The sequence below is a fragment of the Salmo salar genome, chromosome ssa02 (genome assembly GCF_905237065.1).
Source record: "Salmo salar chromosome ssa02, Ssal_v3.1, whole genome shotgun sequence".
Taxonomy (NCBI): Eukaryota; Metazoa; Chordata; class Actinopteri; order Salmoniformes; family Salmonidae; genus Salmo; species Salmo salar.
In genome coordinates, this window is record NC_059443.1 from 9,986,683 (window position 1) to 10,130,861 (window position 144,179).

The following is a 144,179-nucleotide window of genomic DNA, read 5'->3' on the forward strand; positions in this document are numbered from 1 at the left end:
GATTGAAACTACCTCACTAACAAACTAATACTACTGTAAGATTGAAACTACCTCACTAACAAACGAATACTAATTTACAGTAGAAACTACCTCACTAACAAACGAATACTACTGTACGGTAGAAACTACCTGACTGATAAACTAATACTACTGTACGATAAAAACTACCTCAATGCCAAACTAATATTACTGTATGGTAGGAACTACCTCACTAACAAACTAATACTACTGTACGATAGAAACTACCTCACTAACAAACTAATATTACTGTACGGTAGAAACTACCTACCTCACTAACAAACTAATATTACTGTATGGTTGAACCTACCTCACTAACAAACTAATATTACTGTACTGTAGAAACTACCTCACTAACTGTCAGAGTCTAGGTGATGTGGGTAAGGCGGAGTCAGGCGCAGGACACAGAGATGAGTAATAATAGTAACTTTACTCAAAAATAATCCTCCAACAAGGAGAACGATAATCCAGAATCACATAAATGAGACAACTGACAACAATAAACACGCACAAAACCATGATGGCTCCAGAGGGTTAAATAGGGAAATAATTGAAACTAAATGGGAACCAGGTGTGTACAATACAGACAAAACAAATGGAAAAATAAATGTAGATCGATGGAGGCTAGAAAGCCGGTGACGTCGACCGCCGAACGCCACCCGAACAAGGAGAGGCACCAACTTCGGCGAAAGTCATGACAGTACCCCCCTTGACGCGCGGCTCCAGCAGCGAGCTGACACCGGCATCGGGGACGACCCAGAGGACGAGGCGCAGGACGATCTGGGAGGAGACGTTGAAATTCCTGCAGTAAGGAAGGATCCAGGATGTCCTCCACCGGCACCCAGCATCTCTCCTCCGGACCGTACCCCTCCCACTCCACGAGGTACTGAAGGCCCCTCGCCCGACGGCTTGAGTCCATAATGGCTCGCACAGTATACGCTGGGGCCCCCTCGATGTCCAGAGGGGGTGGAGGAACCTCCCGCACCTCAGACTGCTGGAGCGGGCCAGCCACCACTGGCCTGAGGAGAGACACATGGAACGAGGGGTTAATACGGTAATCAGGGGGAGCTGTAACCTATAACAAACCTTGTTCAGTCTCCTCAGGACTTTAAATGGCCCCACAAACCGCGGACCCAGCTTCCGGCAGGGCAGGCGAAGGGGTAGGTTTCGGGTCGAGAGCCAGACCTGATTCCCCGGTGCATACACCGGGGCCTATCTGCGGTGGTGGTTGGCGCTCGCCTTCTGCCGCTTGATGGCCCGTTGCAGGCACACATGGGCAGTGTCCCATGTTTCTTCCGAGCGCGGAAACCATTCGTCCACCGCAGGTGCTTCAATCTGGCTCTGATGGAACGGTGCCAGGACCGGCTGATAACCCAGAACACATTGAAAAGGAGATAGGTTAGTGGAGGAGTGGCAGAGGGAGTTTTGGGCCATCTCTGCCCAGGGGATGAAAGCCGCCCACTCCCCCGGCCGGTCCTGGCAATAGGACTGCAGAAACCTACCCACATCCTGGTTAACTCTCTCCACCTGCCCTTTACTCTCGGGGTGAAAACCTGAGGTGAGGCTGACCGAGACCCCCAGGTGTTCCATAAACACCCTCCAGACCCTAGACGTGAACCGAGGACCCCGATCAGAAACTATATCCTCAGGCACCCCGTAGTGCCGGAAGACGTGGGTGAACAGGGCCTCCGCAGTCTGTAAAGCCGTAGGGAGACCGGGCAAAGGAAGGAGACGGCAGGACTTAGAAAACCGATCCAAAACAACCAGGATTGTGGTGTTTCACTGTGACGGAGGAAGATACGTCATGAAATCCCCCGATAGGTGTGACCACGGCCGTTGTGGAATGGGTAGGGGTTGTAATTTCCCTTTGGGCAGGTGTCTAGCTGCCTTGCACTGGGCGCACACCGAGCAGGAGGAAACATAAACCCTCACGTCCTTAGCTAAAGTGGGCCACCAGTACTTCCCACTAAGACAGCGCACTGTCTGACCGATGCCAGGATGACCAGACGAGGGTGACATGTGAACCAAACAGATCAAACGATCGCGGACATCAGACGGAACGTACAGACGCCCAACTGGACACTGGTTGGTAGTGGGCTCTGTACGTAACGCCCACTCGATGTCCGTGACCACCTCCCATACCACTGGTGCCACCAGGCATGAAGCCGGAAGTATGGGAGTGGGATCCGTGGACCGCTCCTCTGTGTCATACATCCGGGACAGTGCATCTGCCTTAGCGTTCTGGGAACCTGGTCTGTAGGAAAGGGTGAAAACAAAAGGGGTGAAAAACATGGCCCACCTTGCCTGACGAGGGTTCAGTCTCCTCGCCGCCCAGATGTACTCCAGATTGCGGTGGTCAGTCCAAATGAGGAAAGGGTGTTTAGCCCCCTCAAGCCAATGCCTCCACGCCTTCAGAGCCCTGACAACAGCCAACAGTTCCTGATCACCCACATCATAGTTTCGCTCCGCCGGGCTGAGCTTCTTCGGAAAAAAAAGCACAGGGGCGGAGCTTTGGTGGCGTACCCTGGCGCTGAGACAGCACAGCTCCTATCCCAGCCTCGGACACGTCCACCTCACCTATAAATGCCAAAGAGGGATCAGGATGAGCCAGCACGGGAGCCGAGGTAAACAGAGCCTTCAGGTGACCAAAAGCCCTGTCCGCCCCAGCTGACCACTGCAGTCGCACCGGTCCCCCCTTTAGCAAAGAGGTAATGGGAGCCGCTACCTGACCAAAGCCCCGGATAAACCTCCGGTAGTAGTTGGCAAACTCTAAAAACTGCTGTACCTCCTTTACCGTGGTGGGAGTTGGCCAATTACGCACGGCTGAAATGTGGTCCTTCTCCATCTCCACCCCTGTCACGGACAGGCGGTACCCTAGGAAGGAGACAGACTGTTGGAAGAACAGACATTTCTCAGCCTTGATGTACAGGTCATGCTCCAACAGTCGACCAAGCACCTTGCGCACCAGGGACACATGCTCGGCACGTGTAGCGGAGTATATTAGAATGTCGTCAATATACACCACTACACCCTGCCCGTGCAGGTCCCAGAAAATCTCATCTACAAAGGATTGAAAGACTGATGGAGCATTCATCAACCCGTACGGCATGACAAGGTACTCATAGTGCCCAGAGGTGGTACTAAATGCCGTCTTCCACTCATCCCCCCTCCCGGATACGCACCAGGTTGTACGCGCTCCTGAGATTCAATTTTGTGAAGAAGCGCGCCCCGTGCAATGACTCTGTCACACTGGTTATGAGAGGCAGCGGGTAACTGTACTTCACTGTGATCTGATTTATACCTCGATAGTCAATACACGGGCGTAAACCTCCATCCTTCTTCTTCACAAAAAACAAACTCGAGGAGGCAGGTGAAGTGGAAGGCCGAATGTATCCCTGTCCCAGAGATTTGGAGACATATGTTTCCATAGCCGCCGCCTCCTCCTGTGACAAAGGATACACATGACTCCTGGGAAGTGCTGCGTCTACCCTGAGATTTATCGCACAATCCCCCCGTCGATGGGGTGGTAATTGAGTCGCATTCTTTTTACAGAAGGCGAGAGCCAAATCGGCATATTCAGGGGGGATGTGCATGGTGGAGACCTGGTTTGGATTCTCCACCGTAGTTGCACCTATGGAAACACCTACACACTTAGCACTGACGTGACCATCCCTTGAGAGCCCCCTGTTTCTACGAAATAGTGGGGTCATGATTGGCCAACCACAGGAAACGCAGGTGAATCGATCAGAAAGAGACTAATTCTCTCCTTATGATCCCCCTGCGTTATCATACATAGTGGAGCTGTGACCTCCCTGATCAGTCCTGACCCTAAAGGACGACTATCTAAGGCATGTTCAGGGAAGGGCACATCAATAGGGATCCCTAATCTAATTGCAAATGAACGATCAATAAAGTTCCCAGCTGCACCTGAATCTACTAGCACCTTATACTGGGAATGCGGGGAAAACTCAGGAAATTCTACACATACACACGTGTGCGAAACAGGAAGCTCTGGGTGAGTCGGGTGCCTACTCACCTGGGATGATCCACCAGTGCCCTGCCTGCTGCCTCGACTCCATGGAGAACCTCCCCAGCACCGACCAGCAGTGTGCCCTCTGCGGCCACAGGTGGTGCAGGGAGTGCCCCCTCCCCCCTCCGGTCCCCCTCATAGCAGCACCTCCTAGCTCCATCGGCGTCGGATCTGAGGTGCTGGGAGATGGAACTGACGAACCCCGATCCGGACGTCCGCAGGAGGCCAAAAGGTTATCCAGTCTGATGGATAGGTCCACCAGCTGGTCAAAGGTAAGGTTGGTGTCCCTGCAGGCTAGCTTCCTACGAACGTCCTCGCGTAGACCACACCTGTAGTGGTCAATCAGGGCCCGCTCATTCCATCCCGCGCCGGCAGCCAGAGTTCGAAAGTCCAGAGCGAAGTCTTGTGCGCTCCTCATCCCCTGTTTGAGATGATACAAGCGTTCCCCCGCCGCTCTCCCTTCAGGTGGATGATCGAAAACCACCCGGAAGCGGCGGGTAAAATCCTCATAATTGTCCAACTTCGGTCCTTCCCTTCCCCAGGCTACGTTGGCCCATTTCAGTGCTCTACCAGTCAGACAGGAGATGAGGGCGTTTACACTCTCGCGTCCCGGAGGAGCTGGGTGAACGGTTGCCAGGTAGAGCCCAAGCTGGAGTAGCCGTTCCATCGTATACCCTCGGGAGCGCGAGCCGGATCCCACTGGATCCAGATGAAGGAGGGGTGGACAGCGGTGTGGGTTGTTGTGGGAGCTGGGGTGATGATGATGCTATTGCTGGTAAACCCCGTCTCTCCCATCGCTCCATGGTTTGCAGCACGCAATCCATGGCTGTGCCGAGACTTTGCAACATAGTCGCGTGCTGCTGGACGCGCTCCTCCATAGGTAGAGGAGGGCTGTGTGCACCTGCTGACTCCATTGAAGGTGCGTGTTTTTGTCAGAGTCTAGGTGATGTGGGTAAGGCGGAGTCAGGCGCAGGACACAGAGATGAGTAATAATAGTAACTTTACTCAAAAATAATCCTCCAACAAGGAGAACGAAAATCCAGAATCACATAAATGAAACAACTGACAACAATAAACACGCACAAAACCATGATGGCTCCAGAGGGCTAAATAGGGAAATAATTAAAACGAAATGGGAACCAGGTCTGTACAATACAGACAAAACAAATGGAAAAAGAAATGTAGATCGGTGGAGGCTAGAAAGCCGGTGACGTCGACCGCCGAACGCCGCCCGAACAAGGAGAGGCACCAACTTCGGCGGAAGTCGTGACACTAACAAACTAATATTACTGTGTGGTAGAAACTACCTCACTAACAAACTAATATTACTGTATGGAAGAAACTACCTCACTAACAAACTAATATTACTGTATGGAAGAAACTACCTCACTAACAAACTAATATTACTGTATGGAAGAAACTACCTCACTAACAAACTAATATTACTGTATGGAAGAAACTACCTCACTAACAAACTAATATTACTGTACGGTTGAAACTACCTCATTAACAAACTAATATTCCTGTACGGTAGGCACCCCATTTGACATTCTAATGGCCGACCCTGAGGCACTTGTTCAGTAAGATACATCACAGGCCCATGTTAAAGGTAAAAATCTGTTGTTCTGCCACTGAGCAAGGCAGTTAACCCACTGTTCCCCGGGCGCCGAAGACGTGGATGTCGATTAAGGCAGCCCCCGCACCTCTCTGATTCAGAGGAGTTGGGTTAAATGCGGAAGACACATTTCAGTTGAAGGCATTCAGTTGTACAACTGAGTAGGTATCCCCCTTTCCATTTCCCTAAGGTGACTTCCTTTAAATTCTTAAAATATAGTGCACATGTGACATGATCTGATTTGACGACAAATGCATTGGAAACATGATTCAAACCATAGCCAAATGTGTTGTAGGACTAGGGGCCTTGTGCGGAGCCTGGCTGGATGTGAAGGTGGTATGATAACACAGCCAAAAGACTGAAACAGTTTTGAGAGCCAAACAGTTTACATTTACCAAGGAGGTGTTTCTCTCTGCTTCCTCAGAAAATAAGATTTCTGCTACGCTCTCAAAACTGTAACTCTGGTTAAATATATAGCAGCCTATATTAATCATGATTGGACATAAACAGGAACATTTTAAATCATTGTGTTTGGGGCTGAAACCGCTTTTCCCTTCATATGTGTGTTTATGCCTCCTATGAGGGGCCCTGTAGTTACGGACAACCGGAGAACACAAATAATCATCCCCCTTAAATGAAAAATCAGCATTTATCATCCATGAACGTCTGCAGTGCCATTGTGTACTCTCGTGCTGCCTCCTGATTGCTTGTTTATTATTCCAGGATGGCCTCTGAGCCAATGGGGGGACGAGCCAGCTACCTCAAGGTGCCAAGTCATTCCCAGCCATTTCCTGTCTGTGACATCATTGTGTATTCCCCAGAAAGCACCCTGATCCGTGTCTTGTCTGCAGCCTGGGTGGCACACGGCGCACACAGCTAGCGTAAACACAAGGTGCAGTGGTGAACCAGTCATTTAGCCTGTTCTCTGGACAGCTATGAAGGGAGAACTCAGGGCTCTGGACGCAATCTGATGCCACGTTTCAATTACTCAGTCACTTTGGATTACCAATGTACCATTCATTGTGATGAAACACTGACCTGTTATGATTTTATTCAGACGTTTTATTCTTAGTGAATTGTTGAGCTGGAATCTGTCATTTGCCAACTCAAACATACTGTGTGCCTTCAGATTCAAATGAGGGGCCAAATGAATTGGCCTTTCCTCTGACAAGCAAATTAAGTATGCAAATCTTTCTTTAGTCAATTCTCTCTCAACATAGCTCATTAAACTAACCAATGCAAAGTGTAGCAAGAAAGTATTTAATTTACCATAACTTTATACATCGACTGCCAAACTAGATTGTATTGGTTATTTGAGACCTACCTGAAAGTCATATAAAAGGCGTATCTCTGTTGACTTTTCCTCAAAAAGCCTAATTTGATCATCTATTTCTGGAACATTTCTCTAAATATTTCTGTATTCTTTGATTGAATTGTAAGGACATATGACTTATAAAAAGACAAGTCTAACTGGTCTCTGTTTCATTTTCTCTCTTCACACTGATGAAGGCTGCAAAGCCAAAATGTCCATGTACGCTATTTCTGATGCAGTGAAAAATAATTTTAAAAATGAAGTAAGCTTCATGCGACATGGATTTGAGTGCAAACCCATCACACCTTTTGCTTGTCAGAATTCACAATTAGGCACCAGCCAAGCTTCTGGGAGAGCGCCATGATCCCCTTTTGATTAACTCTCTCACCAACCCACCTGAGAGAAAAGCAGCTCTCCCTCCCCAGCTATACATCGATTCACAAATCCAAGGGCAATCCTAATGAAAACAAGCTTTCCTCCAAGGCTGAGATGATATGGGAGCTCGGTCAATAAATTACACCCAATTCCCTACATAGTGCACTACTTTTGACACGAGCACTATGAGCCCTGGTCAAAAGTAGTGCACTGCAGTATATGGTAATATGGGGCCATTTGGAACTGACTCAATATGGTTTCAGTTACACTGAAACAATGATCTGAGATCTGTAAATCAAACATGAAAAGGCCTTGGAGGAAAAGACAGAATAGATTTTTCATTGGTCATCCAGTCAGGCATTACTTTGTCCATCTCTTCAGGAATGGAAAGGTTCAGTCATCCCCATCTGTAGTATTGTACAGCACTGCTTTCCTGAATACGCCTTCTTATCAAAATGACTACTACTTTCAAACATTCTCCAGTTGAATGAAACAATAAAGATATAAGATTTAGTCTCAGTGCTGAAATCGTACATTTAGTGTACTGTGGATGTGCAACTCTACTCATTTCCAGCTTCCAATGGGCTCATTCAATCACTGTCCTATCCTCCTCCCCAAGTTGTTGTAACTCATGTCGCTCATCACTCATGGCACTCTTCATTGACTACAGCTCAGCGTTCAACACCATAATACCCTCAAAGCTCATCACTAAGCTAAGGATCCTGGGACTAAACACCTCCCTCTGCAACTGGATCCTGGACTTCCTGACGGGCCGCCCCAGGTGGTGAGGGTAGGTAGCAACACATCTGCCACGTTGATCCTCAACACTGGAGCTCCTCAGGGGTGCGTGCTCAGTCCCCTCCTGTACTCCATGTTCACCCACAACTGAATGGCCAGGCACGACTCCAACACCATCATTAAGTTTGCAGACGACGTAGGCCTGATCACTGACAATGATGTGACAGCCTATAGGGAGGAAGTCAGAGACCTGGCCGGGTGGTGCCAGAATAACAACCTATCCCTCAACGTAACCAAGACTAAGGAGATTATTGTGAACTACAGGAAAAGGAGGACCGAGCACGCCCCTATTCTCATCGACGGGGCTGCAGTGGAGCAGGTTGAGAGCTTCAAGTTCCTTTGGTGTCCACATCAACAACAAACTAGAATGGTCCAAACACACCAAGACAATCGTGAAGAGGGCACGACAAAGCCTATTCACCCTCAGGAAACTAAAAATATTTGGCATGGGTCCTGAGATCCTCAAAAGGTTCTACAGCTGCAACATCGAGAGCATCCTGACTGGTTGCATCACTGCCTGGTACGGCAACTGCTCGGCCTCTGACTGCAAGGCACTACAGAGGGTAGTGCGTACGGCCCAGTACATCACTGGGGCTAAGCTGCCTGCCATCCAGGACCTCTACACCAGGCGGTGTCAGAGGAAGGCCCTAAAAATTGTCAAAGACCCCAGCCACCCCAGTCATAGACTGTTCTCTCTACTACCGCATGGCAAGCGGTACCGGAGTGCCAAGTCTAGGACAAAAAGGCTTCTCAACAGTTTTTACCCCCAAGCCATAAGACTCCTGAACAGGTAATCAAATGGCTACCCGGACTATTTGCATTGTGTGCCCCCCCCCCAACCCTCTTTTTACGCTGCTGCTACTCTCTGTTTATCATATGTGCATAGTCACTTTAACTATACATTCATGTACATACTACCTCAATTGGGCTGACCAACCAGTGCTCCCGCACATTGGCTAACCAGGCTAGCTGCATTGTGTCCCGCCACCCACCACCCGCCAACCCCTCTTTTACGCTACTGCTACTCTCTGTTCATCATATATGCATAGTCACTTCAACCATATCTACATATACATACTACCTCAATCACCGGTGTCTGTATGTAGCCTTGCTACTTTTATAGCCTCGCTACTGTATATAGCCTGTCTTTTTACTGTTGTTTTATTTCTTTACCTACCTATTGTTCACCTAATACCTTTTTTGCATTATTGGTTAGAGCCTGTAAGTAAGCATTTCACTGTAAGGTCTACACCTGTTGTGTTCAGCGCACGTGACAAATAAACTTTGATTTGAAAACTACATGTTTTCAAACACCTTACCTGGTAAATGCATGTAAGTAAGTGAATAAATACAGAAACAACTCATGCCATGTCAGAGCTTATTTCACTTAGTAAACCTCATAGACATCTTGCCTTGCCACACAGCTCTCAGGGTTTTTCACTGTAAAGCACAAGGCAGCTAGAGGTTGAGTCTCAAATGGAACACTATTCCCTATATCGTGCACAACTTTTAACCAGGTCAAAAATAATACACTATAACGCCAATAGGGAGACATTTGGCACGCATCCACACTGTTCCGACAACAGCAAAGCTAAACAGATTCAACAAGCCCTCCCCTTACATTCTAGAACAGTACCGAGCTACAGGGGATATGGTGTGAGTCTCAAATGGCCCTCTATTCCCTATATAGTGCAATACTTTTGACCAGGACCCATAGGTAAAAGGGGTGCACTATATAGGCAACAGGGTTCCATTTGGGATGCAGCCAGGGGCCTTACTCTTCATTTCTGCTGGATGAGTCTCACTTTGTCTGTAATAATAATTATGGCCAGCCTTTTAGCTTTGTGTCTCTGTCTTACCTTCCATAATATACAGCTAAGAGTTCAGGCACCAATGGGACTGGTCCTTTCTTTTTCAGAGACCCTGAGGTGATCTCTCTGACACTGGAGGATGTGTCAATGTAAGCTGGTGTATAGCAACTATATGTGGACAACACCAAATTAATTGTTGCAATTTTAGATATTTATCTTGTAGATCAGCACATCTGGACTGAATATGAGGGGTTTCGTTCATTAATTATTCATAGATTTTCAGTATTCAAACAATCAGCAGACTTACAACCTCAGGGTGTGTGTGTGTGTGTGTGTGTGTGTGTGTGTGTGTGTGTGTGTGTGTGTGTGTGTGTGTGTGTGTGTGTGTGTGTGTGTGTGTGTGTGTGTGTGTGTGTGTGTGTGTGTGTGTGTGTGTGTGTGTGTGTGTGTTGGTCTCCTGTCTACCAAAGCCTTGTCTGGATTGAAATACTGTATCTTTGATCGTATCTCCAGCCCTGGTCTGGCCTGCACCGCTCCTTTGTTGAATCCTCACATAGTTGGAGTGCTTTGCAGTCTGCACCTGTTTCCTATTGGGATGCCACTAGGTCTTAGCTCTGCAGTCTGCACCTGTTTCTTATCGGGATGCCACTAGGTCTTAGCTCTGCAGTCTGCACATGTTTCCTATTGGGATGCCACTAGGTCTTAGCTCTGCAGTCTGCACATGTTTCCTGTTGGGATGCCACTAGGTCTTAGCTCTGCAGTCTGCACATGTTTCTAATTGGGATGCCACTAGGTCTTAGCTCTGCAGTCTGCACCTGTTTCTTATTGGGATGCCACTAGGTCTTAGCTCTGCAGTCTGCACATGTTTCCTATTGGGATGCCACTAGGTCTTAGCTCTGCAGTCTGCACATGTTTCTAATTGGGATGCCACTAGGTCTTAGCTCTGCAGTCTGCACATGTTTCCTATCGGGATGCCACTAGGTCTTAGCTCTGCAGTCTGCACATGTTTCCTATCGGGATGCCACTAGGTCTTAGCTCTGCAGTCTGCACATGTTTCCTATCGGGATGCCACTAGGTCTTAGCTCTGCAGTCTGCACATGTTTCCTATCGGGATGCCACTAGGTCTTAGCTCTGCAGTCTGCACATGTTTCCTATCGGGATGCCACTAGGTCTTAGCTCTGCAGTCTGCACCTGTTTCTTATCGGGATGCCACTAGGTCTTAGCTCTGCAGTCTGCACATGTTTCCTATTGGGATGCCACTAGGTCTTAGCTCTGCAGTCTGCACATGTTTCTAATTGGGATGCCACTAGGTCTTAGCTCTGCAGTCTGCACCTGTTTCTTATCGGGATGCCACTAGGTCTTAGCTCTGCAGTCTGCACATGTTTCTAATTGGGATGCCACTAGGTCTTAGCGCTGCAGTCTGCACATGATTCCTGTTGGGATGCCACTAGGTCTTAGCTCTGCTGTCTGCACCTGTGGCCCACAGTTAAATCCACCAAACAAAATATTGTCAAGTCCATTGCCCTGCAATATATCCATAGTGTATTCGTCATCGCAATGTATTCTGTCAGATATTTCCATGCAATCTAAATTGTTAAATTCGTCAATCAATCATATTTTTCAATCATATTATCACTTTACATATTATTGCTGAATAATCAGCGAGGGTGTAGTGGAAATTGAAGTTTCCCACTGGTCACAAACTGGTTGAATCAATGTTGTTTCAACGTAATTTGTCAAGGTATTGTGATTTGGAATCTATGTGGAAAATACGTTGGATTTGAAAAAAGTTATGAACTGTTGTTTTAAGGGTGAAATTTCAACTACAGGACTATGTCATCATGGTAAACAAACTTCAACATAGACAAACCTTGGATAAAATATGTAATGAACATGTACCTTTAAAACAACGTCAGATGTTCAACTTAACTCCTCTGGCCAGCACCTCCTAGTGGAGAATTGATGTATCTATCTACAGCTACCCTTTGGTCTCCCATCCAGGGTTTTAACCAAGATCTAAGTTAAAGAATAGGCCTAAATCAAATCAAACTTTTTAAAGTGCATTTAAAGTTTGATTTTCTTTGATTTAGTCCTATTCTTTAAATTAGATTTTTGGATGAAATGGAGACGTGAATACAACATATTAATTATTAATTGTAGACAACTGTAATTAAAGCCAGACTAAGTCAATGGCCCAGATGAAACTATCCAAGCAGAATGTACATTTCTCATATGTTGATATTTGGTTGTGTTGACAACCAAAGACTAATCAATATCACTTTTGAAATACAACAAATTGCATATTCATTTGTCCACACGTTAACAAATTACACTGTATGTTGGATTCACCTCTCTAACTCAACCAAAAATCCAAGTTAAAGAATGTGATGACGCCAGTGGTTCAGATGGAACTGTCCAAGCACTAGATACATCGCCTTTAAATGTTGATATCTGGTTGCGTTGTCAACCAAAGACAATTCAATATTACATTTGTAATATTAAGTTAAGGCTATTTTACAAACTAATGTAACATTCAACCTTAAAATGAGTAACACATCCTTGGCCACATTGAGGTTACTGTAACTATACTCGGTCATTCGGTTGTGCTAATATATTAATTAAACACAGTGATAACACATTAATGCTGAATAAATAAACAAAATATTTGACGTTGAATTCCCATTTTAATTTTGCTGTGGTTTAAAACATTTTTAAGTGCATAGACATTTGGTTGACAATTCAACCAAAACATCTGACACTGTTTTCGATTGGAACTTCGTGGTCCGTCCTTACTTCCTGACTGACTTTATTGTCCCCATGGGGAAATGGTGTTGCACTGTCATGTACACGTTTAAAGTGGCGTTTAAATACAAAACAAAATTGACAATAAACTTTCATAACAGTTACATACCAATATTATTTTTTTAAAGACTAGCCTGCTGGCCTTACTGAGTCGATAGGAACATTAGCCCGAGCTATTTAGGAGGGATATCACACCTGGCACAAATGATTGTCTAGTTGTGTTTTCCTGCTGAGGGGTGCTCTATACCTGCGCCCAGAGGGGAGTAGTTAAAGTCCGGGTACAGGGGGTGGCTTGGGCCTAAAATGATTTTGGACGTTTAGATGGTTGAAAGCATAGTGACAACACATTGGAAATTCAACTAACTTTTGGGTGTATTTTTGAGTGGGTGAATAAAGGTTGTAATCTCATCAACGTCTCAACCAAATATTACCCCACTGTCCACGATGAAATGACGTGGCGTGCCCAGTGGGTTGTCAATATTATGATCAAGTTGCATCTACCGACTCACTTCATGTTACAGCAATGCTTATTGCATTAACTATTCATTAAATTATAGAAAACATATAATACAACATTCACAACAGAACGGTATAACAATCATAAAGAAAAAGGAAAGGAAAAATACAAGTAGGCCTTTACCACGGAAGGTTTTGATGCGGCCCGGAACGACTTGGCCATTGAGAATGTTTATATGTTACACAACAATTATAATGGTAGTGTACATATTTAGCCATTGAAAATAGCGTCATTGGAATAGTAGTTTATGCTATTTATGAAAGGATTGTGTGCTATTAGGAAAGCGGCCTGTGGTAGAATAGGTCTATATTCCACCTGTTCTCATGCATGTCACAGCCATTCTTTAAACTGTCCACTTGACCTAGTCCCCTGCTATACCAGAACTCAGGCACCACTCGCCCCATTTGGGTGTCAAGTATATAATAATAATAATAATAATAATAATGATAATAATAATAACAATCCTAATATTCATTATAATAAATTGTGTATAATTATAAATAACAATTTGATCAAATGTATTTTAGGCCAAAATATTATTTTATGTAATTTACCATGGGCCAATTGTTAAGAAACGAATGAACTGAATATAGAATAGTACAGATAGTATCAGAATGCCATATATCCTCGAAGGAAGGAATGCATTCTGGAGATAAAGAACAGCTGTTACCAATGTATGCAGTTACTTATTCAACACTCATTTTCTGATGCAGATATTTGCACCCAGTGATATAAACCGAGACTACAGGGATGAGGGATTATTTCAGATTTTTCTTTTAAAAACACGTTATTTCATTCTTACATTGCATTTAAATGATACATTCGGTAGGCCTATAATTTGCTTATTAGGAACATCACAATTACTTCAACCCTTATAGAAAACATTCAGTTATTGGTCAACACAGACAATAGTCTATATTATATTGATTTATGATTGATTTTATTTTCTTGTCCTTTTCAAAACCACATATTTGTCATCGAACATTTTACATCCCCATTTTCTAACAAAAAGGTAGCGTTTTGCATCCCGATTTTCTAAGAAAAGATACTCTGCAAAGTATTGGCTAAGGTTTATCAGTCAACGAAGAGCAGGAAACTCACTGCAGGTCGGATTGAAGGCCCATATCAGACTAACCTTTTGTACCAAGGTTCAATTCCACACAGGCCTGGCCAATATTATATTCAATATCTCAATAGATACGCGCGTTTCAATAACTATCAGACGTTATTTGGCGTCTTTCCAACAACCACTAGGCTACGGTATTGCATCCTGCCATTATCAAAACAACTTACATAATACTGGTTAATAACAATGACGTCGATTGCTGTAGGCCTTCTCCCAGCACATATAAAAAATGCTATATTCTCTTACCCCCATCTCCAGCAAATTCCTGCGCGGTTGGAACCGTCCATTTTAGTTTGCTAGATTTCCTATGGGACTAGGCCGAGGTTCCATCGCAGGTGAGGCCCGTGGTAATCTATTATCACCCACACGATGTGCTTAGTCGTTTTTTGTTGTGAATAGAACGCTATTGCTTCTCTCCGATCTTATTTCGAAGCCTTTCTGTCGAGGAATGCTCTCGAACTAAGGCGAGTCCCTGTTCCACAAGAACATCTGTTCATTTCACGTGACTTTTGTAAAATACTAACATCTGTTCAAAATAGGTTTCATTCGGTGCCTCTCTCTGCATCGTGTCAGTTGCCAACTCCTCTCCGCAAACACAGGAACGTATACTTGCTCTTAGTTGTATTACATTTCTGAGTTGGAGAGAGTTTTTCTGACTTAAAATTAAGCTATTTTGCTTGTCAACTGGAACAGCTTGGATGTTCATATAAGCAAGTTGTGTTCTTAGGTAGGCTAAGGACTAGGTTTATCTTTTGCATTCAGGTTTTTAGTTTGCACATAACTCTATTTTGCGTTTTGGAACTTTTCTTGTGATTCTGCAGTGACTGTGTCCATAAAAACAAGCTGTGTATAGGACACTTTCACATATGCTGGCTGTATACTCCACCACCTCCCACTAGCCTACAGGGCCTACCAAAGGCGCCTTGAATTTCATAGACATCTGGGAATTCCATACATGCCTCACAAGCCAATTGCACACCTTCAAACGGACACGTGCTTTGAATGAAACGACTTCAGGAGGGTTGAAGAGTCCAACATGCTTTACCAGATTCAACAAACGGATGGACAGATTAAGCGTCCAGGGGCAGTAATTGCAGGCTATGCAATACTTTGATTGAACATGTATTCTGAGGGAACACGCCTGCGATCGACGATTGACAATCAGTTATTCTGCGTTATTTGCTTTAAAGGGACATGTTTACACAGCATCTACAACTGATGCACATGGCCTTTAATACATTCTAATGCTAATAATCAATCAACACCCGTTCACGTCAAAGAAATCGGTGAAGAATATGGGGATCAATTCATTGGACGTGCTTTGATTTACAGGCGGTTTGCAGGAGCTTTAGCCTAAACGCTTGCTATTATAGCCCGCCATATGGGAAATAACGTGCGATCATCAGTTCGACTTATTAAATAGTTTATGTTTATATGAAAGCCACAGACAGAAAATAAAACACGCCAACAATATTTGTTAACTTAAGCTTAATATTTTACTCTGTCTCGCATCAGTAGCCTATTACATTTAGCAAAGTAACATGACTGTTTGTGAATAGATTAGAAGTAGCCTAAGATAATACAGACAGTCAATTACAATAGGCCTGCTACACCGTCTAGGCTACATACTAGGCTATATTCAATATCATGATTTAAGGTGTTATGAATCGCATATCAATATATATATCACAATTGAATAGGTCTATATTAATTTAGTATGTTTCAGCTTTTGCAAAACTATTCTCCATTTCTCATTAAAGAAAGAAGCAAGTTCACGCAACTGATCAATCATGTCGAATTGCAACCTCATTTATCAGGAAGACTGAATAACCTCATTTATCAGGAAATGGAGTAACTTCATTTATCAGGAACATGGAATAGCCTCACTTATCAGGAACACAGAATAATCGAATTTATCAGGAACATGGAATAATCTCATTAACAGGAACGTGGAATAACCTAATTTATCAGGAACATGGTATAACCTAATTTAACAGGAAAACAGAATAACCGCATTTATGAGGAAAACAGAATATTCTCCTTTATCATGGAACATAGAATAACCTCATTTATCAGGAACGTGGAATAACCTCCTTTATCAGGAACGTAGAATAACCTAATTTGTCAGGAAATTGAATAATCTCATTTATCAGGAACATAGAATAACCTCATTTATCAGGAACGTAGAATAACCTAATTTGTCAGGAAATGGAATAATCTCATTTATCAGGAACATGGAATAACCTAATTTATCAGGAACACTGAATAACCTCATTTATCAGGAAAATGGAATAACCTCATTTATCAGGAACATGGAATAACCTCATTTATCAGGAACATGGAATAACCTCATTTATCAGGAACATGGAATAACCTCATTCATCAGGAACATGGAATAACCTCATTCATCAGGAACATGGAATAACCTAATTTATCAGGAACATGGAATAACCTAATTTATCAGGAACATGGAATAACCTCCTTCATCAGGAACATGGAATAACCTCATTCATCAGGAACATGGAATAACCTCCTTCATCAGGAACATGGAATAACCTCCTTCATCAGGAACATGGAATAACCTCATTCATCAGGAACATGGAATAACCTCCTTCATCAGGAACATGGAATAACCTCCTTCATCAGGAACATGGAATAACCTCCTTCATCAGGAACATGGAATAACCTCCTTCATCAGGAACATGGAATAACCTCATTCATCAGGCACATGTAATATTAGCAAATGTCAACACTATAGGCTTTAGTGACGCACAAAGTATTGCCACACAATTATAAACGGCAAAGTTTGCCTACTACTATACAATAATAATTAAAGTAGTAGTCTGGTTTATTTTACAAATAGGATAATAATAATATTGTTCATAATAATAATAATATGAATAATACATTATTCCAACAATGTCCGTTCATTACTACAAAACAAACATAATAAATATTATGATTATTTAGTCTTTCATAACCCTCAGTCCCATTGGGTCGAGAGAAATACGATATTCGGAGGCATTTCAGGAGTATGTTGGTTTAAGATGAAGCGTGATTATGTTGATTATAAGACCATGCCAAAAACAACCGTGAAACGTTTCCCAGGTGGACACAGTTTTAACACATTTCATACACCCCTCTTACTGAATGATCTCTGCGAAAGTTGTTGTCGTAAATGTGAATGTTAAGCATGGTCCACTTGTGGATTGGAGCAGGACACATTATAAACATTCCCTTCAATGTGAAGACTTACTGACAATTTATTAACTCTTTGTGTCAGAATAAAAGTCGAAGTAGCCTAACTGGTAGCCCATCAGATAACTCTGCTGCATAACATTGCATGTTTGCATCAAAAGAGGGACTTACTAAAGTATTTGACAGTTGTTCGATCCTACGACATTTAGATTTGTATATTCATACCATATTTGTTTGGTTAAAACTTAATTCATGAAGTAACCAAAACTTAATTAATGAAGTAAAAAGGGCAATAATTTTGTTTTATCATTTACTTTATTGCGGAAAATATACAATTATTTACACAACAATAATAAAAATAGGAATGCATTTCAGACATAATATCTATTCCTCATGTAACATGTGTCATCAATAAATAAATAAATGTATTCTGAAAAGAATAACCTCAATTCTTTTTGCACAGGTTGGCGACACATTATTTCAACCCATTAGCCTATAATACCGCAGTCAGTCCTCATCGAAAGTCTCACACGGAAACTGAGACAAATGCGTCGATGCTGCCCTTTAACCTCCACAGAATACGGTCCACAGAGTCAAAGACATGCATAAAAACATACATTTCCAAGTAACATTCGTCGTCAACAATAAAAAAAACTAACGTATATCAGAATGTAGTAGTGTAGTAGCCTAGCACTTGAATGCAGATCCAGGTCGTCCAAAAGCGGGCCTTTCCCAGGCAAAGTGCTCTCCCCACGCCCTGTCCTCTGGTTTTAAATAGTTGTCAAAGTTTGCTCCCATAACCCGCAGCTCTGTGTGTTTCCAGCATTATTCTCCAGAATTGCCCCGTTGTCATATTGATAAGCAGAATCAGCTGTCACCTGCAGATCAGAACATTTATAAAAAGACGATTAATTATTAACCCCAGACTACGAAAAAGTTCAACAAAACACAGCAACCTAGACTTGTTTGTGTCTGCAGTATGACTCACAGATCCAGGAAAGTACAATAGTCTATTAAAGTAGAACACTATTTAAGCTGATACTGTTAAAAAAATGTAGTAGGCCCATAGGCCTAAAGTGATTGTTTTTGTATTTAGCCATTTTTGTACAACGAACATCAACTGAAATGGTTGCTATGTAGTACGGTCTTAAAAAGTAAGACAATGAGTTGGAAAACAGAGCATACCATTTTGGACTACAGCTCTTCGGCCGTGAGCTAGTGAGATGCTGACATGGACCAAGCGCCCTCCATCCTCCATACAGAAAACGCATAGCTTAATCTCTCATGAGCCACATAACTACAACTTGCCATTTTGGAGTCCAATTCATCGCTCTGCAGAACTTGGTACAGGAAATCGATGTACCTGGCAGCAAGTTTTAAGGTTTGTATTTTGCTCAGTTTGTCTGAGGGCAAAGTGGGGATAATTTTCCGCAAAGACGAGAAAGCTTCGTTGAGTGACTGCGTCCTCTGCCGCTCGCGCACGTTCGCCATGACTCGTTGCGTCTGTAGGTCTTCGAAAGAATGTGGACTGCTGCTGCTTGACTTTTTCCCTCTTTTCCCAGGGGTAGGGCTATCTGAATCCTCCCCGTTTTTCCTGCTTGATGTCCTTTTCCTCCCACATCTCTTCGGTTGCCTATCCAGTTCCCCCTCACTGTTGCTGAGACTGTCTAGTGGAGAGCCTGGGGAGCTCGACTCTTCCCCGGTCATTTCCTCAGACATCACCGCTCAGTTAGAAGACAGACAAGCGACAGTCAGTCCGAATGATCCTCGCATCAACTTAACGGTTAATTCCAGTTGCGCCTTCGATTCACCGCCTTTGAAGACACCAATAATAAAGTATCCATACATGGGATCCCGAGACAAGAAATGTTTTCTGATACTTGAGAAAGTTACGGAGTTCTTATAGCCTGTATGGCGTAAAGATTTGGAGAGAGAGAGGATTGGCCAATAAAGTATATTACGTGTAAAGAGGGGTGGGCGCGAGCAAGGAACTATGAGGAACTCCTCTCGCTGCATGGTCTGCTGAAAACAAAGTCGCAGACCGCTGAAAGCGTACTTCATCAATGGCGGGATTGGTATTGTATAGCCTAGAATATAAATTGGACAGGTTTATCAAAGCAACACATTTTGTTTGATTTTAATCTCGTTTAATAGGCTTATGTGTAATGACACTATTAGGTAAAACATAAATAAGGTTAAGCGTTGAATGCAATATTTGTTTTTATGCACAACAAACAATCTAGATTTTAACTCAACGTATGCCATGCACCATGTTGTAATTCAAGATGAAATGAAACACTAAAGTAAAACAGTAACACGATATGGAGCCAAACGATGAATATCTAAACGTTATTCTTATATTCCTCTAGTTTGGATAAACATGATCATTATACGCTGGCTCATTCATGCGCACAAGTGGCGCGTATCCAATTGACCACACACACACCACCTGTAAACATTCAACTGGAAACCCTCTGCTGACCCAACCTTTAATTTGCCTAAACAGTTTTCGAGGTAATTATCCTGGATGAGAATTATCCTGGATGAGAGTATACCGATATATTTTTTCTTTAAGGGCATTGAAATGTGTCCTTAACTGGAATCCATGTATTTATGTATTAATATGAGACTTAGCCCATACTTTCTGTTGACTAGGCTACTGCAGTACTACGTTTAGCCCCTTATTCTGGAAACTAGAGATGCGTTTGAGTCCAACAATATCATAGTCCTCTATAGCCACAATTCTTCAGTGTTGTTGAAACTCCAATTCTACATGGGCATCAGTGTTGTTGAAGCTCTCTTGAGAAGACTGTAACTACATTGTCCACAAGAGGGCATATTCCTCTATCGTTATCTTTATCTCTAGACTCTAGAGCAGAGCTCTCCAACCCTGTTCCTGGAGAGCTACCCTCCTGTAGGTTTTCACTCCAACTCTGTTCCTGGAGAGTTACCCTCCTGTAGGTTTTAACTCCAACCCTTTTCCTGGAAAGTTACCCTGCTGTAGGTTTTAACTCCAACCCTGTTCCTGGAGAGCTACCCTCCTGTAGGTTTTAACTCCAACCCTGTTCCTGGAGAGATACCCTCCTGTAGGTTTTCACTCCAACCCTGTTCCTGGAGAGTTACCCTCCTGTAGGTTTTAACTCCAACCCTGTTCCTGGAGAGTTACCCTGCTGTAGGTTTTAACTCCAACCCTGTTCCTGGAGAGTTACCCTCCTGTAGGTTTTAACTCCAACCCTGTTCCTGGAGAGATAACCTCCTGTAGGTTTTAACTCCAACCCTGTTCCTGGAGAGCTACCATCCTGTAGGTTTTAACTCCAACCCTGTTCCTGGAGAGTTACCCTCCTGTAGGTTTTAACTCCAACTCTGTTCCTGGAGAGACACCCTCCTGTAGGTTTTAACTCCAACTCTGTTCCTGGAGAGCTGCCCTCCTGTAGTCTATAGTCTCTAGACCAGGGTTCCCCAACTGGCACGTTTTTAAAATTATTTATTCATATTTTTATTTATTTATTATTGTTGGACATAAAATACTGTTCCCAAGTATTTCCTCGCATGCGATCAATACAAATGTAAGCAAGGTTTGAAATGATTACGTTTTAGTGAAATATTATATCTGTTTGGGCTTCTTGGGGTCACTTTGCAGTCTACTAATGATTAGTAATTATGTTCCGGCCCCCCGACCAAAAATCATCCCTTGGCTGAATCTAGTTTGATGATCCCTGCTCTATAGCGTTTCTAATTGGAAGATATTCCCCCATGCTATAAAAGTGATGTCTCATTTACAGTAATTTAGCATAATACAGAAATCTAAACAAAAAACAGCTATCTCATAAATACTGCAATCAAATATGAATGAAGTCAATCACATTTATTCCATTTTGTAACATACAGTATGAATACTTAGTCGTGGTTAAAGTTGTAGCCTAGGCTAAATGTGGGCTCCCATATAAAAGGTTAACACTGCTGCTACCTCGCCCTCTAACCAAGGTGAATTGAGGAGCAAACTGAAGTGCAGAGGAAATTCTGCAACTCTTGGAGGACAGTTCCTCTATATAAAAGGCCTCTCTGTCTGTAAGAAATATTTACCAGGATGTGGGGGTGGTAAACAATAAACAATATCCATCTTGTGTCATAGTAAGAGGATTACCTTCTCTGGGTTCTAGAATCCCCAGGAGCACCAATAGGGGAGCAGGAAGCAGGAGGGCAGGCAGGGTTAGAGGTCACAACACCAGTGACCATTCATTGAAACCAGCGTCCAGCCAGGGCCCAGGGCTCAGAGTGAATCATTGTTCTGACTGGGGGACAGACAGGGAGACACCTTAGGGCATACCTTACTTACACAGAGGTTGGTTAACTGTGACCTGTCCTGACCAAGCATTTCATTTCATCTGTTTGACATGTTAGGGGCCAAACTGAAGTACCAGGATCCAGGAACATCCATACATTTGGACTTTAAATCTTATTGCGATTTGCCAACAATTTAAGGGCTCATTTGAAAAAGAGGCCTGGGTCCCAATGGGACTCCCTGTCAAAATAAAGATTCACTAAAATATTGCAGCGACCCGCACAGACAGCTGTGTGTTATGTGTTAGGCTATTAGTTGGTTGTGTTGTACTTACCAGTACCCAGTGTTTGCGGCATCTGCCATGCCAATCAACCAGCTATCTGCCAACCATGGGAATGCCTGGAATGTTCTGATGCCGGGCATCCTGGTGGTTGGCAGAGTGGCTTGGAGGGGGGTTGGGCAGGGGGATGGAGCATTGGAAGTTAAGACCAGGTTTAGCCATTGTTCTCTCTCTTACGTCTGGCCTTCAAAAGAGAAGGTCACGGTTGTTTTATAGGGTATCCTTCATTTATTTGGCGTGGGCTACAGCCAAATAGTAGCCTGTGTGAAGTTGGGTTAATAAACCATACATTCGTAAACTCAAACCTCTATCTGGACAATTGTTCCTTTATGATCTAGTCAGGTCATTACAATAAATATTTTTTTCTCCAGAATCATAAACGTTTTCATAATGATTTAGCACTGAGACTAAAGATTCTACCCATGATATTTCATTAGATTTGAAGACTTTAGGAGCACCAGGTCCCCTCACCAGGTGACTTCACCTGCCTGTGTAGCCCTGTCCATGGTGCTGATCCTTACAGCATTACTTAGCCTGATGTAGTAGTCAGTGTCCAGTAAATTATGTCGAGCTATTATCTTGATTATGGAAAACATCACATTCTGCAGTGAGGAGGCAGACAATAATATTACGCTGTTTTGCTTAAGGTGAGGGCTTTCCTTTGATGTTGATATAAATAGGTGCCAAAACCTACAATGTTAACAAAGCAGTAAACTGGACAAAAAGAAGAGCAACATAAACTGGTTTGAAAGTCAGCAGTAGTCTAACCCAGCATTTCTTAAAGTATGGGTCGCGACCCAAAGTGCGTCGCGGACCTGGTAATAGTGAGTATCGACGTGTCAGAGTAAATGTATAAATATTTAACTAATTACTGGAATTGATTTGGTCAAGTGCAACTGCTCACTGTTTAGCAGCGGTGTCTCAGCTGTTTGGCAGCTGCTCGAATGGGAGGAAGATGTGTGTTTCGTCGTTTTCGTGAAGATCACTCAGCGACCCACACGCTGCAGCTCTGTTGTTCAGCAGCAGATGATGTGCTGTCAGCCACTGACTTGTCATTCCCACTCGCCATCACTTACCATTGTCATCAAATGGACTCAAACTAGCCACAAGTTCTGACTGAGCTCAATCGTCATGAAACGCAAATACAGCGATGAGTTTCTCACTCTTGGTTTTGTACAAACTTTGAGAAATAACGAGGATCGCCCGCGATGTGTTTTGTGCAGGGAAGTGCTTAGTATTGATTCTCTCAAAACGAACAAATGAAAACGACACGTCCTGACCAAACATCCACAGTATGACGGTAAACCCAGGGAGTTCTTTCAGAACAGGGAAGAATGCTTCAGGAAACAGTGCTTCGACAGCGGAAGAGTAAGTCAGCTAGCAAGGCATTTTTGTCATTTTATAACAGGTGATGATAAGCAGAAATAAGGGAGCACGATTTCTCATAGAAGTAGATGCGAGTTTCTCTTTCCAACAATCCCCTCGTACCCAGCTAATAGCTAACGTTACCCAAAGCAAGCTAGCTAGATACTGATAGTGCAGCCCTAAGTAACAGTACAGATGAAGATGACAAATTCAGTCCTATTGTACATCTTACTGTAGAAATGATTGTTGAAAACAAGTCTAGGTTGAAACTGTTGCTGTTAAAATACAAGTATTTTTTAAAATTCTAAATAAAATGATTTAACACATCATAGTCTAACACTCCATAATGCCTGATTGATGGTCAGATCAGTAGTCTAACCCAGGACTCCATAATGCCTGATTGATAGTCAGATCAGTAGTCTAACCCAGGACTCCATAATGCCTGATTGATGGTCAGATCAGTAGTCTAACCCAGGACTCCATAATGCCTGATTGATGGTCAGATCAGTAGTCTAACCCAGGACTCCATAATGCCTGATTGATAGTCAGATCAGTAGTCTAACCCAGGACTCCATAATGCCTGATTGATAGTCAGATCAGTAGTCTAACCCAGGACTCCATAATGCCTGATTGATGGTCAGATCAGTAGTCTAACCCAGGACTCCATAATGCCTGATTGATAGTCAGATCAGTAGTTTAACCCAGGACTCCATAATGCCTGATTGATAGTCAGAGCAGTAGTCTAACCCAGGACTCCATAATGCCTGATTGTGACAGAACCGTTGTTTAAAGGTCCCTGACAGGTCCTGGTACAGCTACAACAATCCCCAGTTTACCAGAAACATATTATATAACTCCCATAGTTACACAACAATGTAATGAAATGTTGAACCACTGCATGGAAATCATAGTATGTGTCCCAAATGTCACCCTGTTCCCTACATGTAGTGTACCATGGGCCCTGGTCAAAAGTAGTGCACAATATAGGGAATAGGGTGCCATTCGGGACTCAACCATAGGACTAGTATAAAGGGTAATATCTATTTGAGTCTTTTTGGCAGATCTCCCCCTCAGTGTTCCCCTCACCGTGGCAGAAGAAGTGACTCTGAGAAAACACAGCTGTTTCATGAGAATATGATGTCATCAGAGGACACACAGACAGTCTGGTGTTGATGTTTAATAAAGACAGGCCTTTAGGAGCCTAATAACCTTTAAAATGAGATAGCATCTGTCAGTGGTGGATATTACTAGAGGTAGTAGGTTAGTCATGTCATTAGGACACTGAATAGGGACCAAGATAAGTCCTGTCCTGTCATGCTTATTTTGCTAACAGCTACACAGAATGAGGCTCCATAAACTCAAGCTGCTCCCTTCAGGGTTAAAGTATGTTCATAGTATTTTCTTTCTGAATATTACTGCTGACTTTGTGGTGATTCTTTGCAAGTGGATATGAGCTCCGACCCAATATGTCTGTCCAGCCAACTTTTTAAGTTCGACAAGGGCATTCTGGGTTTTGATAAGATAAGAGGTTTGCACATCTAACAGTTATATATTCATTTTTCTTAATTGTTTTCCTTCTAAATTTTTCATTGTGTGGTAAAAATGGTTTCAGGATGTAACTCTCCTACACTACAGGTTACATAAAGGAATAACACAAACTGAGTGTCCCATCCCTCACCACCATGATACAAACCCACTCTTTGTCTTTATGAGTGGTGAGTAGGAGGGGTGATTGTCTGAATGTATAATGGTGATTCATGCAACTTGACAGTCCTGAGTGACCCAGCCCAGAGGATTACTAACAGCCCCCCCCCCACCAGGTCACTCAGGTCCATCCAGCCTGCAGTCAGAACCGGGTCCAAGCTCCACTGCCAGAGTCAGATCCACAAGGACTGGTGACCTCCAGCCTGCAGTCAGAACCGGGTCCAGCCTCCACCACCACAGCCAGCCCACAGGGACTAGTGTCCTTTCCTCTGTAATTAATCTATCTGCTGAGCCTCATCTCTCTCTCTCTCTCTTAACCTACTCACATATCTGTAGAAATAACAAACCCTGCATGGTCTCTCCATAACAAACATCTCCCCATAATTGCCAGTGATATTCGTGTTCACTCCATTAAGTTGACCACACCGAGTGGGACGCCAGAGAGGGAAGATGGATCAGCTGCTAGCGTTGAGAAAAGACAGGGGCCTTGTCTTCAAAGAGGCAGGCAGAGCTTGGAGGATAAAGTCCCCTCGGGCCTCGCCGACTAACAAGGTCAGGCTCTTGTGTTGGATGACAGCAGTTTTCCACCTCAAATTCATTCAACCAAATGACCTCAATAGTCTCAAAACGTGGCGTTCCGAGGAGAAACTCAGACATCATATCTGGGTGTTTGATAGCGGCCAGTCTGGCAGTCGGTCGGGGGAGAGAGGAGAGGATGTGGGGTTTAGATTAGAGCGAGGCGAAGATGAAGACAGGCTTTTATAACCAGTCTGGATGTGAGCCGGGGCCAGAGCTCCTGAAGTAAGCTGTTAAAGAAGCCTTTTAAAAACACAGGGCTTTGATGCTGGGAGAGGATAATCATTTTGGTTGGCTATGTATCGCTTTAGCAGAACTCTAAAGAAGTCCCAGACAGACTGCCCAAGAAAAAGACCCTCAGATCTGGCATGGCTCAGAGTACCTACTGCATTGGACACAAAGAGACACCTCAACCTAGTCAGTCACCAATCAGTCATATGGCATAGTACCTGTATGGTTAGTAGATCTTGGTAGACTAGAATCTACTCTATGGTTGGTAGATCTTGGTAGACTAGAATCTACTCTATGGTTAGTAGATCTTGGTAGAATATAATCTACACTATACCTGTATGGTTTGTAGATCTTGGTAGACTAGAATCTACTCTATGCCTGTATGGTTAGTAGATCTTGGTAGACTAGAATCTACTCTATGCCTGTATGGTTAGTAGATCTTGGTAGACTAGAATCTACTCTAAACCTGTATGGTTTGTAAATCTTGGGAGACTAGAATCTACTCTATGGTTTATAGATCTTGGTAGAATAGACTCTACCATATCTGCATGGTTTGTAGATCTTGGTAGAATAGACTCTACCATATCTGTGTAGAGCAGTAGGAAGATGTCTAGTCTCTATCGACAGCAGCCTGCGCTTATAATGGCTCACTGGGATCTCAGACAGCTCTACCATACATCAACACCTTATTGGCCACCGAACCCCAACAAACCTCTAGCATGTTTTCACAGCTTGGAAGCCAGAGGTGAGGGGAGGTCTGGGAAGAGCTGGGATCCCCACGGTATGCTTTCCCCCTTTTACTTTGGAACACACACACACACACACTCACGCACGCACGCACACACACACACACACACACTTGTGGAATTCACACAAACACATTTTTGGAATTCACTCACACAAATTATTTATGAAATTATTTTATAAAGCCTTTTTTTACATCAGCAGATGTCACAAAGTGCTATACAGAAACCCAGCCTTAAACCCCAAACAGCAATGCAGATGTTGAAGCACATGCATGTACACACACTTTGGAATTCACACACATACCGACTGTCATGCACGCTGTCACGCACACACACACATTTTGAATGTCACACACACACGCACGCACGCACGCACGCACGCACGCACACACACACACACACACACACACACACACACACACACACACACACACACACACACACACACACACACACACACACACACACACACAGAGAGAAAGGCTTTCCCCTAAGGGTGTTTGAAGCTGCCTCTCCAGCCCATGTTTATTATTCCTGAGTGATTCTCTCCACAGAGACAATAGATTTGAAGGGGCACATGACCCTCTTCCTCAAAATCTTTGTTTATATGTTTTCCCCAACAAAGTAAACATGCCTTGAGAAAACAAGGCAGATCGGGTTAGGGCTACACGTTACATCATGGACACACAGCGAGGCAGTATAGTCACTATTTGTGCCTTCTGACAATTGTGAGGAGTTAACAATGAACCATTCTTGCACCTGCTCTAAACTTGCTTGGTAACATTGGAAACATTCATATTTTCGACCATAGCATGTGATGAATGGGAATGTGAATGTGGTGAGTTTCCAACATGATCAAAAGTAGTGCACTACATAGGGAATAGGGTGCCATTTGGGAAACATTCTAAGAGAACAAGGGCCTCTCAACCACTGAACCATCCTGCTCAGCCTTCTGCTACCCATGAAGCACTCTGCCTGCCACCAGGCAGACCCCACACACCTTGCCATCCTCCCATCCTCTGGCTCCTGCAGGAGGCCAAGGCACTGACCCACGGAGGGAAACAGACTCACTACAGATAACTATTTTAGACCACAACAGGAGCTACTGATGTTTTACTGTGCGATGACTGAAAACCTTATTTGAGTGAAGTAGCTAGATGTTTCTGTAGCAGTCACTTCAGGGCAGGAAATCATTACATCAATATTGGTTATGATGTCATGTAATAGCAGGCTGTAGCCATAGCAACATAACCTATAGCTACCGTACCATAAAGCCTTACATTTAAGAACTACATATTTCATTTGTTGTCTAGTACTGTGAGGTGAGGACTCAGAGTATCTCAATGTGAGCTCTGTGAGAGGAGAGGAGGTCACACAGAGTGTCTGCAGCTGCAGTCCAGGATGAATGGTGGACAGGGGGATAAAGATGGGTAGGGGGATGCATGGGGGGGCAGGGGGTGCTCTTGGCCAAAAACAAGAGAGGGACCGAGGCCGACCCACCACTCAGAGAGACAGAGACATTATGGTGTCCCACCTAACCTGTAGTTCTGCTCCTACAAGAAGAGAGAGACAGACAGACACACTGACAGACACAGACAGACAGACAAACATGGACAGACAGACAGAGTATTTGCACACAGTGAACTATTTGGACATAATATGACATTTGAAATGTTACTTTTGTGAGTGTAATGTTTAATGTTAATTTGTATTGTTTATTTAACTTTTGTTATCTACCTCACATGCTATGGCAATGTTAACATATGTTTCCCATGCCAATAAAGCCCTTCCATTGAATTGAATTGACAGACAGTCAGCAGACTGTCAGCAGACTCTCACACAAAGAGAGAGAGAATTCCTCCCTGGTTTCTCAGGTCAACGTGATAAGTATTGTGAATTATGTGGAGTTAAGTGAGAGGAGTCATCCTCCTGTATATCTGAGGAGGGTGAGGTGGCTCTCAGCCAACAACCATAAACACTAGGAGCAATAGAACCATTTACACCATGAGCAATAGAACCATTTACACCATGAGAAATATAACCATTTACACCATGAGAAATAGAACCATTTACACCATGAGAAATAGAACCATTTACACCATGAGAAATAGAACCATTTACACCATGAGAAATAGAACCATCTACACCATGAGAAATAGAACCATTTACACCATGAGAAATAGAACCATCTACACCATGAGAAATAGAACCATTTACACCATGAGAAATAGAACCATTTACACCATGAGAAATAGAACCATTTACACCATGAGAAATAGAACCATTTACACCATGAGAAATAGAACCATTTACACCATGAGAAATATCAAAGAGATCCCAAAAATGTATCCTAGCAGTCCATCTTAATTATGTGAGACGGTGACACCACCACTTCTCCCCTGAACTGCAGCTGTGATCTTCACTCTGTGTCACAAATGGCACCCTATTCCCTACATAGTGCCCTATGCCCTACATAGTGCTCTATTCACTATCCTCTACATAGTGTCCTATTCCCTATTCCTTACACAGTGCACTAATAGTAGTAAATAGGATGCCATTTGGTACGCAGACTAAGTTTCCGTCTCCAACTAAAATCCAGTTCCCCTCCCCTCTCATCTCCTCTCGGCTCTTCCAAACTTGTCAGAGAGGTGACCTCCTCCTCCCCAAGTTAGACCAATCTGTCATGACACAATGGGCTTCCTCTCCTCTCCTCTCCTCTCCTCTCCTCTCCTCTCCTCTCCTACCGTGTTGTTTTTGGAACGCAGACCCCCTCATCCTGTCGAGGGCGTCCCAAATGGAGCTTTATTCCGGGAATAGGGTGTCATTTGGGAGGCACTCTTACCTTATTCTCCCTCTGTTGACTGACAGACGTTAGTGTCCGGCGAGGAGTCGAGGGACAGCGCTATGTGGGATTTATCTTCACTCTCCTCAGTTCACACTCATGAAGTCCATTTCACAATGTGTTTCTAAGGAGCTGTTGATTGGAACACATTAATGTGGTGACCGTGGAGTCGCCTCTCTAGTGGTCCAGTGATCCTGTCTGACCACCCAGCTTAGACAGCCTCTCTAGTGGTCCAGTGATCCTGTCTGACCACCCAGCTTAGACAGCCTCTCTAGTGGTCCAGTGATCCTGTCTGACCACCCAGCTTAGACAGCCTCTCTAGTGGTCCAGTGATCCTGTCTGACCACCCAGCTTAGACAGCCTCTCTAGTGGTCCAGTGATCCTGTCTGACCACCCAGCTTAGACAGCCTCTCTAGTGGTCCAGTGATCCTGTCTGACCACCCAGCTTAGACAGCCTCTCTAGTGGTCCAGTGATCCTGTCTGACCACCCAGCTTAGACAGCCTCTCTAGTGGTCCAGTGATCCTGTCTGACCGCCCAGCTTAGACAGCCTGTCTAGTGGTCCAGTGATCCTGTCTGACCACCCAGCTTAGACAGCCTCTCTAGTGGTCCAGTGATCCTGTCTGACCACCCAGCTTAGACAGCCTCTCTAGTGGTCCAGTGGTCCTGTCTGACCACCCAGCTTAGACAGCCTCTCTAGTGGTCCAGTGATCCTGTCTGACCACCCAGCTTCGACAGCCTCTCTAGTGGTCCAGTGATCCTGTCTGACCACCCAGCTTCGACAGCCTCTCTAGTGGTCCAGTGATCCTGTCTGACCACCCAGCTTAGACAGCCTCTCTAGTGGTCCAGTGATCCTGTCTGACCACCCAGCTTAGACAGCCTCTCTAGTGGTCCAGTGATCCTGTCTGACCACCCAGCTTCGACAGCCTCTCTAGTGGTCCAGTGATCCTGTCTGACCACCCAGCTTAGACAGCCTCTCTAGTGGTCCAGTGATCCTGTCTGACCACCCAGCTTAGACAGCATCTCTAAGGTGTGTCATACAGGATGCACCCTGTTCCCTATTTAGTGCACAAGGCCAGAGCCATTGTCCAAAGTAATGAGCTACATAGGGAATAGGGTGCATTTGTGGACAAGGACACAGTCAGCTAACATGTAGACCGTTTCACATTTACAGTATGAATAGAGGAATTACATTGATTCTGTACCTGTACACATCATTTGACATGATCCTCAAGCCATGGCCACTCAAGAAGCAACAACTCTGGCCATTAGGTTTTAATAAAAACACATGGGTTTTATAAACTGCTTTTCATGGACTCTTAGATGCTCCTTCAAACCAACAAAGTGCATCACCAGCTATGTACTATGTCCTTACGTCTATTATCAAACAGTAGTGGAGGTCTGGGTCTAGTGAACACAGAGCAGTGTGAAGGTCTGGGTCTAGTGAACACAGAGCAGTGTGAAGGTCTGGGTCTAGTGAACACAGAGCAGTGTGAAGGTCTGGGTCTAGTGAACACAGAGCAGTGTGAAGGTCTGGGTCTAGTGAACACAGAGAAGTGTGAAGGTCTGGGTCTAGTGAACACAGAGCAGTGTGAAGGTCTGGGTCCAGTGAACACAGAGAAGTGTGAAGGTCTGGGTCTAGTGAACACAGAGCAGTGTGAAGGTCTGGGTCTAGTGAACACAGCAGTGTGAAGGTCTGGGTCTGGTGAACACAGAGCAGTGTGAAGGTCTGGGTCTAGTGAACACAGAGCAGTGTGGAGGTATGGGTCTAGTGAACACAGAGTAGTGTGAAGGTCTGGGTCTGGTGAACACAGAGCAGTGTGAAGGTCTGGGTCTAGTGAACACAGAGCAGTGTGGAGGTCTGGGTCTAGTGAACACAGAGTAGTGTGAAGGTCTGGGTCTAGTGAACACAAAGTAGTGTGAAGGTCTGGGTCTAGTGAACACAGAGCAGTGTGAAGGTCTGGGTCTAGTGAACACAGAGCAGTGTGAAGGTCTGGGTCTAGTGAACAGAGCAGTGTGAAGGTCTGTGTCTAGTGAACACAGAGCAGTGTGAAGGTCTGTGTCTGATGAACACAGAGCAGTGTGGAGGTCTGGGTCTAGTGAACACAGAGCAGTGTGGAGGTCTGGGTCTGGTGAACACAGAGCAGTGTGAAGGTCTGGGTCTAGTGAACAGAGTAGTGTGAAAGTCTGGGTCTGGTGAACACAGACAGCAGTGTGATGGTCTGTGCCTGGTGAACACACAGAGCAGTGTGGAGGTCTGTGCCTGGTGAACACAGACTAGTGTGGAGGTCTGGTGAACACAGAACAGGGTGGAGGTCTGGGTCTAGTGAACACAGAACAGGGTGGAGGTCTGGTGAACACAGAACAGGGTGGAGGTCTGGGTCTAGTAAACACAGAACAGGGTGGAGGTCTGGTGAACACAGACCAGCGTGGAGGTCTGGGTCTAGTGAACACAGAACAGGGTGGAGGTCTGGTGAACACAGACCAGTGTGGAGGTCTGGTTCTAGTGAACACAGATCAGTGTTGAGGTCTGGTGAACACAGAACAGCGTGGAGGTCTGGTGAACACAGACCAGTGTGGAGGTCTGGTGAACACAGACCAGTGTAGAGGTCTGGTGAACACAGACCAGCGTGGAGGTCTGGGTCTAGTGAACACAAAACAACGTGGAGGTCTGGGTCTAGTGAACACAAAACAACGTGGAGGTCTGGGGTGAACACAGAACAGCGTGGAGGTCTGGTGAACACAGAACAGGTTGGAGGTCTGGTGAACACAGAACAGGTTGGAGGTCTGGTGAACACAGAACAGGGTGGAGGTCTGGTGAACACAGACCAGTGTGGAGGTCTGGGTTTAGTGAACACAGAACAGGGTGGAGGTCTGGTGGACACAGAACAGGGTGGAGGTCTGGTGGACACAGAACAGGGTGGAGGTCTGGTGAACAAAGAACAGGGTGGAGGTCTGGTGAACACAGACCAGTGTGGAGGTCTGGGTTTAGTGAACACAGAACAGGGTGGAGGTCTGGTGAACACAGAGCAGGGTGGAGGTCTGGTGGACACAGAACAGGGTGGAGGTCTGGTGAACACAGAACAGGGTGGAGGTCTGGTGAACACAGAACAGGGTGGAGGTCTGGTGAACACAGAGCAGGGTGGAGGTCTGGTGAACACAGAGCAGGGTGGAGGTCTGGTGAACACAGAGCAGGGTGGAGGTCTGGTGAACACAGAGCAGGGTGGAGGTCTGGTGAACACAGAACAGGGTGGAGGTCTGGTGAACACAGAACAGTGTGAAGGTCTGTGTCTGGTGAACACAGAGCAGGGTGGAGGTCTGGTGAACACAGAACAGGGTGGAGGTCTGGTGAACACAGAGCAGGGTGGAGGTCTGGTGAACACAGAACAGGGTGGAGGTCTGGTGAACACAGAACAGGGTGGAGGTCTGGTGAACACAGAACAGGGTGGAGGTCTGGTGAACACAGAACAGGGTGGAGGTCTGGTGAACACAGAACAGGGTGGAGGTCTGTTGAACACAGAACAGGGTGGAGGTCTGGTGAACACAGAGCAGTGTGAAGGTCTGGTGAACACAGAGCAGTGTGAAGGTCTGGTGAACACAGAGCAGTGTGAAGGTGTGGTGAACACAGAACAGGGTGGAGGTCTGGGGAACACAGAACAGGGTGGAGGTCTGGGGAACACAGAACAGGGTGGAGGTCTGGTGAACACAGAACAGGGTGGAGGTCTGGTGAACACAGAACAGGGTGGAGGTCTGGTGAACACAGAACAGGGTGGAGGTCTGGTGAACACAGAACAGGGTGGAGGTCTGGAGAACACAGAACAGGGTGGAGGTCTGGTGAACACAGAACAGGGTGGAGGTCTAGTGAACACAGAACAGCGTGGAGGTCTGGTGAACACAGAGCAGGGTGGAGGTCTGGTGAACACAGAGCAGTGTGAAGGTCTGTGTCTGGTGAACACATTAGAGCAGTGTTCTAGTGAAACGTGGACACCTGCAGCACCTGGCTCTGCAGACCATCTGGTCCTGTACGGCCACTCTGGAGGTCAGGGAAGGTAAAGAAGAATGAGTGGCTCCAGACTGCAGTAGTAGAGGAGCAAATTGTAGTCCCATTCCCTATATCGTGCACTACTTTTGACCAGAGCCCTCTGGATACTGTAAGGCTGCTCTGGTCTAAAAAAGTGCAGATTAAAGGGAATAGGGTGCCATTTGGGGCAGGGACTGTGAAAACTCTGAATTTCTGTGGGTTCCAGTTCCACTATGTATATACACTGCACTGGTGAAAGACATAATCGACTCTTTCCACTCCAAAGCATTAATATGACCGAACAAAACATACATTAGTCTACAGTCCTCATCATTATGACCTGACAAAACATACATTAGTCTACTGTCCTCATCATTATGACCTGACAAAACATACATTAGTCTACTGTCCTCATCATTATGACCTGACAAAACATACATTAGTCTACAGTCCTCATCATTATGACCTGACAAAACATACATTAGTCTACTGTCCTCATCATTATGACCTGACAAAACATACATTAGTCTACAGTCCTCATCATTATGACCTAACAAAACATACATTAGTCTACTGTCCTCATCATTATGACCTGACAAAACATACATTAGTCTACTGTCCTCATCATTATGACCTAACAAAACATACATTAGTCTACTGTCCTCATCATTATGACCAAACAAAACATACATTAGTCTACTGTCCTCATCATTATGACCTGACAAAACATCCATTAGTCTACAGTCCTCATCATTATGACCTGACAAAACATCCATTAGTCTACTGTCCTCATCATTGTGACCTAACAAAACATACATTAGCTTGGCTACAGGAGTGAATGTAGGTCTGAAAAAATAACTTGAACCTGTCTATGGGTGAACCATACTCAGACACTGGTATGAGTATTATAATTGCACATTGTATTTTTCCATTTAGAAATAATGATATTGATAATGTACAATATTTACCTTTTAAAGTGCAGTTTTATACCTATTTAAGTGATAATCTGTTTTAATGGATGTTATGACCTAACAAAACATCCATTAGTCTACTGTCCTCATCATTATGACCTAACAAAACATACATTAGTCTACAGTCCTCATCATTATGACCTGACAAAACATACATTAGTCTACTGTCCTCATCATTATGACCTAACAAAACATACATTAGTCTACTGTCCTCATCATTATGACCTGACAAAACATACATTAGTCTACTGTCCTCATCATTATGACCAAACAAAACATACATTAGTCTACTGTCCTCATCATTATGACCTAACAAAACATACATTAGTCTACTGTCCTCATCATTATGACCTGACAAAACATACATTAGTCTACTGTCCTCATCATTATGACCGAACAAAACATACATTAGTCTACAGTCCTCATCATTATGACCTGACAAAACATACATTAGTCTACAGTCCTCATCATTATGACCTGACAAAACATCCATTAGTCTACTGTCCTCATCATTGTGACCTAACAAAACATACATTAGTCTACTGTCCTCATCATTATGACCTAACAAAACATAGATTAGTCTACAGTCCTCATCATTATGACCTGACAAAACATACATTAGTCTACTGTCCTCATCATTATGACCTGACAAAACATACATTAGTCTACTGTCCTCATCATTATGACCTAACAAAACATACATTAGTCTACTGTCCTCATCATTATGACCTGACAAAACATCCATTAGTCTACTGTCCTCATCATTATGACCGAACAAAACATACATTAGTCTACTGTCCTCATCATTATGACCTGACAAAACATACATTAGTCTACTGTCCTCATCATTATGACCTAACAAAACATAGATTAGTCTACTGTCCTCATCATTATGACCTGACAAAACATACATTAGTCTACTGTCCTCATCATTATGACCTAACAAAACATACATTAGTCTACTGTCCTCATCATTATGACCTGACAAAACATACATTAGTCTACTGTCCTCATCATTATGACCAAACAAAACATACATTAGTCTACTGTCCTCATCATTATGACCTAACAAAACATACATTAGTCTACTGTCCTCATCATTATGACCTGACAAAACATACATTAGTCTACTGTCCTCATCATTATGACCGAACAAAACATACATTAGTCTACAGTCCTCATCATTATGACCTGACAAAACATACATTAGTCTACAGTCCTCATCATTATGACCTGACAAAACATACATTAGTCTACTGTCCTCATCATTGTGACCTAACAAAACATACATTAGTCTACTGTCCTCATCATTATGACCTAACAAAACATCCATTAGTCTACTGTCCTCATCATTATGACCTAACAAAACATAGATTAGTCTACAGTCCTCATCATTATGACCTGACAAAACATACATTAGTCTACTGTCCTCATCATTATGACCTGACAAAACATACATTAGTCTACTGTCCTCATCATTATGACCTAACAAAACATACATTAGTCTACTGTCCTCATCATTATGACCTGACAAAACATCCATTAGTCTACTGTCCTCATCATTATGACCGAACAAAACATACATTAGTCTACTGTCCTCATCATTATGACCTGACAAAACATACATTAGTCTACTGTCCTCATCATTATGACCTGAATCATCAGTGTCCATATATCCATGCTGTGTCAGTAGTATTGAACCGTTGCCCTCCTCCTCCTCCTCCTCCTCTTCCTCCAGCTAACCATCCCTCTGGTTCTAACGTTAACAGGGGAACAGAGAGTCGAGGTTGATACCTCAGCAAAACCTGTCTGGCCCGCGAGCCCATTTTTTCATTCAGTTGAGTTTTTTGTGTGAAAATTCTTATTTTGGACATATATATTATCACATAACTTCCTTTTTTTTCTGGTTTTTGACAAACATGATTTTGACAAACAACTCTGTGAAGGAAAAAATCTGTGCGGCCTTCCATTGAATTTCAAAATCCTGATGTGGCCCTCTGGTCTAGAGGCTGCTGTTAGACTCTCCTCCGCCTTATCAAAGGGCTATGCTGTGAGGGAATCTCTTTAAGTGGTGTGTAGGTGGCTGGTTGGTGGAAAAAGTGAGAGTGAGAGAAGCACAGTGAAGTGTCCAAGGATGTGGATATGACCCAGCAAACCACAACGATTACTCACAAACAGACTTCCAAACACTTCACATTTCCTCTCCCTGTAGTGAGTCACAGAGCTGGAGCGGCAGATTTTCACCATTCCCAGCGGTGGTGGTGGTGGTGGTGGGGGGGGGGGGGACACTGCTCCCTTCCCAATATTGTTTACAGTACCTCTAACTTGTCAAAAGTACGACCACCTCTTATACTACTGTATGTTCTAAGTCTTGTACATAGTGGTGTAGTAATACTCATTATAATGAATTCTTATTATTAGTAATACTCATTATAATAATACTCACTATTAGTAATACTCATTATAATAATACTCATTATTAGTAATACTCATTATTAGTAATAAGTAAAATAATACAATAAGATATATTTAATGCTATTATTAGTAATACTCATTATTAGTAATACTCATTATTAGTAAAACCGATTATTATAAATACCCATTATTATAAAAACTCATTAGTATAAAAACTCATTATTATTAATACTCATTCTTATTAATGCTAATTCTTTGAAATACTCATTCTTAGAAATACACATTCTTAGAAATACACATTCTTAGAAATACTCACAATTAGTAATACTCACAATTAGTAACTCACAATTAGTAATACTCATTATTAGAAATACTCATTATTAGTAGTACTCATTATTAGTAGTAATCATTAGTAATACACATAATGAATACACATAATTAGTAATACTCATTATTAGAAATACTCATTATTAGAAATACTCATTATTATAAGTGCCAAATCTTTTTTGTAATTTTATGGCACTGTAGGAAGGCTCATTTATTTACGTGTTACACTAAGGGAATTGAAATGTTCTCTTAATTGTTCCTGGTCTGTCTTTGGTGTATAACAGCTGACTGATTAATGAGGAGTTGATGAGAGGCTGGTTTCAGGACAGATCAACAAGTGACTCAATGAAACCATGACTGTAGAAAAACACCATCTACAGGCTGCATTCCAAATGGCTCTCTATCCTCTATAAAGTGCACTTCAGATCCCTATAGGCCCTGGTCTAAAGTAGTGCCCTAAATAAGGAATAGGGTGCCCTTTGAGAGACACATAGTGCACAGTACATGTGTTATACTCTGCTCTGTCAGAGGTCTGCTTCCATGCGCTGGTCTCAACATTCATCCATTACCTTCCACAGTACTCAACTACCAGAGTGATACATGAACTGTTTTCATTTGGTCTAATTGTTGAACTTTCTCTACCTTCACATCATCTGTCACCAAATTATTAGAGTACTCCGAGGAGGAGTGGGGAGGGATGGAGAGATTGAGGGATAGAGGGATGGAGGGATGGAGGATGGAGGGATGGAGGATAGAGGGATGGAGGATAGAGGGAGAGGGATGGAGATAGGGATAGAGGGATGGAGAGAGAGGGATAGAGGGATGGAGAGAGAGGGATGGAGGATAGAGGGATGGAGGATAGAGGGATGGAGGATAGAGGGATGGAGAGAGACGGAGAGAGACGGATGGAGGGATGGAGAGAGGGATGGAGAGAGGGATGGAGGGATGGAGAGAGAGGGATAGAGGGATGGAGAGAGAGGGATAGAGGGATGGAGGGATGGAGAGAGAGGGATAGAGGGAGGGATGGAGGGATAGAGAGAGGGATGGAGGGATGGAGGATGGAGGGATGGAGGATAGAGGGATGGAGGGATGGAGATAGGGATAGAGGGATGGAGAGAGAGGGATAGAGGGATGGAGAGAGAGGGATAGAGGGATGGAGGGATGGAGAGAGAGGGATGGAGAGATGGAGGGATGGAGGATAGAGGGATGGAGAGAGGGATGGAGGGATGGAGAGAGGGATGGAGGGATGGAGAGAGACGGATGGAGGGATGGAGAGAGGGATGGAGAGAGGGATGGAGGGATGGAGAGAGAGGGATAGAGGGATGGAGGGATGGAGAGAGAGGGATAGAGGGAGGGATGGAGGGATAGAGAGAGGGATGGAGGGATAGAGGAATGGAGAGAGGGATGGAGGGATGGGGGGAGGGATGGAGGGATGGGGGAGGGATAGAGGGATGGGGGATGGAGGAATAGAGGGATGGAGGGATGGGGCAGACACTACCAGTGTTTTTATAGTGTACATAAATCAAGGGGCTAATAAATTAATAGCTACATGACTTCTTGGCCTCAGCATATATCACAGAGGGGAACCAGACGAAGCCCTGTATACCCCAGAGGACAGAAGAATGCTTCTGTTCAGAACTGTGATTTGTGGACGTCTCTTAGACACGTCAGCCTCTGAAACTCAAGCTCAAAGACGATAATCAGGCTTCGAGAGGCCAAGGACTCTGGTTACACATACTAACAAGCAGAACTCCTCTGTATACAACAGGTCTGTGTCCCAAATGGCACCATATTCCCTATATAATGCACTACTTTTGTCCAGGGCCCAAAGAACCCTATTCCCTATATAGTGCACTACTTTTGACTAGGGCCCATAAGGCTCTTGTACAAAGTAGTACACTATATTGGGAATAGGGTGCCATTTGGGACACAACCCAAAACACCTCAGAATCCTGTCTTCCTGCAATGTTATGGGTGTGTTATTGGATAGATAGGGGTTTTGGAGGTACATTTTTTTGTTTGTTAATAAATGGATTTGGTACATTTTCGAGGTGTTAGTTACAGGCTGTTAATGGACTCATAAGAGAGGCCCCTTAAATGGAAAATCTCAGATTCAAACAAAAGCAAAGACTATACATTGTTAATGTAAAAGTTCAAATACAGATGTACCAATCCCAGATTGCCCCTTTAAACCAGAACTACACCCTCTGGCAACGTTCTTCTTTCCAGGTTGGCTGAAGTGAACTGTAGTGAACATTTACTTTTGTCTAGACTCTAGTAAACCCACAAATTCCAAAAGATTATAAAGAACCATTAATCTCTATGAGTTTGCAGATTAAAACTTCTTACAGCGAGCAAATGGAGAGGCAGTGGATTACTAGGAGAGAAAGGAAAACAGAGGAAATAATAGCAAAGGACAATCCAAAATAACATGGTATTAGACACGGGATACTGTTCTCATGCCTTTAACCCCTTTTTATCAACACAGACATAAAGAGCTCATTCAGACTGAATAGACAGGAACACAAAGTGCATGTTCCAATCAGTTCCTCGTCTTTTGATACCACAACATACAGTACACCAGTCACCTAGTCATTCAAGGGTTTTTCTTAATTTTTACTATTTTCTACATTGTAGAATAATAGTGAAGACATCAAAACTATGAAATAACACATATGGAATCATGTAGTAACCAAAAAAGTGTTAAACATATCAAAACATATTTTGCATTTTAGATTCTTCAAAGTAGCCACCCATTGCCTTGATGACAGCTTTACACACTCTTGGCATTCTCTCAACCAGCTTCACCTGGAATGCTTTTCCAAAGGGCTTGAAGGAGTTCCCACATATGCTGAGCACTTTGTGGCTGCTTTTCCTTCACTCTGCAATCCAACTAATCCCAAACCATCTCAAATGGGTTGAGGTCGGGTGATTGTGGAGGCCAGGTCATCTGATGCAGCACTCCATCACTCTCCATCTTGGTCAAATAGCCCTTACACAGCCTGGAGGTGTATTGGGTCATTGGCCTGTTGAAAAACAAATGATAGTCCCACTAAGCACAAACCAGATGGGATGGCATATCACTGCATAATATTGTGGTAGCCATGCTGTTTAAGTGTGCCATTAGAAGCACCTCCACACATCACACCTCCTCCTCCATGCTTGACATGGGAACCACATATGCAGAGATAATCCGTTCACCTACTCTGCGTCCCACAAAAAAACAGAGATTGGAACCAAAAATCTAAAATGTGGACTTATCAGACCAAAGGACAGATTTCCACCGGTCTAATGTCCATTGCTTGTGTTTCTTGGCCCAACCAAGTATCTTCTTCTTATTTGTGTCCTTTAGTAGTGGTTTCTTTGCAGCAATTCGACCATGAAGGCCTGATTCACGCAGTCTCCTCTGAACAGTTGATGTTGAGATGTGTCTGTTACTTGAACTCTGTGAAGCATTTATTTGGGCTGCAATTTCTGAAGTGCAGTTAACTCTATCCTCTGCAGCAGAGGTAACTCTGGGACTTCCTTTCCTGTGGCGGTCCTCATGACAGCCAGTTTCATTATTGTGCTTGATGGTTTTTGTGACTGCACTTGAAGAAACTTTCAAAGTTCTTTACACTTTCCTGATTGACTGACCTTCATGTCTTAAAGTAATTTGGAACTTATTTTATACATAATGTTTCTGCAACCGTATCTTACGGCAAAAAAAGAGCTTCTGGATATCAAGACAGCAATCACTCACCTCGGATTAGACAAAGATTTTTTCTTCAATAAGCAAGACGCACAGGACATTCTTCAAACACCCGACAGGGCCAACATCCCCGTTATTTGCAAGAGGAAGCGACACAGGTACAGAGGACAAAGAGCCGGATGCCTGGTCAGGACCCGAAAAAGGCGAGTGGGAAAGTTGCTGTTATCGTCAATACTACTCGCCAACGTGCAATCATTGGACAATAAACTAGCTTCTTTGGGATAGGGGGCGGTATTTTGATGTCCGGATGAAAAGCGTGCCCAAAGTAACCCTGCCTGCTACTCAGGCCCAGAAGCTAGGATATGCATATAAGTTTCTAAAACTGTTAAAATAGTGTCTGTGAGTATAACAGAACTGAAATGGCAGGCGAAACCCCGAGGACAAACCATCCGCCCCCCCAAAAAAAATTCATCCTACCACTGATTTCAATGACTGGCACTTTTATAATAGGGCGAAATCTTGCCCGATTTCAGTTCCTATGGCTTCCACTAGATGTAAACAGTCTTTAGAAAGCGTTTCAGGCTGGTTTTTGGAAAAATTTGCCAGAAATTGTAGTTTTTCTAGGTGGCTCCCATTGTGGCTGTAGTGTTTCCAAGCGCGTGAATGAGAGCGCATTCTTTGGTATTTTTCTCCGGTAAAGACAATAACGATTCTCCCTCTTAAATTGTATAGTTTATTTGCATATTAGGGTACCTAAGGTTTGATTATAAATGTTGATTGACTTGTTTGGATAAGTTTATTGGTAACGTTTGGGATTCATTTTGTATGGATATAAAGAAGGACTTTATCGAACAAAAGGACCATTTGTAATGTAATTGGGACCTTTTGGAGTGCCAACAGAAGAAAATCTTCAAAGGTAAGGCATGTATTATATCGCTATTTCTGACTATCGTGTCGCAACTCCCTGGTTGAAAATGATTTGTTATGCATTTGTGTGCTTGGCGCTGTCCTCAGATAATCACATGGTTTGCTTTCGCCGTAAAGCCTTTTTGAAATCTGACATGGCGGCTGGATTAACAACAAGTTAAGCTTTATTTTGATGTATTACACTTGTGATTTCATGAAAGTTTAATATTTATAGTAATTTAATTTGAATTTGGCGCTCTGCCATTTCACCGGATGTTGTCGAGGTGTCCCACTTATTCCAAACAGGCTAGACAAGGTACGATTATGAATAACCTACCAATGGGACATCAAAAACTGTAATATCCTATGTTTCACGGAATTGTGGCTGAATGACGACATGGATATTCAGCTAGCAGGATATACGCTGCACCGGCAAGATAGAACAGCACACTCCGGTAAGACGAGGGCCGGTCCGTGCATATTTGTAAACAACAGCTGGTGCACGAAATCTAAGGAAGTCTCTAGATTTTGCTCGCCTGAAGTAGAGTATATTGTGATAAATTGCAGGCCACACTACTTGCCTAGAGAGTTTTCAGCTATACTTTTCGTGGCTGTTTATTTACCACCACAGACAGATGCTGGCACTAAGATAGCACTCAGTCAGCTGTTTAAGGAAATAAGCAAACAGGAAACCACTCACCCAGAGGCGGCACTCCTAGTGGCCGGAGACTTTAATGCAGGGAAATTTAAATCAGTTCTACCAAATTTCCATCAAATTTTAAATGTGCAACCAGAGGGAAAAAAATTCTAGATCACCTGTACTCCACACACAGAGACGCGTACAAAGCTCTCCCTCGCCCTCCATTTGGTCAATCCGACCACAACTGTATCCTCCTGATTCCTGCTTACAAGCAAAAATTTAAGCAGGAAGCACCAGTGACTCGGTCTATAAAAAAGTGGTCAGATGAAGCAGATGCTAAACTACAGGACTGTTTTGCTATCACAGACTGGAACATGTTCCGGGATTCTTCCGATGGCATTGAGGAGTACACCACATCAGTCACTGGCTTTATCAATAAGTGCATCGAGGACGTCGTCCCCACAGTGACTGTACGTACATACCCCAACCAGAAGCCATGGATTACAGGCAACATTCGCACTGAGCTAAAGGGTAGAGCTGCCGCTTTCAAGGTGCGTGACTCTAACCCGGAAGCTTACAAGAAATCCTGCTATGCCATGCGACAAACCATCAAACAGGCAAAGCGTCAATACAGGGCTAAGATTTAATCATACTACACCGGCTCCGACACTCGTCTTATGTGGCAGGGCTTGCAAACTATTACAGACTACAAAGGGAAACACAGCCACGAGCTGCCCAGTAACATGAGCCCACCAGACAAGCTAAATCACTTCTATGCTCGCTTCGAGGAAAGCAACACTGAGGCATGCATGAGAGCATCAGCTGTTCCGGACGACTGTGTGATCACGCTCTCCATAGCCGACGTGAGTAAGAACTTTAAACAGGTCAACATACACAAGGCTGCGGGGCCAGACGGATTACCAGGACGTGTGCTCCGGGCATGTGTTGACCAACTGGCAGGTGTCTTCACTGACATTTTCAACATGTCCCTGATTGAGTCTGTAATACCAACATGTTTCAAGCAGACCACCATAGTCCCTGTGCCCAAGAACACAAAGGCAACCTGCCTAAATGACTACAGACCCGTAGCACTCACGTCTGTAGCCATGAAGTGCTTTGAAAGGTTGGTAATGGCCCACATCAACACCATTATCCCAGAAACCCTAGACCCACTCCAATTTGCATACCGCCCAAACAGATCCACCGATGATGCAATCTCTATTGCACTCTACACTGCCCTTTCCCACCTGGACAAAAGGAACACTTATGTGAGAATGCTATTCATTGACTACAGCTCAGCGTTCAACACCATATTACCCTCAAAGCGCATCACTAAGCTAAGGATCCTGCGACTAAACACCTCCCTCTGCAACTGGATCCTGGACTTCCTGACGGGCCACCTCCAGGTGGTGAGGGTAGGTAGCAACACATCTGCCACGCTGATCCTCAACACTGGAGCTCCCCAGGGGTGCGTGCTCAGTCCCCTCCTGTACTCCCTGTTCACCCACGACTGCATGGCCAGGCACGACTCCAACACCATTATTAAGTTTGCAGACGACACAACAGTGGTAGGCCTGATCACCGACGTGACAGCCTATAGTGAGGAGGTCAGAGAGCTGGCTGGGTGGTGCCAGAATAACAACCTATCCCTCAATGTAACCAAGACTAAAGAGATGATTGTAGACTACAGGAAAAGGAGGACCGAGCACGCCCCCATTCTCATTGACGGGGCTGTAGTGGAGCAGGTTGAGAGCTTCAAGTTTCTTGGTGTCCACATCAACAACAAACTAGAATGGTCCAAACACACCAAGACAGTCGTGAAGAGGGCACGACAAAGCCTATTCCCCCTCAGGAAATTAAAAAGACTTGGCATGGGTCCTGAGATCCTCAAAAGGTTCTACAGCTGCAATATCGAGAGCATCCTGACTGGTTGCATCACTGCCTGGTATGGCAATTGCTCGGCCTCTGACCGCAAGGCACTACAGAGGGTAGTGCGTACGGCCCAGTACATCACTGGGGCTAAGCTGCCTGCCATCCAGGACCTCTACACCAGGCGGTGTCAGAGGAAGGCCCTAAACATTGTCAAAGACCCCAGCTACCCCAGTCATAGAATGTTCTCTCTACTACCGCATGGCAAGCGGTACCAGAGTGCCAAGTCTAGGACAATAAGGCTTCTCAACAGTTTTTACCCCCAAGCCATAAGACTCCTGAACAGGTAATCAAATGGCTACCCGGACTATATGCATTGTGTGCCCCCCCAACCCCTATTTTTACGCTGCTGCTACTCTCTGTTTATCATATATGCATAGTCACTTTAACTATACATTCATGTACATACTACCTCAACTGGGCCGACCAACCAGTGCTCCTGCACATTGGCTAACCGGGCTATCTGCATTGCGTCCCACCCACCACCGCCAATCCCTCTTTTACGCTACTGCTACTCTCTTTTCATCATATATGCATAGTCACTTTAACCATTTCTACATGTACATACTACCTCAACCAGCCTGACTAACCGGTGTCTTTATGTAGCCTTGCTACTTTCATAGCCTCGTTACTGTATATAGCCTGTCTTTTTACTGTTGTTTTATTTCTTTACCTACCCATTGTTCACCAAATACCTTTTTTTGCACTATTGGTTAGAGCCTGTAAGTAAGCATTTCACTGTAAGGTCTACCCCTGTTGTATTCGGCGCACGTGACAAATAAACTTTGATTTGATTTGATTTAATGATGGACTGTCATTTCTCTTTGCTTATTTGAGCTGTTCTTGCCATAATATGAACTTGGTCTTTTACCAAATAGGGCTATGTTCTGTATACCACCCCTACCTTGTCACAACACAACTGATTGGCTCAAACACATTAAGAAGGAAAGAAATTCCACAAATTAACTTTTAACAAGGCACACCTGTTATTTAAAATTAATTCCATGAAGCTGGTTGAGAGAATGCCAAGAGCGTGTGAAAAGCTCTCATTAAGGCAAAGGGTGAAGAATCTCAAATTTAAAATATATTTTGATTTGTTTAACACTTTCTTGGTTAATACAGGATTCTGTAAAAATAAAGGTAAGACACTGGAATGAGTAGGTGTGTCCAAACGTTTTACTGGTACTGTACATGCCCTTTACTTTATGAATAATCCCTGCCCTTTTCTTGGACTACAAGTCATGATGGGATAGACTCTTTCTCAATCAATCCCTGTGGTATACAATGGAAACAGCACAGGTCAGCTGTGTATATTAAGAGCAGCTTGTGATGTATGGGGATGTTGGATGGAAATAGTTTTACTCCCAATAGGATAGTGCCACCCCTTGGATTGACAGTGTACTGCAGTCTAATTCCCAGTCCAAAATCTTCTGTTCGCTCACACACGACTGAAAGAATACTACAGTCGATAGTACAATATTAACCAAAGGACCAAAAAACATGAGTTATGTAATCAACATGATACCACATATACGTCCAGTACAGTATATAAGTGATGATAGAAGTAAATATCAGGTGTAAACAGTACTTGATTATGGCAGAAGCTCACTGGAACTGAGTACAGGCACCTCTAATGTTATTCTGCTTGTGTTCCTCTTCCTCCTGTTGAATATTACCTCAGAAGTATTGCACCTAAATATAAACGCTAACGCTACCAAAATGAGTAGCGGCCCGTATTTCAGTCCAAGTCAAGCACGGAGTGTAAAATGAGACCTGTATGATCACAGAACACTTGTGGCTGAACCTGTGGGATGTCTGTTGTTCACCTAAAAAAAATCTACATTTACATTTACATTTTAGTCATTTAGCAGACGCTCTTATCCAGAGCGACTTACAGTAGTGAATGCATAAAAATTTTTTCTGTGCTGGCCCCCCGTGGGAATCGAACCCACAACCCTGGTGTTGCAAACACCATGCTCTACCAACTGAGCTACAGGGAGGCTACATTGATATTCAGTGCAGAAAGAACAACACTCACACACACACACTCAGGATGCATCCCAAATGACACCCTATTCCCTTTTTAGTGCACTACTTTTGACCAGGACCCATAGGGCACCATGCACTATGTAGGGAATAGGGTGCCATTTGGGACCCTATCTCAGTCTGCTCTGTGTACAAATCACCTCCCAAATATTGTGGGGGCTGGCTCTTTCTGTGGCTCCAGGATTAACCTTCAGTCATATATCATCAGACACTCCCTTCTGAGGCAGGCAGGCATACACACAGAAACATAGTCAGACAGACAGATAGACAGAGTCAGACAGACACAGGCAGACAGACAGACACAGAGGCAGACAAACAGAAACAGGCAGACAGACAGACAGACAGACAGAGGCAGACAAACAGAAACAGACAGACAGACACAGAGGCAGACAAACAGAAACAGGCAGACAGACACATAGGCAGAGTCAGACAGACAGACAGACAGACAGACAGACACATAGGCAGACAGACAGAAACAGACAGACACATAGACAGACAAACAGACAGACAGAAACAGGCAGAAACAGACAGAAACAGACAGAAACAGGCAGAAACAGACAGAAACAGGCAGAAACAGACAGAAACAGGCAGAAACAGACAGACACAGGCAGACACAGGCAGACACATAGGCAGACATACAGTACAGTATGGACCTCTCCACCGGGGAAACATCGTGTGCATCTGAAATGGCTCCCTATATATGCCCTATGGGCCCTGGTCACAAGTACAGCACTATAAAGGGAATAGGGTGTCATTGGAACACATCCACTGATCCATCACTGTAGTACTCACTCAACATTCCCTGAAAACATAAAAGATGGCATATGTCTGTCTGAGCTCTTCCCCTAAAGTCTCTCATGAAGGAAAAACAAATACCAATGAATAATAGAAGAAGTTATTATTGGCAGTCAGCCAGTCAATTAGTCAGTCAGAGTCAGCCAGTTAGTCAGCCAGTCAGGCAGCCAGTCAGGCAGCTAGTCAGCCAGTCTGTTAGTCAATTAGTCAGCCAGTCACTCAGCCAGTCAGTCAGCCGGTCAGTTAGTCAGCCAGTCAGCCAGCCAGTCGGTCAGTCAGTCGGTTAGCTGGCTGGGAGTAGAGCCAGGTGAAACAGTCAGCCAGTCAATCAGTCAGTCAGTCAGTTAGCCAGTCAGCCAGCCAGTCAGTCAGCCAGTCGGTCAGTCAGTCGGTTAGCTGGCTGGGAATAGAGCCAGGTGAAACAGTCAGCCAGTCAATCAGTCAGTCAGTCAGTTAGCCAGTCAGCCAGCCAGTCAGTCAGTCAGTCAGCCAGCCAGTCAGTTAGCCAATCAGCCAGTTAGTTAGCCAGCCAGTTAGTCAGCCAGTCAGTTAGTCAGCCAGTCAACCAGTCAGTCAGTTAGCTGGCTGGCTGGGAGTAGAGCCAGGTGAAACAGTCAGTCAGTCAGCCAGTCAGGACTAGAGCCAGGTGAAACAGTCAGCCAGTCAGTCAGCCAGTCAGTTAGTCTGTCAGTCAGTTAGCCAGTCAGCAAGCCAGTCAGTTAGTTAGCCAGCCAGTCGGTCAGCCAGTCAACCAGTTAGTCAGTCAGTTAGCTTGCCAGGAGTAGAGCCAGGTTAGTCAGTCAGTCAGTTATTTAGTCAGTCAGCCAGTCAGTTAGTCAGCCAGCTAGTCGGTCGTCAGTCAGCCAGTCAACCAATCAGCCAGTCAGTTAGCTGGTCAGGACTAGAGTCAGGCGAAACAGTCAGCCCTAGAGCCAGGTGAAACAGTCAGTCAGTTATCTGGCTGGGACTAGAGCCAGGTGAAACAGTCAGTCAGTCAGGACTAGAGCCAGGTGAAACAGTCAGTCAGTCGGTCAGTCAGGACTAGAGCCAGGTGAAACAGTCAGTCAGTCGGTCAGTCAGCCAGTCAGGACTAGAGCCAGGTGAAACAGTCAGTCAGTCAGTCAGGACTAGAGCCAGGTGAAACAGCATTTTGGTTTTTCACCAAAAAGGGGAAAGAGTAAAAACCTAGCAGTCAGTCTCCCACACCCCCACGTAGTTCACCGTGGCAACAGATTTATGGTACAAAGAACTGGGTGAGGACCTTGAGGGGAGCTTTGTTTGGGAGGTCTCACCCTGTCCAATGTCCCCATGAGAGGAGGGGTGGCCATGGAAGGACCAGGTTTCACTTTACAGGAAGTTCTGGTGGTTCTCACAGCTCCCTGGGATATAGTATTCTGTGTTCCAAATGGCACCCTCCCTATGGGCCCTGGTCAAAAGTAGTGCACTGTGTAGGGAATAGGGTGCCATTTGGGATGTAACCCATAATCTGTATTCTTACTTTGCAAGGGATGAGGGACTCGGTAAGAGAATACATAAATGTAAATTCATGGAATGTTTTTCCTTGTCCTTCCATGCTGTGCTTATCTTCTCTGGACAACATTTCCATAAATAGGACTGGATATTTTCAGGTTAAGGGCTTTGCTCAGGGATACACAGGAAGTAGGACTGCAATTTCAATCTGTCTGCAACACTCTGCTCATTTATCCATAACCTTCCATATTTATTATGCTGTTCAAATGTTCTTCTACAAGATTCAACATCTGAGTCCCAATTCCCTATATAGTGCACTACTATTGACCACAGGGCTCTGGTCAAAAGTAGTGCACTATGTAGGTAATAGGGTGCCGTTTGGTAAGAAAATAAATTAAAAAGATGGAGTGCTCCCTCTAGTGGGGAAATATAACTATCACTACTGCCTCCTACTGGTGGTGGTCTGCTGCAAAATATACTAATTCATATAGAATGAATTTCCTAATGGATACAATAAAGCCATCAACATCATCACCATCAACATCATCATCCACTGTAGTCATCATCATCATCATCATCATCCATCGTAGTCATCATCCATCACCATCATTAAACCTTTAATTCATTATAATGCTCTAAATTGTAAAAACCTATCACAGATGGGATGTTATTATATTTGCATGCTTATGAATAAACAAACATATATTTAAATAATAAATAATCATTAAAATAAATAATAGTACTGGAAACCACTTCCACTGTATGACATGATCTCTATGACCAGTCAAACCCTGAAGCAGTTATGTCTTTCACTGTCTCAACACTGACAATCTCAAGTGGTTTAGTTGTTCTTTTTGAGCCTTTGGAGGTGCCATAGCTTTGTCCCCTCTATCTGCTGTTTCCATGTCCCCCAAAGCCATGTCTGGGGACTATCCAGGTGCATCATTCAGCCTACATCGTCACTGGTAAGCCGATTGTCAAATCTCACAGCGCCTTCTCATAGTGTTGCCGTAACTTCAGTTGATTCCTTTGTGTATCAGTTAATTGCAAGAGATCACATCCCCTGCAACCATTGGTGTTGTATGGAACCAACATTGTTTCCATGTTGCTTTGAATACAGTAACACAGCTGGGCTTCAGCCTAATGACAATGGAGGTGAGGACTTTCCATTGAAGGAGATCTGGGGAATGCTGGCTGCTCTCTCAGATCTCTCAGCCAACTCCTGGAATAAACAGTAGTACAGCAGGGTTATATGAGCTTCTCAATTAGGACTTTTCATCATTATAGTTAGCAGACACACTTATGCAGAGCGAATAAAAATAGGTTCACTCCAGTGGAGGCTGCTGAGGGGAGGACGGCTCATAATAATGTCTGGAACGGAGTAGATGGAATGGCATCAAACACATGGAAAACATGAGTTTGATGCATTTGATAACATTCCACTCATTCTGCTCCAGTCATTACCATGAGCCCGTCCTCCCCAAGTAAGGTTCCACCAACCTCCTGTGGTGTGTTCATATCCCTCTTCAGAACAGTGGTTCCCAACTCCAGTCCTCCAGTACCCCCGTCAGGACACATGTTTGTTCTAGCCCCGGACAAACATGCCACATTCAACTCATTGAGGGCCTGATGATTAGTAGACAAGTTGAATGAGGTGTGCTTGTCGGGCTACAATAATAATGTGTAGTGTTGAGGGTACTGGAGGACCGGAGTAGGCAACCACTGCTTTAGAAATACATAGTGACAGAAATGACAGGCCATTCACTCTGTCCAATTCTAGATTATTATTGACTTTTCCGTTCATGTTTTATCTGAGCTCACCTTTTCATTCATCTCATGGGAGTGGTGCAGGGACAGCTCTCTCTCCAGGTACATCCTCTGCTGTTCGCTGCTGGCCAGACGACAGGTGAGCCAGGTAAACAGGATGGACACTCCGATGCCCAGGCAGGCCATCACCATGATGGCCAGGTAGAGGGACGGCAAGGCATCGGGACGCTTTGCCACCACACGCACAAACTGGAAGTTTAGGATCCCACTGATCAACCCACAGATACAGCAGGCTGAAAATAGGATCATCTGAAGAGAGAGACAGTTTTAAAGCACATTTTTTGCAATTCTACACTTTTTGCCATGGGGTAGAGAGACAGTTTTGCAGTTTTAAAGTTAATTTCCTACAGTTCTACACATTTTGCCATGACTTATGCCATGTAAATGATATCTGAGTGAGAGTGACTAACAAAACAATGGGGGTCCCCTGCAGGTCAGGGCCACTGGGCACGTGCCCTGCACGCCTGGTTGGTAGGCAGGCATTATTACTACAAGTTTAGATGGCTGGCTAGACTAATTTACCAATCTAAAAATGTTTAGCTGACACGACTAATTGAGTGACTGTCAGTGACTGACACAACAAGAGCAAAACTGCTGATGCACAACCAAATGGTGAACTTGCACCTTGTGTATTCTACTATTGTAACGTTAACTGTGAACAGTAAGTTGAGATCCTGACTGAGTTCTCTAGCGGCCTGGGGCCCTAAGTGACCGCTTATGTTACTTATGCCTGGAGCTGGCCCTAGGCAGTGGTGGAAAAAGTACCCAAATGTCAAACTTGAGTAAAAGTAAAGATACCTTATTAGAAAATGACTCAAGTAAAAGTGAAAGTCACCCAGTAAAATACTACTTGAGTAAAAGTCTAAAAGTATTTGGTTTTAAATATACTTAAGTATCAAAAGTAAATGTAATTTCAAAAATATACTTAAGAATCAAAAGTAAAAGTATAAATCATTTTAAATTCCTTATATTAGGCAAGCCAAAACGCACAATTTTCTTGTTTTTCTTTTATTTACAGAAAGTCAGGGGCACACTCCAACACTCAGACATTACAAACGCAGCAAGTGTGTTTAGTGAGTCTGCCAGATCAGAGGCAGTAGGGATGACCAGGGATGTTCTCTTGATAAGTGCATGAATTTGAAAATGTTTCTATCCTGCTAAGCATTCAAAATGTAAAAAGTACTTTGGGTGTTAGGGAAAATGAATAGAAGTAAAAATGACATTTTCTTTAGGAATGTAGTGAAGTAAATGTAGTCAAAAATATAAATAGTAAAGTATACAGATACCCCCAAAAAATACTTTAGTAGTACCTTCAAGTATTTTTACCTAAGTATTTTACACCACTGGCCCTAGGTGTGTTTCAAGTTGCGGGTCTTAATGTCACAAGCATAAGTACAATGAAATTACTTTCTTGCAAGCTCTAACACCAACAATGCACTGCATGCACTGTACATTCTTAGAAAAAAAGCACTTCGAAAAAAAGGTTCCAAAATGGTTCTTTGGCTGTCCTCATAGGAGAAACATGTTGGGTTCCAGGTAGAACTCTCTGTGGAAAGGGTTATACCTGGAACCAAAAGGGTTGTACCTGAAACCAAAAAGGGTTCTTCAAACGGTCAAATGGTTCTCCTATGCGGACAGCCAAAGTACCCTTTTAGGTTCTAGATAGCACTTGTTTTTCTAAAAGTGTACCCACGTTAAATACATCGTAATAAAATCAACTTACAATCAATCCTGACCTCTTCTTCGCACACACCATCCCACATAGTCCACAGATGAGAAACTGGGGGGGAAATAAAAAGTTATACCCTCCCATTCCTATTAACCATAGAGGTAATAATACTGCAAAAGCGAATTATTTGACTTACACAAATTCCGCTCCATATAGGAGAGGCATCCCCCAGCTGCAGCTTGTGAACCGACCGGACTCGGATGATGCCGAACACCCCGAGCGCGATGCTGGACGCACCGAGCCCCATCTCCAACACCGACAGTACCACCAGACTCCAGATGTTACATCCTCTGTCCGGCATCACTCATTCCTTCACAGCGGGTCATTCAAGAGGTGGTGGTGGTGGTCACCCCCTCGAACCAGCCAAAAAGCAGCGAGTATTGGTTTTTGCGCTAAAAGCATTAATCCATAAATCAAAATTACGCAGGTGGACTTTTGCGCGAGGGAATGTTTCTATCCAGTATCCACCAAGTGATCCACCATGTAAGGGCTACTTACATGTTCCCTCTAAATACTCCACTGTTAGACTTTATAAAGGTATTCTAAATCATATCTTGTCATAGTCTACATGGATTTATCAGGATTTGCACTGGACAGCTCTGTGGACTGCTAGTATGCGTGTTTGATCTACTGTAAGACAGTCACGCGTCATTCTCGCCAGTTGCCACCCTCTCAAAACTTTTCTTGCCCACAGCTGCAGTGCTCGCGACTCACGTGACTTCCTTGACGTCTTTAGCGCTCATGTGTGCAGTTTATATACTTGAGGGTGATTTAAGGTAACTCGCTAGTAAGATTATATAACTAACGAATCCCATGAATTGCCCCTAAGGAAATAAAAATAGTAAAATTAAATTAAACACCCAATCAATGCATAATGCAAAGGCTAATGCACAAGGCATAATACTTGATATTGTCAATTGCATAGCTTGTATGGTCCAATGTTACAGTATATAGCTGAATGAATCCATTCTTGAATTTATTTTGTGCACATTATTACATATTATAAACTGGGTGGTTCGAGCCCTGAATGCTGATTGGCTGAAAGCCGTGGTAAATCAGACCATATACCATGGGTATCACAAACATGTATTTGACCTGTTCTAATTAAGTTGGTAGCAATAAGGCACCTTAGGGGTTTGTGGTATATTGCCAATATACCACGGCTAAGGGCTGTATACAGGCACTCCGCGTTGCGTCATGTTTAAGAACAGCCATTAGCTGTGGTATATTGGCCATATTCCACACCCCCTCAGGCCTTATTTCTTAATTATATTTAAACTGTAGTGTTACATTTTTTTTGTATGGCATTATGAAATATGTGTAGTAGGATTACTTCCTGTGTAGTATAAGACCCAGCAACATGTTGTAGGGCTGGTTTCCCAGACACAGATTAAGCCTGGACCTGGACTAAAACATTTGAATCCAAGAATAAGCATAATCTATGTCCAGGAAACCAATCCTTAAATGTTGCATAATAATTCGCAAACCCTTCCAACCTGATCCTTTACTCCAAGCCCTGGAGAACAACTCAGTCTGACATAGTAAGAGGCTTGCTATTTTTAGCACCTGTAACAATACAACATGAACACTTCCCTCTATAGAGGCAGACATTCATGTTCACACTGCTAAACCCTACAAACCTACTCTCTGAATGAGATAACACTACTCTCTGAATGAGATAACACTACTCTCTGAATGAGATAACACTACTCTCTGAATGAGATAACACTACTCTCTGAATGAGATAACACTACTCTCTGAATGAGATAACACTACTCTCTGAATGAGATAACACTACTCTCTGAATGAGATAACACTACTCTCTGAATGAGATAACACTCCATGTTCAGTGTGTGCATTCCAAATTGAACACTTCTTTTGACCATGACCCATAGGGCACTATAAATGGAAGAGGGTGCCATTTGGGACAGAGTGTGACAGTGAATGGAAAGGCTACAGTATAAAAGGCTCCCTCAACAAAAGTACTCATATCTCATTAATCACAAAATGCACTGCCTCACTGAGTCTGAAAAGGCAGAGTGCTGGTCCATTCTTTGTTGAGGTTGGTTTTGCCTGGGGGCATTTTGGGGTTTTGCTCCTCTGGTTTCGCTGCTATGGGTGAAGTCTCTCCGCTGAATCCTCCCTTGGCTTGTTAACAATAAGCAGGCAGGCAACAGGTACATTCCAGATAGTGTTCGTGTTCAGTTCACACAGACAGTCCATGTTTTTGGTGCTGACAGTCTCAGACAACCTGTTTTGTGTGTTTCTGTGTGTGTTGTTCTGTTCTTGCTCTACTGTCGGTGCAAGGAAGACACCAGGAGAAAGAAGTTGTCAAGCACACATTACGTTTTACGCTCGACAAGCTATAGTTTATGTTAATGCTGTTGATGTTAGTGTTGTATGTTGTTGTATGAGTGGTGTATGTTGTGTGTTGTTGTATGTTATTGTATGATGTATGAGTGTTGTATGTTGTTGTACATTATTGTATGATGTATGAGTGTTGTATGTTGTTGTACATTGTTGTATTATGTATGAGTGTTGTACATTGTTGTATTGTGTATGAGTGTTGTACATTGTTGTATTATGTATGAGTGTTGTACGTTATTGTATTATGTATGAGTGTTGTACATTGTTGTATTATGTATGAGTGTTGTACATTGTTGTATTATGTATGAGTGTTGTACATTGTTGTATTATGTATGAGTGTTGTACATTGTTGTATTATGTATGAGTGTTGTACATTGTTGTATTATGTATGAGTGTTGTACATTGTTGTATTATGTATGAGTGTTGTACATTGTTGTATTATGTATGAGTGTTGTACATTGTTGTATTATGTATGAGTGTTGTACATTGTTGTATTATGTATGAGTGTTGTACATTGTTGTATTATGTATGAGTGTTGTATGTTGTTGTATGTGGAAGAGGATGCATCCTTTAGTCATGTTATCTTGTTCCTGAAAAAGAAACAGTATTCAAAAAGACAAGCTACAGTTGTACTATTAATACAGTGGGCCCCTCCTAAACGGCACCCTATTCAATACATAGTGCCCTACTATGGGCCCTGGTCAGAAGTAGTGCACTATACAGGGAATAGGGTGCCATTTGGGACACATGCTGTGTGTTTGGAAATGGCCGTCATCTTTAATAGGCCGAGCAGAAGAGACACTGTCTGATGTGGTTGATCATGTGACGTCAATGAGTAGAATGACGGTGATTTACAGTAATGCCAACATCAAAACAGGGTCATGGGGATTAGCTGTGTGTCTTATTCAACAGGCACCGACGATCTGTCTCAGATTTAGGGGTCGACTCGGTACATTACAATATTTTAATTAACTCTGTAATCGACTATTAACTCTAACCTACTCTCACTGCAACACGTGCGGGAAGTTGCGTTACAGATGAGCACGGTTAAAAACAGAAAGTGACTATACATGAGGCATGTTTCACACATTTCTTGAGCTTGAGACATGACATTTAAATGTAGAACAGGTTCATACGCTGTAACCTGACACCTCCGATTACGAAACATGTCAGGTGTGTCGTTGTTTCATCTTCACAGAGAAGCTGCGTACCTCCGTCAGGCACTTCTCTTCCTTCCTGTTTACTTTAACTAAAGAAAACCCTGCCATTGAAACTATATTTGATCATGTAAGCTCAGACCTAAAGAAATAGACAATATATCAATGTCTCTTCCTATATGACACTAAGAGAGTGATAGGCAGGCATGTTGACATCTCACTCGTGACGATCTGTGCTGTCCCAGAGAGGAGGTGAGTGCATTTTACAGCCATTACCTCCATCATCACACTGCTCCCAGTAATGTGGAGTGTCAGAGCCAGCGCCATCTTAGAGAACAGCTCACCAGGTACAGGCAACACTACCTGCCTGTCTCAACATGTCTAGTGAAGGGAAACCACAAAGTAACTATTACTGTACAACAATAACCTACATGGTGTAATTCTAAAAGGCCCAGACCGTTAGATGCAGGGTTGAGTCAATCAATTCTGTTTGAACTTCCTGAATGGCAGAAGATTACAGTGTAGACGTGGCTATCATTTGTGCACGTTCAAATGGGACATGGTGAAAGTGTTTCCTATGAAGCAGAACTATGGTGGTGACTGGTGATTTAAGGAAACTGATTGAAAAGGAAACTGACTATTTAAACTGATTAATCTGTTGTTGGTTTTTTTACATTGAGCAACCTGTTTCTTTATTGAAACAAGGAAGTGATTCAGATGAATTGTCCCAGAAAGTGTGGACATGTCAATGACTAAATAGGCAGACATCCTGGCCTGTGGTGGAAATCCAGACTGACAGAAGTCTCTCTAGCCTGTCACATCAGAGAACTGTCATGACTTTGGAAGCTCAGGACGGTAGATTAGTATCTATGTTCAACCACACGCTTTTATACTGTGGTTCTAGCTCTGCCTATTATTCAAATGTTTTAATGTTAATAGTGAGGAATAAACACTAAATGTCTCCTCTATGTTCCTCCTGTCTTCTCCTAGGAAACAGTCGGACACGAGCCAGATAACTGAACTGGATTTGGTGTCCTCCTTGTGTTACTGCCTGCTCACCCGTGCTTTAACCTCACCCGGAAAACAGGACGTCTTTGTCTTGGGTTACGTCACATTGAATGGCCAACTAAATGATCTGAAGGCTGGGATTGGTTTAATTTTTTTTTAATTCACTTTTATTTTACTAGGCAAGTCTGTTAGGGACAAATTCTGATTTACAATGCCGGTCTACCCTGAGACAAAAGGATTTCTACTGGGACGGGCGCTGGAATAAAAAATAAAACTGTATTACAAAACACACATCACAACAAGAGACACCACAACACTTCATAAAGAGAGACCTAAGACACCAATACACTTCATAAAGACAGACCTAAGACACCACAACACTACATAAAGAGAGACCTAAGACACCACAACACTACATAAAGAGAGACCTAAGACACCACAACACTACATAAAGAGAGACCTAAGACACCACAACACTACATAAAGAGAGACCTAAGACACCACAACACTACATAAAGAGAGACCTAAGACACCACAACACTACATAAAGAGAGACCTAATACACCACAACACCACATAAAGACAGACCTAATACACCACAACACCACATAAAGACAGACCTAAGACACCACATAAAGAGAGACCTAATACAACAACACCACATAAAGAGAGACCTAAGACACCACAACACTACATAAAGACAGACCTAAGACACCACAACACTTCATAAAGACAGACCTAAGACACCACAACACTTCATAAAGACAGACCTAAGACACCACAACACTTCATAAAGACAGACCTAAGACACCACAACACTACATAAAGAGAGACCTAAGACACCACATAAAGAGAGACCTAAGACACCACATAAAGAGAGACCTAAGACACCACAACACCACATAAAGACAGACCTAAGACACCACAACACTTCATAAAGAGAGACCTAAGACACCACAACATAAAGAGAGACCTAAGACACCTCAACATAAAGAGAGACCAAAGACACCACAACACCACATAAAGAGAGACCTAAGACACCACATAAAGACAGACCTAAGACACCACAAACCTTCATAAAGACAGACCTAAGACACCACAACACTACATAAAGAGAGACCTAAGACACCACAACACTACATAAAGAGAGACCTAAGACACCACAACACTTCATAAAGACAGACCTAAGACACCACAACACTTGATAAAGAGAGACCTAAGACACCACAACACTTGATAAAGAGAGACCTAAGACACCACAACATAAAGACAGACCTAAGACACCACAACATAAAGAGAGACCTAAGACACCTCAACATAAAGAGAGACCAAAGACACCACAACACCACATAAAGAGAGACCTAAGACACCACATAAAGACAGACCTAAGACACCACAAACCTTCATAAAGACAGACCTAAGACACCACAACACTACATAAAGAGAGACCTAAGACACCACAACACTACATAAAGAGAGACCTAAGACACCACAACACTACATAAAGACAGACCTAAGACACCACAACACTTCATAAAGACAGACCTAAGACACCACAACACTACATAAAGAGAGACCTAAGACACCACAACACTTGATAAAGAGAGACCTAAGACACCACAACACTTCATAAAGAGAGACCTAAGACACCACAACATAAAGACAGACCTAAGACACCACAACACTACATAAAGACAGACCTAAGACACCACAACACTACATAAAGACAGACCTAAGACACCACAACACTACATAAAGACAGACCTAAGACACCACAACACTACATAAAGAGAGACCTAAGACACCACATAAAGAGAGACCTAAGACAACAACACTACATAAAGAGAGACCTAAGACACCACAACACTTCATAAAGACAGACCTAAGACACCACAACACTTGATAAAGAGAGACCTAAGACACCACAACACTTGATAAAGAGAGACCTAAGACACCACAACACTACATAAAGACAGACCTAAGACACCACAACACTTCATAAAGACAGACCTAAGACACCACAACACTACATAAAGACAGACCTAAGACACCACAACACTTCATAAAGACAGACCTAAGACACCACAACACTACATAAAGAGAGACCTAAGACACCACATAAAGAGAGACCTAATACAACAACACTACATAAAGACAGACCTAAGACACCACAACACTTCATAAAGACAGACCTAAGACACCACAACACTACATAAAGACAGACCTAAGACACTACATAAAGACAGACCTAAGACACCACAACACTACATAAAGACAGACCTAAGACACCACAACACTTCATAAAGAGAGACCTAAGACACCACAACACTACATAAAGAGAGACCTAAGACACCACAACACTACATAAAGACAGACCTAAGACACCACAACACTACATAAAGACAGACCTAAGACACCACAACACTACATAAAGAGAGACCTAAGACACCACATAAAGAGAGACCTAATACAACAACACTACATAAAGACAGACCTAAGACACCACAACACTTCATAAAGACAGACCTAAGACACCACAACACTACATAAAGACAGACCTAAGACACTACATAAAGACAGACCTAAGACACCACAACACTACATAAAGACAGACCTAAGACACCACAACACTTCATAAAGACAGACCTAAGACACCACAACACTTCATAAAGACAGACCTAAGACACCACAACACTACATAAAGACAGACCTAAGACACCACAACACTACATAAAGAGAGACCTAAGACACCACAACACTACATAAAGACAGACCTAAGACACCACAACACTTCATAAAGACAGACCTAAGACACCACATAAAGAGAGACCTAATACATCAACACTACATAAAGAGAGACCTAAGACACCACAACACTACATAAAGACAGACCTAAGACACCACAACACTACATAAAGACAGACCTAAGACACCACAACACTACATAAAGACAGACCTAAGACACCACAACACTACATAAAGACAGACCTAAGACACCACAACACTTCATAAAGACAGACCTAAGACACCACAACACTACATAAAGACAGACCTAAGACACCACAACACTACATAAAGACAGACCTAAGACACCACATAAAGAGAGACCTAATACAACAACACTACATAAAGAGAGACCTAAGACACCACAACACTACATAAAGACAGACCTAAGACACCACAACACTTCATAAAGACAGACCTAAGACACCACAACACTTCATAAAGACAGACCTAAGACACCACAACACTACATAAAGAGAGACCTAAGACACCACATAGAGACCTAAAACACCACATAAAGAGAGACCTAAGACACCACATAAAGAGAGACCTAAGACACCACAACACTTCATAAAGAGAGACCTAAGACACCACAACACCACATAAAGACAGACCTAAGACACCACAACGCTTCATAAAGAGAGACCTAAGACACCACAACACTTCATAAAGACAGACCTAAGACACCACCACATAAAGAGAGACCTAAGACACCACAACACCACATAAAGACAGACCTAAGACACCACAACGCTTCATAAAGAGAGACCTAAGACACCACAACACCACATAAAGACAGACCTAAGACACCACAACACTACATAGAGAGACCTAAGACACCACAACACCACATAAAGAGAGACCTCAGACACCACAACACTATATAAAGACAGACCTAAGACACCACAACACTTCATAAAGACAGACCTAAGACAACAACACTACATAAAGACAGACCTAATACAACAACACTACATAAAGAGAGACCTAAGACACCACAACACCACATAAAGACAGACCTAAGACACCACAACATAAAGAGAGACCTAAGACACCACATAGAGACCTAAAACACCACATAAAGAGAGACCTAAGACACCACATAAAGAGAGACCTAAGACACCACAACACTTCATAAAGAGAGACCTAAGACACCACAACGCTTCATAAAGAGAGACCTAAGACACCACAACACTTCATAAAGACAGACCTAAGACACCACAACGCTTCATAAAGACAGACCTAAGACACCACAACACCACATAAAGACAGACCAAGACACCACAACACTACATAGAGAGACCTAAGAGACCACAACACCACATAAAGAGAGACCTCAGACACCACAACACTATATAAAGACAGACCTAAGACAACAACACTATATAAAGACAGACCTAAGACACCACAACACTACATAAAGACAGACCTAATACAACAACACTACATAAAGAGAGACCTAAGACACCACAACACTACATAAAGACAGACCTAAGACACCACAACACTTCATAAAGACAGACCTAAGACACCACAACACTACATAAAGACAGACCTAAGACACCACAACACCACATAAAGAGAGACCTAAGACACCACATAAAGAGAGACCTAATACAACAACACCACATAAAGAGAGACCTAAGACACCACATAAAGAGAGACCTAAGACACCACAACACCTACATAAAGACAGACCTAAGACACCAACAACACTACATAAAGACAGACCTAAGACAATAACACTACATAAAGACAGACCTAAGACACCACAAACACTACATAAAGACAGACCTAAGACAATAACACTACATAAAGACAGACCTAAGACAATAACACTACATAAAGACAGACCTAAGACAATAACACTACATAAAGACAGACCTAAGACAATAACACTACATAAAGACAGACCTAAGACAATAACACTACATAAAGACAGACCTAAGACAATAACACTACATAAAGACAGACCTAAGACAACAACACAGCATGGCAGCAACACATGACAACACATGAACTCTGTCTCTCATGCTGCTGACCAGTCTGGCAGAGAAAGAAAGAATACTGCCCTGCAAGCTGGAGGAGTGATATCATCCCTCTTTTTACATGTATATGAAAATACATAGTAACAATTTATTGTTTCCTCAGTGCAGAATGAGGGGTTGGTGTTGACTGTTACTGTACATTTACCTCCATGTAGGGCCGGTTTCCCAGACACTGATTAAGTCTATATAGTCCTGGACGAAAAATGACTTTCAATGGAGATTCACTGTTGAGATGTATTTTTAGTCCAGTACTAGAACTAATCTGTGTCTGGGAAACAGTCCGATAGTGCTTAAGTTGTAATATAGGATCTCAGCTATTGCCCCGCCTTTTAAAGTGCACATTCAAGTGTCGGTCAGAGTCACAGATTCCAATTATAAATCAAGTTAAAGTTTCAGTCAGTGCGGGCAATTGACTTCAGTGTATCCTCCACTCTGGTGTTTTAAAGGACTCTTTGTGCCTCCACCCTCACATGGCAAAGTTTTGACTTGGTCAGCCTTATCTGGGATCGGCCCGGACTTCCATTTCAGTGGGGAGAAATTAGATCGCCCAATTAATCCCAGAGATTTATCCATCAATCACTTGATGTTTTGCCCAGTGAGATGTAGTCTTCCCATGTTTAAATGAAGTGTCGCAGCTCCATAATTAATCTGCACTTGATGCTGGTCCAGTAACATGTCACTGGTCCACTATCTGGATGGAATATTACCAGGATATTGAATAAGACCATTGTCTCTCTGTTGTCAACAACAGATGAACTATAAATCATTTCAATGACAAGATATTTCAGTAGTTATAATGTAACAGCCATTGTTTAAAGCTATTCAGAACATCTTTTTGCTTTAGGACTGTAAATGTATCAGGAAGGAGATACATACAGTATATTATATATTTATTTGTTCTTCTATTTTAAGCCAGAATGTATGCAGTCATAACATTTACCTGTAATACAGAACAGAAACAGGATAGACATCCTGAGCTTTCCCGTTGCCAACGCCAACAGATAAAGACTAAAGACCATACAATGCAACTCTCAGTTGAAACCAGCTTAAATAAACAGAGGAGAGAAAGTCAAACTAAAAAGGTCAACAAGAGTAAGTCAACAGAAAACACACAGCCAGGAAATTCTAGGACAGGATTCAATTCTGTATAGGGTTCAAGGACAGGATTCATTGCTGATAAATTGGGGAGATAGGATTGGGAATTTCAGTTTCAGGTCTTTTAAATGAAGGGTTTCCTCTGTGGATACAACCTGGCTGTACAGAGAATGTGATCTAGGCCTATGTAATTAAAGTGTTATTTCCATGGTAAATCAAGTCGTTTCAATCATCCCCCTCTATAAACAGACTTCAGTATTAAGGTCAATGGAGTCCCTAACGGAACCCAAATATTGTAATTTATCTTTAACTGAACGGATGTGACATGTTAGAGACCAAAGTGAACCGCATGACACTACTCGTAGTATCTTGTCACATTATTACACTACCCACAATGCAAGACACAGACCCTTACTGCTCACTATCCCTGCTACTCTTACAAGACAAGACATGTGACTCACAACCTGGTGATGAACTAGAACATAAATAATGGGTCTTCTCAATTAACTACTTTAGTTGACAATTCATTGAAAATAGATATATATTACTTATCTATCAAAATGTAAGTAATATTTATTCATACTTCATACACACCAGGTCACCATTTCAGTTATAAATCTTCATTGTGAAATATTATATTTCAGATAAATCACAACAAGGTTGTTTTACATTATATTACATATTTAAAATATATTTCAACATAATATGCTATTTTCAAGTAGACAACACTAAATGCACTGAAAAAGGTTTCAATGGATGGGCTTAAGACACGGAGTTAAAAAATATCAATCTAAATACTGAGGATTGGATTTGGCAGATAAAACAAATGTAATCCCTTCCAACCTTAATCAAAATGAGCGTAAATACAGCCTCTAAAATAAATGTAAAATGTAATGAAAAACCAGGGGGACTTCATGTAACATTGTAACATAAAATATAAAGGTATAAAAACGTGTGACAACTGGAAGCGCTAACTCTACTGTATGTTACCTTACTATTAATGTAAAATCAATAACAAGCACTAACACATAGTGTCAAACAGAAAAACCCAAAGTAACAGGCCTCAATATAGTTTCTGCTGTTTTGTCTTAAGAAATTACGTCAAAGGAAGCAGATATCTGTTAGACAAATTATCAAAACGAATCCTTTATAAAAACTCATGTAAAGACAAATATGGTTAATATGGCTGAGATATGTTCGTTTGCATCCTGTGTAACAGAATGTGTTCATACACTGGTTCTGGCTTTGTATGAACAAAATCTAGCAATATAGTTTAAGTATCTGCCCACAATGAAAAATGTAATATAGCTATAATTATGTTTACGACATGAACTGAACTCTAAGAAGAAACTCTGACAAAGTGGGTAAAGACACGGCACAATACAAGAACAAACATTGACTTCATCTTCGCCTCACCCTCTGCATCGTAACAAGGACCTCCATATTCAAAGATAGTGGGAACTGCACAGTAAGCTTTATCAAAGGGCCTCTGTGGCCTCAGTTCTACAGTTCTTACCCATTTGAGCGCTCCAGTGTGCTCATTCTGCTCCTCAGTGGGATTCTATGGTTCTATGGTTTGGGGAAGGCCGAGACCCTGAGGATCTCCAGACAGTTGACTGCGATTAGCGCCCCGGTCAGCTGCCTCCACTGTCTGGTGATTGGGCTCTTCATCTTGTCCAGGGCCAGGTGGAGGTCCTGGATCATGTCCTGGTAGCCCTCCCCGTACAGCTGGCTCCATGAGTACAGGAAGTCATAGGCAGGTTTCCACATAGACTACAATAGAGAGAGGAAGATCCACAAGTTCAGTTCAGTTGATAGTTGGGGAATCTATCAAATCAGAGTTTATTCGTCATATGCACAGAATACAGCAGGGTGTAAACGGTACAATGAAAGCAGTGGAAATAAATCTATAGCCCATCTATAATGGACTATACAAATAAAAGTATTGGTACAGCCTTCCTAATCCTTGTCTGTTGATCCAATGAGATCATGAATGGGTGATCTCCTAAGAACAACACATTTTCCTAAATACAACAAATAAAAGTAAAATGAACTAACCACGGCGCTAACTTCTCCACTCTTCCCCCGGTGTGGTGCCTCGTAAGCAGCGATCTGAGCACTGGAGAGTTTCCCCAGCCTCTCAGCGAGCTCCCTCCACCTGATACCCAGCTCCACCGCCGTGGACAGGATGACCATGTTCTGGATCAGATGAGCCACTAGAGCCTGAGAGTCCATCTTCAACAGACCCTAGGATGGAAAAAGCAACATACAAAACACTTACTTGAAATGCAATAAATGAAGCGCATTTGGCAAAGAGAAAAAGTCATTCAAAATAAAAGTCAAGCTGGTTTGAAGATTCTTCTCTAAACCTGAGACCTATCAAACATGCCCCTTCCTTTTCTACACTTACGATCATGAGCTTGTGCTGGAACTTCTTCTTGCTGTTCTCGGTGTGGCAGTCCTCCTTCAGTTTCTCCAGCACGCAGGCCACCTTCTCAGCCTCTGTTTCAGCATGTCTCCGTGTGATTGTGTCGAGCAACAAGCTCGAGTAGCCCAGGGCATCAGCGAAGCCCCTCCAGCTGGGGATGTGTTTGGTCACCAGTGTCTGGATGTCTGAGTAGATGTAGGTGAGCTTCTTGAACGGCAGTGCCATGTTGTCCAAGAGGGTCTCGGTGGTGAAGTCAGTGCCGTTGAAGTCGATCACTTGGTCTCGGGTGATGAGCTTGACGTTCTTGCAATGGACCAGGCCGGTCCTGCCTCGGAGGAAGCCGATGTACCACTCCTTGACTTTGGACTGGCCCACCGACCTCACGGTCTCTCTGGAAAGGAGAGCCACGGTGTCACCCTTGAAGTACTCCAGGAGGTACTCCACTCGCGGTTGACGGAGCACTGACTTCAGTGCCACCCCGTAACACTGCACCTTCACAGGTCTGGTCCCGAATTTGGGGAACTCTGGGACAGATTCCTCCGGTATAGCTAGCGATTGACACATTTTGTTTCGCATGGGACCTCGCTTTTCAGAGTGAATAGGTGCCGCTGCAGGGGAAGACACCTGGAACTCTGCTACAGTGACACTGTTTGAATCCCTCACCTGGAAGCGTAGTTTAAAGGAATCCATCTCCCCATTGCCCATCTTGGCCAGCTCAAGAGGCAGGTGAATGACTTTACCCAGTTTGAGTAGCCCTTGTCTCACCTCTTTCCTTTTATCCTGGGCTTTGACTTCGAACTTTGACGCTATGACGGAAGTCGCGATGTGTAGGTCATTCAGCCTCTCTGGGCTAAACTGGTGCTTCTCCCAGAGCTGTAGCACCAGAGGGGGCAAGTTTCTGCTTCCCCTGTGGATATCTGAGAACGGAAGCCTCGGTGGAACGTTATCGTGGCAAGAGACGACCACAACCACTTTGAAAGACGGATGGATATACTTTGGGCCATAAACGGCGACGGTGACTTGACGATCCAGGTAATCCCAAACGGATGTAGCAGGGGGCTGGATAACCGAGGCCTCTGCGGCTACAATAACATAGAAATTAGACTTTAAGTCTTGAAGATTCATCTGCATGATGTTCTTGTAAATGTAACAGTCCTTGACTTTCTGATAAGGTCCCTCTCTCTTGTTGGACACTAGTCCCACAAATGTGGTCATGACCTGACTTATGGGATCCTTCTTGACCTCCGCGACCATTTTCATTTCCAGCGAGATGGATTCCTTTCCGCTCGTGTTGCTGAGACTCACCTCCAGGAGCGGACTCACGGTTGTCATGTAGTTGTTGTTCAGCCCGTGAGGGGGCTCCAGGATGGCTTTCAGTGCAACCTCCTGAACCTCCCCAGCAGGAACATGGCCCTCTGGAATATGGGCGGTAATATCCGAGTCTGGTAACTGTAGTGACCCTCCGTTGTGACCTATCTTGCAGACTATCTGAGAGTCGGTGGCTTGGGTCTGGGCCCATCCAGGACTCTGACTCATCAGGCCTAGGTCAAGACATGACCTCGTTAGCTGCCTGTGACTCAACCAGGCCATTTTGTAAGCCTCCCGGTCATTTTTCAACCACTCAAAATCTGCATTCAGAAATGGGCCTGCTGACAATTTGAAGCTGTTTTCCCTTTTCGGTTCCTTTCTCTCCAGGTCGCCGAGAATATCCGAGGCACTCTTCCATCTCCCTGATTGTCTTATGCTCTTTCGCTTGGTATCCGCAAAATGGACGAAGTTTGTTTCGTCCGAAGATGTGCTACTGGCATCAAAGTTCTCACTGTCAAACAGAGTTGAAAGTTCATCTTTCTGTATTGATAGATCAGCGTTCATTAACGTTTTGTCATTGTTTGTGTGTAAAATGTCATCCAAAAATGGATTGGATATCGACAGTTTGTTCCAGAATGGATTTGTGGTTTGACTTCCATGTTTGACCTCCGGCTGCAACACAGGCCACTCAGAATGTTTTGTCACTTGATTTATTATGTAACTACTCCCTGTAAAAATACAAAATATCTGTGTCAAATCAAAGCCTTACTTACTAATATAAAACATACATATGAGCGCATGGTAAAATCACACAGAATGGGCTTCAATACTGGTTGTTGCTCTTTAAACAGGCATTATTTTAAATGAGGGTACCACTCAAAGGAGCTACTGTACAATACACATAATGCAATCCGATATTTGAAATTGTTTCATAACCAGGGTTGCAAAAATCTAGTAACTTTCCCAAGACTACCAGGTTTTCCAAAAATCCCGGTGAATCTTCCAACTGGGATCTCTGGAAAACCTGGGAAAGTTACCTGATTTGTGGAAACCTATTAATGACATCTAGTTCAAAGACAATATATTTCATAAACGTTAGAGTAGGCTACCGTTTAAATTGTTGATGTTCAGCGTTCCAGTGTCGTCTAGATCAATCAACGTCCCCTCAGATTTGCTCCTAATGAGACTTCCTTGGCGACGAAATGACTTTGCTCTGACAGCTGCCATCTTCACATCTGTAAACATTAAGATTCATAAGTTACATACACAATTACTACACCTCAAATTGCAATCAGTTCGCATAATAATATAGAGTACACAGTATAACCTATATACTATTTTGCTGAATTCGGAGGGTTGCCGTGGCTCGAATTCGGGTCCAGCGGCTGTCAAGCCAAGACCTTAACCGCTATGCCAAGAGGTCCGAACCACTTGACAAAGTCGCTAGGTGTCAAGTTAAGGTCGCTAAAATATATAGGCCAATGTCGTACACTGTTATATGTTTTCTACCCTGGCTGTTTATTCTATAACGCGTGGCTACAAACATGATAGTTTAAGAATACGGATAAAGTAGCCAACAGCGGAAGCGAAAGAAAAGCCTATGAAAACACAGAGAAACAACATATCTAGATAGGCCTACAGTTTCTTTCGTTTACCAAAAGTAGTTTTGTGGTGCCGTAGTAGGGATGGCCGATACCTCGAATTTATATTTTTAGGCCATATGGCCCAGCTCTATGCCATTGTTAGTCCATTTCCTCCACACTGGTTCAGACCTGAGATTCTTTACCTGGGGCTACCTGTGGGTTTAGTTTGAGGTAACATATTTTATAGAGCAGAAAGCATGAACTCATTCAGACTGTCATTTGTTTGCGTAAAGGGAGACTTCTTATCATTCATGTATAGCCTATGTTGTTGTCGCAGTGAGTCAGTCATAATTAATTTGGGTTGTACACGAGTGCACACAAACAGGTTGCTCTTGTCTGGGATTCAACAATCAGTTATTCCGCAAAGCCGCTTCTTGAATGTGTGGGTGGGTGGGTGGGTAGCCAACCCTCCTGCCAAATTTCACCTTATCTCGAAATACAGAAGCCTAGTTCAGGCGCACCTGTTGGATAGCCTACCTTATCGTGGAGAAAATATATAGAGACAGAGCTAGATGTGAATAAACCATCATCATCAACATTAGGCTACATACAGTATGACTACTGTAATAGTTGTTTTTTCCCATGTAGAAATGCTGCTCCGCTGTCTCTGCCATATTTACAAAAATACCGTTTCTGCAGAGTCAACAGGTGTATTACAAACGCTCGCTTGTGCGCTTCAACTACGGTAAACCAGTGGCTATGTAGTTCTGTATGATGATAAATATATATATATATATATATATATAGCCTAGATGTCAAACGTTCAAACACAAGATAGACCAACCTGTACTATGTTCATACAAATGTTATGATTCCGTTCGGCTACTAGATTTGCACACTTGCCTACAATTTCCAACGTCGGTAGAAACAGCAGAAACATTGTAACAATATTTACTTACCATGTCTCCCCAAACTGGTTTCCACCATAGCCTTATTTAGACACTAACTTTTTTTTAGGAAGCGAGTCAGACCAAATCATATCTTTACACCTTCAAGCCACAACTCTCGCCTTCTGTTTGCTTTGAAACTACAAGCATTCCGGGACTAGTAGTTCAAAAACAATGAAGCTACTCTTCAAAGGAGCTGGTTTAACTTTATAATAAAACTACAATATCCCTAATGCAATCCTGTATTTACGCAAAGAGTGTCGCAACACCTGAAACTGCAGCAGAAACTAGGTAGTTTCAGTGTTCTGTCATTACGGTAGAGACACTTTTTTTCTCCCGCGGATGCAATTATGTGAAGGGCAGACAGTTCAATTACAAAATTGGCCTCATCATGCATAATCATTTAAGCTATTATAAATGATGGGTCATAACACATGTATAAGCTATTTACTGTTTGCTTTAAACAAAGAGTTTTGATTACAAGTTATATATTGTGTTACTCAATTAGTTAATGTAGTGTATTGCTTGAAAGTTTTGTCATCACTTGTAGCCTAATATGGCCTAGATAGCCTACATTAAATGTACAGTACCAGTCAAAAGTTTGGACACACCAACTCATTCAAGGGTTTTTCTTAATTTTTACTATTTTCTACATTGTAGATTAATAGTGAAGACGTCAAAACTATGAAATAACACATATGGAATCATGTAGTAACCCAAAACGTGTTAAACAAATCAAAATATATTTTATATTTGAGATTCTTCAAATAGCCACCCTTTGCCTTGAAGACAGCTTTGCGCACTCTTGGTATTCTCTCACCCAGCGTCATGAGGTAGTCACCTGGAATGCATTTCATTTAACAGATGTGCCTTGTTAAAAGTTAATTTGTGGAATTTCTTTCTTTCACAATGCATTTGAGCCAATCAGTTGTGTTGTGACAAGGTAGGTGTGGTATATGTATATAAGATAGCCCTATATGGTAAAATACCAAATCCATATGATTGCAAGAACATATAAAATTAGCAAAGAGAAACCAAAAAAGTATTTTAGATTCTTCAAAGTAGCCACCCTTTGCAATGATGTCAGCTTTGCACACTCTTGTCATTTTCTCAACCAAGTTCACCTGGAATGTTTTTCCAACAGTCTTGAAGGAGTTCCCACATATGCTGAGCACTTGTTGGCTGCTTTTCCTTCACTCTGCGGTCCAACTCATCCCAAACCATCTCAATTGGGTTGAGGTCGGGTGATTGTGGAGGCCAGGTCATTTGATGCATCATTCCATCACTCTCCTTCTTGGTCAAATAGCCCTTACACGGCCTGGGTCATTGTCCTGTTGAAAAACAAATGATAGTCCCACTAAGCACAATCCAGATGGGATGGAGTATTGCTGCAGAATGCTGTGGTAGCCATGCTGGTTAAGTGTGCCTTGAATTCTAAATAAATCACAAACAGTGTCACCAGCAAAGCACCCCCACACCATCACACCTCCTCCTCCATGCTTCACGGTGGGAACCACATATGCGATGTCACCCGTTCACCTACTCTGCGTCTCACAAAGACAGTGGTTGGAACCAAAAATCTCAAATTTGGACTCATCAGACCAAACCACAGATTTCCATCGGACTAATGTCCATTGCTCATGTTTCTTGGCCCAAGTAAGTCTCTTCTTCTTATTGGTGTCCTTTAGTAGTGGTTACTTAGCAGCAATTTTACCATGAAGGCTTGATTCACACAGCCTCCTCTGAAAAGTTGATGTTGAGATGTGTCTGTTACTTGAACTCTGTGAAGCATTTATTTGGGCTGCAATTTCTGATGCTGGTAACTCTAATCTACTTATCCTCTGCATCATTGGTAACTCTGGGCCTTCCTTTCCTGAGGCGGTCTTCATTAGAGACAGTTTCATCATAGCGCTTGATGGTTTGCACTTGAAGAAACTGCACTTGAAGAAACTTTCAAAGTTATTGAAATTTTCCGCATTGACTGACCTTCATGTCTTAAAGTAATGAGGGACTGTCAGTTTTCTTTGCTTATTTGAGCTGTTCTTGCCATAATATGGACTTGGTCTTTTACCAAATAGAGCTATCTTCTGAATACCACCGTTACCTTGTCACAACACAACTGATTGTCTCAAACACATTGAGAAGGAAAGAAATTCCACAAATGAACTTTTAACAAGGCACACCCGTTAAATGAAATGCATTCCAGGTGACTACCTCATGAAGCTGGTTGAGAGAATGCCAAAAGTGTGCAAAGCTGTCATCAAGGCAAAGGGTGACTACTTTAAAGAATCTCAAATATAAAATATATTTTGATTTGTTTAACACTTTTTTGGTTACAACAGGATTCCGTATGTGTTATTGTATAGTTTTGATGTCTTTACTATTATTCCACAATGTAGAAAAGAGTACAAATAAAGAAAAACCCTTGAATGAGTTGGTGTGTCCAAACTTTTGACTGGTACTGTATGTGAATAACATTGTGATCCTCTCTCTTAGTATAAACGTGGGTGTTTCTTCCAGCCAATTACTTTATGCACATCATATGTTTGTGGTGTTGAGTTTGCACTCATATATCTTGTCTAAACTCAATATCCAAACCCAATATCCAAACTCAATATCCAAACCTAATTTCCAAACTCAATGAAAAGTTGAAGTGGCTGAATTGTGGCCAGAACCACTATTATTGTGGCCAGAGCTGGTGTGGTGTCGTGCTGACCTTGGCCTCTGAAAGTAGCTGGTGTTGGAGGAATGCGACTAAGCTCTCCTGAGTAGATTATGAATGTTAATTTTTTATGGGGAAAAGACGGTCATACAGCACCTATTTAAAACTCTGGGTAGCACATCCAATTATTGTGAAAGGCAAAATGCAAATAAAACTTCACTTACAGATTAAGGTTATGCCCTTTTGGTGCTCAGCCCTCAAATTAATGCTTTTTTAAATAAAATATGATTGATAAAATATTTCAGTATGGTACATATCATACCCCTGAAACTGGTACTGTAGTAGTCGATGCTTTGGACAACTCTACTGACAATGACGTGAAGGAAGTGAGACAGATATGCCTCCTACTGGTCATCCTTAAACAAACTCGCATCACAATGCTGGTTCGATACTATGCTGTTGAGAAAGTTGACTAAAGTCTGCTCTCTAGTGGTGCTCTTAAGGTGTTGTTGTGCCAGGATAAAAATTTACTTGACTGACTGTACATTGAGTGAAAACGTCTTTCCCCCTCATATAGAGCCTTGCTACTCAAAAATGAGCCATGAGCATCATCATAAGGCCCGTTGATACCTGCCACTAACATGCCCCCTTTGTCCTGATCTTGTCCCAATCTTGTCCTGATCCTATCCGTTTACACTTATAAAATCTGATCAAAATCAGTTCATAATGCATCTGTTAATCATCTACACCTGTCTAAAAATGTGGACACAATCAGAATGTGGACAAGATCAAGACAAGGGACGCATGTTAGAACCAGGTATAAACGGGGCTAGAGTCTCTGTGGAAAGTAGCAATATGTGAATCACTTTGTATTAAAGGGATAGTTCACCCAAATTACAACATTACTTACAACAGTGGTTCCCAACCAGGGCTACTTGGACCGCTATGGGTACTTGACCTACACACAGAGGGTACTTGAGAAGACTCATGAGATCATAGGCCTACTGGTAAATGGCACATGAGGGGCTCCTTCAGGGGCACTCCGGGCAGAGCAAAATTAAATTGGTGGTACAGTAACCAAAAAAGGTTGAGAACCACTGAAAGTAATCTATGAGCCAGAAGAGACTGTATTCAACAGTTCAAATATTTTTTTACTGTTAACTTTGGGGCAGCAGCATGTTCGAATTGCATGAAGATAGTTTACCCAGATGTTTTAATGTAACCTTTTTTTAATTGAACCTTTATTTAACTGGGCAAGTCAGTTGAGAACAAATTCTTATTTACAATGACGGCCTACACCGGCCAAACCCGGACGACACTGGGCCAATTGTGCACCGCCCTATGGGACTCCCAATCAGGGCCAGTTGTGATACAGCCTGGATTCGAACCAGGGGGTCCGTAGTGACGCCTCTAGCACTGAGATGCAGTGCCTTAGACCGCTGCGAACTTCAGACCAGCAACATGTATGAATTGCATGACCAAACCAGCTAGGAAGGAGAGAAGTACAGTACCAGTCAAAAGTTTGGACACACCTACTCATTCCAGGGTTTTCTTTATTTTTTCTATTTTTGACAATGTAGAATAGTAGTGAAGACATCAAAACTATGACATAACACATATGTAATCATGTAATAACCAAAAACATCTTCAAAGTAGCCACCCTTTGCCTTGATGACAGCTTTGCACACTCTTGACATTCTCTCAACCAGCTTCACCTGGAATGATTTTCCAACGGTCTTGGAGGAGTTCCCACATGAGCGCTTGTTGGCTGCTTTTCCTTCACTCTGCAGTCCAACTCATCCCAAATCATCTCAATTGGATTGATGTCAGGTGATTGTGGAGGCCAGGTCATCTGATGCAGCACTCCATCACTCTCCTTCTTGGTCAAATAGCCCTTACACAGCCTGGAGGTGTGTTGGGTCAATGTCCTGTTGAAAATCAAATGATAGTCCCACTAAGCACAAACCAGATGGGATGGCATATCACTGCATAATACTGTGGTAGCCATGCTGGTTAAGTGTGCCTTGAATTCTAAATAAATCACAGACAGTGTCACCAGCAAAGCACCCCCACACCATCACACCTCTCCCTCCATGCTTCACGGTGGGAACCACACCTACTCTGCATCTCACAAAGACAGTTGGAACCAAAAATCTCAAATGTGGACTCATCAGACCAAAGAACAGATTTCCACCAGTCCAATGTCCATTGCTCATGTTTCTTCGCCCAAGCAAGTCTTGTCATGCCCTGATCTGCTTCATCTGTTTTTGTGTTTGTCTCCGCCCTCTCCCAGGTGTCGCCCATCTTTCCCATTATCCCAGTGTATTTATACCTGTGTTCTCTGTTTGTCTGTTGCCAGTTCGATTTGTTTGTAGAACCTACCAGCATTTGTTTCCCTGCTCCTGCCTGTTTCTTGGTCCTGTTTTCTAGTCTTTCCCGGTTTTTGACCCCTGCCTGCCTGACCCTGAGCCTGCCTTGCTGTTCTGGACCCTTACATCCTCTCTGGATTATTGACCCCTGCCTGCCTTGCCCTGTCATTTGCCTGCCCCTGTTTAAGGAATAAACTTTTGTTTCTTCAACACTGTCTGCATCTGGGTCATACCTTAAATGTGATAGTACGAACTGGCACTGACTGACCCAGCAGACTCGTACCAGCTTCGCAACGCCCACTCCTCCCAAGGATCCACCATTGGAAGGCACGAGGAGTTGCCTCGTGGTCTCTGCAGGTTCCCGTGGTATTGGGATTCTCTTGGCTCCAGCAACACAATCTCTCTATTGACTGGTCTACTGGTGCCATAGTGGGCTGGAGCCCATTCTGCCACGCTCATTGCCTGAAGTCAGTTCTGCCTGCCCCAGGACGTCTTCCTGGGGGCTGGAAAATTGCCCCGGGACCTCTCCGCCATTTCCGCGGAGTGCCAGGAACTCCGGGAGGGGTTCAGTAACGCCCGGGCCACTTTGCTTCCGCAGCACCGACCAATAACCTACAATGTCTAGCCGGACGTGCTGGCACGCCGCTATAGCCCTGCGACTACACCCCCAGAAGCCGAGACCATTCTCCCATGCTCCAAGATCATTAGCCCCTCTGCTGTTCGTCTTCTTTTGCCCTGTACCCTCCGTATACATCCTACTTGTCATATGTCTAGAGTTAAACCCATGTCTCGCAGCCCTTTGTCACCTGTTTCTGGGCCTCATCTCTGAGTTCCAACGCCGGAATCCTGGTCAACCAGGTATGGCGCTCCTGGGGGGGGGGTGTTGGTACTGTCACGCCCTGATCTGTTTCACCTGTTTTTGTGTTTGTCTCCACCCTCCTCCACGTGTCGCCCATCTTTCCCGTTATGCCCTGTGTATTTATACCTGTGTTCTCTGTTTGTCTGTTGCCAGTTTGTTTCGTTCGTAGAACCTACCAGCATTTGTTTCCCTGCTCCTGCCTGTTTCTTGCTCCTGTTTTGTCTTTCCCTGTTTTTGACCCCTGCCTGCCCTGACCCTGAGACTGCCTGCCGTTCTGGACCCTTGCCTGCCTTGCCCTGTCGCTGGCCTGCCCCTGTTTAAGGAATAAACTTTTGTTTCTTCAAAACTGTCTGCATCTGGGTCATACCTTAAACATGATAAGTCTCTTCTATTTGGTGTCCTTTAGTATTGGTTTCTTTGCAGCAATTCGGCCATGAAGGCTTGATTCACGCAGTCAATAACATTTACATTTACATTTACGTCATTTAGCAGACGCTCTTATCCAGCATTCACCTTATGATATCCAGTGGAACAACCACTTTACAATAGTACATCTATATCTTTTTTTGGGGGGGGGGGGGGGGTTAGAAGGATTACTTTATCCTATCCCAGGTATTCCTTAAAGAGGTGGGGTTTCAGGTGTCTCCGGGAAGGTGGTGATTGACTCCGCTGTCCTGGCGTCGTGAGGGAGCACCATTGGGGTGCCAGAGCAGTGAACAGTTTTGACTGGGCTGAGTGGGAACTGTGCTTCCGCAGAGGTAGGGAGGCGAGCAGGCCAGAGGTGGATGAACGCAGTGCCCTTCTTTGGGTGTAGGGACTGATCAGAGCCTGAAGGTACGGAGGTGCTGTTCCCCTCACAGCTCCGTAGGCAAGCACCATGGTCTTGTAGCAGATGCGAGCTTCAACTGGAAGTCAGTGGAGTGTGCGGAGGAGCGGGGTGACGTGAGAGAACTTGGGAAGGTTGAACACCAGACGGGCTGCGGTGTTCTGGATGAGTTGTAGGGGTTTAATGGCACAGGCAGGGAGCCCCGCCAGCAGCGAGTTGCAGTAATCCAGACGGGAGATGACAAGTGCCTGGATTAGGACCTGCGCCGCTTCCTGTGTAAGGCAAGGTCGTACTCTGCGAATGTTGTAGAGCATGAACCTACAGGATCGGGTCACCGCCTTGATGCTAGCGGAGAACGACAGGGTGTTGTCCAGGGTCACGCCAAGGCTCTTAGCACTCTGGGAGGAGGACACAATGGAGTTGTCAACCGTGATGGCGAGATCATGGAACGGGCAGTGCTTCCCCGGGAGGAAGAGCAGCTCCGTCTTGCCGAGGTTCAGCTTGAGGTGGTGATCCGTCATCCACACTGATATGTCTGCCAGACATGCAGAGATGCGATTCACCACCTGGTTATCAGAAGGGGGAAAGGAGAAGATTAATTGTGTGTCGTCTGCGTAGCAATGATAGGAGATGATAGGAGCAATGATAGGAGAGACCATGTGAGGATATGACAGAGCTAAGTGACTTGGTGTATAGCGAGAATAAACCTTGAATGAGTAGGTGTCCAAACTTGACTGGTCCTGCACGTGGCTGTAACGTGTACGCTAAGAATCGGGAAGCAAGTACAGGTAGTGAATTTAATACATAACAGAATAAAACATGAAACACGATTAGTGTAGACATGAAACAGAATCAGAATCAATAACGCCTGGGGAAAGAACCAAAGGGAGTGACGGATATAGGGAAGGTAATCAGGAAGGTGATGGAGTCTAGGTGAGTCTCATGAGGTACAGGTGCGCGTAACGATGGTGGCAGGTGTGCGTAATAATGAGTAAACTGGCGACGTCGAGCGCTGGAGAGGGGGAGCGGGAGTAGACGTGACAGTGGCAAGGGGTTAAGCTCTCTCACCTGGTTAAAAGTTAAAAGTGTGTACAGATGTAGAATCTTAATTTTACCTATATTGTCACAGCAAAATAAGGATTTGAACGTTTAGGCCATAAATTCTGAGCAACAAAGGAGTGATCAAATTAAGATCCTACTGTCACGTCCTGGCCAGTATAAGGGTTAATTGTTATTGTAGTTTGGTCAGGACGTGGCAGAGGGTATTTGTTTTATGTGGTTCAGGGTGGTGTGTTAGTTAGGAGGGCGTTTGATTTATTATTTCCGGGTTTTGAGTTATGGTCTATGTTTATGTATTTCTATGTGTAGTCTAGTGAGTGTGTTTCTATGTTGAGTTAATTGGGGTGGACTTCCAATTGAAGGCAGCTGTTTGGTGTTGCCTTTGATTGGAAGTCCTATATTAGTTGGGTGTGTTTGTCTTGTATTTGTGGGAGATTGTTTTTGCATTGTTTTCGGACGACGATTTCGCTATATCGTCCTCCGACGAAGAAAGCCGTGACACCTACACCTGTAGATTATATCAGTGGGACTATTTACTTCCAGGGATCCTAGTGGATGCGGGTTCCTGGTGCTTGAAATGCCATAGCAGGTTCATTTAATGTGAAGGAAGTTAATTTACTGTGTGCTATGTCAGGCCTACACATGTGTAGACTAGTATTGACTCTTACAATACAGTATGTCCATATTTTAAGCTCTACTGATTCACAAACAATTGATATGAAAACATCATTCATTGTGATATAAAAAGGTCTTTACTTCTTATGCTTTTCCAAATGTTGCATTTGAATGCAATATGAATGCAATATGAACACAGCATCTACGGTCCATAGGCTTCAATTAAGCCTTAACAGTTACATTTTGTCTAGAGTGGGACCAACAGCTGTTTAGAGAACATAGTTAGCCTGAACCCTTTTTCTAGATTAAACAGTAGGGTAGTAGTTTATGTAATTCAATCTGGAATGCATGGTTATACAAGCCAGTATGTTCAGAGTTCATACATGTTGAACAATACAGTTCTCCAAATACTCAGACAAACTTGTTTTCCTAGATAGCATCTCAAACATTGTAGATAGCATCTTCTGCATTCTCGCCATGACCTGTGCATTATTCAAACACACGCACACAGTTGTGCACACACACGTACACATCAGGTATATCTCAGTGCCAGATCATACTGTATTTCCTCAACAACATGGTGTTAGGAGAGTTCATATATCTTGAGTAGCACGATCACTAACATGTCATCAAAGTAATTACGTTTTCCTGAGATTCGCCATTAAGTAGAGGAAAAAATCTGGAAGGAAAATCAGATCAATGTCAGGTTGATTAATCTGACTGGATCACTGGGTCGAGATTCTTAATATTAATATAATTAAACATTTAAATGCTCATTCAAATTAAAGTCTTGGTCCAGATATTATTCTGGACATAAAATAACAAGAAACAAGATTCTTAGGTTGGCATCTAATTTAACCATACGTTTAATTCTGAAAACGAAAAACATCGTTGTCTGATGGGAGACTATCTGCTAGTAAGAGTGGTCTTATTCCACTTATAAGGATTATATTTATTCCACTTTTACTGATATGTGACGGGATGAATGTAAAAGTACGACAGCCATTGGCTTTGAGGGGCCAGTGTTTTGGGCAACCATAGTCCTGAAGAAGACCCATAGTGGGGCCAAACATGGTATTGATTATCCTAATATTCAAACATGGTATTGATCCTCATAATATTCAGACATTGGTTTGATTATCCTAATATTAAGACATGTTATTGATCATCCTAATATTCAAACACGGTATTGATAATCTGAATATTCAAACATGTTATTGATTACCCTAATATTCACTTGGCAGGATACTGCAGTGTCCAAGCCCCTGGCAAATATCATTTGAATGAATGAATGTCATTAGAATGTCATTAGAACAATGGTACAAATGTGTATGCTGAATATTCATTAATGAAATAAATAACATTTATAATAATAAGCTTACAATGACATTGTGTCTCTCTTTTCCTTTGAGATTTCAGGATCCGAGTTGAGGACAATTTCAGATTAGCACTTGGATGCATTTCAAAGGTTATGAAAGTTGCTTGTCACACCCACAGAAGCAGAAATATGATGCCAACCATATGACTTTGAGGTGTGACAGCGCACCTGTCAGAGGAACTTCAATTCAAAAGTTAATACACTTATCACGTAAATCTGCGCTTGAGTAACTGACTGACTGCATAGAATGATTCACTGACCTCATGGTCTGAATAGTTGGTCAATGCTATGGTCAATGCTATGCCACATATTGTAAGATATGAAAATGTGAGGCAATAGAAAATAGAAATATTTTCACCATTAAAAATTAAAATCATTTTTGAAAACCACTAAAAGGAAAACATTATTCAGACAATAACAGAGTTATCTTTAATTTATTGATGTAACGCTTGTCGTTAGAATGAGAAGGGGACCAAAGCGCAGCGTGGTAAGTGGTCATGATTTTTTAATTTTCAAGAAAAACTAAAAAAAAATAACCAAAAGGGAAAAACGAAAACACAGTTCCGTCAGGCACATACGCTAAACAGAAAATAACCTCCCACAAAACTCAGGTGGAAAATAGGCTGCCTAAGTATGATTCCCAATCAAAGACAACGATAGACAGCTGCCTCTGATTGGGAACCACACTGGCTCAAAAACAAAGAAATAGAAAACATAGATATTCCCACCAGAGTCACACCCTGACCTAACCAAACATAGAGAATAAATAAGATCTCTAAGGTCAGGGCATGACAATTGAGCAAATGTTTATAAGATGTATTAGACATGAGTCTAATCGAAGGCAGAATAAATCATTATCAAATTACCTCGTTTTGTAAATACTGTCTATGAAATATGCCATCAGTGACTTGAAGTGTCATTATTGTGTCATTATTCCAGAAAATTGGAACGGAAATGGCGCCACACCAAACTGGAAGTCTTCTGACTAGCTTGGAAAGACAGTACCGTGCAGTATCGAAGAGCCCTCACTGCTGCTCGATCATCCTATTTTTCCAACTTAATTGAGGAAAATAAGAACAATCTGAAATTTCTTTTTGATACTGTCGCAAAGTTAACTAAAAAGCAGCATTCCCCAAGAGAGGATGGCTCTCACTTCAGCAGTGATGAATTCATGAACTTCTTTGAGGAAAAGATCGTGATCATTAGAAAGCAAATTACAGACTCCTCTTTAAATCTGCGTATTCCTCCAAAGCTCTGTTGTCCTGAGTCTGCACAACCCTGCCAGGACCTAGGATCAAGGGAGACACTAAAGTGTTTTAGTACTATATCTCTTGACACAATGATGAAAATAATCATGGCCTCTAAACCTTCAAGCTGCATACTGGACCCTATTCCAACTAAACTGCTGAAAGAGCTGCTTTCTGTGCTTGGCCCTCCTATGTTGAACATAATAAACGGCTCTCTATCCACCGGATGTGTACCAAACTCACTAAAAGTGGCAGTAGTAAAGCCTCTCTTGAAAAAGCAAAATCTTGACCCAGAAATTATAAAAAACTATTGGCCTATATCGAATCTTCCATTCCTCTCAAACATTTTTGAAAAAGCTGTTGCGCAGCAACTCACTGCCTTCCTGAAGACAAACAATGTACACGAAACGCTTCAGTCTGGTTTTAGACCCCATCATAGCACTGAGACTGCACTTGTGAAGGTGGTAAATTACCTTTTAATGACGTCAGACCGAGGTTCTGCGTCTGTCCTCGTGCTCCTAGATCTTAGTGCTGCTTTTGATACCATCGATCACCACATTCTTTTGGAGAGATTGGAAACCCAAATTGGTCTACATGGACAAGTTCTGGCCTGGTGTAGGTCTTATCTGTCGGAAAGATATCAGTTTGTCTCTGTGAATGGTTTGTCCTTTGACAAATCAACTGTAAATTTCGGTGTTCCTCAAGGTTCCGTTTTAGGACCACTATTGTTTTCACTATATATTTTACCTCTTGGGGATGTTATTCGAAAACATAATGTTAAATTTCACTGCTATGCAGATGACACACAGCTGTACATTTCAATGAAACATGGTGAAGCCCCAAAATTGCCCTCGCTAGAAGCCTGTGTCTCAGACATAAGGAAGTGGATGGCTGCAAATGTTCTACTCTTAAACTCGGACAAAACAGAGATGCTTGTTCTAGGTCCCAAGAAACAAAGAGATCTTCTGTTGAATCTGACAATTAATCTGGATGGTTGTACAGTCGTCTCAAATAAAACTGTGAAGGACCTCGGCGTTACTCTGGACCCTGATCTCTCTTTTGAAGAACATATCAAAACTGTTTCAAGGACAGCTTTTTTCCATCTCCGTAACATTGCAAAAATCTGAAACTTTCTGTCCAAAAATTACGCTGAAAAATTAATCCATGCCTTTGTTACTTCTAGGTTGGACTACTGCAGCTCTACTTTCCGGCTACCCGGATAAAGCACTAAATAAACTTCAGTTAGTGCTAAATATAGCTGCTAGAATCCTGACTAGAACCAAAAAATTGGATCATATTACTCCAGTGCTAGCCTCCCTACACTGGCTTCCTGTTAAGGCAAGGGCTGATTTCAAGGTTTTACTGCTAACCTACAAAGCATTACATGGGCTTGCTCCTACCTATCTTTCCGATTTGGTCCTGCCGTACATACCTACACGTACGCTACGGTCACAAGACGCAGGCCTCCTAATTGTTCCTAGAATTTCTAAGCAAACAGCTGGAGGCAGGGCTTTCTCCTATAGAGCTCCATTTTTATGGAATAGTCTGCCTACCCTTGTGAGAGACGTAGACTCAGTGTCAACCTTTAAGTCTTTACTGAAGACACATCTCTTCAGTAGGTCCTATGATTAAGTGTAGTCTGGCCCAGGGGTGTGAAGGTGAACGGAAAGGCTGGAGCAACGAAACGCCCTTGGTGTCTCTGCCTGGCCGGTTTCCCCTCTTTCCACTGGGATTCTCTGCCTCTACCCCTATTACGGGGGCTGAGTCACTGGCTCACTGGTGTTCTTCCATGCCTTCCCTGGGAGGGGTGCGTCACTTGAGTGGGTTGAGTCACTGACGTGGTCTTCCTGTCTGGGTTGGTGTCCCCCCTTGGGCTGTGCCGTGGCGGAGATCTTTGTGGGCTATACTCGGCCTTGTCCTGGGATGGTATGTTGGTGGTTGGAGATATCCCTCCAGTGGTGTGGAGGCTGTGCTTTGGCAAAGTGGGTGGGGTTATATCCTACCTGTTTGGCCCTGTCCGGGGGTTTCATCGGATGGGGCCACAGTGTCTCCTGACCCCTCCTGTCTCAGCCTCCAGTATTTATGCTGCAGTAGTTTATGTGTCGGGGGGCTAGGGTCAGTCTGTCACATCTGGAGTATTTCTCTTGTCTTTTCCGTTGTCCTGTGTGAATTTAAATATGCTCTCTCTAATTCTCTCTTTCTCTTTCTTTCTTTCTCTCTCTCGGAGGACCTGAGCCCTAGGACCATGCCTCAGGACTACCTGGCTTGATGACTCCTTGCTGTCCCCAGTTCACCTGGCCGTGCTGCTGCTCCAGTTCCAACTGTTCTGCCTGCAGCTATGGAACCCTGACCTGTTCACCGGACGTGCTACCTGTCCCAGACCTGTTGTCCCAGACCTGCTGGAACCCTGACCTATTCACCGGACGTGCTACCTGTCCCAGACCTGCTGTTTTCAACTCTCTAGAGACAGCAGGAGCGGTAGAGATACTCTCAAAGATCGGCTATGAAAAAGCCAACTGACACTTACTCTTGTGTTACTGACTTGTTGTTGACAAAACCCCTCTTATTGTGATTCATTCATTTTAAGTGTTGAACTTAGTTCCACAAGATATAAAAACCAATATGCACTTTTTGATATGTAGCTTAACACGGTATTAGAACTGTAAAGACATTATTACTATAATATTACATTTGCCAATATTTGCAATTTAATACTCTCATAATGAATATTGAAAAAATTAAATAATTTGAGCTGCAGTAAGAAAAGCAAGTGTTGATGAGCATTACCCTTGTACAGCCTCCCCGGCTCCCCGGCCTCCCCCGCTCCCCGGCCTCCCCCGCCTCCCCGGCCTCCCCGGCTCCGGAAAGAACCCTCCATTAAAATACATTACTGTAATTATTTGCTAAATGACATCACAGTTTATAGACGTAACAAAATCAAGTTTGTCTAGTTAAAAGCAGCTTAAAACATGTGCTGCAACATGTGTACATACATGAAGGCAAACCTCAACTCGCCCTAGCATAGTATTCAACAGATTGTTAAGTACAGAAATCATTATTCACTTTTCAAAATGTACATTACCTCATTCATTTAGGGTCTGCAAATATTCTCATATTTACTATTTTGAAATTACAGTTCAAAATCGCTTTCTCTGAATTCCAGGAACGCAGCGTCTGAATTCATTCACCATGGGGAGAGAGGATGGGGACATGCCAGACTCTCTACCAACCATCCCTGAGGGTAATGTCTGTCTCACATCATTTACTGTCTTATTTATTAGCATAGAATTCCTAGTTAAGAGTAGATTAGAAGGAGTTGTGGTTGATTGATACAATCTGTAAGTGAAATAAAATAATTCTGTACTGTCTACACCAAAGTGAGAGGTGTCGTTCAACCTGGTCTCAGAGCATTTCGTATTATTCTCTATGCAAATCGTAAAATCAATTTAGTATGATATGCTAAGTTTTGTATGGTATGTATTACTTTGTGGATGTCCATCACCCATTTTGTATGACATGTCACGAATAACAATTTGTGTTATATGTTACGAATTAGAAAAATATCAATATGTTCCGAATTTGCTAAAAGTATGATATGTTATGAATTCTAGCGAGGTGGCTAGGTGGCTAACTTTAGCTAGCTTGCTAACGTCAGCTAGGCTAGGGGTAAGGTTTAGGGGTTAGGGTTAAGGTTAGGGTTAAGTTTAGAGTTAGGTTAAAGGGTTAAGGTTAGAGTTATGGTTATGGGAAGGGTAACTAAAAGGGTTAGGGGAAGGGTTAGCTAAATTGAGCTAGCTAATTGATCATTGGTAAATGTTTAATTGATTCAGAGGTAATTGCACAAGGCTACCCCAACCTGGCCTTCCATGAGGATAAGAAGCCTCAGGAGCGGATGACAGAGGGGCAACCAACCGTTGACATGGAGCCCAAGCCAAAAAAGGGCCTTGGGTAAGCAACATTGCCATAATGGTATTTCTACTTTATTCCTATTACAGTGTGCTATTACTGTTAAATATATGTTGGTTTTCTCATGAATCTATGTTTCATTTTCAAGAAGGAAGAAAAAAGAACCAGCAAAAGCAGTGGGATTTTTCCAATTGGTATGTCCTGATTTTGGTTTCAGAAATAGTAGGAAATACACAAGAATCTTTTGGCAATCTGTACATACACTGTAGTACATGTAGTATATGTCAAAATGGGATCATTTGTTACAAGTGATCATGACAAGATTCATATTCTCCAGTCATTCCAACGTCTGCTGCATTTGACTGTGGTTTTATGTGTGTTGTGGTTTCAGTTCCGCTACGCTACTGGTTGTGAGGTGCTCCTAATGATAATCGGCCTGCTATGTGCTGCTCTCCACGGGATAGCCCTGCCCCTTATGTGTGTTGTGTTTGGACAGATGACCGACAGCTTTGTGCAAAGTGGACAACAGCTCAACCTGACAGGTACATATTCTGTTTGACAAGGTACAGATGTAGAATCTTAATTTGATCACTCTGTTGCAGGACAAGGGCTCTATTTTAACAAACCTAATGCAATGGTAAATCTAAGCGCTGGCGGTAGAGCTTTAGGTTTGGAGTTTATCAGAAATATTTTTCTATTTTCACAACCAAAAATTATCGGTGCAGTGCAGACGGTGGCGAGAAAGGGCTTCGTTTTGACGATTAAACCAGTTGTGGGTGTGTCAGGCTTGGCCCCTCACTGGCCAATCAGAAAGTGCTCCATGGCTAAATACATGGTTTATTCAAGTTGTGTATTTATGGTCTTTTATGTATCGCCTTGGAATCAACTCCAAATCCAAAGTTAGTCTATTATAGTTTGTTAAACAGCATACAGAAATTAAATAACACGATGTAGACCTATCCTATCTTTGCTAAATATGTCAACTTGAACCTGTTTGCAGTCTTCATTGTTCTAAGTAATTCCATGGTTTCAATGTGGACATATAAACATAGCATTCACACTGATATAGGGGCTAGGCCTACCGTAAATTGCATTATGGCTGAGCATGGACATGCCAAAAGTTGTCAATAAGCTAGACACAATTCATTATTGATAAGGCCTAAAAAGAAAGATGATCACATTTGAAACAAAACGAAACAACAACTTGTATTAAATAGGCTATGTCTAAATACACTTACAGGCACCATAATTATATTAGAACAACGCAGACTGTGGAGGGTTTTCTTTTCACAGTAGCTGGACAGAGATCCAATATAAAGAGAAAGTGAGGGGCCCCCCGAGTTACATGATGGGCATGGACACATGTAGTCTACATCATGGAGGGGGTTTAATGCACGTTCAAAGCATGGCTAAAATAATGTACGCCTGCCTACAATACATAGATAAAAAGGGAACGTCAGCTCACTGTTTTGTTCCTCTTAAACTTGATCTTTTAATAAAGTTTTGGTGATTAAGATTTGTTTCCAACCCTTTATACGATCTTGACTAACCTACTTGATTGCATTGGGCAGGACAAAAATAAAACAGCCTTCATTGACAGAAGCGGAGGCAATGCTTGGTTTTTAATCAAATAAAACGAAATGGAGGGAAAATATAGTGTTTTATGTTTTGAAATACTATGAAGGCCTATACAGGCACCAAAAGCACATTACTCTTGTTCCATATTCATAGGGCAGTGTGAGTCACGGCTGGATATCCGCTGAATAAATCGGTAAAACCGGCTTCTGTTTGGTCTTATATATCCCTGCCAGCACTCCCTGAAATTAGCACTTCGATCATGTTTTTAAGGACGCACCTCAAATATTTCCTCCCCTCCCATCTGAGCGCAAACAAGCTGGAACAAGACAGGGAAATTACCAGTCCTTGTGCAATAGTTTAACAATAGCAGAGCACTGGTTTTAAGAGGTCGAAATTGCAAATGAACGTGAGTTTGACACTAGCCCTGCCTTGCCAGCCAAAAATAGAGCCCTATCGGTGGAATGCTTACTCACGGGTCCTTCCCAACAATGCAGAGAATGTTTACTGTTTATACTTCACCCTGTCCCCACTGCCAGTGTATCCCACTTCGTGAATGTTTAGTGTATATACTTCACCCTGTCCCCACTGCTAGTGTATCCCACCTTGTGAATGTTTACTGTATATACTTCACCCCTCCCCACTGAGAATGTTGACTGACTCCAGCACTTCCTGGTTCTGTCAGCAGTCATTGTCCTGTTGGATTGTAAATCTTCGCCCCAGCCTCTTTCACGTGCCTTTTTTTTGCAAACTCCAACTGTCATGTGCCTTTTTCTCAGGAGTGGCTTCCATCTGGCCACTCTCCCATAAAGCCAAGATTGGTGTAGTGCTGTAGAGACTGTTGTCCTTCTGGCAGCTTCTCCCATCTCAGCCAAGGAAAGGGAAAGTGGATCTCTAGTCAGTTGTCTTCCGCATTTAACCCAACCCTTCTGAATCAGAGAGGTGCGGGTGGCTGCCTTAATCGACGTCATTGGCTCTCGGGGAGCAGTTGTGGGGGTTAACTGTCTTGCTCACCTTGCCGGTTCAGGGATTCGAACAAGCAACCTTTCGGTTACTGTCCCAACGCTCTAACTGCTAGGAACTCTGTAGTTTTGTTAGAGTGGTCATTGGGTTCTTGGTCAGCTCCCTGACCAAGGTCCTTTTTGCCCGGTTGCTCAGTTTGGTCAGACGTTGGTCGGATGGCCAGCTCTACTCTGGGTAGTTCCATATTTTTTCAATTTCCCAATGATGGAGACCGCTGCGCTTTTGGAAACGTTCAAAACTCTACAAATTGTTTTATACCCTTCCCCAAATACTGTATATGCCTCATCACAAATCTATCTCGGAGATCAACAGACAGTTCCTTGGACTTCATGATATAGTTTCTGCTCTGACGTGCACTGTCAACTGAGGGACCGTAAACTGAGTATAGAAAACATTAAGGACACCTGCTATTTCCATGACCGCTGAACCCTTATTGATGTCACTTGTTAAATCCACTTCAATCAGTTTCGATGACGGGGAGGAGACAGGTTTAAAGAAGTGTTTTTAAGTCTTTAGACAATTGAGACATGGATTCAGAGAGGGTCAATGCAAGACAAAATATATAAGTGCCTTTGAACAGGGTATGGTAGTAGGTGCCAGGCGCACCGGTTTGTGTCTAGAACTGCAATGCTGCTGGTATCCCATGTGTATCAAGATTGGTCCACCACCCAAATGACATGCAGCCAACTTGACACAACTGTGGGAAGCATTGGAGTCAACATGGGCCAGCATCCCTGTAGAACACTTTCGACACCTTGTAGAGTCCATGCCCCGATGAATTGAGGCTGTTTTGAGAGCAAAAGAGCCCTTCAGGTCTTACTCAGACTGGCTACGGAGAGTGTGATCACACAGTCATCTGGAACAGGCGGTGCTCTCATGCATGGTTCAGTGTTGCTTTCCTCAAAGCGAGCATAGAAGGATAGCGTTATGGTCAGATTTGCCAAATGGAGGGCAAGGGAGAGCTTTGTATGCATCTCTCTTTGTGGAGTAAAGGTGATTTAGAGTTTTTTCGCCTCTAGTTGCACAGGTGACATGCTGGTAGGATTTCAGTTTTCCTGCATTAAAATCACCATCCACTAGGAGCGCTGCCTCTGGGTGAGCATTTTCTTGTTTGCTTATGGTCCTATACAGCTTGTTGAGTGCGGGCTTAGTGCCAGCATCGTTTTGGTATTTGACATTTATTAGGCTCTTCATTAGCCACTGCAGAAGCATCAGCTACTCTTCCTGGGGTCCACATGAAACATACCAACATCATACATAGTACAGCACATTTTTAGTCAAGGACTGAAATACATACATTTGAAACATCACACATAGCCTACGTATCAGTACATACAAACAATATCTAGATCTAATACATAGTGCAATTAAAATTACAATACAAAATATATAAAATGGCTGTGTCTCTTCACAGTCCCCTTTGTGCAGCAAGGTGTTCTTTTACCTGTTTTTTCAACTGATTTTATTGCTAGCTTGAGTTACCTGGAGTGGCAGAGAGTTCCATGTAGTCACAGCTCTATTTAATACGTTTCCCAGCCTCTGTTCTGGACCTGGGGACTGTGAAGAAACCTCTGGTTCATGTCTTGTGTTGTACCGATGAGTGTCCAAACTGTGTTCCAACTGCTTGAACAGACAGTTTGGTATCTTCAACACATCAATACCTTGCACAAAGACCAATAGTGGTTCAGTCAAACTCTCCTCAACCTTTGAGCCAGGAGAGACTGATATGCATGTTACTGACACTTACCCTCCAAGTACTGTACATCTAAGTGCGATATGTGCTGCTTTGTTCTGGACCAACTGCAATTTACCTATGTCCTTCTTTGCTACACATGACCACAGTAGTCCAGAAGCGACAAAACTAGGGCCTGTAGGACCTGTCTGGTCAACTGAGATATCAAGAAAGCAGAGCAATGCCCTATCATGGACAGATCTTTTCCCATTTTAGCAACCATTGAGTCTATATGTTTTGACCATGACAGCTTACTATCTAGGGTTACACCCAGCAGTTTAGTCTCATCAACTTGCTCAATAGCCACATTATTCAATAACAGATCTAAACGAGGTTTAACGATGAGTGATTGATTTGTTAAATAAATTATGCTTTTAGCTTTTGAGATATTTAGCACCAGACTATTGCTAGTTACACATTCTAAAACTGACTGTAGCTCTATATTAAATGTCTCAGTTATTTATGTTTGTCAAGGCTGTGGGTAATTGGTGAAAGGAGTCAGGCGCAGGAGAGCTGAGATGCGTGGACAAGGTATTTAATTCAAGAAAACACCAGTATAAACACAATACTATGGTGCTGGAAAATTAGCTGGTAACACGAATTAAACGGGCGTAATAAAATAATCCGGTAACAACATACCATGGCCGTCAGATACAGCCTTACAATAAAACACACACGCGCACAAACATGGGGGAAACCAGAGGGTTAATGAACATGTAATGGTGGAATTGAAACCAGGTGTGTAAAAAACAGACAAAACAAATGGAAAATGAAAAGTGGATCGGTGATGGCTAGAAGGCTGGTGACGTCGACCGCCGAACGCCGCTCGAACAAGGAGAGGGACCGACTCCGGCAGAAGTCGTGACAATGTTACTGTTGCAGAAGACGTGTATACTGTTGATTTTGTCAGCGTACATAGACAAACTGGTTTTATTCAAGTTCAGTGGAAGGTCATTTGTAAAAACAGAAAACAATAGTGGCCCTAGCCGGCTGCCCTGCGGTACACCACACTCAACGGAATTTGCATGAGAGAGGCTTCCATTAACGAAAACCCTCTGTGTTCTATTAGATATGTAACTCTCAATCCATAATAAGGCAGAGGATGACTTTGCGTTTTGGTGTACTGAAAAATACTCTGATGTCCGTCTTTTTCTTTTTTCTGCCATTTTTCTACCTGGCTGGCTGGCTGGCTGGCTACACACACAGTGTGTAGGTTATTTACAGTAGGAGATGGGCTTCTATCATCTTATCTTCTATCATTCTATATGGGCTTTGATCTAAAAGGTAGCTAGCAAATGTGAAACGGATTGCAGTGACACGAGTTCACAGCTGTATGAGTTCACCATTTACACAACATATGCTGCAACCTTTTGTAATTTTAACCGTGTGTTTCATATTGGCTGGCTTCCAACAAAAGCTGAATTTGCAAAGCTAGCGAGCACCAATTGCGTTTCAGTGGTGTTTGCTATAATCTTTGCTACCCGGGTTAAATAAAGGTGAAATAAAATAAATAAATAAAAGTTCCCTTGCGACAACTTAGCTTTTGCACTGAGACCATTAAATATACTGCTCAAAAAAATAAAGGGAACACTTAAACAACACAATGTAACTCCAAGTCAATCACACTTCTGTGAAATCAAACTGTCCACTTAGGAAGCAACACTGATTGACAATAAATTTCACATGCTGTTGTGCACATGGAATAGACGACAGGTGGAAATTATAGGCAATAAGCAAGACACCCCCAATAAAGGAGTGGTTCTGCAGGTGGAGACCACAGACAACTTCTCAGTTCCTATGCTTCCTGGCTGATGTTTTGGTCACTTTTTAATGCTGGCGGTGCTTCCACTCTAGTGGTAGCATGAGACAGAGTCTACAACACACACAAGTGGCTCAGGTAGTGCAGCTCATCCAGGATGGCACATCAATGCGAGCTGTGGCAAGAAGGTTTGCTGTGTCTATCAGCGTAGTGTCCAGAGCATGGAGGCGCTACCAGGAGACAGGCCAGTACATCAGGAGACGTGGAGGAGGCCGTAGGAGGGCAACAACCCAGCAGCAGGACCGCTACCTCCGCCTTTGTGCAAGGAGGAGCAGAAGGAGTACTGCCAGAGCCCTGCAAAATGACCTCCAGCAGGCCACAAATGTGCACGTGTCTGCTCAAACGGTCAGAAACAGACTCCATGAGGGTGGTATGAGGGCCCGACGTCCACAGGTGGGGCTTGTGCTTACAGCCCAACACCGTGCAGGACGTTTGGCATTTGCCAGAGAACACCAAGATTGGCAAATTCGCCACTGGCACCCTGTGCTCTTCACAGATGAAAGCAGGTTCACACTGAGCACGTGACAGACGTGACAGAGTCTGGAGACACCGTGGAGAACGTTCTGCTGCCTGCAACATCCTCCAGCATGACCGGTTTGGCGGTGGGTCAGTCATGGTGTGGGGTGGCATTTCTTTGGGGGGCCGCACAGCCCTCCATGTGCTCGCCAGAGGTAGCCTGACTGCCATTAGGTACCGAGATGAGATCCTCAGACCCCTTGTGAGACCATATGCTGGTGCGGTTGGCCCTGGGTTCCTCCTAATGCAAGACAATGCTAGACCTCATGTGGCTGGAGTGTGTCAGCAGTTCCTGCAAGAGGAAAGCATTGATGCTATGGACTGGCCCGCCCGTTCCCCAGACCTGAATCCAATTGAGCACATCTGGGACATCATGTCTCGCTCCATCCACCAACGCCACGTTGCACCACAGACTGTCCAGGAGTTGGCGGATGCTTTAGTCCAGGTCTGGGAGGAGATCCCTCAGGAGACCATCCTCCACCTCATCAGGAGCATGCCCAGGCGTTGTAGGGAGGTCATACAGGCACGTGGAGGCCACACGCACCACTGAGCCTCATTTTCACTTGTTTTAAGGACATTACATCAAAGTTGGATCAGCCTGTAGTGTGGTTTTCCACTTTAATTTTGAGTGTGACTCCAAATCCAGACCTCCATGGGTTGATAAATTGGATTTCCATTGATTATTTTTGTGTGATTTTGTTGTCAGCACTTTCAACTATGTAAAGAAAAAAGTATTTAATAAGATTATTTCTTTCATTCAGATCTAGGATGTGTTGTTTAAGTGTTCCCTTTATTTTTTTGAGCAGTGTATATTTAAGACAATGGTAGAAGAGAGTGTAGTTCTGTTCAGTTTGGACTTCAGTTTATCGCTAACCTTATCACAGGGACTTTGAAGCACGAACTTACATCTGCGTGCTGATCTTGGAATAAATTGACGATAGCAAAGATTCCATCTTTGACGACGCCACATAAATGGAATAGGTACTAGCTAGCTTAATAGTTCATATTTGCGCGCTAGCTCTGCAAATTCAGCTTGTGTGTGTGAACCCTGCCAACATAAAACAAAACATTGCTATGCGCGATTGACTGGATGAAGCTCACGTCAGTTACGTGCATTGAGTGCCTTTCAGACAGTAGATAGGAACCCTCTGTTACCTTGCCAACTAAGGAACTGGCAGTGGATCAAACCATTGTGAGGCAAAGGGTGGGGGGTCGCAATCTTTTGAAACTTAAAAACGCGCTATTAAGTTTATATAATCAGCACAATTGCTTTCATTGCGTATTATTAATATTATTTAAATTACATAGTTATGTTTACAGTGATATATTGGGGGGGACAAATCCTATTTTTCCCAGGATGGGGGGGCCGTGTCCCCCCCGTCCCCCCTAGGATTTCCGCCCCTGATATTTGCAGTGTTGACCCTTCTTTTTCAAGACCTCTGCAATCCGCCCTGGCATGCAGTCAATTAACTTCTGGGCCACATCCTGACTGATGGCAGCCCATTCTTGCATAATCAATGCTTGGAGTTTGTCCGAATTTGTGGGTTTTTGTTTGTCCACCCGCCTCTTGAGGATTGGCCACAAGTTCTCAATGGGATTAAGGTCTGGGGAGTTTCCTGGCCATGGACCCAAAATATCGATGTTTTGTTCCCCGAGCCACTTAGTTATCACTTTTGCCTTATGGCAAGGTGCTCCATCATGCTGGAAAAGGCATTGTTCGTCACCAAACTGTTCCTGGATGGTTGGGAGAAGTTGCTCTCGGAGGATGTGTTGGTACCATTCTTTATTCATGGCTGTGTTCTTAGGCAAATTTGTGAGTGAGCCCACTCCCTTGGCTGAGAAGCAACCCCACACATGAATGGTCTCAGGATGCTTTACTGTTGGCATGACACAGGACTGATGGTAGCACTCACCTTGTCTTCTCCAGACAAGCTTTTTTCCTGATGCCCCAAACAATCGGAAAGGAGATTCATCAGAGAAAATGACTTTACCCCAGTCCTCAGCAATCCAATCTCTGTACCTTTTGCAGAATATTAGTCTGTCCCTGATGTTTTTCCTGGAGAGAAGTGGCTTCTTTGCTGCCCTTCTTGACACCAGGCCATCCTCCAAAAGTATTTTCCTCACTGTGCGTGCAGATGCACTCACACCTGCCTGCTGCCATTCCTGAGCAAGCTCTGTACTGGTGGTGCCCCGATCCCGCAACTGAATCAACTTTAGGAGACGGTCCTAGCGCTTGCTGGACTTTCTTGGGCACCCTGAAGCCTTCTTCACAACAATTGAACCGCTCTCCTTGAAGTTCTTGATGATCCGATAAATGGTTGATTTAGGTGCAATCTTACTGGCAGCAATATCCTTGCTTGTGAAGCCCTTTTTGTGCAAAGCAATGATGACGGCACGTGTTTCCTTGCAGGTAACCATGGTTGACAGAGGAAGAACAATGATTCCAAGCACCACCCTCCTTTTGAAACTTCCAGTCTGTTATTCGAACTCAATCAGCATGACAGAGTGATCTCCAGCCTTGTCCTCGTCAACACTCACACCTGTGTCAACAAATCACTGACATGATGTCAGCCGGTCCTTTTGTGGCAGGGCTGAAATGCAGTGGAAATGTTTTTTGGGGATTCAGTTCATTTGCATGGCAAAGAGGGACTTTGCAATTAATTGCAATTCATCTGATCACTCTTCATAACATTCTGGAGTATATGCAAATTGCCATCATACAAACTGAGGCAGCAGACTTTGTGAAAATTAATATTTGTGTCATTCTCAAAACTTTTGGCCACGACTGTAGTTTTGTCAGGGTGCCCGCACGTCGGCCTCTCTTGCACTTTCTCCTCCGAGTGCGGAGGATTAGGGTCTGGTCCGGGGTGAGCAGTATGTCCTGCACCGCCAACTGGTTGAAGTAGAAATCTTCATCCAATACGAGATTAGTTATCGCTGTTCTGATGTCCAGAAGCTCTTTTCGGTCATAGCAAACAATGGGGGAAACATTATGTACAACAATTTTTTGATCAGCACAATGGAGCCTGTTTCTGGTCTCAGTTTCAGGAATGGCTGAAAAATTATTACATTTACCTAAAATTAACTCTGCAAATAGCCCTGTTGGGAGATTAGGAAAGTGAATCATTCAACAATATTATAATAATTTTAGTGAAAATATTCATCTTTAACTTACAATCTTTGGATACTGTGCAATTAGAAAGGTTCAAATTTCATGTAAGACATCACAGCACAGTGGAAAGATATATGGCACGTGGAAATCAAAAGAGGATGGTCTTACAGAGATACATTTAGGTGGGCTGGACTGAGAGTAGCAGAGGGGTGGGATTAAAAAGCTCATGATCAGTAATAGTTATTACTGAAAACACTATATAGATGTCTGAGTACACATCCAGTATCTATCCAAAATGTAATGTGTATAATCCAGAAAGAGATATATTTGTTGTGTAATTACTGTGTATAAAAGTACCATGTATGACTGCAGCTGGTTCAGAAGATAATCATTTATGCGGGGTTAACAGCAGCAAAAAAAGTTATCCTTAGTGCTTCGATTACCCCTGCAATCATCATATTTCCAAGATATTTTTCATATGGAGCGATCAGTGGCTGTGATAAACAAAGCTCAGGCAAATACAGTTGATGCATGGGATGTATTATGTGAAACTCTATCAGATGTCAACAACTCTTGACCAAGCAACGGACCTACACTGTGAGTGAGTGGTGGGACGACATTTTATTTTCTGAGAATAATATAGAACATATTGTATTGTAAACTCTACTTCCTTCCTGTAAAATGTCATATTGTGTACTCAAATAATTGACTCCTGACGGTATGTAAATAGTTTTTTGCTCATAAAAAAAGTGCCATGTATGTAAAACGTGTGTAAAATGTATATGTAGCCTAACAAAAAAGAGCATCAAACACAGGGGGATATGCAAAAAAAACACACTAAAAAACACACTAAACAGCAGAATTGGTCAGGAACTAGTAAAACGGCCCCTATCCAATCCAGCACCATTCTTAATGTATCAACCACTACAAAAATGCCCATTAATTATAATCCACATAATAATTCACCTGTCCTGTTGCTGCAGGATTGTTTTCCTGCTGTAGCAACTGGCTCAAATTAAGATCTTACATCTGTGTATTGGCTATAAAGTGCAGGGATCCTTTGTGGCCATGTATTACAGTGAGATACACATACAGTCCTATGTGATTATTTCTATTATGGGTTGCATTGTTTTGGCATATCTTCACCATATATAATGGTGATTTGTGGATTATGTTTTATACTACACAATTCATATGTAAGTCACGCCAGATTGTGAACATTGACTACTGGTATTGTCATTTCTCCATAGCCAATTTCACTGTGGAGGAGATTAGCGCTTTATTGAACTCAACTGATGGATGTATTCAAATTCCTGGAGTTGATATAGAGGCTCTAATGACTCGGCAAGTGATAATGAGTACAGTAGATAACAGACACACATTATCAATATATTATATCATAAATATATCCTCATGTAAATACAATGTCGCTTTTATTTATGATTATAAACTGGGTGGTTCGAGCCCTGAATGCTGATTGGCCCAACAGCCGTGGTATATTAGACCGTATACCACGAGTATGACAAAACATGTATTTTTACTTATCTAATTACATTGGTAACCAGTTTATAATAGCAATAAGGCACCTCTGGGGTTTGTGGTATATGGCCAATATACCACGGCTAAGGGCTGTATCCAGGCACCCCCCCCCCTGTTGCTTATTGCTTAAAGATATACTGTGTGATACATACATTTGAATTTCCAGACATGCCTATTACTTCATCGGGATCGGTTGTGCTGTGTTCCTGCTGGGGACCTTTCAGGTGATGTTGTTCTTGCTGACAGCCACCAAACAGACCAAACGGATTCGGGAGAAATACTTCCATGCCATCCTTCACCAACAGATGTCCTGGTTTGATACACACCAGATAGGAGTTCTCAACGTCAGGTTGACAGAGTAAGTTTGATACATTGGATGAATGATTGGGATTTATTTTTTTATCAAAGACAATGTCATATTTTAGCATATATGATCATATTGAGAAACTACAGATATAAAAAATGCTATTAAGATTGTTTAAATAATGTCAATTATTATAATATAAATAATTTATAATACTTTTACTTTCTACAGTGACATCAACACAATCAACGAAGGCCTTGGAGACAAGATCTGTGTGTTTGTGCAGTTCTTCTGCACCTTCTTGTCAGGGTTCATCATTGGTTTCATCTTCGGCTGGAAGCTGACCCTCGTCATCCTGGCCGTCAGTCCTCTCCTGGCAGGATCAGCTGCCGTCTGGTCCAAAGTAAGACTACCAATGACCTGCAAAGACAACGGCTTCATGCCAAATGGTACTCTGTTCCCTATATAGTGCACTACTTGAAAGTAGTAGACTATATAGGGAATAATGTGCCATATTGTTTTCATATATGTCACTAAACAGTGGTTGCATCACTACTCTTGTGCCCAATCCCAAATCCACCCCTAGTTTATACTTATCCAATCCTCTCAGTTTTCCACAATCGCATTTCTTTTATAAAGACATTTTTACATCAGCAGTGTAAGATACCGTATTCATGAACATTTTGTATTTGATTTCAGATACTTGCCACCCTGACCAGTAAGGAGCTGTCTGCCTATGCCAAAGCAGGGGCGGTAGCTGAAGAGATACTGGTGGCTATCAGGACAGTTGTGGCTTTCAATGGGCAGAAGAAAGCTGTGGAAAGGTTAGTCAGTTATTAACTAACTAATGTGTTGCATAAAACAGTGTATCTCTTTCCATAATTATTAATACGATCTACCAAAATCAAGACACATTCCCCTATTTAGGCATGTCTTCTATATATTTTAGGTATGAAAACAACTTGGAGGATGCTAAAAACTTTGGAATAAAGAAGGCCATCACCACTAACGTGTCCATGGGCTTCACCCAGTTTGTCATATTTGGGACGTACGCCTTGGCTTTCTGGTACGGGACCAAGCTCTCTGTAGACGAGCCTGAAAACTATACCATTGGAAAAACCATTACAGTAAGCTTTTATGGAAGATTTTAAGTAAGAATTTACTATTTTCCAATAGATACATTTTATTGTGAAAAGGCCTCTGCAATGTCTTCACACGTGTTACTCTGTCTGGCATTAATATAATTCCTTTCTTCATTACATTCTTTGTTGCTGCTATTTGTAGGTCTTCTTCTCAGTGATGATTGGGTCGTTCTCTTTGGGCCAGGGTGCTCCTAACTTGGAAGCCATCGCCAAAGCACGGGGTGCTGCCTATGAAGTCTACAATACCATTGACCAGGTACTGGAAGAATTCAGTTTAACCACTGAATCACCATAGCATTGAAACAGTATGAACTCACTCTAACTCACTCAGAACAACATGATCTCAAGAACTCAAGTCGAATTTAGACATTTGTCCTTTCTGCCGCGGTTGGTGAGTTGATTTGTTTGTCATAGCCGCGGCCCATAGACAGCAGTTCAAAGGAAGGTCACAAACCAGACTGTGTGAAAGGAGACATTGAATTCAAGAACATCCACTTCAGCTACCCCTCCAGGAAAGATGTCAAAGTAAGTAGTGGATTTGAATCGAACCAGATCTAGACACTAACCTGTCCCCAAATGATTTGAAAAATGCACAATAAGGAAGAAGCTAAGTTGAATTTTCAGTTTCCAGTTGGATTAGAAAAAACAAAATGACAAGCCATACAATTATAAATGACGGTAAAAATACATGTTAAATACGTTGTGGGATGTGTTCCCTGTCGCTGTAGATTCTTCAAGGAGTGAATCTGACAGTGCCTCGTGGGAAGACCATAGCTCTGGTTGGAGCCAGTGGATGTGGGAAGAGCACCACCATTCAGCTGCTGCAGCGCTTTTATGATCCAGACTCAGGAGAGGTATGAACAAATCTGATCAAGGTTTATTCAAAGTCATAAAGAAGAGACACATGTCCCACTGTAAAGACTCCAGAGGAGGTTGGTGGGTGGAGCTATAAGAGGACGGAATAAATTCCAGCCATTACAATGAGCCCGTCCTCCAATAGCACCACCCACCAGCCTCCAGTGAAGGACTCACATGCTTTATGATCCAACCTCAGGAGAGGTACGCAGGACACGAGCGCATTAAAGTTCAAACAACTGACTCATAGTGCATACAGAGACCCACATGTACACACACACGTGTAATGTACACACACACACACACACACACACACGTAATGTACACGCAAACATTCACTCACGTTCACTCATTCCCAAATTCTGGCTTATCAGGTTTAGTGTTGACTTAATTTCAGTAAAAAGTCAAATAGTATTATAGTGCCCTCTTGTGGAATGTTGATATATCATTTGTCAGGAACGCTGTTGGTCTGGGTTGCATAGCCGAGGGAAGTAGGGGTGCTGAGGCTGCTGCAGCACCCCCTTATAAATCAAAATAATAAATAAAATAACAACAATAATAATAAACAACATTCCCACCTTTATTACTCCTGTATGAGCATAGAAAATACTCATCAGCAAAGCAGAGAAATTTGGATGCCTAATGAGTATGACCCTGGTTTGTTGTCAGATTACCCTGGATGGTCGGGACATCTGGACCCTGAATGTGAAGTGGCTGAGGGAGAATATGGGTATTGTCAGTCAGGAACCTGTGCTATTCGGAACAACCATCGCAGAAAACATCCGCTACGGCAGAGAGGATGCCACAGATGAGGACATCGAACGGGCCGTGAGAGAGGCCAATGCATACGACTTCATCTCCAAACTCCCCGATGTACGTGGGATAGGATACTGAGTACATACAATGGCTTCAGTGTTTCACATGTACTATATATTAAATTATTTATGGTGTACAAATGATGTGAAGTGAGTAGGACAGCAGATATTCTGTTGTTTCTATGGCGACTGTGTTGAAATGAAATGTTTTTTTGTTTTGTTTTGAAATTGCATACAGTGTAAGGAAATGGCCAAATAGTGATGATCTTATCCAAATGGACAAATTTAAACATGATTATTTCATCTCCATCCCATTCCATGTGGCGTTAACAGAAGCTGAACACCATGGTGGGGGAGCGGGGAGCCCAGCTCAGTGGAGGACAGAAGCAGAGGATAGCTATCGCCCGGGCCCTGGTCAAAAACCCGAAGATCCTCCTGCTGGACGAGGCCACCTCCGCCCTGGACACCCAGAGTGAGTCGGTCGTCCAGGCCGCTCTGGATAAGGTCAGTACCCTCCCTGAGGACCAGACCCATGGTTAAGGTTGTTCTCAAACTTGGTTTTGCGCAACCTAATAGCCTAATTCGATTGTTTGACTGCAGCCTTGCAAGTTCACGTTGACAAACGTCAAGAATCAGAGTGAATCCATGAGATCCTGTTGGAATCCATCTCAGCGAAAATGAAGAAGAAATAAAAAAATGATTTGTAATAAATGATGACAATATTGTCTCCCATTCCCATAGGCGAGGGCGGGCCGCACCACGATAGTGATCGCCCACCGCCTGTCCACCATCAGAACAGCTGACGTGATCGCTGGCTTCAGCAACGGAGAGGTGGTGGAGCAGGGAACACACAGGGAACTCATGGCCAAGAAGGGGGTCTACTATTCTCTGGTCATGCAGCAGGTACTGTATCACGCTCACTGCATCCCAAATGTCACCCTATTCCCTTTATAGTGCACTACTTTTGACCACCAGGGCCCCAACTCTGCCTCAACAGTAGAATCAGTCAACGTCTAAATCATGTTGCTCAGAGTCATATTTGGAGACGTATATCATCAGTATCAGAGCAATATACCTTATCAAGCCTGTGTCTATATGAATAATGATCAGTAATAAACAGGCTCTGTATGTAACATGTTCAAATCCACTATCACACCTTGTCTGTTGTTCAGAGTCAAGGGAAGCCAGAGGAAGATGAAGAGGGCCCTGTGGAAGAGGATAACCCTCCTAAATATGAGGATCTGGATTATGTCCTATATGACTCATCTGACATGGATGAGATGGAAGTGGTAAACGAGGAAGGAATAGAAAACGGCGGCTTTGAAAGGACCTCAATCAGCAGTGGCCGTGTGGAAATGAAACCGACCAGGAGGAAATCTAAGAAGTCCAAGAAAGACAAGAAGGTACTATTACACAATCCTTTAGGGCACAATATGACGTTCTTTATGTGTTATATAGGAACATGGCTTTGTTATAGTGCTATTGCTGAACTGTCATCGTACTTATTATATAATGTATGGTATATAATGTATTGTTTATAATGTATGGTTTATAATGAATGGTTTATAATGTAATGTATATAATGAATGGTATATAATGAATGGTATATAATGAATGGTATATAATTAATGGTATATAATGAATGGAATATAATGAATGGTTTATAATGTATGGAATATAATGAATGGAATATAATGAATGGTTTATAATGTATGGTATATAATGAATGGCATATAATGAATGGCATATAATGAATGGTATATAATGAATGGTATATAATGTAAGGTTTATAATGTATGGTTGCATTCATTTACATTTTAGTAATTTAGCAGAAGCTCTTATCTTGAGCAACTTACAGAAGCAATTAGGTTTAATTGCCTTGCTCAAGGGCACATCGACAGATTTTTCCCCTGGTCGGCTCGGGGATTTGAACCTGCCACCCTACTGTATATAGTGATAGTTCATTGTCATCAGAAATAAGATCTGTTACATCATGTTGGTCCTTGGTCATTTAGTTTTGTCATTGATGACAATGTTTGATGACAGAAGGAAAAGAAACCAGAGGAAGCTCCAGACATCCCCTTCACCAGAATCCTGGCCCTGAACAAGCCCGAGTGGCCGTACATGTTGGTAGGAACCCTGTCTAGCTTGGTGGGGGGAGCCGTTTATCCCTGTGTCGCCATCATCTTCGCCAAGATCATTGGAGTAAGTGTTTCACAAGACCACCTCCTTGTGTTCATAATATGAAGAATTGTTAAATACTGCAGAGACTACTCACATTTCCTTGGTGTCTTGATTGAGTTTGATTTAAACGAGGTGGTCTTATTTTTCCACATCATTTATTTGATGGTCGTTGGTTGGTGGGTTTTGGCTCTTATTTTCCAAAGCAACCTTTTCATTTTCTGTTATCTATTTTGGGGGGATTCTCTCCATCCCGTGACCTTCTCTAGGTGTTTTCCGAGGTTGACCCGGAAGTCAAACGACAGAAAACCATGATGTTTTCCCTGCTCTTCCTTCTCATCGGAGGAGTGGCTTTTGTCACCTACTTCCTAAAGGTTTTCTAATTTATAGATCTAAACTGTGTCCAAAATGGCAACCTATGCCCTATACAGTGCATTACTTTGGACCAGAGCCTATAGGGTGCCATTTGGGACGCACTTTAAAGTACAATTCTGTATCTATCTCAAACCCTTAATATGTTGTGGGCATGCCTGGTTGGGTACATTTCTGCTGTATGTTCTATGTTTCAGGGTTACATGTTTGGAAAATCAGGAGAGCTTCTTACCATGAGGCTGAGGAGACAGGTATTCCATGCCATGATGAGACAGGTAGGACAAACTGTCATGCGGGAAAATATATACTTCATCCATTGTACATGAATTCAAAAAGACTGACTTGTCATTGCTAATTGACTTTACCGTATTGATAATACCAGCAAAAGGATGATTCTGAAATGCCACTTTGTGGTGTTCTGCCTCAGAACCTTACTAAATTGCATTCCTTACAGGAGATTGGATGGTTTGATGACAACAACAATGCAGTGGGAGTTCTAACCACCAGATTGGCCACAGATGCATCTCTGGTTAAAGGGGTAAGCACAATGCACTGATTTACACATTGAGATAGCGATCAAAACCTATCAAGTCAATGTCAATTCAGAATCATTCTACTGTACAAGTCTTTAAAAATGTCTACCTTTACATGTGCTTCTATGTATTTACAGTTGCATTCTTTAGAGTTACAATGTCTGGTAATGGATGGAACCTACTTGTTTCCTCTCTCCTCACCACCAGGCGACTGGGTCTAGGTTGGGTCTGGCCACCAACACAGTCTGTGCTCTCACCATTGCCATTGTGGTGGCCTTCATCCACAGCTGGCAGCTCACCCTCCTCATCCTCGCCTGTGTGCCCTTCCTCATTGGAGCCAACGTCATTCAGATGAGGGCCATGGCAGGCCACGCCTCCAAAGACCAGGGTGCCCTGGAGCAGTCTGGGAAGGTAAACATCAACTTTCTATTGCAATTGGGGTTGCAAAATTCCGGTAATGTTCCCAAAATTCCCAGATTTTCCAGTAATCCCGGTTATAGGTTTTCCGGAATCAGGAGGGAATAAGCAGGAAATCAGGGAAACCTTAAAACAGGATATCTTGATAACCAGAGAATTTCAGGAAGGTTACTGCTATTATGCAATCCCAATTGCAATGCACTTTGGGACAGTGGGCTATATCAGTGTGGGATACCATGTGTTCAAATAAAACGTTAATATATCTTTATTATTCTTTTGTAGATATCTACTGAGACCGTTGAAAACTTCAAGACAGTTGTTGGATTGATACGGGAGGACGTCTTCTTTCACAAGTTCATGGACAGTCTAGAAAGACCATACCAGTAAGAGTACAGTTATTCACTTTGTTATAGACTCAGCTTTTGGATTGTTTGACCTTATAACCTACAATCAAGTACTGATTAGATTTCAATTGAATACACCAGGAACGGTTTGGTGAAGGCCCCCATCTACGGACTAACATTTGCCGTTGCCCAAGCAATCCCTTACATGGTCAATGCTGCAATCTTCCGCTTTGGGTCCTGGCTTATTGCTCACTGTCACACAGAATATGAAAATGTTTTCCTGTGAGTATACATACTGGTACTGTTATATCCTCATCTAAAATGAATATATTCACACCAGGTTTGGGATCAATTCCATTTCAATTCCAGTCAATTCAGGAAGTACACTGAAATTCCAGTTCTCTTCAATGGTTTTCAATGAGGAAAATTTGGAATTGGGTTTTGAATTGACTGCATTTGAAATGGAATGTACCCCAACCCTGACTAGAACCCCTGGCTGCCACATTGTCACTACACGGTAATATAATAATAATAATAATAATATCATTATAACATTAATTTGGTGGGTGCTTATATTTGTCCTATTTCACACATGTACACACGTGTATTAACGCACATGTGTGAAATGGAAGTGTGTTTTTTGCATATCCCAAATCTCTCTGAGACGCCCTCGCTGAGTTGGGTCATGACCAGAGTCTGCCAATATAGTGGCAGTGATAGTACAACTTTGTCCTTTTCTTTCGCAGTGTGTTTTCTGTGATCATATTTGCTGCCATGAACATAGGAGAATCAGCATCTTTTGCTCCTGACTTTGCCAAAGCGAAAGCAGCTGCAGGGAGAATTCTTGGCTTGTTGGAGAAGAAACCAGAGATTGACATTTACAGTGAGGAGGGAGAGAAGCCAGTGGGTGAGCTATAATGTCTCTTACTCCAATGTAAACAAAAAAACAATGATATACAATTGTGTTTTTTCTGGAACAATGATCTGGAACAAAAATGTTGTCTTTTCCAGACGGACTTTGTCGGGGACATTGAGTTCCGAGGGATCCACTTTGCGTACCCGACCCGTCAGAACGTGAGGGTTCTCCAGGGGTTGAGCCTGTCAGTGGGGCCTGGTCAGACCCTGGCCCTGGTCGGGGAGAGTGGCTGTGGGAAAAGCACCTCCATACAACTACTGGAGCGCTTCTATAGCCCTGCTGAAGGACAAGTGGTGAGACCAACCCCAAAAATAATCATGTAATATAAAGCAAGCTTTTCAAAACTATTTCAAAGTGCTAAACTAGTATACTGTGAATTGGGATGCAACAAATATAGTAAAACTGTTAGGCCATAGCATTTTAATATTTAATATTTGTAACATTGGTGGATTATTAATTCCTTTGGTATTCCAAGATGTTACTTCTTTTTAATCTGAACATTTTAAACATTCTAAACCTAAATCTGTGGTATTATTATGGTGTCTCAGTTAGTGAAGGTGTTGACCTAACTCTGTAGTATTATTGTGGTGTCTCAGTTAGTGAAGGTGTTGACCTAACTCTGTAGTATTATTGTGGTGTCTCAGTTAGTGAAGGTGTTGACCTAACTCTGTAGTATTATTATGGTGTCTCAGTTAATGAAGGTGTTGACCTAACTCTGTAGTATTATTGTGGTGTCTCAGTTAGTGAAGGTGTTGACCTAACTCTGTAGTATTATTGTGGTGTCTCAGTTAGTGAAGGTGTTGACCTAACTCTGTAGTATTATTGTGGTGTCTCAGTAAAGGTGTTGACCTAACTCTGTAGTATTATTGTGGTGTCTCAGTTAATGAAGGGGTTGACCTAACTCTGTAGTATTATTGTGGTGTCTCAGTTAGTGAAGGTGTTGACCTAACTCTGTAGTATTATTGTGGTGTCTCAGTTAGTGAAGGTATTGACCTAACTCTGTGATATTATTGTGGTGTCTCAGTTAGTGAAGGTGTTGACCTAACTCTGTAGTATTATTGTGGTGTCTCAGTTAGTGAAGGTGTTGACCTAACTCTGTAGTATTATTGTGGTGTCTCAGTTAGTGAAGGTGTTGACCTAACTCTGTAGTATTATTGTGGTGTCTCAGTTAGTGAAGGTGTTGACCTAACTCTGTGATATTATTGTGGTGTCTCAGTTAGTGAAGGTGTTGACCTAACTCTGTGATATTATTGTGGTGTCTCAGTTAATAAAGGTGTTGACCTAACTCTGTAGTATTATTGTGGTGTCTCAGTTAGTGAAGGTGTTGACCTAACTCGGTAGTATTATTGTGGTGTCTCAGTTATTGAAGGGGTTGACCTAACTCTGTAGTATTATTACGGGGTCTCAGTTAGTGAAGGTGTTGACCTAACTCTGTAGTATTATTGTGGTGTCTCAGTTAGTGAAGGTGTTGACCTAACTCTGTAGTATTATTGTGGTGTCTCAGTTAGTGAAGGTCTTGACCTAACTCTGTGATATTATTGTGGTGTCTCAGTTAGTGAAGGTGTTGACCTAACTCTGTGATATTATTGTGGTGTCTCAGTGAAGGTGTTGACCTAACTCTGTAGTATTATTGTGGTGTCTCAGTTAGTGAAGGTGTTGACCTAACTCTGTAGTATTATTGTGGTGTCTCAGTTAGTGAAGGTGTTGACCTAACTCTGTGATATTATTGTGGTGTCTCAGTTAGTGAAGGTGTTGACCTAACTCTGAAGTATTATTGTGGTGTCTCAGTTATTGAAGGTGTTGACCTAACTCTGTAGTATTATTGTGGTGTCTCAGTTTGTGAAGGTGTTGATCTAACTCTGTGATATTATTGTGGTGTCTCAGTGAAGGTGTTGACCTAACTCTGTAGTATTATTGTGGTGTCTCAGTTAGTGAAGGTGTTGACCTAACTCTGTAGTATTATTGTGGTGTCTCAGTTAGTGAAGGTGTTGACCTAACTCACTGATATTATTGTGGTGTCTCAGTTAGTGAAGGTGTTGACCTAACTCTGTAGTATTATTGTGGTGTCTCAGTTAGTGAAGGTGTTGACCTAACTCTGTAGTATTATTGTGGTGTTTCAGTTAGTGGATGGGTTGGATACTAAGACCCTGAACCTGTCGTGGCTGAGGTCTCAGCTGGGCCTGGTGTCCCAGGAGCCCATCCTGTTCGACTGCAGCATCTCAGAGAACATCCAGTACGGGGACAACAGCAGAGAGGTCTCCCAGGACGAGATAGACGAGGCAGCCAAGAACGCCAACATCCACGACTTCATCATGGGCCTGCCAGAGGTATAGTAACAGTATAGTGAGGGAGATGGGAGGAGACATAATAGGCTGTAGCTGTAGGATGATATTTGAAGTCTTCTCAAAGGGGATCCAAAAAATGTCACTGGTGAGGTCACAGTAGAACCTAAACTAATGTTTCTCTACAGATATTCATATAGAATAGCTATTGACTAGCCCAAGACGGGCTGTTATGACTTTATATTTTAATTTATATTTTAAGTGTTCAATATAGACAAACACTATAAATTGTGCTGTTGTTTTGTCAGAAATACAATACCAGGGTTGGGGACAAGGGGACCCAGATGTCTGGAGGTCAGAAACAGAGGATAGCCATTGCCAGAGCACTGGTCAGGCAGCCTAAAGTACTGCTGCTGGATGAAGCCACTTCCGCCCTGGACACAGAGAGTGAGAAGGTAAGTCACATGGACATAGCGTGTCGGCCGTCTCATTTTCTACCTATTCATTCATTCATTTATTAATTAATGGCCTGGTCACACACAAGCTTATCTTCACACAGTATGTCCTCTCCCTCCTTCCCAAATAACCTCTCTGTCTTTCTGTTTCCTCCCTCCTTCTCTCCCTCCCTATCCCTCCCTCGCCCAGATTGTCCAACAGGCTTTAGACGCCGCTCGGCAGGGCCGCACCTGCATCGTGATCGCCCACCGCCTGTCTACCATCCAGAACGCAGACCAGATAGCAGTAATTCAGTATGGTCAGGTGACAGAGCAGGGTACACATACTGACCTCATGGCTAAAGGGGGGGCTTACTGTGCCCTGGTCAACGCACAGGTCAATCACTAACTCATATTCAGATTGATGTTTTGCAGCGTATGTACTGTTCTGTTGAATGTTGTTTTGTCAGTTCTTTTTATTGAGTTGCACTTCTTAGCCAGGTCCCCCTTGAGAAAGAGGTCTCCTGTCCACAATGAGACTTCCTGGTTAAATGAAGGTGATATATAAAGATGTATAAAGAATAAGGAATCTATATGGATAATGGTATGGCAGCCATAACTCACTTTGAATGGACTGCTAAAATGATGTTCAATTGCATGATACAAACTGTCTCAGTGTCAATTGGTTTGATCACATGTAGGTGGTTACTCACTTTAGCAGTAATGCTGGAGCACGGACATCAGCCTAAATACATTTTGATAAGCTGCCTCGAATTAATGAACTGTTCTTGACCATGGCACCTTTCATTGTCTGAAGACAACAAGTACAGTATGTATTTCTATAAGAAAAACTGTAAGACACATTATCACAGTTAAATGACTGGATAAAAGCAGTGATTGGGAAAGGTTGTATACCTGTAAATATGAGAGGTTGATGTTCAGAAGACTGTTGTATGTTATTATATACTGTGATATTTTGATTTTTTAAAACAGGGACACTGTGCTCTAAAAGGCAATGCATTTGAAGAATGCATTTGAAGAATATCTATATATTTAAATTAGTACACTATGCAAGGCTATTACTTGTTTGTAAATATGCATTCAAATAAAACATTAGATCCCATAACATGCTATTTTTAACCTGATTCTAAAGTGACATAATGATTAATCTATAATCTAAATTAGATTGTGCGGAATATGTCAATACATTTTCAAATAAACTTGGAACTCGTTCATTTTAAATGCGACTAAATAGGCTACTGAAGTCTACAGAGGGCTGATGGACACAAGATGGCGCCCGTTGCCAATGAAACACGTTAGTGGGGTAATAGAACTTTCAAACGACTTCAATTCGATTGAGTCCTATTTCAAATGCCACTAAATGTAGCCTATCTCCAACCAAGGCTAACTTCGGTAAAAATGCCACTTGTTTTCAACTGTAAAAGAAGGTTTAAATAACACTAGGTGGCATAATTTTGTTAGGCCTATGCTAAATAAATTGTAGAAATATATGACCACGTCGTTTTAGTCTAGTGTTATGGAAATGATCTTATTTGGTTTACATTCTAAAATAATTGGTGTAAAGATAACATTTCTGATCTTGCACGCCGGCAACATTAATTGTATTTCAACCTCCCGAATTCAATCAGAAATAATAGTATACAGCTGGCCATAAGAGAATGATTAAAAAAAACACGTTAAAACATATCGTAGTGGATCTTAAAATTATAAAATCGCGATAGGCCCAGGATTGGTGTTAAACGATGTCGGCCTATTTCAAAAGGCCCAACATGAAGCGATGAACCAGTTATCCCTATCGCACATGCCCTTCTCAGTCAAGTCAATCTAAAACATTTTGGTGGAAATGTATTATTCTTCGCCAATGTATTCACTTTGTTACATATTTGTTTTATTTATTAAGAGTTGTAAGAGTTTTATAAATTAACCTACATTTTAAAGTAAGTTTCCCACAGCAGGTAAAACATGCACCGCTGCACTGTTTCCCAAATCCAGTAGCTGATTTGGTTCTGGGTGCCACTGCCGAGATTACTGAAATATATACTATAGGCAGGCTATAGTTTTTTTAAGCAATAAATATAATATAGTCTTTCGTGGGAATAATTTTGTGGATCTAGAGAAGTTTTGCACTACGATAGTTTTGCACAACAATAAATATAATAAGTATTATGATGGAAATTATTTCACGGATCTAGAAAAGTTTTGCGCCTCAACTTTTACATCCGACATCTGACTTTTTCATCCGACTTTTGCCCATTTTATATGTATATATATATATATATATATATTAATCATGCTGATATTAATAACATCCTGTACATATTACCTTATGGCAAATTAACAAGTGCTGTAAAGTTATACATATTAGAAAGAAAAACTACTTCTGCCTATTTGTAAAAGTGACACGTACATTCGCAACCAAATATGGAACACGTTTTACGCACGCAGCAGTTTCTTTCTCTGGACGGGAGCTTTTATGTTCAGAAAATGAGATAGTACCACAAGAAAATTATAATACTTCAAATAGTAGTTACAGTATTTATTTTTCAAACATGGTCATGCAATCCAGCTAAAATGTTTGTTTTTAATGTGGATGTTCGTTTACTCAAACTACCCAAACTTTCAGACACGTATCTTGGCGTGGAAACGTCACCTGCGTGACACATTTCTCTATATACTTTTATTATAATTGCCCATCGGTAATAACAATTTCATTACATACATTCAAATATAGAATTTTATTTGTTTTTATATAAAATGTTTTGCACATCTGCATGTAAAACGTCACAGAAAGGAAGTTCAGCGCTAATAGTAATTTATGAAGAAAAACTAAACCTATGGTTTATTCTATGACATTCTGATGAATTAATATGTTCTATTAAATAGTTTGTTTGAACTTTCTTATTTGTTTAAGAAGCAGCAGATCGGAGAATCAAAGACAATTTGATTGAATGAAACGTGTAATTGTACATACAATTCATGTGCAGCATCGGCCTATGTCAACTATACATGAAATTGCCACAGCATAGCAACATTTTAGGTGGGCTCTACCAATAACAATTATAGCCTACTTCTAAATAGCAGAGAATAGCTTTGTCGACTGTGCCAATGACGTGTTCAATTTCAATTAGGAAGCAAACAAACTGAGTCTAAACGAATTGATTCTGAATCCATACCGACTTTATTGAGTGGCTTAAAGAAAGCCAGTCTCTGAGAAATGATGCTTGTGAATTTAACGTCACTTTACAACATGCTTACTTAAATTAAAAGATGAGAATAATAAACAGTGAATGATTTCGAAATCATCTTACAAATAAATTCAAAGTGCGTCTATTAAAAGACTCAGAAATACAAGTAAAACTCGTGGTTAAATATAACTCCCCACAATAACATTTTTTATATCCTGACAAACAAACAAAACAAAATAAAACAGTAATGTCAAAATACACTTCCGTACATGTTCAGATATTTACTAGAGCCAAATGTACAACTAGAAATGACTATACAAAATCGTCTCATGGACAAATACATAACTCACCTTTACATTGGTGCGGAATAATTTTCTAGGCTATTACATTTCTCATTATATACAGCCTCGCAGTGACGTGAAATTGAAGTATTTATTATAGACTTGGTCAGGCTCTTTCTGATAGTATCCGTGGAGCGTTTAATCAACGGGCGACATAACTTTTCCTCCATTATTGATAAACAGGTGATGTGTTCGATAGGGTAGATAAGGACAGAAAGAAAACGTGGATCACCACACATAGACAGCTACAGTGATTTGTTCTTACAAAGGAGCCGTCGAAAAGGACCGTACTGATCATTTCAGTGTTCAACAGGCTAATAAAGTGCCACAGTTTGGTTTTGAATAAAAGGACGTCAGCACAGCAGTAACACGATATTGCAGGACACATATTATCACCAAGTGATAGAACAACGTTGTCTATTTCTTGCTTATTGTAATACCCATGTAATAACCATGTTGCGTAAAAACACTCAAAAAGGGAACATACACCAAAGTATAGGCCTACCCGGTGGGATCAGTCTGTGCGTTAGAAGAACATCGATGTGTTTACATTGTGCCCCAGTGTTCCAGTGTGCCTTCAGGATTCCTTTACCACTACTGTAATAGACCTGTACACCCACGGCATCAATAGGCTACTAGGAGATATCATTTGATCAGTAGTCTAAATCACTTGATTAACTCAACTTGCACACATTAGCATAATTACGCATACTCGACGTATGTCCACTGTAGTTTAGCCATTTCCCTCAGATCATGTGTTTTTCTCAGATATTATACTTAGTCGAGAGAGTTTAGAAAGGCCGTTCGTTTCCCGTTCCCGGGGTAGATTCGGGAACTTGCAACAGGTCGGGGAATGGCATCGAGGGCTCCCCGGGGCGCTGTGCTCACTGTCGGTATCGCTTCCCCTCTTTCCCCCGCTGCCAGAGCCAGACCCGGCGGAGCCCCCCGGCGCTGTGAGTCTTTACGTGTTTACTCAGATGGTCGCTCCGCATAAACCTCTTGTTGCAGACCGGACAGGCGAATCTTTTCTCCCCGGTGTGCGTGCGCAAGTGTCGCTGGAGCTCGTCAGAGCGCGTAAACCTCTTCCCGCAAAACAGCCAGTTACACACAAACGGTCTCTCTCCGGTGTGCCACCTCAAGTGCGCCTTGAGGTGCGACGTTTTGCCGTAAACCTTGCCACAGCCCGGAATGTGACAGCTATGGAGCCCTTTCCTCCGCAGACTTGCTCCCGCCGGCCCCAGCCTCTCCGACTCCTGACAGTTGGGACAGTCGCAGGTGGCTCTGCCAGAGTAGCGCCGTGCGGAGGACCGGGGAGACCCCGCTAGAGAGGCCGTTGGCCCCCCAGATAACATAGTCCCCCCTGCTCCGCCTAATGGAGACGGACTGGAGTCCGGATAAGAGGATAACACCGGCTTGTAACCGTCCATCAGGTGTTGTCCGGTTGTCAAAAGGTGTGGAGAGGGATTTGTACTGAAGGCTGAGTGACTTAGGCTGGAGTAATCGGAATTGTAGCCCCCTAAAGGAGAGTGTAACGACGTCTGAAGTCCACCGGAGTGCAACGAGGACTGTAGAGCTGCTCCGCTCGGGTTCTGAACATCAATCCAACCCGCTCCCACATCCCACCATGCAGAGGCGCCGGTGGTGCCAACCTCTCCTGTGGGGATACCATGATGGGACGACTTGAACCAGGACTCGTACGGATGTGCAACGCTCATTCTCGGGTAGATGCCTTGCAGACTGTCCACTGAGGAGTGCACCTTGGAAATGAAGACGGGCTGGTGGCTGGGTTCTTGAGAACTGTTTGTAACGGAGGCCTGAAATACAGAATAGTCGTTTCCAAAGTGGGGCGTGGATGAGTTTCCGGACGTCAGGGAGAAGGCACTGGTTCCGGGGGAGCTGTTGGTGCCAAACGAGTCCGATAGACCAGCTCCGTTACGGGACACTCCAAAACCGGACAGGCCGGACCCAAGGCTGCAGCTGCTGGCGGTGGCTCTCTTCCACGGGTGGAAGCCTTTCCCAAAAGATGAAGAATTATCCGAAATGGAGGATGGTGATGGGCTCGGACTCCCTATCTTGTTGCATGTCGCAGCCAACATGGCTAAAGGAGTCGATCCTAGCCTCGGCTCCTCCTGAAATGACAAGAAACAACATGTTGATATCGATAACGAACCTTTCAGTTTGCTTGGTCAGTTAGTGCATAAGAGCCTTTCCTATAGTAGGCAAAAATAACAATGATTATTTGCTCGGTGAAAAGTTCATTCCGTGCTAATGCAAAAGCTACTTTGTAAACTATTTCCATTTGCAATAGGCCAACTAGCGGGACAGTTTAAACAGGCATCTTTTCCAAGTCATAACAGAGTCATAACATACCTGTAGACTGAGATGAAATAGAACGCACCAAAATATAGCTATAACAAAACTATTAAAATACGTTATATGTGACATGCACAACAACATGCGCGTCTTGTGCACATCAGTAGAAAGTTATATGCCGCGCGCGTGTCTCTGTCGTTGCGAAATGAATCTCAGCTTTTTACTCGTGACCCACTTGCTTAAAACATAATCAACGAACTGTCTTTCCTAGTGTGACGGAAGCAATGTTAATCCCCTCCGCTGGACAATAAAATAACTAATTAAACCAGCAAGAAACCCCTTACACTCACCCCTAGAAGTGAAGTTGCCATCACAAAAAGTGCCCTCCTCAGAGGATCTTTTTATATTTATGAATCACAGCAGTGTTTTTTTAGAGGTGTGCAATACAATGATGTGTTCCGCCCATTCCACCACAATTGTAGGTCCTCTCCGGCTTTGAAGTACCGCTGTGACACGGGCGACCAATCAGCGCCCCTGTTCCACCACACTGCCACATTCTAACGTGAGGTCATCAGTAGACTACTTCAGACAGCTCTCCGCCCCTTCACCACCCTCTTCATAATAAAAGAACGGAAGAAGGTAAAGTTAAATGAGAGTGAAAATAATTACTTATTGAAATCTGAAAGAGGACATTTGGGAATTGTATTTATTTACGATAAAAATGAGACTACTTGTGCTATTATTTATTGTTAACGTAATTATTGTTATTAGGTTATTATTCGTTGTTGTTGTTATTGTTATTTATATTTTGGTGTTATTAGAGTGCTATCAAACATTTGTATGTGACTATTTAGGAGATTTTCAATCCCTTTTTTCAAAACTTTTGCTCCACTTTCTACCAGTGTTACATTGAGGACATAAATGTCTTAGCTAACCTTCTGTGACGTATTTCCCTTGGAAGTTTTACATTAAAGTTGTCATTACTTTAATTAGTTCATACAAACAACGATTATGAAGCCTACAAAAGACTCCACTGTTTTCACATGCAGGACCAATATTACCTTTTTCCAAAAAGTCACTTTACTGTAATTGCATTCAATTATTTTGACAATTTTGATTAAAACTACAATGCACTGCATTCCAGAAAAGAGATGACTGACTTTATCATTAACTCCATAGTATGACAAAATAATTATACACTTCATTTAGCTAGTTCGTTTACATTGGTACATCAGTCCATGGAGTTACACTGTGTGTGTGTGTGTGTGTGTGTGTGTGTGTGTGTGTGTGTGTGTGTGTGTGTGTGTGTGTGTGTGTGTGTGTGTGTGGTGGGTGGGTAGAAAGAGAAATGGAGGAGGCATAAAGGAGAACAGAGCACATATCAAATAAAAGGAAATGAACTTTATTTAATTGAATCATTTTTACCTTTCCCTGTTTTGTGTGTCCAGGTGAGATCTGTTATGCCTCATTATATCGTTGATAATGAATCAATGTGATCTTAGATTAAACAGTATAGCGTACAAGCGCATTACAGTCGTACAATCTTTTTTCGTACAGCCTATGCGGATCTTACACATTCGATCAAATATAAAATTAAAGCTATTTTGATAATATCGAATATGTTCCATCACATCTCAATTGTAATGAGCCCATGTAGCTAAGTACATGTACATAATAATAATAATAGCTTCCGTTCGTTACATAACAGGGACTTGAAGGCCATAACAACCCGGGAACCCTCTCCCTCATTTTTCTCTGTCGCTCTCTCCTCTCTCTCTATCATTCCCCCTCTCTCTCTCTCCCTCTCTCTTCCCCTCGCTATATTAGCATGCAGTGTGCATTGGCAGCATAAATTTCATTTGAATTTCAAATTTAATAACGCAGGAGGTTTTTAATCATGCGTAGTTTTATATGTTTGATATTAACATGCTTATTGACCGGGTCTGTTGACCAGCTTGGTCATTACAAGACAGCGAAAAGTTAATTAAAACGACCAGGGATTATTCATCACATCATCTGCCTAACCCATGTCGCTTCCTTTATTACACTGTGTGATAGATGGACTATCTGATTCATTCCTCTGTTTCTTCGATTGGACAACAGCTTTTTGGATTTAATTTACGCTGCTAGAGCGAACAAGGTGCAGCCAAAATGTGTCCATAGTGCTGTAAAAACCCAATATGAAATGAATAAATATCTAGGCTGAGTAACAGAGAGCGTTGGTCTAAAAATGATGACTATACATGTAGCTGATATCGCCTTAGTAACAGTTGTGCTGTGTCATGTCTATGCACCTGTCTATTTGTAGCATAATATTCACATTATCATTTCTCGTGTTCATGCAATAAATGTAGAAATAGTTTAACAATTGTAGTAGGCCTGTGATAAAAAAAACGACTTTGTATTTCTCTTTGAGTTATTCGCATCTCTGTTTGACATTTTGTCATTGGTTATTACTAACTGTAATTTCTGCAAATATTGAAATAGAAACCTTCTCTGAAATAAATCAAACTTTAGATTTGTAAAACTTTCCTGTAGCTTAATTAATGCAACCCATTCATTTAGCTTATAATTTCGAGAAAACTGGGTCTCCAATATCAAACTTAAAACTCACTAATATGCTATTTAATATTTATGATAACCATAAAAAAGCAATACATAGTTTCCATAAGAACAGAAGTACACGCTATACTAGAACTCAATCAGTGGATTAGTTGACGTCATTTCTCCCTAAACTATTTAGGTCAAATGACGACAACAACAAAAAGTCAGAAAACGTTAAACAGATACACCAAATGAAGTGAAAAATACAATGTGTAGCCTGGATAGAAGCTTACATACCGTGCTCCACTCGGCGCCATATTGATATCGATTGACCCTCGGTGTTTCTGTGTGTAGTGCACGAGGCTGAGCGCAGCGCTGCATCCCCTCCACCCGCAGGCGGTACAACAGTAGACCCTGTCTCCTGCAAGATAAATGGTACTTTGGGAATTGCGTTTAATTAGGAATAACTGAGGAGAGAGAGGCTTGCTCATCCACCGGTGGTCTAATCACAACATGTGTTCAAGCCAACTGACAAGGTTGGCAGTCATGTGCTTACCTAAATATCCCAGGTAGGTATGAGAGCTAACATAAGGGATGCAAGAATGTGATGCTGCGTTTTGCTATGATGGGGAAAGATGGAGAGGTTATCTTTTTAAACAAGTCCCCATGTGTGGAAACCATGGTATGTCACATTGACAAATTGCTGGATTGAATTATCAAGCAGACTGATTTGATAGGTCAGCAAGATAACCGTTCCCCATGCAACATGTTTCAGCATGTCACTGATGGACAACTACATCATTCATGGTAGAGAGAGATTGGACACTTACAAATGGTTAATTGACTTTCACATGTTTACTAGGGTGGTTTTACGGATCCGTATTTTACAATTAAAATAATTCCCTTTTTCGGCTATTTGTGCGCACAGACTCTCTCCCATAAACCTTCCGGTCACAGTGAGGGTGGGTTGGCCTGAGTTCACACGGTGAGGCGGACGCAGGTTGTTCTTTCTGATCCTCTATCTCCCCACTAACTGTACGTCACATTGAACAGATGTCCCCATTTAGGGCTTTCTTTCTCCTACACGCATGGACTATATTACCGTCATGAAATCTAACTCCAAACCTGTCGCTTTCACCACCATAATGACCGCGTTATTCAGGGCCGCTGAGCACGAACAAAATGTGCTCAATATTGTCTTCTTTAGAATTATTCTGCATAGAAAATGAAGGGAAGGAGAGTCTGGGGGGGAGTAGCCAGATGAAAGGGATGGAGAACTTTACTCTAAATGTGGTGATTTACAAAGCAACTCGATCATCTCAGGGTCTTACTGCTGAAGATCCATGCTCGGAAGTAAACTGCATGTTGAGGCTTGCCACAGCAATTAGTCGACTATCATGGTTAAATTACATTTTTGCATAAAACCATGCAAATAACTGTCTTGGAAGAATAACAAAAACCAAACCATTGTTTGTAGGTTTAGGGGCACCACCTCATTCCACTTCTGACTGTTAAATGAAGTTACACGAGAAATAAAGAGTTGAGTGTCCTAGGGTAGCTTACAGATGCATAGTGTCCTAGGGTAGCTTACAGATGCATAGTGTCCTAGGGTAGCTTACAGATGCATAGTGTCCTAGGGTAGCTTACAGATGCATAGTGTCCTAGGGTAGCTTACAGATGCATAGTGTCCTAGGGTAGCTTACAGATGCATAGTGTCCTAGGGTAGCTTACAGATGCCTATCAAACCCATGTTTCAACCATATCATACTTAGCCTATGTTATGTTGTTTTATGCAATATATCTCAAGTGACATAATAGGATTTCAGGACAGTGTTTTTGAGTGACTCCACTATTCCACTATTGTTACTCACTCTGCCCATAGAGGTGATCATATCTATAGCATGGTGTTAACTCAAGTGACAGAACAGGATATGGGGACACAAGTGTTTTTGACTGACTGACTGCTGGTGTGGGCTAGTGGTGGTTCTCTCCTCTCCTCTCCTCTCCTCTCCTCTCCTCTCTCCTCTCCTCTCCTCTCCTCTCTCTCCTCTCCTCTCCTCTCCTCTCCTCTCCTCTCCTCTCCTCTCCTCTCCTCTCCTCTCCTCTCCTCTCCTCTCTCTGTTCACCATGCAGGAGGTTAGGAGGAGCAGATGTCTGTCTGCCCTGTGAGCTGCCAAGTAGGTCTGAAGCAGGGGAGCCACAGACACAAGGCCCCAAATGGTGTGACAAAGGATGTGCAGGAAGCCTGTCTCCGCCTGGGTGAGCCACACTCACTGAGGGCCTCCCCTCTCCCAGAAAGCCAGCAGGGACACAGAGGTTGTGTGTTCCAAATAGCACCGTATTCCCTATATAGTGCACTACTTTTGACCGGAGCCCTATAGGGAAAAGGGTGCAATTTGGAATGCATCCAGAGGGACAGAGCCAGGGACACAGAGAGCCAGAGACACAGAGAGCCAGAGACACAGAGAGCCAGAGACACAGAGAGCCAGGGACACAAAGAGCCAGGGACACAGAGAGCCAGGGATACAGAGAGCCAGGGACACAGAGAGCCAGGGACACAGAGAGCCAGGGACACAGAGAGCCAGGGACACAAAGAGCCAGGGACACAGAGAGCCAGGGACACAGAGAGCCAGGGACACAGAGAGACAGGGACACAGAGAGACAGGGACACAGAGAGACAGGAACAGGGACAGAGTCGGGGCAGCAAACAAACCCATGTGTTACACAGTATACTGTTGTGGTTCAGAGATGCATGCACACATTTACACATATAAACACATACACACATGCACAGAGAGACTCACATGCATGTATAGATGGTTGCACTCAACCACTCAAGTATCTCTCACACACACACACACACACACACACACACACACACACACACACACACACACACACACACACACACACACACACACACACACACCAATGGGTGACCAAGATGACCATATTTTGATTGAGAGTAAATATACTTTCTAATCACAGTGTCATGCAACAATGCAACATACAGTGTAATTTAGCTTATTTCAGTGGCTTTCACATCACATCCAACTCTGTATCAGTAAATTACTGTCAGTGGGTGGTGCTCCGCTCAGAAGAGATTTAAAGTCTCCTACATCTCTTATCACAGTGAGTTGGCTAGATTTACCTTCGTATAGCCAGTACACACATCAGACAACTTGAGGACATTGTTAAGAAATGACATTGAAACTGTAGCTAGCATTCTCAAAAACCAAGCAAAGCTATCATAATGATTCTATTTTTAAAAGCTCTCAAAGATATGCAAAATGTTTGTTTTCATGTGAACAAACTCTGAACAAGACACTGTGTGCTGAAACTGGTGTTTATCCGTCACAGTATTGGGAGCTTTTATAGAGCGTGCAACTCTCTATATTTGTTTTTTACACGTTTTGAAGTAATCTACTTTATCTGGGATGTCACTTCAGTCAGAGAGGGAGTGGTGTGGCAGGCAGGTTTTCTGGACCAGGCCAGGAGGTCATCAACACTGGGAAAATAGTGTTCCCTCATAGTGTTCCAGGCACAGGTGTGCAGCATGGCCTGTACTGAAGAGAAGCACTGGACCATAAACACTGATATAAATGTCTGGCAGATCAAATGGCTAGTTAACAATCTTTTGACTGCCTTAACCTCTGATCTTTTGTGGCATATCGATCAGCCAGCTGCTGGCGGTATTGTCTAGCAGGACCTCTTTGGTTCAGGGATGAATGGACTGGGGCTGGGGCCTCCAAAGGCTTTTTATCCTCGTATATCTTAGCTTTTTTTTGGGGGGGGGAATAGTGTAATAAAATGTTTTAGGTTTAATTAAAAAAAAAAAGCTTTTCTATGGCAATGTAATAGCTGGGTAATGGAATATAGTTGATAGTTAATAAATGCTTTACTTCCTTGCGGACCATGTCCTAGTTAGCTCCACTGTTCTATTTTAGAGTTTTAACAACCCACAACAGAACCGTATTCTCTGTTTCCTGCACAGGTGTTGCTGACGCAACGCAGTACGTTTCTAAGTTTACAGGGAAAAGATTCAACACCAAGAGAGCTACTATGGTAATTTACATGGACATAATTGGTCCTATGTATAATATCAAGCTAATTGTACGCTAAACAACACATGTCCCCAGAGGCTGAAGTGAAGCCTGGTGGAGGCTGTAAGACCATGATGGCAGTGATGGTGTGCTAATGATCACTCTTAACACCTGTCTGTCACTGGGACTATGTACATCAGCCTAGATGCACGTCTCCAGCTGCTTGGGCTGTTAGGCATGTAGGCTCAGATCCAACTGTAGGAACCAAGGGAAACGGAACAGAAGGAACAAAAGAGACATTATGGAAGTTTAGTTGCTACTTTTAGGTCGTATTTAGGCTTTAATGTTGGCTGTATGGTCCATACATACAGTATATGATATAATAATAATACAATTCTTATCAACGCACTGTTGTTCCCCAAGCTGCCTGTGTGTTTGACTCACTTTGGGATCAATACGTATCATTGTTGGGAGACACTCAGACATCTTCTCCAGTAGTGTGTTGTGTGTTCAGTGTGAAGTTATTGTTTTCTTCTGATTTGACATATGCTTCACAGTTCACGCAAATGACTGGCCATCTACGACAGATACAAAGTGGTTGCATTATCCCTATAGCGAGTCCTGATTAACTGTTGGCCTAGCTGATAACGCCTCGCTCACTCTTTTCTATGTCTAGTAGCTGTGTGTTTGGTACATGATTGGAGCGATAGATTGCTGCGTCTGAGGCGCGTCCAGGAATAAGGCAGTTAACAGTATATTGTGCTGCCATTTGGTTTGACTAGTGCATCTGCAGGCCACGAGGTCGTCTTATTGGCATTCAGCGAGCCGAAGCGTTACACTTTGTCTGTGTGAGCGGCAGAGACAGGCGGGCTGGCGGAGAGGGAGGCAGGCAGGCATACAGAGTCAAGTACCTAGGATTAGCCCTGGCTCTTCAAGTTTCTCTAATTATCCGCCTGCAGGCATTCTGGCCGTGTGGGATAATAATGGAAGTCTGTGTGTTCGCCCATCACCTCTCAAGTGTGGGTGGAGAAGGCGAGCGAGAGGAGAGAAATGTTTGCTTTCCTTGTTACGTCACCCATGGAACACAATAGATACACATGACTTTGTTTTGTTAGTTCACTGAACGGAACGGATGGGGGCTGAAGTATGGCTAGCTTAGAAAGTACTTAGCTACCCACTGGGCACAGACATCAGTTCAACGTTTAGTTTTGATTTACATTTGGTTGAGTTGTCAACTAATGTGAATTCAACATGAAAACAACCAAAAATGTGACGTTGTTGGATTTAGGTTAAAAGTTGAGTGAAAAACATACGAAATTACCTTACGTTGATTACTTTTTTTATCATCACATAAAATGATTGTGTTGAAATGATGTGGAAACAACATTGATTCAAGCAGTTTTTGCCCAATGGGTAGTTTCTTTATACTTGTGAACTGTAGCCAATGAATCGGTCCCGTGTGGCTCAGTTGGTAGAGCATGGTGTTTGCAACGCCAGGGTTGTGGGTTTGATTCCCACGGGGGACCAGTACGGGGGAAAAAAAAAGAAATGTATGAAATGTATGCATTCACTACTGTAAGTCGCTCTGGATAAGAGCGTCTGCTAAATGACTCAAATGTAAATGTAATGTTCACATTGCCTTAGTTGTGACTTTAGAGCTGCAGCACGGCAGGGAAACAAAGTTGTGGACGTGATAATAGACTTGTGAAACGCCACATTTCAGATAAGTCAATCTTTCCAGAACATTGGATCAAAGTTTCCAATCTGTGAACATATTCTATTGTGACGGAGGATCAAAGTTTCCAATCTGTGAACATATTCTATTGTGACGGAGGATCAATTGTTACAATCTGTGAACATATTCTAGTATGAGGGAGTGAGCAGTGACACAATTATCACGTTTGGAGAACATTATTCAGTTTTAATTACTGAATGTGTACTAAACATTTCACCTCTCTATTATCCTACATTGACAGACAACAGGGCCGGTCCTCTGCTGTCATCGCTCTTCATCTGATGTCTTAGTTTCTTGGTAACGTCCTTATCCTTCTCTCAAGTACGTACACGTGGAGATAATACAGAAAGCTGAGCGAAAACACAATGCTTTAATTAACAACTGGAGCGATTTCCCTGAGGGGGGAGATTGTCTGCTTCCATGAAGTTAGTTTATCATGCAGTAAAGAGGTTGCCTTGTCCTTCCCTTCCCTGACAATTGGTTTTAATCAGCTAGCATGCCTCTCCAGGCTGATCATTTCTGCTAAATTGAGAAGGGTGGTGGATACCTCTGAAAATCACTATGACAGGGCTAAGGCCACTGGCGTCAATATCTTTGGCTTTAGTGCTTTTTAAACAGCATATCCTGGTGTACATCTATATTTTCTCTACAAGGATATTTGTTGCCGTGGCAGCCTATACGTCCCTGGTGTTGTTTCGTCTTTGAAGAATAGCAAAGTGGTGTGGGGTATTTTGGAGCAATGTTTTGCTTTGCTGAGAGAAACATAAACTGTGAGGCTGGTTTGTAACCCCAGCAACACAATCTTGTAGGTTGCCAAAACATTAACAGGTTTCGCTGGCTTTCTTTCACTCCTTTGGGCGCAATACATTCATGTAATGTTCATGGGTTGTTGCTAGAATGACAACGTCATTTATGTGTCAAAGAGAAACCCACAATGCATATCTTTGGATTATTTTGATGATTTCACGAAATATCTGTTTTCACTTCACGTGGCACCTACACATGCAGACTGTGCAAGTGTGGAAGTACAAACTGTGATTTGAAATAAAGGCGGGTGGGTGGGGAGGGAGGGAGAGATAGAGGAGGAAGGGGAGAGGATAGAGGGATGAGTATGAGGAGGAAGCTGGGACCCACTTCTCGCCCTGCAATTTAATCACTGTACACCCAGGAAAGTATTGACAGTTGTCCTGTGGAAGCTATTAAAGTTGCTGTCCAAGGTTAAATGAAATTGCAGTTTATCAAGGCAGCGTTGAGAAAATAAGGGAATCTGTTCATGGCTGTTGATTAATGTGGAGCCTGATCAACACAAGGGGTTCATTAAGCTATACATCACCGGGGTAATTTAACATGTCATCACGCCTGCTGCGGTCTCTTCCCGCAACACGTTTTGCGTGTGTGTGTGGTGTGTGTGTGTGTCTGAGGTGCTCCCCATGGTCGTTTGCAACAGTTGACACATGCAGCCACAGTCTCAGAGGGTATGGACGAGGATGCGGCCCGTCGCCCCCCTTTGTGACAGTCTGTATAATCTCCAAACCAACCTAACCTCCAGTTATCAATGTTGACAACTACTGGGATAAAGACTAGCGTGACGGCAGCATTACAGAATAACATATCAGAAACTTTATTTATACTGAATATGGCAGTAGTACACATGACTTAGTGCAGTAATACATATGACTTAGTGCAGTAATACACATGATTTGGGCAGTAATACAACATGACTTAGTGCAGTAATACACGACTTAGTGCAATAATATATATATGACTTAGTGTAGTAATACACATGATTTAGTTCAGTAATAATCATGACTTAGTGCAGTAATACACATGACTTACTGCATTAATACACATGACTTAGTGCGGTAATACACATGAATTAGTGAAGTAATACGCATGACTTAGTGAAGTTATACACATGCCTTAGTGAAGCAATACACGTGACTTAGTGCAGTAATACACATGACTTTGTGCAGTAATACACATGACTTAGTGCAGTAGTACACATGACTTGGTGCAGTAATACACATGACTTAGTGCAGTAATACACATAGCTTAGTGCAGAAATACACATGACTTAGTGCAGTGCATATCAGTATAGAAGACAGAGATAGTATTATAGTCATAAGTCACCACACCATCATTAAGTTTGCAGACGAGACAATTGTGGTAGGCCTGATCACCAATAACAATGAGACAGCCTATAAGGAGGAGGTCACAGACCTGGCAGCGTGGTGCCAGGACAACAACCTCTCCCTCAACGTGATCAAGACAAAGGAGATGTTCATGGATTACAGCAAAAGGAGGGCCGACCACGCCTCCATTCTCATCGTCGGGGATGTAGTGGAGCAGGTTGAGAGCTTCAAGTTCCTTGGTGTCCACATCACCAACAAACTATCATGGTCCAAACATACCAAGACAGTCGTGAAGAGGGCACGACAACGCCTATTCCCTCTCATGAGACTGAAAAGATGTGGCATGGGTCCTCAGATCCTCAAAAAGTTATACAGCTGCACCATCGAGAGCATCCTGACTGGTTGCATCACCGCCTGGTATGGCAACTGTAGTGCGTACCGGCCCAGTACATCACTGGGGCCAAGCTTCCTGCCATCCAGGACCTCTATACCAGGCGGTGTCAGAGGAGGGCCCTAAAAATTGCCAAAGACTCCAGCCACCCTAGTCATAGACGGTTCTCTCTACTACCGCATGGCAAGCGGTACCGGAGCGCCAAGTCTAGGTCCAAAAGGCTTCTTAACAGCTTCTACTCCCAAGCCATAAGACTGCTGGACAGCTAATCAAATGGCTACCCGGACTATTTGCATTAACCCCCCCCCCCTTTTTTTACGCTGCTGCTACTCACTGTTTATCACTTTACCCCTACTGTACCTACATGTATATATTACCTCAATTACCTCGACTAACCTCTACCCCGCACACTGACTCTGTAAGGGAGTGCGTAACTGGCAGCAGGGAAGTCAGGTGCAGGAGAGCTAAACTGGGTAATCAACGGAGCAGTTTTATTCATTAAAACCACCGGAAACCAGAACAACAAACAAATGGGTACAAAACCCGTCGCGCACCAGAGAAAACGTGCACATGCACTTACAATAAACAATTCCGCACAAAGACATGGGGGGAACAGAGGGTTAAATACACAACATGTAATGAGGGAAATGAGACCAGGTGTGTGGGAAGACAAGACAAAACAAAACAAAAGTGAAAAGTGGATCGATGATGGCTAGAAGACTGACGACGCCGAGCGCCGCCCGAACAAGGAGAGGAACCGACTTCGGCGGAAGTCGTGACAGACTCGGTTCCGGTACCCCCTGTATATAGCCTCGTTATTGTTATTTTACTGTTGCTCTTTTATTTTTTACTTTAGTTTATTTAGTAAATATTTGTCTTAACTCTTTTTTTTTTAACTGCATGGTTGGTTTAGGGCTTGTAAGTAAGCATTTCACGGTAAGGTCTACACCTGTTGTATTCGGCACATGTGAGAAATATAATTTGATTTGGTTTGACATTTTATTTTCCATTACGTTCACAAATTTTCAGATGCAATGCATACGGTGCATAATATTTTTGGACACTTGATTAAACAGTTATTCAACTCAATTTAAAGTACATCTTTATTGCTGCAACCCAGCCTCAATGCACATTGTACAATACATATTGAGAACCAGAACCAGGCCACAGAAGGTCACTATTCCGCCTCCTTGTCATGGACTCCTTTCTTATCTGTCATGGTCCCTAACTACATCCACCGTCCATCTCTGTCATCAGGGCAGGATGGATCCTAACTACATCCACCGTCCATCTCTGTCATCAGGGCAGGATGGATCCTAACTACATCCACCGTCCATCTCTGTCATCAGGGCAGCATGGATCCTAACTACATCCACCGCCCATCTCTGTCATCAGGGCAGGATGGTCCCTAACTACATCCACCGTCCATCTCTGTCATCAGGGCAGCATGGATCCTAACTACATCCACTGTCCATCTCTGTCATCAGGGCAGGATGGATCCTAACTACATCCGCCGTCCATCTCTGTCATCAGGGCAGGATGGATCCTAACTACATCCACTGTCCATCTCTGTCATCAGGGCAGGATGGTCCCTAACTACATCCACCGTCCATCTCTGTCATCAGGGCAGCATGGATCCTAACTACATCCGCCGTCCATCTCTGTCATCAGGGCAGGATGGATCCTAACTACATCCACTGTCCATCTCTGTCATCAGGGCAGGATGGACCCTAACTACATCCACTGTCCATCTCTGTCATCAGGGCAGGATGGATCCTAACTACATCCACTGTCCATCTCTGTCATCAAGGCAGGATGAACCCTAACTACATTCGCTGTCCATCTCTGTCATCAAGGCAGGATGAACCCTAACTACATTCGCTGTCCATCTCTGTCATCAGGGCAGGATGGACCCTAACTACATCCACCGTCCATCTCTGTCATCAGGGCAGGATGGATCCCTAACTACATCCGCCGTCCATCTCTGTCATCAGGGCAGGATGGACCCTAACTACATTCACTGTCCATCTCTGTCATCAGGGCAGGATGGACCCTAACTACATCCACTGTCCATCTCTGTCATCAGGGCAGGATGGTCCCTAACTACATCCGCCGTCCATCTCTGTCATCAGGGCAGGATGGATCCTAACTACATCCACTGTCCATCTCCGTCATCAGGGCAGGATGGACCCTAACTACATCCACTGTCCATCTCTGTCATCAGGGCAGGATGGTCCCTAACTACATCCACTGTCCATCTCTGTCATCAGGGCAGGATGGATCCTAACTCCATCCACTGTCCATCTCTGACAGCCAGGAGAGAGGACAGCCAGGAGAGAGGACAGGGAGGACAGGCAGGAGGGGACAGGCAGGAGACAGGACAGGCAGGAGACAGGACAGCCAGGAGACAGGACAGCCAGACCTGCATACATAACATAGAGGTTAGGTCCCTATTGCTCCATATTCCCCATATAGTGCACTACTTTTGACCAGGGTCTCCAGGGAATAGGGTGCCATTTGGGATGCAAACGGTGCTATGCTAATCAGGCCTCCCCTCTCGGTGTGGTTGTGATTTTTTCTTCTGGGGGATTTGTTTACGGGCGGATAATTGATGGTGCTTGAGGGACAGGCGTGAGTTGGACATGAATCACGGGGCGACGCGCCTCACGATAAGGAGCTGAAAGTCGTCCGTAATTAAGCAGGGCACTAGAGACCAATTGTTTGCAGAATGATTTGGCCGCCAGCTAATTGACACTAATTGTTTAATCTGATTTTTCCCCCTCACAACACCGTTAACTAAAAGTCAGGCCACTCTCTTGTGCACTCATCCACAGCACTGTGCATTAATACAGCAGAGGCTCACACAGTGGGGGGAGTCCCAAATGGAACCCTATTCCCTATATAATGCACCTCTTTTGTCAAGTTTCCTGTCAAAATTAGTGCACTATACAGGGAATAGGTTGCAATTTGGGACACAGTCACTGTGTTATGATGATGGGGGTGTTGGGGGGGGGTGAGATAGAAGGTGGATCAGATCATGATGTACAGTTCATTCGAAAAGTATTTAGAAATGTTTGCTAATTTATTCTAAATAAAAAACTGAAATATCACATTTATATAAGTATTCAGACCCTTTACTCAGCACTTATGGCAGCGATTACAGCCTCGAGTCTTCCTGGGTATGACGCTACAGGCTTGGCACACCTGTATTTGGGGGTTTCTCCCATTCTTTTCTGCAGATACTGTACTTTCAAGCTCTGTAAGGTTGGATGGGGAGCGTCGCTGCACAGGTATTTTCAGGTCTCTCCAGAGATGTTCGATGGGTTTCAATTCCGGGCTCTGGCTGGGCCACTCAAGGACATTCAGAGACTTGTCACGAAGCCACTACTGCATTGTCTTGGCTGTATGCTTAGGGTCGTTGTCCTGTTGGAAGGTGAACCTTCGCCCCAGTCTGAGGTCCTGAGCGCTCTGGAGCAGGTTTTCATCAAGGATCTCTCTGTACTTTGCTCCTTTCATCTTTTCCTCGATCCTGACTAGTCTCCCATTCACTGCCGCTGAAAAACATTCCCAAAGCATAATGCTGCCACCACCATGCTTCACCGTAGGGTTTCCTCCAGATGTGGAACTTGACATTCAGGCCAAAGAGTTCAATCTTGGTTTCATCAGACCAGAAAATATTGTTTCTCATTGTCTGAGGCCTTTAGGTACCTTTTGGCAAACTCCAAGCGGCTGTCATGTACCTTTTACTGAGGAGTGGCTTCCGTGTTGCCACTCTACCATAAAGGCCTGATTGGTGGAGTGCTGCAGAGATGGTTGTCCTTCTGGAAGTTTCTTCCATCTCCACAGATGAACTCTGGAGTTCTGTCAGAGTGATCATCGGGTTGTTGGTCACCTCCCTGACCAAGGCCTTTCTCCCCCTATTGCTCAGTTTGGCCGGGCGGCCAGCTCTAAGAAGAGTCTTGGTGGTTCAAAACTTCTTCCATTTAAGAATGATGGAGGCCACTGTGTTCTTGGGGACCTTCAATGCTGCAGAAATGTTTTGGTACAGTTCCCCAGATCTGTGCCTCGACACAATCCTGTCTCGGTGCTCTGCGAACAATTCCTTCCACCTCATGGCTTGGTTTTTGCTCTGACATGTACTGTCAACTGTGGGACCTTAGACAGACAGGTGTGTGCCTTTCCAAATCATGTCCAATCAATTGAATTTAGCACAGGTGGACTCCAATCAGGTTGTAGAAACATCTCTAGGATGGATAATGGAAACAGGATGCACCTGAGCTCAATTTTGAGTCTCACAGCAAAGGGTCTGGATACTTATGTAAATATGATATTTCATTTATTAGTATTTTTTTATTTGCACAAATTTCGAAAAGTCTGTTTTTGCATTGTCATTATGGGGTGTTGTGTATAGATTGGTGAGGATTTTTTATTTAATCCATTTTAGAATAAGGCTGTAACGTAATAAAATGTGGAAAAAGTCAAGGGGTCTGAATACTTCCCGAATGCACTGTATAATCATCCCATTTTCTTATCTAAAAACAATTATCAGTAAGAAAAGACTGATCAAATTAAGATCCTACATCTGTAGTTGATTTATAGCATTGAGAGAAGGCTTATAAATTAACAACGTTAATCCCCTCTTCCTCCTCCCCTCCTCCACTATTTTGTCTGAATGACATATACTGGTTTTTAATAGCAGCAATACTTTATAATTAAGTGGTCAACATTACAGCAAAGGAACATATTTTATGGCTCATTAACCAAAAATATTAGGATCACAACGGAGACTAGGCTATGTTGTAAAGGGATGTTGGCAATCATGTCAACTCTACCCCTACAGTATATGGGTCATAGAGATTCTATGGTATACAATATTACAGCATTCTCATTCTATCCTAGAAGTGAATGACATGATCTTTATCGTCTGGGTAGTAAGTACAGAAACCCTCAGGACTATTGTTTTGATAAATACAGGACTTGAAAACACTAAGAATATGGGATTTGACACCTGGTTATTGAGGATGAAGGATAATGGATATATTTCTGATATATTTCAAGCTGTGTCACGAGAGTGGGTATTGAGAAGACACCTCACATTATTACAGAGCTGTAGACTTTATGTAGCATTCGTGTGCTTTTGGGAAGTGGGAAACTTGGAATTAGGAAGTCATTAGTCTGACTTGATTGTGTTCAAGTGCTTTTGAAGTCGGACCAATTCTTCAACCAATACAATTTTAGCTAGCTTGATAAGCTCACTAACATTTCTAAGCTTTCCTGTGGCTCAGTTGGTAGAGCATGGTGTTTGTAATGCCAGGGTTGTGGGTTCAATTCCCATGGGGGGCCAGTACAAAAAAAAAATGCATGAAATGAAATGTATGCATTCACTACTGTAAGTCGCTCTGGATAAGAGCGTCTGCTAAATGACTAAAATGTAATAATAAAGTTAGCTAGCTTGCATGCTTAACATTGACAATATGGATTAAACTAGCTACATTGCTAAGTTTGTTATTGTCAAAAACAGATTTTGTTGAAAAGGTGAAAGGTCAGTGGTGAAAAAGCGTCACAACTCGGCAACTCGGTAACAACATTTTCTCAGAGGTTCCCACTTGTAGTTACGACTTTGAAAGATGATCAAGTGAAACTTCCCAGTGGGGAACTCCGAACCTCCGTTAACTCCGACAGCATGTGAACGTCCCATTAGCCAGAAGAACCAGATTAATCATAATAGTAGCACAGCCACTTAGTATAGTCACTTAGACATCTCTGTTAGCTTGCTAGCCTAATATTCTGGAGTAGGCGATAATTGACTTGATTGACATACAGTAAGTGAAGAACACAGGAACAAACGAGCAACAAACTTAGTTTGAAAACACAACATCATTAAAATAGCCAAATGATGTATATGAAAAAAGCACCAAGCACGTTATGTTATGAGCATCAATCTTGCACATTGCCAATATCATTATGCAGTGTCAGTCCAATGTCTTTATTTTTTACAAGGCTACGATAACAGAAACCATTTGTTACCTTGTGTTGAGTGACCAGACAACTCAATTGACTTATTTGGGAGTTGTCACTCTTCATCTGGTTGCTTCTCAACATTACTGTGTCTCCCTTCAGGCCAATATATCCATATCTATCTGGAGCTCTGACAGTAGGGGATCAAAGAGAGGGAGTGGCTGGCTGGTTGCTGGTAGGCTGACCATCCTACAGTGGGAGCCATTATTGTTAGACCAAACACTCCTGAACCCCTTGTGGATAACCCTTCCTCTACTCTTTATTAAAAATGGTCCAGCACAAAGTGCAGTTGGAAAGTATTCAGATCCCTTTGACTTTTTCCACATTTTGTTACGTTACAGCCTTCTTCTAAAATATCTTAAATAATAATTTTATATTAATTTTTAGCAAATTTATTAAAAGTAAAAACAGAAATACCTTATTTACATAAGTATTCCGGCCCTTTTCTTTGTCATCTAAAATTTAGTGTCATCTGGAACCTCTGCCATCTGAAATAAATGTCATCTGAAATCATCACCAAATAAAAATGTCATCTGAAATATCGTCTGGTTTAAAATGTCGTGAAAATAAATATGTCTGATAAATCTGAAATATAATCATCTGATAAACCGTCTGATAAACAGATATTTCTTCATCTGAAATAAATCTGAAATAAATGTCATCTGGCTCATCGCAATGTTTTGTCATCTGAAACAAATTCTGAAATAAATGTCATCTGAAATAAACCGTCTGAAATATTTTAATATCTGAAATATTTTGTCATCTGATCATCTGATATCTGATAAATATCATCTGAAATAGGCAAATGCAATCATCTGAAAAACGTTTGTCATCTGAAATATTCAATAAATGCGAAATGTCTGATAAATGTCATCTGACCATCTGATATTTTGTCATCGCAAATAGGTCTGAAATAAATAATAAATAAATACCATCATCTGCAATCATCTGAAATATTTTGTCATCTTGAAATAAATGCGAAATATTTTGTCATCGAAGAACGTAAATCTGACCATCTGAAATAAATGTCATCTGTCATCTGAATGTCATCTGAAATAAATCTTAGTGTTGTCATCTGAAATAAATGTCATCTGAAATAAATAATAAATACGAATATGTCATAGTATCTGGCGATAAATGCGATATTTTGTCATCTGAAATAAAAATAAAATGCGAATATGTCATCTGAAATGTCTGATATTTTTGTCATCTGTCGTCTGAAATAATGTCATCTGAAATACGTCTGATAAATGCGGTCATCATCTGATAAATGTCATCTGAAAATGACTGTCATCGCGATAAAAATAGGTCTGAAATAAATGCGAAATAAATGTCATCATAGCATATATGCGAATAACATGTCTGTCATAATTTGTATCATCTGTATGTCATCGCGATAGGTCTCGATAAATGTCGATAATCTAACTCCTCACTCTGTCTCCTCTCCTCTAACTTTTCTAACTCATCCTAGAATCCTCTCTCTAACTCCTCTCCTCTAACTCCTCTCCTCTAACTCCTCTCCAACTCCTCTAACTCCTCTCCTCTATCTCATCTAACTCCTCTCCTCCCTAACTCCTCTCCTCTAACTCCTCTCCTCTTGGTCCTCTGAAATAAATGTCATGCGAAATAAATATCATCTGAAACATGCAATCTCTGATATCTGATAAATGTCTGTCTGAATAAATAGGCATGTCATCTGTCATCTGATATATCATCTGTCATATCATCATGACGTCTGGCTCATCATCATCTGAAGTCATCCTGAACTCCTCTCCCTAACTCCTCTCCTCTAACTCCATCTAACTTCTTCTCCTCTAACACCTCTAAACTCCTCTCTAACTCCTCTATCTCTCTCTCCCTCACTCCTCTCCTCTAACTCATCACTCCTCTTCTCTAACTCATCTAACTCCTCTCCCTCCTAACTCCTCCTCCTCTAACTCCTCTATCTCCTCTCCTCTAACTCTTCTTTCCCTCTGCCTCTCCTCTAACACTCTAACTCATCTAACACCTCTCCTCTAACACCTCTAACTCCCTCTACTCTAACTCTCTAACTCCTCTCCTCTGGCTCCTCTATCTCCTCTCCTTTGCTCCTCCGCTCATCTAGCTCCTCTCGTCCCCAACTCTCTAACTCCTCTCCTCTGCTCCTCTCCTCTAACACATCTATCTCCTCTCCACTCTATCTCACTCTAACTCCCTCTAACTCTGTCTACCCTCTCCTCTATCTCATCTAACTCCTCCTCTAACTCTATTTCCACTAACTCCTCTCCTCAAACTCCCCCTCTCCTCTAACTCATCCCAACTCCTCTCCTCTAACACCTCTCCTCTAACACCTCTAACTCATCTAGCTCCTCTCCTCTAACTCTTCCCTAGCTCCTCTAACTCATCTAACTCTCTCCTCCTTTCATCTAACCCTCTCCTCTAACTCCTTTCCACTAACTCCACTCTCCTCTAACTCCTCTCCTCTAACTCATCTAACTCTTCTCCTCTAACTCCTCTCCTCTAACTCCCCTCTAACTCCTCCTAACCTCTCCTCTAGCTCATCTAACTCCTCTCCTCTAACTCCTTGAACTCCTCTCCTCTGCTCATGTAACTCCTCTCCTCTAACTCATCTATGCTTCTTCTCCTCTATCTCCTCTAACTCCTCTCCTCTAACTCCTCTAGCTCCTGTCCTCTAGCTTCTCTAACTCCTCTCCTCTAACTCTCCTCTAACTCTCTCTAACTCGTCTATCTACTCTCTCTCTAACTCATCTAACTCTCCTCTAACTCATCCTAACTCCTCTAACTCCCTCTCCTCTTGCTCCCACTCTATCTCCCTCTATCTCCCTCTCCTCTAACTCCCTCTAACACCTCTCCTCCTCCTCTCCTCTATCTCTCTAGCTCCTCTCCTCCCTGCTTCTTCAACTCCTCTCCTCTAACACCTCTAACTCTGTCCTAACTCCTCCTAACTCATCTAACTCCTCTCCTCTAACACCTCTCTCTAACACCTCTAGCTCATTTTTAACTCCTCCTAACTCCTCCTAACTTCGTCACTCCTCTCCTCTATCTCTCCTCTAACTCAACTAACGCCTCTATCTCCTCTATCTCATCTAACTCCTCTCCCTCTAACTCCCTCTCCTCTAACTCCTCTGCTCATCTAACTCCTCTCCTCCTAACTCCTCTAACTCCTCCTATCTCCTCTAGCACCTCTCCTCTAACTCCTCCTCCTCTGCTTCTCTAACTCCTCTCCTCTAACTCTCTATCTCCCCTCTCCTCTAACTCCTCTAACTCATCTAACTCCTCTCCTCTAACACCTCTAACTCATCTAACTCTTCTCCTCTAACTCCTCTAGCTCATCTAACTCCTCTCCTCTATCTCATCTAACTCCTCTCCTCTAACTCCTCTAACTCCTCTCCTCTAACTCTCTCCTCTAACATCTCTAACTCCCTCATTCTAACTCTCTAACTCCTCTCCTCTACTCTCCTCTATCTCATCACTCTCTTACACAACTCCTCTAACTCATCTAACTCCTCTCGTCTAACTCTCTCCCAACTCCTCCAACTCCTCCAACTCATCTAACTCCTCTCGTCTAACTCCTCTCCAACTCCTCCAACTCCTCTAACTCCTCTCCTCTAACTCTCTAACTCCTCTCCTACCTGATCTCCTCTCCTTTAACTCCTCTAACTCATCTAACTCCTCTCTAACTCCTCTCCAACTCCTCTAACTCCTCTCTCCTCTATCTCCTCTCCTCTAACTCGTCTAACTCATCTAACTCCTCTCCTCTAACTCCTCTCTCTTACCTCAACTCATCTAAATCCTCTCTCTAACTCCTTATCTCCGCTCCTAACTCCTCTAACTCCTCTCCCTCTAACTCCCTCTCTCTTCCTCCCTCTAACTCCTCTGCCCCAACTCTCTGCTACCTCTCCTCTATCTCCCTCTCCTTTAACTCCTCTAACTCATCTCAACTCCCTCTCCCTCTAACTCCCTCTCCAACTCCCCTAACTGCTTTCTCTCCTGTCTCCCCTCTCCTCTAACTTTTCTAACTCATCCAAGTCCTCTCCTCTAACTCCTCTCCTCTAACACTCTCAACTCATCCTAACTCCTCTCCTCTAACTCCTCTCCTCTAACTCCTCTCAACTCCCTCTAACTCCTCTCCTCTATCTCCTCTCCTCAGTTTTCTAACTCATCTAACTCTTCTCCTCTAACTCCTCTCCTCTAACTCATCGAACTCCTCTCCTCCTAGACTCATCTAACCTTCTCCTCTAACTCATCCCAACTCCCTCTCCCCGCCAACCCCCCCTCTAACTCATCTAACTCCTCCTCTAACTCATCTAACTCCTCTCCCTCTAACTCTCTCTTCTCTCCTTTCTAACTCCCTCTAACTCCTCTCCTCTAACTCTCTAACCCTTCTTTAACACCTCTATCTCTCCTCTAACTCATCTCTCTCTCTAACTCATCTCCCAACTCCTCTCCTTCTAACACCTCTAACTCCTCTACTCTAACTCTCTAACTCCTCTCCTCTAAATCTCCTCTATCTCTCCTCTCCTTTAACTCCTCCAATCATCTAACTCCTCTGCGTCTAACTCCTCTCAACTCCTCCTCCTCTAACTCCTCGCCTCTCCTCTAACTCTCCCTCTCTCCTCTATACCTCTACTCCTCTCCTTTAACTCCTCTAACTTCCGCTCCTCTCTCTAACTCCTCTAACTCCACTCCTATCTCCTCTCCTCTCTCAACTCATCTAACTCCCCTCTCCTTCCTCCCCAACTCCCTCCTCTCCACTCTTTCCTCTAACTCTCCCCAACTCCTCTCTACTCTAACTCTCTCAACTCCTCTAACTCCTCTCCCTCTGCTCTCCTCCCCTCTAACTTGTCTAACTCATCTAACTCCTCTCCTCTAACTCCTCTCCTCTAACACCTCTAACTCATCTGTAACTCTGCTCCTCTCCTCTAACTCCTCTGCTCTCCAACTCCTTTCCTAACTCATCTTAACTCCCTCTCCTCTAACTCCTCTAACTCCTCTCCTCTAACTCCCTCTAGCTCCCTCTCCTCTATCTCCTCTCCTTCCAACTCCTCTAACCTCATCTAACTCCTCTCCGTCTAACTCCTCTCAACACCTCCTCTAACTCCTAACTCCTCTCTCTAACTCCATCGAACTCCTCTACTCCTCTAACTCATCTAACTCCTCTCCTCTAACTCTCTAACTCCTCTCCTCTACTCCTCTACTCTTCTCCCTCCTCTAACTCTATCTAACTCCTTCTAACTCTCTTCCTCTAAACTCTAACTCCTCTCCCCTCTATCTCCTCTCCTCTAACTTCTCTAACTCATCTAACTCCTCTCCTCTAACTCCTCCTCTCCTCTAACCCTCAACTCTCCTAACTCCTCTCATTACCTCTAACTCCTCTCCAACTCCTCTCTAACTCCTCACCTCTACTCCTCTAACTCCTCTCCTCTAACTTCCTCTAACTCATCTACTTCTCTAACTCCTCTCTCCCTCTATCTCAGATCTCCTTCTAACTCCTCTAACTCATCTAACTCCTCTCCTCTAACTCTCGCTCTCTCCAACTCATTAACTCCTCTAACCAATTTCTATCTCCTCTCCTCTAACTTTCTAACTCATCTAACCTCTACTCCTCTCCTCTCTCACTCACTCTCTCCTCTAACTCTCTCCTCTAACTCCTCCTAACTCATCTAACTCCTCTCCTCTAACTCCTCTCCTCTATACTCATCTAACTCTTCCCCTCTAACTCCTCTCCTCTATCTAACTTCTCTAACTACCTCTCTCCTCCTTTCTAACTCCTCTCCTCTAACACCTCTAACTCCTCTCCTCTAACTCCTCTAACTCTCTGCTCCTAACTCCTCTCCTCTAACCCTCTCCTCTAACTTCAAACGCCTCTAACTCCTCTAACTTCCATCTAACTCCTCTCCTCTAACTCCCTCTAAACCTCTCCTCTAACTCATCTAACTCTCTCCTCTAACTCACCTAACTCCTCTCCTCTAACTCTCTAACTCCCTCTCCTCTAACTCCTCTCAACCTCTAACTCCTCTCTCCTAACTCCCTCTAACCCTCTAACTCATCCCCCTAACTCCTCTCCTCTAACTCCTCTAACTCCTCTCCTCTAACTCCCCCTCAACTTTAATCCCCCCTCTAACCCCACTCCTCTAACCCCTAACTCATCTAACCCCCCCTCTAACTCCTCAATCTAAACCAAAACTCTAACTCCCTCTAACCCCTCTCCTCTAACTCCTCTGAACTCCTCGAACTTAACTCCTCTCCACTCCCTACCTCTCCCTAACTTTCTAACTCATCTAACTCCTCACCTCTAACACCTCTCAACCCTCTAACTCCTCTCCTAAACTTCTTAAAAATCACTCCTCCTAACACCTCTAACTCAATCCTACACCTCTCTCAATCCTCTCCAACTCCCTCTCCTCTAACTCATCTAACTCCTCTCCTCTAACTCATCTAACTCCTCTCTCTAACTCCTCTAACTCCTCTCCTCCTGCTAACTCCTCTCCTAACATCTCTAACTCCTCTCCTCTTAACTTCTAACTCCTCTCATCCATCTCCTCTATCTCTCCTCCTCCATTCTCCTCTAACTCATCTAACTCCTCTTGTCTAACTCCTCCAACTCCTCCAACTCCTCTAACTCATCTAACTCCTCTCGTCTAACTCCTCTCCAACTCCTCCAACTCCTCTAACTCCCTCTCCTCTAACTCTCTAACCTCTCATCTCCTCTATCTCCTGTCCTTTAACTCCTCTAACTCATCTAACTCCTCTAACTCCTCTCCAACTCTCTAACTCCTCTCCTCTATCTCCTCTCCCACTCTAACTTGTCTAACTCATCTAACTCCTCTCCTCTAACTCCTCTCCTCCCAACACCTCAACTCATCTAACTCCTCTCCCAACTCGCTCCTCCAACTCCTCTAACTCCTGTCCTCTAACTCCCCCTCCTCAAACTAAATCCTCTCCTCTAACCCTCTAACTCTCTAACTCCTCTCTCTCTTTCTCCTCTCCTTTAACTCCTCTAACTCATCTAACTCCTCTCCTCTAACTCCTCTCCAACTCCTCTCCCCTGTCTCCTCTCCTCTAACTTTTCTAACTCATCTAAGTCCTCTCCTCTAACTCCGCTCCTCTAACACCTCAACTCATCTAACTCCTCTCCTCTAACTTCCTCTCCTCTAACTCCTCTCCAACTCCTCTAACTCCTCCTCCTCTATCTCCTCTCCTCTAAGTTTTCCTAACTCATCTAACTCTTCTCCTCTAACTCCTCTCCTCTAACTCATCTAACTCCTCTCCTCTAACCTCTCCTCTAACTCCTCTCCTCTAACTCATCTAACTCCTCTCCTCTAACTCATCGAACTCCTCTCCTCTAACTCATCTAACTCCACTCCTCTAACTCATCTAACTCCTCTCCTCTAACTCATCTAACTCCTCTCCTCTAACTCATCTAACTCCTCTCCTCTAACTCCTCTCCTCTAACTCCTCTAACTTCTCTCCTCTAACCTCTAACTCCTCTCCTCTAACTACTCTAACTCCTCTAACTCCTCTAACTCCTCTCCTCTAACTCATCTAACTCTCCTCTAACTCCTCTCCTCTAACCCCTCTCCTCTAACTCATCTAACTCCTCTCCTCTAACTCCTCTCCTCTTACTCCTCTAACTCCTCTCCTCTAACTCCTCTCCTCTAACTGCTCTAACACCTCTCCTCTAACTCCTCTAACTCCTCTCCTCTAACTCCTCTCCTCTAACTCTCTAACTCCTCTCCTCTAACTCCTCTCCTGTAACTTTTCTAACTCATCTAACTCCTCCCCTCTAACACCTCTAACTCCTCTCCTCTAACTCCTCTATCTCCTCTCCTCTAACTCCTCTCCTCTAACTCCTCTAATCTAACTCCTCTCCTCTAACTCATCTAACTCCTCTCCTCTAACTCATCTAACTCCTCTCCTCTAACTCATCTAACTCCTCTCCTCTAACTCCTCTCCTCTAACTCCTCTCCTCTTAGTCCTCTAACTCCTCTCCTCTAACTCCTCTCCTCTAACTTCTCTAACTCCTCTCCTCTAACTCCTCTAACACCTCTCCTCTAACTCCTCTAACTCCTCTCCTCTAACACCTCTAACTCCTCTCCTGTAACTCTCTAACTCCTCTCCTCTATCTCCTCTATCTCCTCTCCTTTAACTCCTCTAACTCATCTAACTCCTCTCGTCTAACTCCTCTCCAACTCCTCTCCTCTAACTCCTCTCCTCTAACTCTCTAACTCCTCTCCTCTATCTCCTCTCCTTTAACTCCTCTAACTCATCTAACTCCTCTCCTCTAACTCCTCTCCAACTCCTCTAACTCCTCTCCTCTATCTCCTCTCCTCTAACTTGTCTAACTCATCTAACTCCTCTCCTCTAACTCCTCTCCTCTCCTCTAACACCTCAACTCATCTAACTCCTCTCCTCTAACTCCTCTCCAACTCCTCTAACTCCTCTCCTCTATCTCCTCTATCTCCTCTCCTTTAACTCCTCTAACTCATCTAACTTCTCTAACTCCTCTCCTCTAACTCCTCTATCTCCTCTCCTCTAACTCCTCTAACTCATCTAACTCCTCTCCTCTAACTCCTCTAACTCCTCTCCTCTAACTCCTCTAACACCTCTCCTCTAACTCCTCTCCTCTAACTTCTCTAACTCCTCTCCTCTAACTCCTCTCCTCTATCTCCTCTAACTCCTCTAACTCATCTAACTCCTCTCCTCTAACTCCTCTCCTCTAACACCTCTCCTCTAACTCCTCTTCCCTCTAACTCTTCTAACTCCTCTCCTCCAACTCCTCCTCCTCTAACTCCTCTAACTCCTCTGAATCCTCTAACTCCTCTCCCTCTAACTCCTCTCCTCTACGCCTCTCCTCTACCTCCTCTAACTCATCTATCTCCTCTCCTCTAACTCCTCTAACTCCTCTAACACCTCTCCTCTAACACCTCTAACTCTTCTAACTCCTCTCCTCTAACTCCTCTCCTAACTTTTCTAACTCATCTAACTCCTCCCCTCTAACACCTCTAACACCTCTAACTCATCTAACTCCTCTCCTCTAACACCTCTAACTCATCTAACTCTTCTCCTCTAACTCCTCTCCTCTAACTCATCTAACTCCTCTCCTCTAACTCATCTAACTCCTCTCCTCTAACTCCTCTAACTCCTCTCCTCTAACTTCTCTCCTCTAACATCTCTAACTCCTCTCCTCTAACTCTCTAACTCCTCTCCTCTATCTCCTCTATCTCCTCTCCTTTAACTCCTCTAACTCATCTAACTCCTCTTGTCTAACTCCTCTCCAACTCCTCCAACTCCTCTAACTCATCTAACTCCTCTCGTCTAACTCCTCTCCAACTCCTCCAACTCCTCTAACTCCTCTCCTCTAACTCTCTAACTCCTCTCCTCTATCTCCTCTATCTCCTCTCCTTTAACTCCTCTAACTCATCTAACTCCTCTAACTCCTCTCCAACTCCTCTAACTCCTCTCCTCTATCTCCTCTCCTCTAACTTGTCTAACTCATCTAACTCCTCTCCTCTAACTCCTCTCCTCTAACACCTCAACTCATCTAACTCCTCTCCTCTAACTCCTCTCCAACTCCTCTAACTCCTCTCCTCTAACTCCTCTCCTCTAACTCCTCTCCTCTAACTCCTCTAACTCTCTAACTCCTCTCCTCTATCTCCTCTCCTTTAACTCCTCTAACTCATCTAACTCCTCTCCTCTAACTCCTCTCCAACTCCTCTAACTCCTCTCCCTGTCTCCTCTCCTCTAACTTTTCTAACTCATCTAAGTCCTCTCCTCTAACTCCTCTCCTCTAACACCTCAACTCATCTAACTCCTCTCCTCTAACTCCTCTCCTCTAACTCCTCTCCAACTCCTCTAACTCCTCTCCTCTATCTCCTCTCCTCTAAGTTTTCTAACTCATCTAACTCTTCTCCTCTAACTCCTCTCCTCTAACTCATCGAACTCCTCTCCTCTAACTCATCTAACTCCACTCCTCTAACTCATCTAACTCCTCTCCTCTAACTCATCTAACTCCTCTCCTCTAACTCATCTAACTCCTCTCCTCTAACTCCTCTAACTCCTCTCCTCTAACTCTTCTAACTCCTCTCCTCTAACTACTCTAACTCCTCTCCTCTAACTCCTCTAACTCCTCTCCTCTAACTCATCTAACTCTCCTCTAACTCCTCTCCTCTAACCCCTCGCCTCTAACTCATCTAACTCCTCTCCTCTAACTCCTCTCCTCTTACTCCTCTAACTCCTCTCCTCTAACTCCTCTCCTCTAACTCTCTAACTCCTCTCCTCTAACTCCTCTCCTCTAACTTTTCTAACTCATCTAACTCCTCCCCTCTAACACCTCTAACTCCTCTCCTCTAACTCCTCTATCTCCTCTCCTCTAACTCCTCTCCTCTAACTCCTCTAATCTAACTCCTCTCCTCTAACTCATCTAACTCCTCTCCTCTAACTCATCTAACTCCTCTCCTCTAACTCATCTAACTCCTCTCCTCTAACTCCTCTCCTCTAACTCCTCTCCTCTTAGTCCTCTAACTCCTCTCCTCTAACTCCTCTCCTCTAACTTCTCTAACTCCTCTCCTCTAACTCCTCTAACACCTCTCCTCTAACTCCTCTAACTCCTCTCCTCTAACACCTCTAACTCCTCTCCTGTAACTCTCTAACTCCTCTCCTCTATCTCCTCTCCTTTAACTCCTCTAACTCATCTAACTCCTCTCGTCTAACTCCTCTCCAACTCCTCTCCTCTAACTCCTCTCCTCTAACTCTCTAACTGCTCTCCTCTATCTCCTCTCCTTTAACTCCTCTAACTCATCTAACTCCTCTCCTCTAACTCCTCTCCAACTCCTCTAACTCCTCTCCTCTATCTCCTCTCCTCTAACTTGTCTAACTCATCTAACTCCTCTCCTCTAACTCCTCTCCTCTCCTCTAACACCTCAACTCATCTAACTCCTCTCCTCTAACTCCTCTCCAACTCCTCTAACTCCTCTCCTCTATCTCCTCTCCTCTAACTTTTCTAACTCATCTAACTCTTCTCCTCTAACTCCTCTCCTCTAACTCATCTAACTCCTCTCCTCTAACTCCTTTCCACTAACTCCTCTCCTCTAACTCCTCTCCTCTAACTCATCTAACTCCTCTCCTCTAACTCCTCTTCTCTAACTCCTCTCCTCTAACTCCTCTCCTCTAACTCCTCTAACACCTCTCCTCTAACTCATCTAACTCCTCTCCTCTAACTCATCGAACTCCTCTCCTCTAACTCATCTAACTCCTCTCCTCTAACTCATCTAACTCCTCTCCTCTAACTCCTCTCCTCTAACTCCTCTAGCTCCTCTCCTCTAACTCCTCTCCTCTAACTCCTCTCCAACTCCTCTAACTCCTCTCCTCTATCTCCTCTCCTCTAACTTTTCTAACTCATCTAACTCTTCTCCTCTAACTCCTCTCCTCTAACTCCTCTATCTCCTCTCCTCTAACTCCTCTCCTCTAACTCCTCTAATCTAACTCCTCTCCTCTAACTCATCTAACTCCTCTCCTCTAACTCCTCTCCTCTAACTCATCTAACTCCTCTCCTCTAACTCCTCTCCTCTAACTCCTCTCCTCTTAGTCCTCTAACTCCTCTCCTCTAACTCCTCTCCTCTAACTTCTCTAACTCCTCTAACTCCTCTAACTCCTCTCCTCTAACTCCTCTAACACCTCTCCTCTAACTCCTCTCCTCTAACTCCTCTCCTCTAACACCTCTAACTCCTCTCCTCTAACTCTCTAACTCCTCTCCTCTATCTCCTCTATCTCCTCTCCTTTAACTCCTCTAACTCATCTAACTCCTCTCGTCTAACTCCTCTCCAACTCCTCCAACTCCTCTAACTCCTCTAACTCCTCTCCTCTAACTCTCTAACTCCTCTCCTCTATCTCCTCTATCTCCTCTCCTTTAACTCCTCTAACTCATCTAACTCCTCTCGTCTAACTCCTCTCCAACTCCTCTAACTCCTCTCCTCTATCTCCTCTCCTCTAACTTGTCTAACTCATCTAACTCCTCTCCTCTAACTCCTCTCCTCTAACACCTCAACTCATCTAACTCCTCTCCTCTAACTCCTCTCCAACTCCTCTAACTCCTCTCCTCTAACTCCTCTCCTCTAACTCCTCTAACTCCTCTCCTCTAACTCCTCTAACTCTCTAACTCCTCTCCTCTATCTCCTCTCCTTTAACTCCTCTAACTCATCTAACTCCTCTCCTCTAACTCCTCTCCAACTCCTCTAACTCCTCTCCTCTATCTCCTCCCCTCTAACTTGTCTAACTCATCTAACTCCTCTCCTCTAACTCCTCTCCTCTAACACCTCAACTCATCTAACTCCTCTCCTCTAACTCCTCTCCAACTCCTCTAACTCCTCTCCTCTAACTCCTCTCCTCTAACTCCTCTAACTCCTCTCCTCTAACTCCTCTAACTCCTCTATCTCCTCTCCTTTAACTCCTCTAACTCATCTAACTCCTCTCGTCTAACTCCTCTCCAACTCCTCCAACTCCTCTAACTCATCTAACTCCTCTCGTCTAACTCCTCTCCAACTCCTCCAACTCCTCTAACTCCTCTAACTCCTCTCCTCTAACTCTCTAACTCCTCTCCTCTATCTCCTCTCCTTTAACTCCTCTAACTCATCTAACTCCTCTAACTCCTCTCCAACTCCTCTAACTCCTCTCCTCTATCTCCTCTCCTCTAACTTGTCTAACTCATCTAACTCCTCTCCTCTAACTCCTCTCCTCTAACACCTCAACTCATCTAACTCCTCTCCTCTAACTCCTCTCCAACTCCTCTAACTCCTCTCCTCTAACTCCTCTCCTCTAACTCCTCTCCTCTAACTCCTCTAACTCTCTAACTCCTCTCCTCTATCTCCTCTCCTTTAACTCCTCTAACTCATCTAACTCCTCTCCTCTAACTCCTCTCCAACTCCTCTAACTCCTCTCCTCTGTCTCCTCTCCTCTAACTTTTCTAACTCATCTAAGTCCTCTCCTCTAACTCCTCTCCTCTAACACCTCAACTCATCTAACTCCTCTCCTCTAACTCCTCTCCTCTAACTCCTCTCCAACTCCTCTAACTCCTCTCCTCTATCTCCTCTCCTCTAAGTTTTCTAACTCATCTAACTCTTCTCCTCTAACTCCTCTCCTCTAACTCATCTAACACCTCTCCTCTAACTCCTTTCCACTAACTCCTCTCCTCTAACTCCTCTAACTCCTCTCCTCTAACTCATCTAACTCCTCTCCTCTAACCCCTCTCCTCTAACTCCTCTCCTCTAACTCATCTAACTCCTCTCCTCTAACTCATCGAACTCCTCTCCTCTAACTCATCTAACTCCACTCCTCTAACTCATCTAACTCCTCTCCTCTAACTCATCTAACTCTTCTCCTCTAACTCATCTAACTCCTCTCCTCTAACTCCTCTCCTCTAACTCCTCTCCTCTAACTCTTCTAACTCCTCTAACACCTCTCCTCTAACACCTCTAACTCATCTAACACCTCTCCTCTAACACCTCTAACTCCTCTACTCTAACTCTCTAACTCCTCTCCTCTAGCTCCTCTATCTCCTCTCCTTTAACTCCTCTAACTCATCTAACTCCTCTCGTCTAACTCCTCTAACTCCTCTCCTCTAACTCCTCTCCTCTAACACCTCTAACTCATCTAACTCCTCTCCTCTAACTCATTTCCACTAACTCCTCTCCTCTAACTCCTCTCACTCATCTAACTCCTCTCCTCTAACTCATCTAACTTCTTCTCCTCTAACTCCTCTAACTCCTCTCCTCTAACTCCTCTAACTCCTGTCCTCTAACTACTCTAACTCCTCTCCTCTAACTCCTCTAACTCCTCTCCTCTAACTCCTCTCCTCTAACTCATCTAACTCCTCTCCTCTAACTCATCTAACTCTCCTCTAACTCCTCTCCTCTTACTCCTCTAACTCCTCTAACTCCTCTCCTCTAACTCCTCTAACACCTCTCCTCTAACTCCTCTCCTCTAACTCCTCTCCTCTAACTCTCTAACTCCTCTCCTCTAACTCGCTAACTCCTCTCCTCTAACACCTCTAACTCATCTAACTCCTCTCCTCTAACTCCTCTCCTCTAACTTTTCTAACTCATCTAACTCCTCCCCTCTAACACCTCTATCTCCTCTCCTCTAACTTTTCTAACTCATCTAACTCCTCTCCTCTATCTCCTCTCCTCTAACTCATCTAACTCCTCTCCTCTAACACCTCTAACTCATCTAACTCTTCTCCTCTAACTCCTCTCCTCTAACTCATCTAACTCCTCTCCTCTAACTCATCTAATTCATCTAACTCCTCTAACTCATCTAACTCCTCTCCTCTAACACCTCTCCTCTAACTCATTTAACTCCTCTAACTCCTCTAACTCGTCTAACTCCTCTCCTCTAACTCCTCTCCTCTAACTCAACTAACGCCTCTAACTCCTCTAACTCATCTAACTCCTCTCCTCTAACTCCTCTCCTCTAACTCCTCTAACACCTCTCCTCTAACTCCTCTCCTCTAACTTCTCTAACTCCTCTCCTCTAACTCCTCTATCTCCTCTCCTCTAACTCCTCTAACTCATCTAACTCCTCTCCTCTAACTCCTCTAACTCCTCTCCTCTAACTCCTCTCCTCTAACTCCTCTAACACCTCTCCTCTAACTCCTCTCCTCTAACTTCTCTAACTCCTCTCCTCTAACTCCTCTCCTCTATCTCCTCTAACTCCTCTAACTCATCTAACTCCTCTCCTCTAACTCCTCTAACTCCTCTCCTCTAACTCCTCTCCAACTCCTCTAACTCCTCTCCTCTGTCTCCTCTCCTCTAACTTTTCTAACTCATCTAAGTCCTCTCCTCTAACTCCTCTCCTCTAACACCTCAACTCATCTAACTCCTCTCCTCTAACTCCTCTCCTCTAACTCCTCTCCAACTCCTCTAACTCCTCTCCTCTATCTCCTCTCCTCTAAGTTTTCTAACTCATCTAACTCTTCTCCTCTAACTCCTCTCCTCTAACTCATCTAACACCTCTCCTCTAACTCCTTTCCACTAACTCCTCTCCTCTAACTCCTCTAACTCCTCTCCTCTAACTCATCTAACTCCTCTCCTCTAACCCCTCTCCTCTAACTCCTCTCCTCTAACTCATCTAACTCCTCTCCTCTAACTCATCGAACTCCTCTCCTCTAACTCATCTAACTCCACTCCTCTAACTCATCTAACTCCTCTCCTCTAACTCATCTAACTCCTCTCCTCTAACTCATCTAACTCCTCTCCTCTAACTCCTCTCCTCTAACTCCTCTAACTCCTCTCCTCTAACTCTTCTAACTCCTCTAACACCTCTCCTCTAACACCTCTAACTCATCTAACACCTCTCCTCTAACACCTCTAACTCCTCTACTCTAACTCTCTAACTCCTCTCCTCTAGCTCCTCTATCTCCTCTCCTTTAACTCCTCTAACTCATCTAACTC

The 144,179-nt window shown here is 43.2% G+C and overlaps 5 protein-coding genes and 2 long non-coding RNA genes across 11 annotated transcripts in view; 1 reads left to right on the forward strand and 6 right to left on the reverse strand.

Annotated features, from left to right (window-relative positions):
• LOC123727831 (uncharacterized) overlaps window positions 1-15,136 on the reverse strand; it is an 18,678-nt gene extending 3,542 nt beyond the window's left edge. Inside the window, exon 1 of the long non-coding RNA XR_006759758.1 lies at window positions 14,651-15,136. This is a non-coding gene — a long non-coding RNA (uncharacterized lncRNA). The remainder of the gene's footprint in view (window positions 1-14,650) is intronic.
• Window positions 15,137-17,907: 2,771 nt separating this feature from the next.
• twst2 (Twist-related protein 2) lies at window positions 17,908-19,563 on the reverse strand. The gene is made up of 2 exons (NM_001140940.2): window positions 18,788-19,563; window positions 17,908-18,480 (listed from the first exon to the last, which is right to left on the reverse strand). Exon 1 carries the CDS (start codon window positions 19,319-19,321, stop codon window positions 18,818-18,820), a length of 504 nt encoding a protein of 167 aa, NP_001134412.1. The 5' UTR covers window positions 19,322-19,563; the 3' UTR covers window positions 17,908-18,480; window positions 18,788-18,817.
• Window positions 19,564-49,050: 29,487 nt separating this feature from the next.
• On the reverse strand, window positions 49,051-54,986 carry LOC106573719 (transmembrane protein 196). The gene is made up of 4 exons (XM_014149027.2): window positions 52,590-54,986; window positions 52,448-52,504; window positions 50,719-50,973; window positions 49,051-50,119 (listed from the first exon to the last, which is right to left on the reverse strand). Exons 1-4 carry the CDS (start codon window positions 52,752-52,754, stop codon window positions 50,033-50,035), a joined length of 564 nt encoding a protein of 187 aa, XP_014004502.2. The 5' UTR covers window positions 52,755-54,986; the 3' UTR covers window positions 49,051-50,032.
• On the reverse strand, window positions 52,486-69,446 carry LOC106595523 (metastasis-associated in colon cancer protein 1). 3 transcript variants are annotated; one of them, XR_006759760.1, is made up of 6 exons: window positions 69,191-69,446; window positions 67,758-67,883; window positions 65,323-67,376; window positions 64,971-65,159; window positions 64,429-64,685; window positions 52,486-52,504 (listed from the first exon to the last, which is right to left on the reverse strand). XR_006759760.1 is itself a non-coding variant. In XM_045697276.1 (5 exons), exons 1-5 carry the CDS (start codon window positions 69,216-69,218, stop codon window positions 64,482-64,484), a joined length of 2,601 nt encoding a protein of 866 aa, XP_045553232.1. In that variant the 5' UTR covers window positions 69,219-69,446; the 3' UTR covers window positions 63,440-64,481. The 3 variants fall into 3 exon arrangements, 2 of the variants coding, with proteins under 2 accessions (XP_045553232.1, XP_045553237.1); XM_045697276.1 differs by lacking the exon at window positions 52,486-52,504 and having other exon boundaries at window positions 63,440-64,685; XM_045697281.1 differs by lacking the exons at window positions 52,486-52,504; window positions 69,191-69,446 and adding an exon at window positions 69,076-69,135 and having other exon boundaries at window positions 63,440-64,685.
• A 6,937-nt stretch (window positions 69,447-76,383) lies between these two features.
• On the reverse strand, window positions 76,384-96,267 carry LOC123727833 (uncharacterized). Its single transcript, XR_006759761.1, has 4 exons — window positions 96,017-96,267; window positions 95,568-95,725; window positions 76,602-76,658; window positions 76,384-76,460 (listed from the first exon to the last, which is right to left on the reverse strand). It is a non-coding gene; the product is annotated as an uncharacterized lncRNA (long non-coding RNA).
• On the forward strand, window positions 84,240-106,510 carry abcb5 (ATP-binding cassette, sub-family B (MDR/TAP), member 5). 3 transcript variants are annotated; one of them, XM_045697293.1, is made up of 26 exons: window positions 84,254-84,293; window positions 84,491-84,641; window positions 95,127-95,220; window positions 95,582-95,773; window positions 95,951-96,122; window positions 96,419-96,543; window positions 96,669-96,846; window positions 97,004-97,117; window positions 97,276-97,386; window positions 97,590-97,715; window positions 98,386-98,589; window positions 98,865-99,035; window positions 99,273-99,434; window positions 99,704-99,934; window positions 100,578-100,736; window positions 100,982-101,086; window positions 101,282-101,359; window positions 101,539-101,622; window positions 101,825-102,028; window positions 102,317-102,417; window positions 102,520-102,660; window positions 103,125-103,281; window positions 103,390-103,587; window positions 105,415-105,621; window positions 105,885-106,031; window positions 106,222-106,510. In XM_045697293.1, the coding sequence occupies exons 2-26, from the start codon at window positions 84,524-84,526 to the stop codon at window positions 106,417-106,419; spliced, it is 3,777 nt and encodes a 1,258-aa protein (XP_045553249.1). In that variant the 5' UTR covers window positions 84,254-84,293; window positions 84,491-84,523; the 3' UTR covers window positions 106,420-106,510. The 3 variants fall into 3 exon arrangements, with proteins under 3 accessions (XP_045553248.1, XP_045553249.1, XP_045553245.1); XM_045697289.1 differs by lacking the exons at window positions 101,825-102,028; window positions 102,317-102,417; window positions 102,520-102,660; ... (3 more) ...; window positions 105,885-106,031; window positions 106,222-106,510 and having other exon boundaries at window positions 100,581-100,736; window positions 101,539-101,819; XM_045697292.1 differs by lacking the exons at window positions 95,127-95,220; window positions 101,825-102,028; window positions 102,317-102,417; ... (4 more) ...; window positions 105,885-106,031; window positions 106,222-106,510 and having other exon boundaries at window positions 84,240-84,293; window positions 101,539-101,819.
• Window positions 106,511-109,190: 2,680 nt separating this feature from the next.
• Window positions 109,191-114,953, reverse strand: LOC106596587 (transcription factor Sp8). Its single transcript, XM_045697296.1, is given in 3 exon segments — window positions 109,191-110,504; window positions 110,506-111,686; window positions 114,712-114,953. Coding segments are annotated over 3 exon segments (1,461 nt in total). The 5' UTR covers window positions 114,796-114,953; the 3' UTR covers window positions 109,191-110,308.
• Window positions 114,954-144,179: the final 29,226 nt, after the last annotated feature.

What these genes read in the sequence shown, in the direction of transcription:
- twst2 (NM_001140940.2), bottom strand. Translation starts at nt 19,321, where the DNA reads ATGTCTGAGGAAATGACCGGGGAAGAGTCGAGCTCCCCAGGCTCTCCA.
- LOC106573719 (XM_014149027.2), bottom strand. Translation starts at nt 52,754, where the DNA reads ATGCCGGACAGAGGATGTAACATCTGGAGTCTGGTGGTACTGTCGGTG. An exon ending in CTATATGGAGCGGAATTTGT is followed by an intron (nt 52,505 to 52,589) that starts GTAAGTCAAATA and finishes TTTCCCCCCCAG; the next exon opens with TTTCTCATCTGTGGACTATG. An exon ending in AGAAGAGGTCAGGATTGATT is followed by an intron (nt 50,974 to 52,447) that starts GTAAGTTGATTT and finishes CTCTCTCTTCAG; the next exon opens with ATGATCCTATTTTCAGCCTG.
- LOC106595523 (XM_045697276.1), bottom strand. Translation starts at nt 69,218, where the DNA reads ATGGTGGAAACCAGTTTGGGGAGACATG. An exon ending in GAACATCAACAATTTAAACG is followed by an intron (nt 67,377 to 67,757) that starts GTAGCCTACTCT and finishes GTATTTTTACAG; the next exon opens with GGAGTAGTTACATAATAAAT. An exon ending in GTGGAGAAGTTAGCGCCGTG is followed by an intron (nt 64,686 to 64,970) that starts GTTAGTTCATTT and finishes TCTCTATTGTAG; the next exon opens with TCTATGTGGAAACCTGCCTA.
- abcb5 (XM_045697293.1), top strand. Translation starts at nt 84,524, where the DNA reads ATGATAATCGGCCTGCTATGTGCTGCTCTCCACGGGATAGCCCTGCCC. An exon ending in TCCAGGCCGCTCTGGATAAG is followed by an intron (nt 99,036 to 99,272) that starts GTCAGTACCCTC and finishes CCATTCCCATAG; the next exon opens with GCGAGGGCGGGCCGCACCAC. An exon ending in GCCCTGCTGAAGGACAAGTG is followed by an intron (nt 103,588 to 105,414) that starts GTGAGACCAACC and finishes GTGGTGTTTCAG; the next exon opens with TTAGTGGATGGGTTGGATAC.